The following is a 144,179-nucleotide window of genomic DNA, read 5'->3' as shown; positions in this document are numbered from 1 at the left end:
ACCATGGTTATTTATATATGTCTTTTTGATCGCGTGTTATTCCACTTTTTGTTCGGCGGTATGGTAATAAAGCGTTGTTTTTTGCCTCGTTTTTTTTTTTTTTTTCTTACGGTGTTTACTGAAGGGGTTAACTAGTGGGGCAGTTTTATAGGTGGGGTCGTTACGGACGCGGCGATACTAAACATGTGTACTTTTATTGTTTTTTTTTATTATTTAGATAAAGAAATGTATTTATGGGAATAATATTTTTTTTTTTTTTTCATTATTTTGGAATATTTTTTTTAATTTTTTTTTACACATTTGGAAATTTTTTTTTTTACTTTTTTACTTTGCCCCAGGGGGGGACAATACAGATCGGTGATCTGTCAGTTTGCATAGCACTCTGACAGATCACCGATCTGCGAGAGGTGCAGGCTGCTTCACAGTGCCTGCTCTGAGCAGGCGTCTGTGAAGCCACCTCCCTCCCTGCAGGACCCGGATCCGCGGCCATCTTGGATCCGGGTCTGGAGCAGGCAGGGAGGGAGGTAAGACCCTCGCAGCAACGCGATCACATCGCGTTGCTGCGGGGGGCTCAGGGAAGCCCGCAGGGAGCCCCCTCCCTGCGCGATGCTTCCCTGCACCGCCGGCACATCGCGATCATGTTTGATCGCGGTGTGCCGGGGGTTAATGTGCCGGGAGCGGTCCGTGACCGCTCCTGGCACATAGTGCCGGATGTCAGCTGCGATATGCAGCCGACACCCGGCCGCGATCGGCCGCGCTCCCCCCGTGAGCGCGGCCGATCGGCTATGACGTACTATCCCGTCGGCGGTCATGGGGGCCCACCCCACCTCGACGGGATAGTACGTCGGATGTCAGGAAGGGGTTAAAATACAAATGACCATCAATAAAGTGGATATAGAATATACAATCCGTGACTTTATTACATGTACTACTACAGGGGTCATATATGTTATATAGTGATCACCAGTGACTTTATACACAGGAGCTCAGTATATAGTATCAGTGTGCATGTAATACAGGGATCACCAGTGACATTATACACAGGAGCCATGTATATAGTGTCAGTGTATAGGTAATACAATGATTGCCATTGACATTATACACAGGAGCTCTGTATATAGTGTCAATGTACAGGTAATACAGTGATTACCAGTGACATTATACAAAGGAGCTCTGTATATAGTGTCAATGTACAGGTAATACAGTGATCACCAGTGACATTATACACAGGAGCTCCGTATATAGTGTCAGTGTACAGGTAATACTACAGGTACTAGTATGTGACTACACCAGCACTTTGTTATGTCACACAGTCTCGTACCTCAGTTTGAACCTCTCTGTCTTTCTGATCTAGAACCTGTTCTTAGGGATTGTATTCACAGGTATGTTCCCTCCAAGATTCTGCCCAGCAGGCAACCTGAGCAGTGGCGTATCCGGGGGGGCAGCCGGGGCATGTGCCCCGGGTGCAGCCGACAGGGGGGCGCCAGCAGGCCGCCTGATAATGCGGCGGTCCAAGGAGGTTCCTCGTCGAGTCATACCCAGGGGTGAGTCGGCAGGGGAGGGGGAGCGGGGGCTGTCTAATTATACTCACCTGCTCCTGGCGCGGTCCCTGCAGGTCCCCGGCACCCCTGCTTCTCCCTGTACTGAGCGGTCACATGGTACCCGCTCATTACAGTAATGAATATGCGGCTCCACCTCCCATAGGGGTGGAGCCGCATATTCATTACTGTAATGAGCAGTAACGGTGACCGCTCAGTACAGGGAGAAGCAGGGGCGCCGGGGACCTGTAGGGACCGCACCAGGAGCAGGTGAGTATAACGGGGAGGGGAGTGCAGCGCGATATTCACCGTCTTCAGCGTCTTCTGCAGTGACGCTGAGGTCAGAGGGCGCGATGATGTGGTTAGTGCGTGCCCTCTGCCTGAAAGTCAGTGCAGAACATGCTGAAGATGGAGCGGCGGCTGGAAAGAGGAGCAGGTGAATATTGAAAGTGCGGGGGGCCTGAGCGACGGAGAGGTGAGTATGTAATTTTTTTTTATCGCAGTAACAGCAAATGGGGCAAGCGTCTGTATGCGGCATCTTATGGGGCCATAACATTTGTGCAGCACTATATGGGGCAAGTGTCTGTATAGAACATCTTATGGGGCCATAACGTTTGTGCAGCACTATATTGCGTAAGTGTCTGTATGGAGCATCTTGTGGGGCCATAACATTTGTGCAGCATTATATGGGGCAAGTGCCTGTTATGACCCCAATGGCGAGGGTCTCAGAGGAACAAGTAAGTCTGCGAAGTACAAAAACCCAGCTCATAGGGCAGTGGTAACTGGGTTGACCATATATCTACTCCTAACGCCAACACTAGAAGTAGCCGGGGAACATGCCTACGTTGGTCGCTAGATGTCTCGCGCCAGCTGGAGGACTAACTACCCCTAGAAGAGGAAAACAAAGACCTCTCTTGCCTCCAGAGAATAGACCCCAAAAGTTGGATACAAGCCCCCCACAAATAATAACGGTGAGGTAAGAGGAAATGACAAACACAGAGATGAACTAGGTTTAGCAAAGAGAGGCCCACTTACTAATAGCAGAATGTAGTAAGATAACTTATATGGTCAACAAAAACCCTATCAAAAATCCACACTGGAATTTCAAGAACCCCCGAACCGTCTAACGGCCCGGGGGGAGAACTCCAGCCTCCCTAGAGCTTCCAGCAAGGTTAGGATACAGATTATGTACAAGCTGGACAAAAATGCAAACAAAAACAAATAGCAAAAAGCAAGAAAGCAGACTTAGCTTAATCTAGCAGGAACCAGGATCAGTAGACAAGAGCACAACAGATTAGCTCTGATTACAACGTTGCCAGGCATTGAACTGAAGGTCCAGGGAGCTTATATAGCAACACCCCTGACCTAACGACCCAGGTGAGCATACAAGGGATGGCAGACATTCCCAGAGTCAAATCACTAGTAACCACTAGAGGGAGCCAAAAAGGTAAATTCACAACAGTACCCCCCCCCTTAGTGAGGGGTCACCGAACCCTCACCAAGACCACCAGGGCGATCAGGATGAGCGGTGTGAAAGGCACGAACCAAATCGGCCGCATGCACATCAGAGGCGACCACCCAGGAATTATCCTCCTGACCATAGCCCTTCCACTTGACCAGGTACTGAAGCCTCCGCCTGGAGAGACGAGAATCTAAGATCTTCTCCACCACGTACTCCAACTCGCCCTCAACCAACACCGGAGCAGGAGGCTCAGCAGAAGGGACCACAGGCACAACGTACCGCCGCAACAAGGACCTATGAAATACGTTGTGAATGGCAAACGACACCGGAAGATCCAGGCGAAAGGATACAGGATTAAGGATTTCCAATATCTTGTAAGGACCAATGAAGCGAGGCTTAAACTTGGGAGAGGAGACCTTCATAGGAACAAATCGAGAAGACAGCCATACCAAATCCCCAACGCGAAGTCGGGGACCCACACCGCGGCGGCGGTTGGCAAAACGCTGAGCCTTCTCCTGTGACAACTTCAAGTTGTCCACCACATGACTCCAGATCCGCTGCAACCTATCCACCACAGAATCCACCCCAGGACAGTCAGAAGGCTCCACATGTCCCGAGGAAAAACGAGGATGGAAACCAGAGTTGCAGAAAAATGGCGAAACCAAGGTGGCGGAACTAGCCCGATTATTAAGGGCAAATTCAGCCAACGGCAAGAAGGTCACCCAATTATCCTGATCAGAAGAGACAAAACACCTCAAATAAGCCTCCAGAGTCTGATTAGTTCGCTCCGTTTGTCCGTTAGTCTGGGGATGAAAAGCGGACGAAAACGACAAATCAATGCCCATCCTACCACAACCCCAAAAGTTCCCCTGACCTAACCCCTAGAAGAGGAAAACAAAGACCTCTCTTGCCTCCAGAGAATAGACCCCAAAAGTTGGATACAAGCCCCCCACAAATAATAACGGTGAGGTAAGAGGAAATGACAAACACAGAGATGAACTAGGTTTAGCAAAGAGAGGCCCACTTACTAATAGCAGAATGTAGTAAGATAACTTATATGGTCAACAAAAACCCTATCAAAAATCCACACTGGAATTTCAAGAACCCCCGAACCGTCTAACGGCCCGGGGGGAGAACTCCAGCCTCCCTAGAGCTTCCAGCAAGGTTAGGATACAGATTATGTACAAGCTGGACAAAAATGCAAACAAAAACAAATAGCAAAAAGCAAGAAAGCAGACTTAGCTTAATCTAGCAGGAACCAGGATCAGTAGACAAGAGCACAACAGATTAGCTCTGATTACAACGTTGCCAGGCATTGAACTGAAGGTCCAGGGAGCTTATATAGCAACACCCCTGACCTAACGACCCAGGTGAGCATACAAGGGATGGCAGACATTCCCAGAGTCAAATCACTAGTAACCACTAGAGGGAGCCAAAAAGGTAAATTCACAACAAGTGCCTGTATGGAGCATCTTATGGGGCCATAACATTTGTGCAGCACTATATGGGGCAAGTGTCTGTATAGAACATCTTATGGGACCCTAACGTTTGTGCAGCACTATAACGGGGCAAGTGTCTGTATGGAGCATTTTATGGGGCCCTAACGTTTGTGCAGCATTATATGGGGCAAATGTCTGTATGGAGCATCTTATGGGGCCATAACGTTTGTGCAGCACTATATGGGGCAAATGTCTGTATGGAGCATCTTATGGGGCCATAATCAACATTTCTGCAGCACTATATTGGGCAAATGTGTCTATGAAGCATCTTATGGGGCCATTATTAACCTTTATGCAGGATTATATGAGGCTCCTGATTCATTATGGATATTCAAAAACACTTAACCTACTGATGTCTCAATTAATTTTACTTTTATTGGTATCTATCTTAACATTATGGGGATTCAGGAATGTACCTTGGCTTGGTCATACACATTCAATAGCATTAAGGTTCAAATAGGGGAGGTTGGGGGGGGGGGCACCAAACTGATGCTTTGCCCCGGGTGCAGGAAAGGCTACACTCACCGGCCACTTTATTAGGTACACCTGTCCAACTTCTTGTTAACACTTAATTTCTAATCAGCCAATCACATGGCGGCAACTCAGTGCATTTAGGCATGTAGACATGGTCAAGACAATCTCCTGCAGTTCAAACCGAGCATCAGTATGGGGAAGAAAGGTGATTTGAGTGCCTTTGAACGTGGCATGGTTGTTGGTGCCAGAAGGGCTGGTCTGAGTATTTCAGAAACTGCTGATCTACTGGGATTTTCACGCACAACCATCTCTAGGGTTTACAGAGAATGGTCCGAAAAAGAAAAAAAATCCAGTGAGCGGCAGTTCTGTGGGCGGAAATGCCTTGTTGATGCCAGAGGTCAGAGGAGAATGGGCAGACTGGTTCGAGCTGATAGAAAGGCAACAGTGACTCAAATCGCCACCCGTTACAACCAAGGTAGGCCTAAGAGCATCTCTGAACGCACAGTGCGTCGAACTTTGAGGCAGATGGGCTACAGCAGCAGAAGACCACACCGGGTACCACTCCTTTCAGCTAAGAACAGGAAACTGAGGCTACAATTTGTACAAGCTCATCGAAATTGGACAGTAGAAGATTGGAAAAACGTTGCTTGGTCTGATGAGTCTCGATTTCTGCTGCGACATTCGGATGGTAGGGTCAGAATTTGGCGTAAACAACATGAAAGCATGGATCCATCCTGCCTTGTATGGAGCATCTTTGGGATGTGCAGCCGACAAATCTGCGGCAACTGTGTGATGCCATCATGTCAATATGGACCAAAATCTCTGAGGAATGCTTCCAGCACCTTGTTGAATCTATGCCACGAAGAATTGAGGCAGTTCTGAAGGCAAAAGGGGGTCCAACCCGTTACTAGCATGGTGTACCTAATAAAGTGGTCGGTGAGTGTAGATACACCTCTGAACCTGAGTGCAGAAAATTAAAGCCACATGGAGGCACACTCCATATTCACTCACGCTGAGCCCCCTTGGTCCTAACTCTCTAGGGTTGAGACAATATTATAGCTCCCAGTATCTCTTTCACTAACACCAATTTAGTCCAATCCACACTTTAGACCAATGGGGCAACCAGAACTTACTGGTTTACATAAGTTTTTTGGTCCAAGAGCTACATTGTCATTTTGAAACAATCCCAAGGCCAGAACTAAAAATTAAAGGAGTATTACCTTTTGTAACATTTATGACATATTGAAAGTACATACCATAAATTTCTAATTCTATCTACACAACTTTCACCTCCTCCAATCATCATTGTAGGTACGTTCACATAGAGTTTTTTTATGAGGATTTAGAAATACATTCTGTTCCTAAATCAACCATTAAGAACGTGTCAAAAACTGTTTGAATTTCAGTGTTTCTTTTTTAATAAATATGCAAAAATTTGTACATTTCTGGGTTTTTTTACTCAAGATGGGGTGCAGTGTACATTATGAGAAAAGAAAGAACTTTTTTGAATTTACCAAATGGCTGCAATGAAATAAAGAGTGAAAAATTTAAAGGGGTCTGAATACTTTCCGTACCCACTGTATTTATGCCCTACATCCTGGTATTTATGCCCCTCATCCTGGCCCCATACTGTAATATCTATCCCCATCCTGATATATGCCCCTTATGCTGCGCCCCATCCTACTATATATGTCCCATTCTGCCACTGCTGTTTAAGGTATATAAAAAATAAACTATTATATTCACCAGGGTCGTACATAGAAGTCATGGGGCCCCATAGCAGAAATATTCTGCACTCCCTATAGTCCTCCCTATAGTATAATGCACCTCCCATAGTCTTTCATATAGTATAATGCACCGCCAAAGTCCTCCATACAGTATCATGCTCTCCCCATAGTCCTTCATATAGTATATTGCACCCCTCATAGTCCTCCATTCCTCCATATAGTATAATGCGCCCCCATAGTCCTCCATATAATATAATGCACCCTCATAGTCCTCCACATAGTATAATGCGCCCCTCTTAGTCCTCCATATAGTTTAATGCCCAACATAGTCCTCCATATAGTATAATGCACCCCATAGTCCCCCATATAATATAATGCTCACTCCATAGTCCTCAATATAATATAATGCAGAGCCCACAGTTATCCATATAGTATAATGCACAGCCTATAGTCCTCCATAAAGTATTATGCACCCCATAGTCCCCCATATAATATAATGCACCTCCACAGTTCTTCAGATTCCTCCATATTTTATAATGCACCTACATTTATAATGCACAACCCATACTCCTCCATATTAGTATAATACACAGCCCATATCCTTCAAATAATATAATGCATGGCCCATAGTCCTTCATATAGTATAATACACCCCCCTCAGCCCTCCATAAAGTATAATGCACCCCATATTATTCCATATAACGCATTGCACACTCCATTGTCCTCCATATAATATAATGCAGAGCCCATAGTCATCCATATAGTATAATGCACAGCCCATAGTCCTCCATAAACTGTAATGCACAACCCATAGTCCTCCATATTAGTATAATACACAGCCCATATCCTTCAAATAATATAATGCATGGCCCATAGTCCTACGTATAGTATAATGCACAGCCCATATACCTCCAAATAGTATAATGTACCGCCATATATAATGCACAGCCCATAGTCATCCATGTATTATAATTCATAGCCCATAGTCCTTCATATTGTATGATGCACAGCCAATAGTCATCAATGTACTATAATACACAGTCCATAGTCATCCATATAGTATAGTGCACAGCCCATAGTTATCAATGTACTATAATGCACAGTCCATAGTCATCCATATAGTATAATGCACAGCCCATAGTCATCCATGTAGTATAATGTACAACCAAAAGTCATTCATTATTATTATTATTTATTATTATAGCGTCATTTATTCCATGGCACTTTACATGTGAAAAGGAGTATACATAATAAAACGAGTACAGTAATCTTAAACTATAGAAGTCACCGACTGGTAGAGGAAGAGAGATGACCCTGCCTACAAGTAGTATGTACAGCTCATAGTCATCCGTGTAGTATAATGTAAAGCCCATAGTCATACATGTAGCATAATACACAACCCATAGTCATCCATGTAGTATAGTGCAGAGCCCATAGTCATACGTATACTGCAGTATAATCCACAGCCTATAGTCATCCATGTAGTATAATGCACAGTCCATAGTCCTCCATATACTATAACGAACAGCCCATAGTCATCCATACAGTATAATGCACAGCCCAGAGTCTTCCATGTAATAGTGTGGCCACCACATACTGACTGATTTAAAAAAAAAAAATACTCACCTTCCATCCACTCCCTTGTCATGTGGCATCCTCTTCTGAAGCCGTCAGGTAACTTCAGTATGCAAGCAACAGGAGCCCATGACGTCACTACCATGTGCCTCCAGACACGTGCACGTCAACGTAAGCTGCTGGTCTCTGATTGGTCAAGGACACACATCCATCTGAAGTATTTGCTGGATATTTGCTCACCCGCCAGGCCCGGTCACATCGGCTAACGCTGTGACCGTGTTAGTTCCGCCCCTGCCCAGTAACTACAATAGAGTGAGCCACATACAAAGAAGCCATCTGTCAAATTCACATACTCCTTTCTCGATTCCAAAGGGGTCATTCTGCTGATGTACAGTAAGAGGCCTCTAGAGATGTATACACAGTGTACCATTAGTACTTGCCAATCCCTGATCCTCCGCTGCCAGCCACTATTCTGTGTGAGACTGCTCACATATAATTAACCCCTTCCCGACCCATGACGCCATGTAGGCGTCATGAAAACCCGTGCCAATCCGACCCATGACGCCTATGTGGCGTCATGGAATGATCGCGTCGCTGCAGAGCGGGTGAAAGGGTTAACTCCGATTTCACCCATTCTGCAGGGACAGGGGGAGTGGTACTTCAGCCCAAGGGGGGTGGCTTCACCCCCCCCCCGTGGCTACGATCGCTCTGATTGGCTGTTGAAAGTGAAACTGCCAATCAGAGCGATTTGTAATATTTCACCTAAAAAACTGGTGAAATATTACAATCCAGCCATGGCCGATGCTGCAATATCATCGGCCATGGCTGGAAAACCTGAAGTGACCCCCCCCCCACCACACCGATCGCCCCCACAGTGCTCCGTTATGGGGTCCGGTCCCCTCCGTCCTGTGCTCCGCTCCCCCGTCCTCCTGCCCGCTCCCCCCTGCTCCTATGTCACCCCCCGTGCTCCGATGCCCCCCCCGTGCCCCGATCTCCCCCCTTATACTTACCGAGGCTCCCGGTGCCCGTCCGCCTCCATCATGGGCGCCGCCATCTTCCAAAATGGCGGGTGCATGCTCAGTGCGCCCGCCGAATCTGCCGGCCGGCAGATTCAATACAAAGTACATTTTGATCGCTGTGGTAGGTTCTATCACAGCGATCAAAATAAAAAAAATAATAAATAAACCCCCCCCTTTATCACCCCCATAGGTAGGGACAATAATAAAATAAAGAAAATATTTTTTTTTCTTTTTCCACTAGGGTTAGGGTTAGAACTAGGGTTAGAACTAGGGGTAGGGTTAGGGTTAGGGGTAGGGTTAGGGTTACGGGTAGGGTTAGGATTAGGGGTAGGGTTAGGGTTATGGCATGTGCACACAGTGCGGATTTGGCTGCGGATCCGCAGCGGATTGGCCGCGGATCCGCAGCGGATTGGCCGCGGATCTGCAGCGGATTGGCCGCGGATCCGCAGCGGATTGGCCGCGGATCCGCAGCGGATTGGCCGCTGCGAATTCGTAGCAGTTTTCCATCAGGTTTACAGTACCATGTACACCTATGGAAAACCAAATCCGCTGTGCCCATGGTGCGGAAAATTCCTTGCAGAAACGCTGCGTTGTATTTTCCGCAGCATGTCAATTCTTTGTGCGGATTCCGCAGCGTTTTACACCTGTTCCTCAATAGGAATCCGCAGGTGAAATCCGCACAAAAAAACACTGGAAATCTGCTGTAAATCCGCAGGTAAAACGCAGTGCCTTTTACCTGCAGATTTTTCAAAAATCGTGCGGAAAAATCTCACACGAATCCGCAACGTGGGCACATAGCCTTAGGGTTAGGGTTGGAATTAGAGTTAGGGTTGGAATTAGGGCTAGGGTTGGAAATAGGGTTAAGATTAGGCTTGTGGTTAGGGTTACGGATAGGGTTAGGGGTGCGTTGGGGTTACAGTTGTGGTTAGGGTTGGGATTAGGGTTAGGGTTGGGATTAGGGTTAGGATTAGGGTTGGAATTAGGGTTACGGGTGTGTTGCGGTTAGGGTTGTGGTTAGGGGTTTGTTGGGGTTAGGGTTGTGATTAGGGTTATGGCTACAGTTGGGATTAGGATTAGGGGTGTGTTGGGGTTAGTGTTGAAGTTAGAATTGAGGGGTTTCCACTGTTTAGGCACATCAGGGGTCTCCAAACGCAACATGGCGCCACCATTGATTCCAGCCAATCTTGCGTTCAAAAAGTCAAATGGTGCTCCCTCCCTTCCAAGCCCCGACGTGCGCCCAAACAGTGGTTTACCCCCACATTTGGGGTACCAGCGTACTCAGGACAAACTGGGCAACAACTGTTGGGGTCCAATTTCTCCTGTTACCCTTGCAAAAATAAAAAATTACTTGCTAAAACATAATTTTTGAGGAAAGAACAATTATTTTTTATTTTCACGGCTCTGCGTTATAAACTTCTGTGAAGCACTTGGGGGTTGAAAGTGGTCACCACACATCTAGATAAGTTCCTTCGGGGGTCTAGTTTCCAAAATGGGGTCACTTGTGGGGTGTTTCTACTGTTTAGGCACATCAGGGGCTCTGCAAATGCAACGTGACGCCCGCAGACCATTCCATCAAAGTCTGCATTTCAAATGTCACTACTTCCCTTCCGAGCCCTGACGTGTGCCCAAACAGTGGTTTACCCCCACATATGGGGTACCAGCACACTCACAACAAACTGGGCAACAAATATTGGGGCCCAATTTCTCCTGTTACCCTTGTGAAAATAAAAAATTGCTTGCTAAAACATCTTTTTTGAGGAAAGAAAAATGATTTTTTATTTTCACTGCTCTGCGTTGTAAACTTCTGTGAAGCACTTGGGGGTTGAACGTGCTCACCACACATCTAGATAAGTTCCTTGAGGGGTCTAGTTTCCAAAATGGGGTCACTTGTGGGGGGTTTCTACTGTTTAGGCATATCAGGGGCTCTGCAAACGTAACATGATGCCCGCAGACCATTCCATCAAAGTCTGCATTCCAAAACGTCACTACTTCCCTTCCGAGCCCCGGCATGTGCCCAAACAGTGGTTTACCCCCATATATGGGGTATCAGCGTACTCAGGAGAAACTGGACAACAACTTTTGGGGTCCAATTTCTCCTGTTACCCTTGGGAAAATAAAAAATTGTGGGCTAAAAAATCATTTTTGAGAAAAGAAAAATTATTTTTTATTTTCATGGCTCTGCGTTATAAAGTTCTGTGAAGCACTTGGGGGTTCAAAGTGCTCACCACACATCTAGGTTAGTTCCTTGGGAGGTTTAGTTTCCAAAATGGGGTTACTTGTGCGGGAGCTCCAATGTTTAGGCACACAGGGGCTCTCCAAACGCGACATGGTGTCCGCTAACGATTGGAGCTAATTTTCCATTCAAAAAGTCAAATGGCACGCCTCCCCTTCCGAGCCTTGCCGTGCACCCAAACAGTGGTTTACCCCCACATATAAGGTATCGGCGTACTCAGGAGAAATTGCCCAACAAATTTTAGGATCCATTTTATCCTGTTGCCCATGTGAAAATGAAAGAATTGAGGCTAAAAGAAATTTTGTGTGAAAAAAAAGTACTTTTTCATTTTTGCGGATCAATTTGTGAAGCACCTGGGGGTTTAAAGTGCTCACTATGCCTCTAGATAAGTTCCTTGGGGGGTCTAGTTTCCAAAATGGGGTCACTTGTGGAGGAGCTCCAATGTTTAGGCACACAGGGGCATTCCAAAAGCGACATGGTGTCCGCTAACGATGGAGATAATTTTTCATTCAAAAAGTCAAATGGCGCTCTGTTGTGAAATTGGATTTTGGGCTCCCCCGGTGGCCACTGGTGGAATTGAACTGGTGTGCATCATCCCCTCTGTTCACCTGTTTCCATCAGGATGTGGGAGTCGCTATTTAACCTTGCTCCTCTGTCACTTCCATGCCGGTCAACATTGTAATCAGAAGCCTTTCTGTGCATGTTCCTGCTGCTAGACAACTCCCAGCTAAGTTGGACTTTAGTCCTCGTCTGTTTTTGCATTTTGTTCCAGTTCACAGCTGTAGTTTCGTTTCTGTGTCTGGAAAGCTCTTGTGATCTGAAATTGCCACTCTGATGTTATGAGTTAATACTAGAGTCTTAAAGTAATTTCAGGATGGTATTTTGATAGGGTTTTCAGCTGACCATGAAAGTGCCCTTTCTGTCTTCCTGCTATCTAGTAAGCGGACCTCAATTTTGCTAAACCTATTTTCATACTACGTTTGTCATTTCATCTAAAATCACCGCCAATATATGTGGGGGCCTCTGTCTGCCTATCGGGGAAATTTCTCTAGAGGTGAGCCAGGACTATATTTTCCTCTGCCAGGATTAGTTAGTCCTCCGGCCGGCGCTGGGCGTCTAGGGATAAAAAACGTAGGCAACGCTACCCGGCTACTGTTAGTTGTGCGGCAGGTTTAGTTCATGGTCAGTTTAGTTTCCATCCTTCCAAGAGCTAGTACTTATGTTTGCTGGGCTATGTTCTCTTGCCATTGAGAACCATAACAGTTTGACCGGCCCAAAAGGGTTAAATTAATTGACAGAGAAAGGAGAGAAAAGAGAAGTCTGCTGAAGATTTTTTTTTTTTTTTTCCCTTCCCTTCAGTTCTGAGTGTGCTTGTAATTGAATCTCTTGCAAGTCTGCCTATATTGCAGCCTTTCTCTCTCTCTCTCTCTCCTTCTAATCCTGGAATGGCTCTGTGTTCACCTGTTTAAAATGGATATTCAGAGTTTAGCTGCAGGTTTGAATAATCTCACCACGAAAGTTCAAAATTTACAAGATTTTGTTGTTCATGTTCCTATATCTGAACCTAGAATTCCTTTGCCTGAATTTTTCTCGGGGAATAGATCTTGCTTTCAAAATTTCAAAAATAATTGCAAGTTGTTTTTGTCCCTGAAATCTCGCTCTGCTGGAGATCCTGCTCAGCAGGTCAGGATTGTGATTTCCTTGCTCCGGGGCGACCCTCAGGATTGGGCTTTTGCATTGGCTCCAGGGGATCCTGTGTTGCTCAATGTGGATGCGTTTTTTCTGGCCTTGGGGTTGCTTTATGAGGAACCTCAGTTAGAGCTTCAGGCGGAAAAGGCCTTGATGTCCCTATCTCAGGGGCAAGACGAAGCTGAAATATACTGCCAGAAATTCCGTAAATGGGCTGTGCTTACTCAGTGGAATGAGTGCGCCCTGGCGGCGAATTTCAGAGAGGGTCTCTCTGATGCCATTAAGGATGTTATGGTGGGGTTCCCTGTGCCTGCGGGTCTGAATGAGTCCATGACAATGGCTATCCAGATCGATAGGCGTCTGCAGGAGCGCAAACCTGTGCACCATTTGGCGGTGTCTACTGAGAAGACGCCAGAGAATATGCAATGTGATAGAATTCTGTCCAGAAGTGAACGGCAGAATTTAAGACGAAAAAATGGGTTGTGCTTCTATTGCGGTGATTCAACTCATGTTATATCAGCATGCTCTAAGCGTACTAAGAAGCTTGATAAGTCTGTTTCAATTGGCACTTTACAGTCTAAGTTTATTCTATCTGTGACCCTGATTTGTTCTTTATCATCTATTACCGCGGATGCCTATGTCGACTCTGGCGCCGCTTTGAGTCTTATGGATTGGTCCTTTGCCAAACGCTGTGGGTATGATTTGGAGCCTCTTGAAACTCCTATACCCCTGAAGGGGATTGACTCCACCCCATTGGCTAGTAATAAACCACAATACTGGACACAAGTAACTATGCGGATTAATCCGGATCATCAGGAGATTATTCGCTTTCTTGTGCTGTATAACCTACATGATGTGTTGGTGCTTGGATTGCCATGGCTGCAATCTCATAACTCAGTCCTTGACTGGAAAGCTATGTCTGTGTTAAGCTGGGGATGTAAGGGCACGCATGGGGACGTACCTGTGGTTTCCATTTCATCATCTATTCCCTCTGAGATTCCTGAATTCTTGACTGAATATCGTGACGTTTTTGAAGAACCTAAGCTTGGTTCATTACCTCCGCACCGGGAGTGCGATTGTGCCATAGATTTGATTCCGGGTAGTAAATACCCTAAGGGTCGTTTATTTAATCTGTCTGTGCCTGAACATGCTGCTATGCGAGAATATATAAAGGAGTCCTTGGAAAAGGGACATATTCGTCCTTCGTCATCTCCCTTAGGAGCCGGTTTTTTCTTTGTGGCTAAGAAAGATGGCTCTTTAAGACCGTGTATTGATTATCGGCTTTTGAATAAAATCACGGTTAAATATCAATATCCGTTGCCACTGCTGACTGATTTGTTTGCTCGCATAAAGGGGGCCAAGTGGTTCTCTAAGATAGATCTCCGTGGGGCGTATAATTTGGTGCGAATTAAGCAGGGGGATGAGTGGAAGACCGCATTTAATACGCCCGAGGGCCACTTTGAGTATTTGGTGATGCCTTTTGGTCTTTCAAATGCCCCTTCAGTCTTTCAGTCCTTTATGCATGACATTTTCCGTGATTATTTGGATAAATTTATGATTGTGTATCTGGATGATATTTTGATTTTTTCGGATGACTGGGACTCTCATGTCCAGCAGGTCAGGAGGGTTTTTCAGGTTTTGCGGTCTAATTCCTTGTGTGTGAAGGGTTCTAAGTGCGTTTTTGGGGTACAAAAGATTTCCTTTTTGGGATATATTTTTTCCCCCTCTTCCATCGAGATGGATCCTGTCAAGGTTCAGGCTATTTGTGATTGGACGCAACCCTCTTCTCTTAAGAGTCTTCAGAAATTTTTGGGCTTTGCTAACTTTTATCGTCGATTTATTGCTGGTTTTTCTGATGTTGTTAAACCATTGACTGATTTGACTAAGAAGGGTGCTGATGTTGCTGATTGGTCCCCTGCTGCTGTGGAGGCCTTTCGGGAGCTTAAGCGCCGCTTTTCTTCCGCCCCTGTGTTGCGTCAGCCTGATGTTGCTCTTCCTTTTCAGGTTGAGGTCGACGCTTCTGAAATCGGAGCTGGGGCAGTTTTGTCGCAGAGAAGTTCCGATTGTTCCGTGATGAGACCTTGTGCCTTTTTCTCGCGTAAATTTTCGCCCGCCGAGCGGAATTATGATGTTGGGAATCGGGAGCTTTTGGCCATGAAGTGGGCTTTTGAGGAGTGGCGTCATTGGCTTGAGGGGGCTAGACATCAGGTGGTGGTATTGACTGACCACAAAAATCTAATTTATCTTGAGTCCGCCAGACGCCTGAATCCTAGACAGGCGCGCTGGTCGTTGTTTTTCTCTCGGTTTAATTTTGTGGTGTCCTACCTGCCGGGTTCTAAGAATGTTAAGGCGGATGCCCTTTCTAGGAGTTTTGAGCCTGACTCCCCTGGTAACTCTGAACCTACAGGTATCCTTAAGGATGGAGTGATATTGTCTGCCGTTTCTCCAGACCTGCGGCGGGCCTTGCAGGAGTTTCAGGCGGATAGACCTGATCGTTGCCCACCTGGTAGACTGTTTGTTCCTGATGATTGGACCAGTAAAGTCATTTCTGAGGTTCATTCTTCTGTGTTGACAGGTCATCCTGGATTCTTTGGTACCAGGGATTTGGTGGCAAGGTCCTTCTGGTGGCCTTCCCTGTCTCGAGATGTGCGAGGCTTTGTGCAGTCTTGTGACGTTTGTGCTCGGGCCAAGCCTTGTTGTTCTCGGGCTAGTGGATTGTTGTTGCCCTTGCCTATCCCGAAGAGGCCCTGGACGCACATCTCTATGGATTTTATTTCGGATCTTCCTGTTTCTCAGAAGATGTCTGTCATCTGGGTGGTGTGTGACCGTTTCTCTAAGATGGTCCATTTGGTTCCCCTGCCTAAGTTGCCTTCTTCTTCCGAGTTGGTTCCTCTGTTTTTTCAAAATGTGGTCCGTTTGCATGGTATTCCGGAGAATATCGTTTCTGACAGAGGAACCCAATTCGTGTCTAGATTTTGGCGAGCATTCTGTGCTAGGATGGGCATAGATTTGTCTTTCTCGTCTGCTTTCCATCCTCAGACTAATGGCTAGACCGAGCGGACGAATCAGACCTTGGAGACATATTTGAGGTGTTTTGTGTCTGCAGATCAGGATGATTGGGTTGCTTTTTTGCCTTTAGCGGAGTTTGCCCTCAATAATCGGGCCAGCTCTGCCACCTTGGTGTCTCCTTTTTTCTGTAATTCGGGGTTTCATCCTCGATTTTCTTCTGGTCAGGTGGAATCTTCGGATTGTCCTGGAGTGGATGCTGTGGTGGAGAGGTTGCATCAGATTTGGGGGCAGGTAGTGGACAATTTGAAGTTGTCCCAGGAGAAGACTCAGCTTTTTGCCAACCGCCGGCGTCGGGTTGGTCCTCGGCTTTGTGTTGGGGACTTGGTGTGGTTGTCTTCTCGTTTTGTCCCTATGAGGGTTTCTTCTCCTAAGTTTAAGCCTCGGTTCATCGGCCCGTACAAGATATTGGAGATTCTTAACCCTGTGTCCTTCCGTTTGGACCTCCCTGCATCTTTTTCTATTCATAATGTTTTTCATCGGTCATTGTTGCGCAGGTATGAGGTACCGGTTGTGCCTTCCGTTGAGCCTCCTGCTCCGGTGTTGGTTGAGGGCGAGTTGGAGTACGTTGTGGAAAAAATCTTGGACTCCCGTGTTTCCAAACGGAAACTCCAGTATCTGGTCAAATGGAAGGGATACGGTCAGGAGGATAATTCTTGGGTGACTGCCTCTGATGTTCATGCCTCCGATCTGGTCCGTGCCTTTCATAGGGCTCATCCTGATCGCCCTGGTGGTTCTGGTGAGGGTTCGGTGCCCCCTCCTTGAGGGGGGGGTACTGTTGTGAAATTGGATTTTGGGCTCCCCCGGTGGCCACTGGTGGAATTGAACTGGTGTGCATCATCCCCTCTGTTCACCTGTTTCCATCAGGATGTGGGAGTCGCTATTTAACCTTGCTCCTCTGTCACTTCCATGCCGGTCAACATTGTAATCAGAAGCCTTTCTGTGCATGTTCCTGCTGCTAGACAACTCCCAGCTAAGTTGGACTTTAGTCCTCGTCTGTTTTTGCATTTTGTTCCAGTTCACAGCTGTAGTTTCGTTTCTGTGTCTGGAAAGCTCTTGTGATCTGAAATTGCCACTCTGATGTTATGAGTTAATACTAGAGTCTTAAAGTAATTTCAGGATGGTATTTTGATAGGGTTTTCAGCTGACCATGAAAGTGCCCTTTCTGTCTTCCTGCTATCTAGTAAGCGGACCTCAATTTTGCTAAACCTATTTTCATACTACGTTTGTCATTTCATCTAAAATCACCGCCAATATATGTGGGGGCCTCTGTCTGCCTATCGGGGAAATTTCTCTAGAGGTGAGCCAGGACTATATTTTCCTCTGCCAGGATTAGTTAGTCCTCCGGCCGGCGCTGGGCGTCTAGGGATAAAAAACGTAGGCAACGCTACCCGGCTACTGTTAGTTGTGCGGCAGGTTTAGTTCATGGTCAGTTTAGTTTCCATCCTTCCAAGAGCTAGTACTTATGTTTGCTGGGCTATGTTCTCTTGCCATTGAGAACCATAACAGCGCTCCTTCCCTTCCGAGCCTTACCATGTGCCCAAACAGTGGTTTACCCCCACATGTGAGGTATCAGTGTACTCAGGAGAAATTGCCCAACAAAATTTGGGATCCATTTTATCCTGTTGCCCATGTGAAAATGAAAAAATTGAGGCTAAAATAATTTTTTGGGGAAAAAAAAGTACTTTTTCATTTTTACGGATCAATTTGTGAAGCACCTGGGGGTTTAAAGTGCTCACTATGCTTCTAGATAAGTTCCTTGGGGGGTCTAGTTTCCAAAATGGGGTCACTTGTGGGGGAGCTCCAATGTTTAGGCACACGGGGGCTCTCCAAACGCGACATGGTGTCCGCTAAAGATTGGAGCCAATTTTTCATTCAAAAAGTCAAATGGCGCTCCTTCCCTTCCGAGCCCTGCCGTGTGCCCAAACAGTGGTTTACCCCCACATATGAGGTATCAGCGTACTCAGGACAAATTGGACAACAACGTCCGTGGTCCAGTTTCTCCTTTTACCCTTGGGAAAATAAAAAAATTGTTGCTAAAAGATCATTTTTGTGACTAAAAAGTTAAATGTTCATTTTTTACTTCCATGTTGCTTCTGCTGCTGTGAAACACCTGAAGGGTTAATAAACTTCTTGAATGTGGTTTTGAGCACCTTGAGGGGTGCAGTTTTTAGAATGGTGTCACTTTTGGGTATTTTCAGCCATATAGAACCCTCAAAATGACTTCAAATGTGAGGTGGTCCCTAAAAAAAATGGTTTTGTAAATTTTGTTGTAAAAATGAGAAATCACTGGTCAAATTTTAACCCTTATAACTTCCTAGCAAAAAAAAAATTTGTTTCCAAAATTGTGCTGATGTAAAGTAGACATGTGGGAAACGTTATTTATTAACTATTTTGTGTCACATAACTCTCTGGTTTAACAGAATAAAAATTCAAAATGTGAAAATTGCGAAATTTTCTAAATTTTCGCCAAATTTCCGTTTTTTTCACAAATAAACTCAGAAATTATGGACCTAAATTTACCACTAACATGAAGCCCAATATGTCACGAAAAAACAATCTCAGAATCGCTAGGATCCGTTGAAGCGTTCCTGAGTTATTACCTCATAAAGGGACACTGGTCAGAATTGCAAAAAACGGCAAGGTCATTAAGGCCAAAATAGGCTGGGTCATGAAGGGGTTAATGTCAGACAGGCATTTTGTGTCTGCATGGTTAGGGGCTCAAAGAATGGCATAGAAAGGCAAACATGGCTCCCAGACCGTGGGTTGGGCACCCCTGCTGTAGAGCTAACCACCAACAGCTAGTACACTTCCGCTTCAGTGGCAGTCCACACAGTATACATGGCGGCTTATAGCTGCCAAAGGCTGGAATCACAATGAGCCCACAGACCATTTTGTTAGGTGACACAGTCCATCTTCCTTAAAGGGATTCTGTCATCAGGTTTTTGCTACCTTATCTAAGATCAACTTGATGTAGGAAAATAACCATGATTGCAGCAATGTCACTTAGTTTTTAGATTTAGCATGAAACAGAGCTGAGAAAGCTAACCCGCCCACTCCAGTCTCTGCATATACACATTTTATTGACAGTGAGCCGCTTATCAGAGGAAGGGGCGTAATCAGGCCAGGGCACTATGGTCTCAGCAGTGATAATCTCATGGTGATAAAACCTTCATTGTATAAAAACAACAGCACACAGCCTAACAAGTGACAGATCCCTGAAATCTGTGGCTCAGCCTCTATCTCATGGTGTTTGAAGATTATATTGCAAAGACCTGCTGACAGATTCCCTTTAAAGATTACTATTTCATCTTTTGTTACATAGCCACATCTGCACAGCTTTCAAACCTCCATTAACATGGGAATCCAAACCTACATGGGCCTCGTTTTACCAACAGTCCCCTCTCGGCCAACGTGTAACTGCAGTGTGGCCCCTGATTGTGTGAAGGATCTGTCCTATCTCTTTCAGCACTGATTTCATATCATAACTTTCTTCACTGGTATTGCCAGTTTACTTATCGACTTGTTCTCCAATCTGATTACAACTTCAAATAATTGCAAACGTTTAGCAACTGGCTTGTACTTGCAAATGTACAGATAATGTAACAATTCTTGCGAGAAAAGAATTTGGGCTTCGCCTAGAAGTTGTATCAGGGACAGTTTTTTTTTCCTCAAGCTGTCTTTTCCAATAAGAATTCTTTGTGATATGAAAAGCACTATGTTTCCAGCATAAAGAAACGTATAAAATTTACACGGTTGACAAGAAGTTTCCCTGAAGGCAGCAAGAACACAGAGCAGATTGAAACAGACAGTTAATTTGTAGCCGAACAAAAAAAATAATGATGCCATAAAGCTGCTTCAGGATTTGATTCTGTGTTAACAGTGAGCTTTATTCTGATACTGTACACATATACAATGTGGAAAATGCAGAGAGAAAAATGGCTAAGCCACGCCAGTGATTTCCCATAGTGCTGGAGCGCCACCTGCTGGAGAAAGGTGGCATTGAATTCTTATTATTAAACCTATAATTTCAAGATTCATGTGTTGGATTTTATGCAGAATAATTTATATTTGAACTTGTAAGTATATAAATATTTAATGAAATAAATTATAGATCTAACTGTAGTTCTCCTTTATTCATTTTGCAACGATGTTACAGTTCGTAACTGTTTATCTATATGACTATTCCACATCAGTAGCCGTAATGGCACCAAATACACTTAATTAGCTATAACTACACTGTGGGAAAAAACTGATATTTCAACATCATATAAACAGACGATAGATAGATAGATAGATAGATAGATAGATAGATAGATAGATAGATAGGTAGATAGATACAAAAGTAGTGGAACAGCACTGTAAGAGCAGAGAGGTGGGTCCAGGGCCTCTTAAATAATTATCCAGATGTAAAATACCCAAAGGCGAATGGAGAATAGAATATCATATGTAATGTGAAAAAGTGCGTATTAATGTTCTCACCTGTAAAGGGTTTGCCGCAACAGAGAGGAGCCAGAAGACCGCAGAGTCTGAGTTCTCGTACTCCTACACTGAATGGAAGAACTTCTCCCTCATATTAAATGGTACAGGTTTCTTTCAGCAGTGCAGGGGTCAAAATGTTCAGCCTGGAGTCTCTGTAGCTTCCTGCTTGGAGGATCTCAGCTGTTCTGTATCAGCCACTCCCCTCTCCTATATATTCTCACCTCTGTCTATCTGGATTGCCAGTGTTAAATCTTGTACTGCCTGGTGAAGGAGTGGAGGATTCCATGTTTTGGAGAGTTCTGTGACTGATGCTAGGCGTTTCGGCTGTGTGCAATCCAACCACCTCTCATATTTGGTTTTCCTACCTTTTCTATGTGGTGTTCCCCTCCGTTGTCTGTGAGTGCATATTTGTATAATTGCTATATTCATATATTCTAGTTTGTGTATATACATACACTATTCTCCGCACTTTCCTGGGAGTGGGAGGGGACAGATAAGGGCTGATTCAGGAATACAACAAGGTACGTGGTCCAAGTATCTTCACCATCAAAAGTAACCCGAGGATCAGGAATAGCTGGGCCATCCCTAGCATCAGGAACAGGGTAGGAGCCCCTGGCCTCGGGTTGTCAAACAACAGAATCGTGACACCACCCTTAAGAGATATACAGACTCACATAGATGGGTTAAATCCTTTATTGGAAATGGATATTGTCACATATTTAAAACATTAGCAAAAAGCATGGACAAAATGTGTTAATTAAAAAATTAATTAGGCACTTTAGAATGCATGGATAAGCCAGCTTTTCCCAAGGAAATGTATTACAGTGATCTGTGAAAGGCAAAAAATGGTATGAAAATCTGTAAATTTCCTAATGATTCTGAAAGGAAAGAGGGAAATTATGAAAGGAAAATTATTCTGAAAGGAAATTATACTTATAATATCTTAAGATGTTTATAAAAAATATAATACTCTTATTATACCACTTAGAAATAAAGGAAGAATCTAGGTATATGGGCAAACAGCATTCCTATATAACTGTATTAACCTTGAATTCCACATTGAGACCATTAGGTTTGAGGGTATTCAGTTTGCATATCCATTCAAGTTCCCTACGTTTTGATAGATAGATAGATAGATAGATAGATAGATAGATAGATAGATAGATAGATAGATAGATAGATAGATAGATACACACGTGGTCAAAATTGTTGGTACCCTTTGTTTAATGACAGAAAAACCCACAATGGTTACAGAAATAACCTGAATCTGACAAAAGTAATAATATTATTATTATTATTATTATTTATTGTTATAGCGCCATTTATTCCATGACGCTTTACATGTGAGGAGGGGTATACATAATAAAAACAAGTACAATAATCTTAAACAATACAAGTCATAACTGGTACAGGAGGAGAGAGGACCCTGCCCGCGAGGGCTCACAGTCTACAAGGGATGGGTGAGAATACAGTAGGTAAGGATAGAGCTGGTCGTGCAGCGGTTTGGTCGATCGGTGATTACTGCAGGTTGTAGGCTTGTCGGAAGAGGTGGGTCTTCAGGTTCTTTTTGAAGGTTTCAATGGTAGGCGAGAGTCTGATATGTTGTGGTAGAGAGTTCCAGAGTAGGGGTGATACGCGAGAGAAATCTTGTATGCGATTGTGGGAAGAGGAGATAAGAGGGGAGTAGAGAAGGAGATCTTGTGAGGATCGGATAGTTGCGTGCAGGTAAGTAAAGGGAGACGAGGTCACAGATGTATGGAGGAGACAGGTTGTGGATGGCTTTGTACGTCATGGTTAGGGTTTTGTACTGGAGTCTCTGGGCAATGGGGAGCCAGTGAAGGGATTGACAGAGGGGAGAGGCCGGGGAATAGCAGGGGGACAGGTGGATTAGTCGGGCAGCAGAGTTTAGAATAGATTGGAGGGGTGCGAGAGTGTTTGAGGGGAGGCCACAGAGCAGGAGGTTGCAGTAGTCAAGGCGAGAGATGATGAGGGCATGGACTAGGGTTTTTGCAGATTCTTGGTTGAGGAATGAACGGATTCGTGAAATATTTTTGAGTTGAAGTCGGCAGGAAGTGGAAAGGGCTTGGATATGTGGTTTGAAGGAGAGATCAGCGTCAAGGATAACCCCGAGGCAGCGAGCTTGTGGGACTGGGGAGAGTGGGCAGCCGTTTACTGTAATGGATAGGTTCGTTGGGGGGGTCGCGTGAGATGGGGGAAAGATGATGAATTCTGTTTTGTCCATGTTAAGTTTCAGAAATCTAGCGGAGAAGAAGGATGAAATAGTGGACAGACATTGAGGGATTCTGGTTAGTAGGGAGGTGATATCTGGTCCAGAGATGTAGATCTGTGTGTCATCAGCATAGAGGTGATACTGAAAGCCATGAGATTCTATGAGCTGTCCCAGGCCAAAGGTGTAAATGGAGAAGAGCAGGGGCCCTAGGACTGAACCCTGTGGGACACCGACAGATAGAGGGCGAGGTGAGGAGGTGGTGTGTGAGTGGGAGATAATAAATAAAAGATCTATGAAAATGAACAAATGAAAGTCAAACATTGCTTTTCAACCATACTTCCACAGAATTTAAAAAAAATAAAACTCATGAAATAGGCCTGGACAGAAATGATAGTACCCCTGAAAATAATGTGATGAAAGGGACATGTTAAATCAAGGTGTGTCCACTAACTAGCATCACAGGTGTCTACAATTTTGGAATCAGTGAGAGGCCTGTATATAGGGCTACAGATACTCACTGTGCCGTTTGGTGACATGGCGTGTATCACACTCAACATGGACCAGAGGAAGCGAAGGAAAGAGTTGTCTCAGGAGATTAGAAAGAAAATTGTAGACAAACATGTTAAAGGAAAAAGTTCTAAGACCATCTCCAAGCAGCTTGATGTTCCTGTGACTACAGTTGCACATATTATTCAGAAATGTAAGATCCATGGGACTGTAGCCAACCTCCCTAGACATGGCCACAGGAGGAAAATTAATGACAAATCAAAGAGACGGATAATACGAATGGTAACAAAAGAGCCCAGAAAAACTACTAAATAGATTAAAGGTGAACTTCAAGCTCAAGGAACATCAGTGACAGATCGCACCATCCATCGCTGTATGATCCAAAGTGGACTTCATAGGAGACGACCAAGGAGGACACCATTGTTGAAAAAATCATAAAAACGCCAGACTGGAATTTGCCAAACTACATGTTGACAAGCCACAACGCTTCTGGAAGGATGTCCTATGGACAAATGAGACAAAAATGGAACTTTTTGGCAAGGCACATCAGCTCTATGTTCACAGATGGAAAAATTAAGCATATCAAAAAAATAACACAGTCCCTAGTGTGAAACATGGAGGAGGATCTGTTATGTTCTGGGGCTGCTTTGCTACATCTGGCACAGGGTGCCTAGAATCTGTGCAGGGTACAATGAAATCTCAAGACTATCAAGGGATCCTAGAGAGAAATGAGCTGCCCAGTGTTAGAAAGCTTGGTCTCAGTCGCAGGTCATGGGTCTTCAAACAGGACAATGACCCAAATCACACAGCTATGCCTGTTTATCCACCATGTGAATTTGGAGTACTGCCCCCATTTTGTGGAGATAGATGATAGAAGAAGAAAGAAAGAAAGCTAAACAGCACCAATCCAGTAATATATGATTGAAAACCTCCAGATTCATTGACTGATAGATCTCATAATGTAAAGAGCAAACACGGTCTGTTGGAGATGAAATGTTGCATACTATGGGAATGGAAGGAAATGAAGTTTTCTGGCCCGACAACTTCTAACAGTAGATGGATATAGCTGGGTCACACTGGTCGCTGGCAGTTCTGAGCTCATGGCACTGCTGGACATCTGATTATTGAAGTGAAGTAAGCATGATGTGCCTTTAGTCTGCTGCAGTAATGTTCCTGCATCCATGGTCCCTCAATGCTGAGAACTCCAGGCAGATACTTGTATTAAGTATTAACTCTTCTATTTTATAAAGAATTCTTACTTATGCTAACTTTGCAATATTTTATCCTCAACCACCTAAAAAATGGTTTCACTGTATTGTACATGGTACAAAAGACTAGCACTGAGTTGGATTGGTACAGTGCTAACAGCAGAAAAGGGGAAATGTTTGATAGCAGGGTATCAATGCCATGACAACCCTGCAGTATCAATGAGATTTGCATTAATTCAATTTAGATAAGATATTCTTACCTTTATTTAACATTTCTTTTATATCTTTATAGCCTATTTGTGCATAATGTAGGGGCAGAGACCCTAATTCCAGTGATGTGTCACTTACTGGGCTGCATGTTATAGTTTCAATAAAAACACTGGTTTCTAAGCAGGAGATTATAAATGGAGGACTAGTAAACCTGCTGCCAGGTAGTCCTCCTGCTCTGTATAACCCACCACCACCAGTATTTTCAGGTTTCTGCCTATGCAGTGTACACAGAAAGCTGCCAATCAGTGGTGTGCGTGGAGTTATACAGAGCTCAGCATTCAGAGAGCTGCTAGATCTACAGCAGCGATAACAGTGATTTTACCAAAACTACAGCAAGCATCCCAGTAAATGATATATCACTGAAATCGGGGTTTCTGTACCTACATTATGCTTTTCTCGGTTTACAACATAGCAAAAACCTAGTGACAGATTCCTTTTAATAAACAAGATTCCAGAAAAATATTTTTCAAAATTGCCAAGCTATGGCTTTCAGTGGAACTGTATATGAACTTCTCAGACCAAGCAGTGTTCTAGTGCTGATGGGAAACTGAGACAACAAAAGGAAATATCACAGCAATAATATAAATTAGATGAAAAAGTCAATTTTATGGATTATTATCATCATCAGTGGCATCAGCAGCCCCACTTTCGTCCTCAAGCATGCTCTCATCACAGGTGAGGTGAGGGACCTTTTCATGTCTTCATCCCTGAGCAGATCATTTGCCCCACATGTCACCGCACTGAGATAACTCATATATTCATTTAATTATAAAAGGTGATCATCATCCATTGAGTGACAAGAGAATTAAAATAAATGGATATTCTACTTGTGATACAAAATCTGCTCTTTATCCTCTGATTTGTACGTGCACATTTTCATAAGTAGGACAAGCGGCCCAACTTGTTACAATACGGTTTAATGATATGTTACTAATATTACTGCTTCGAGATATATAGGATTCCATGTATAAATTCAAGAATTTTAATCAACTGCAGATCCAAAACATATAATACCATCTATTGTTAACATCCAGATACTTCCTAAACTAGAGTGAAAAATATAACCAGAAAAGTGGCATTTACATGGGCATTTCTTCAATACCATATCCAATTCAAAGTGGTATTTTACAGTCATGGTGGTTCTGCTCTCCTTATTGACCCTTCTCACCCCTCCTGTTCTTGGTATTGTCCTCTATTTCTTTATCCATACGTTAGCACTCCTCCATTAGCGGACCTACGGAAGCCAGCTGAGGTCAAAAGGCTCCTAATAGTATTTCTCCAGCATTCATTTTCTCTTCTTTTCCCGACATTTGAACGATATCCTCCAGGTTTTTCTTTCCTGCTGTCGGTGGTTAGGCTGAAATGCAATCAATAAAGCACACATTGTGTGGATTCTTGGAAAGCATTTCTGCCCTTCAGTTTATTAACATACTTACAAAACACACTATTAAAAACAGCATTTCAGTTGTTTGTCTGACTGGTTTCGCCACAACGGGCTTTTTCAAAGGCTCTCCCTTGAAAAGTTGTGGCAAACCATTATTTAGCAATTAGAAATTAGTAAGCTAATACTGAAAAGCAAAAGGGAGAAACAAAAATATAAAAAAGTAAAGAATAAATATGGAGAGAAGGCACTAATGCAACAGTTCTGTGATAGACCACATAATGTGATGGATGTAATATTAAAGAGAATAAACATTTATTACAAAGGGAGTTATATCAAATACAGAATCTTGAAATTCTGAAAAGACTTAAATGAGCATTGCAACAGTAATAAATTATGCAACGCATCTTTCTGAAAAGTATATGGCAGCACAGCTAGTTGCATCTGAGCAAAACAAAAGACTTTTTAAACAATGTCCTTTGGACCAAAGTGGAGATGTTTGGTCATAATACCTTGCACCATGTTTGTAGAAAACCATATCAGCCCAAATAACTCACTGTCAAGAATGGTAGTGGAAAGGTGAAAATTTAGGCTTATTTTGCTACCATGGGACATTGGCACATTTACGTCAATGAGTCAACCATGAACGCCTCGGTGTACCAAACTATACTAGAGCCAAATATGAAGCTAAATCTTAGCTGACCCTGGGTTATGCAACAGGACAATGATCCAAAGCACACCAGCAAGTCTACATCAGAATGGCTGGAAAAAAAGAATAAAGGTGTTTCAATGACCCAATCAAAGTCCAGTCCTCAATTTGATCGAAATGCTGTGGCGAGACCATAGGAGAGTTGTGCAGAAACAAATGCATTAAATCTCAATAAACTTTATGCAACCTTGTAAAGAAAAGTGGGCCACAATTCCTCAAGAATGATGGGAGCTACTGATAAAGTCATGCAGAGAACGACTACTTCACCTTATTGCTGCAAAAGGTGGTTCAACAAATTTTTGATTCATGAGTGTACCTAATTTTTCACATACTCTGTCTCCATTTTGGCCTAGTTTTTGTTACGTAAATAATAACACGATGTAATTTGCCATTTATTGTTGTTCATCTGAGCTCATATTTGCCTAATATTCAGATCTTCTCAGCACCAAGTTTTTCTTTTATATCCCAATACATAAAACTACAGAATTCAAGAGGGTGTATTTTGATTTTCTCATGACTGTATATAGATTTTGACCCAGATAGGCTAAAATATGATCTCTAACAGTGATGATATATTTTCATTTTTATTTGTATTTATTCATTTAGAGACTGTTTCTGCATTAGATATATTTATGGGTTCAAACCATGAAGTATCCAGACGTCCCACAGTGTATTTACTTCTTGTGCTAGATGCAAGGGCTAAAATAAGATCACTTGCAGGGGTCTTGTTTTATCCTCAAGCTATTTTTTCCCACTGGTGTGAGTTGGAAAAGCAAAGTTTTAAAAATATAAAGGAATATATTCTTCTCCTACTTGGGGGCATTCAGTCAGGCATATGGTATGCTATATTGGCTCAAACTCGAGCACACTGAAATTTTTTCCGTGGATTGGCTCTGTCAGACAAAAAATCAAACTTGTGTGAGTCCCCATAGACTGACATTGGTCTGGATACAATCGATATTTTGTCGGATCACACTCGGACCGAAAATACGCTTATCTGCACCGGCCCTTACTCTGTAATGTCTTACCTTATTTGTACAAGTCATTTCTGAATTATAACGTTCTCTGAAAAATATGTTGACACTATAGAAATTTAAAAAAAAATAAAATAAGTTGTTGCGTTTGTGCTTTTGCGTGTTTTATAACTTACTACTGACACTCCTGATGATGATAAACATTTCACATTTAACTTTTTAATTATTTCTCCGATGATTGTTTCTAGTTTTCCACTATTTAAAAATGCTTGAATGTAAGGAGAGGATTATGTATTATTAAGATATAGCTAGAAAATATGAGTGATTCCAGATCCCTTGTGTCTTGGAAATGTACTTAATTGTCTCTGATAGATGTGAATTTATATTCTTTTTGTTCTAAAAAAAATTAATTCTTTCAAAGACAGTGATTACATCAAGTTCTTCATGTATCCAACATTTTTCAAATAAAGAATTCACAAGGTAATACTCGCTTTCCTTACAGACAAAACAATAAAGAGAGTCTTTACTTTAAAAGTAATACACAGTTTTTGTTTAAAGGACCATTGTGTGAATGCTGCCAGAGGCAAGAATACCATGTGGTGTTTATGACAGTTTTAATATCGCCTTTTTTTAGTCTTATCTACAAGTGGATTCAAAAGTAACTAGAATATAAAGGAATTACTTATACTCTTCCTTCTCGATGGATCCACTTCTGGCTTTGGTTCAAAAATTTTGTCTGTAAAATCACCTTGAGGTCCCTGCTCCTTTGTGGCAGATTTTTTTTGGCTTTGGAATATGTTAATATGTTTCAGATTCTTATGTATTATTCAAGAAGAGCACTGTTTTATATACTGTTTTTTTAACATATTGTACATCTTTTTCAAGTTTCACAGAGAAGCTTATGGGCATACGCATGAAAAAATTCCACTCATAAACCATGCTTCGTTTTGAAAAAACACATCAATGCCCCAAAAAACACACTATAGATACTTAAAAGCACCTAAAAAAAACTTTTAGTTTTCCTAATTGCCTTATAGCTGTCTGCAGTGTTTAAAAATGCTACATTTCCTAAATTCCTAAATACAAGCCACAATCAAGGGTATATGGCAAATATTCATAATAAACTTGCATTAAAATATATCAAAGGCTCCATACAAACAGTTGTACGGAGATGGAGATGGATCAGCTGCCGTGTTCCCCCTGAATACATTAATGCTATTGTGGTGTAGAATGTGAATAATGTTTTGCTCCTGATATGTTTCCTTGTTATAACAATTGTAATTCCCCTGTGGGCTCCAGTAATAACTAACGGTCAAGTTTTTCTCAGTAACACAGCAGGCATAGAGGCAGTGTGAGGGTTAACAGCCAGCCCAGATTTGGGAGGGGGAACTGAGGGTTATTGCCAAGTTCAGGAAGCAACAAGTTAGTTGAGGGACAGTAGTGTAAACTATCAGCAGCAGTCTCCAGCATTGGGCTGCTAGGGACAACGTGGGCCGAATACTTGGGGAAGTGGATTGCTGAAAATACCCTTCCATGTGATTCCGTTTACCGGCCTGGTGGAATCTCGAGTTGGATGTCGGGTGCCTTGGGAGCACTCAGTCTGGGAAGTTACAGGGAAAAATGGACTCAGACTACATGGGGGACAAGATATTGCAATCCGAATATACTGCTGCAAGAAAAGAAGAATTCTTAGAGCTAGGGAAGATAGCAAGAGGGTACTCTACTCATACTGAGAACCAGGGCTGAAGTTGTGTCCTTAGTTAAGGCAAATCCACATTGGAAGCAAAGTGGCCACATGGCCAATAGACGATAGTTTGCTCCTATATGTAGGTAATACTAGTAGATCATATAATAACAGTTCAGGTATCAAAAGCATAATCCATTACGTGTGGCCATAAAGAAAAGGTTGACAAAACCGCAGATGGCAGTGAAACGCGCGTCGAGGTGCTATTTACCAGTCCACACATCCTTTTCATTATGGTCACAGGTAATGGATTATGCTTTTGATACCTGAACTATTATTATATGATCTATTAGTATTACCTACATGTAGGAGCAAATCATTATCGTCTATATTGGCCACTTTGCTTCCAATGTGGATCTAGCAGTATTCAGCTATATTGATCCCTACATTCATTGGGGCAGTTATTTTTTCAATATTTATGATTCACATACATCTGTAAAGATGTGGGGGTCATACTTTATTGTTTCTGTATCTATGTTTCACAATATAAAAATTATGTTTTTATGGATTACTTGTAATCTATTACAATATGAGTAATTGATCCATTTTAATATATTTTTAAAAAATTTTCATTTTAGTATATCTTGATCATATTGTGAATTTCTGAAAGGAATTATTTTTGGTTTCATCATTTCTATAATAATAGTTTAGTTTTCCATATATAAAGCTCCAAATAGCATACAAAGCTATAAATGTAAATGATAAAATTCTGGCTGCCTGCAGCTGTATATACATTCCTCAACATGGAGATTACAACAGTGAAAAGCAAAAGGTAGCCCAGGTGTATACTGCATGCAGTTTTATCTCTCAGTTGAATGTATAACTATAAGAAGCAAGCTCTTAAGCTGCAGGCTGCCAGAATGTCATAACTTACTGTAACTCTCTATCTATTATATACACTCCTCAACATGGAGATTACAACAGTGAAAAGCAAAAGTCATGGAATGACAGGATCGATAGACATGCTAACAATATGAAAATGATGAAAAAGTGGAACCATTTGCAAAATATCTTGATTTATTCAGTATTAAGTGTGAGCGCAATGTGCAGAAATACAAGTACTTACAGCCTTGGTTGATATCAATGAGGTTATTAATTGTCTGAGGAATGTTCTGCTTTCTGAAAGCACTTTGGAAAATCATCAAGATCCACTCCTGGCAGTTCCATTTGTAATTGCCTGTAATTGAAATCCTAAATGTGCTTTACCCCAGAAGACAAGTCTGGAGATGATGCAGGTCGATGTACCACATTTAGGCCATGAAGCTGGTCACAGTAGGACAAACAACATGTGGCCTGGCATTCTCTTGTTGAAAATGATTCCTGGGACACTTTATACTCCATGACCAAACTAATGTAAAATTTAGTGTACAGTGCATGAAAACTATAGGGGTCTGACTACTGTATATTATGACCCTCCACACCATAATCCCAGGAGTAGAAGTGGTTTGATGTTCGTTTGTGAAGATGGAGACTGGAAACTGAAATGAAGAAATAGAGGCTGGAATGAAAGTCAACCCTCTTCAGTGATGTGATGAGTCCTACTTTTGCTTTAGATGCAATGATAGTGAACATTTTGTTTCTATGTTTTCATGCAAATCATTAACATTTCTATCCATCCTGTGATTTCCATAACTCCAAGACTTTTCCTTCTTGGTTTTGAAATTTCAAAGTTGAGATGTGAATAAACAGTTACCATATCTAATTAAAATAATAATAATAATAATAATAATAATAATAGAATGGTAAAAGCTAACAAAAACCTCACTAAGTAACTTGTGTTAGTTATTACCATATAGATGATAAAGTAAATTTTAAGGGGTTTTTGGGACTTAAACATTGATGGCCTGAAACTGTTATTGAGCCTGGAAAAGCTTAGTAACCGCATAGTGAAGATTTGTTCTGGAATAACTGTGGAAACTTAGAAAGCTGGGTGACATGTCATTGATAATTTGTTGGACCTCGACGTCCATCTCAAGGTTGCAGCAATCCACTGCCCTAAGTATTAGGCTTACGCTGTCCCTAGCAGCCTCAGACCTGCTGCGTTACTCTGTGCTGCCCTCACACAGACTAACTGTAATTTCCTGCACTTGCCACTGACTCTCAGTTCCCCCTCCCAAACTTGGCTGGCCACTACAGTTAACCCTGTCCCAGCCAACTTCATCCCCAGTGGGTATCATACCTTTGCCACATACGTAAGCATAAAATACATTTAACCCTTGCGTGTCGGGGGACAATCTATGAGCTCCCACCACTGTTACAACTGTGACAGCTTGGATACACTTCAGTGAAGCTGCTGGGCTATAGTTCAGTGATGGTACATTCTGAAGCTGCAACTGAGAAATAGTGGAAATTGGACTTCCATGTGTAACACTCCAGGTTCCTGGTTGTTACAGTGACATTGCTTTCCTCATGGGGAAGAATCTCCCTTATCTTATCTCTCTTATGTAATCACAAGCATACAACATGTTCATACTTCAGGCCAGAAGAGGGAGCTCTGATCCAGCTTGTGGTTGGCTCCCCTATATATATATATATATATATATATATATATATATATATATATATATTGGTCTGGAGGGAAAGTGATTTGAGTTAGTCTGTCAGAGAGACAGAGGAGAGAGGATGAGAGGGGCCATGCAGCCACGAGAGGTGCTGCAGCTCCTGGAAAGAGCAAGGGAAGAGAAAGCAGAACAGATTGTTGTGAGTGTGTAGGGGAAGTGAGGCACAGGAGAGTGAAGAACTGGGGGGTTAGCTGTGACTGAGCTACCTCCCTCCCCACTGAGTGCAGACACCAGTAGCCAGAAGACCGGGGTTGTGAGGGACTCAACGTCTCACAGCAGAAACCAGCAAGACAGCTGGATTACAAGTCACCTGTCCGCCCTTACACCTGAAGACACAGTGGCACAGAGAGCCCGGGTCATGATAGAGATCCTGTAAAAAAGCTCGAGCCACCTGTCATATTGGTTAGTGTCCTACCAACCTGTAGGACAGAGAGAACACGTGAGGACCTTGTGAGAGGCTCAAGGCAGCAAGGGACTACACCATAGCGCTAAATGGAAGGCTTCTAACCCCACCTGGTAAGGGGGACTCCCAACTCACTTCCAAGCTGGCCGGACCATTGACCTCTGTGATTCAGTATCCTGGACTGTGGCTGTCTGAATTCTTCAGTAAACCAGGTAAAGAGACTGCAAACCCATGTCCTCCGTTTCTTGCTACATCAATCACCATCTCTATCTATACACCGGGAGCCCTGGGGACCCAGCTTCACCTGAAGGAAGCCATACCATCTCTGCTGCCACAACATCACCCCATAGGACCCCTTTAAGCAGTGTCAGTCACCCTGACCGAATACCACAGGTGGCGTCACGAACACAAACTTTGTTCAAACCCATTTAAAGGTCATTCCCTTTTACTTGGGCACCCAGGGCCATGGACCGGGTCATCGCCTCCGTGACACATCCCCTTTAAGTACTGGACCCGGTACCGAGTACCCCATGGCCCTGGCAGGCATTCCACATGCACTCCTGTAGACAAAACCTGTGCACTTCCTAGCAGATTCTCTGACCTGCCCCTCTCTGTGGTATTACTGATATGCTGACTGTCATCACACACTTGGATACCATGTGCCACGTGTTACTATGGTACCATAACACGCTTTGTCTTCTCAGTATATGACATGCACTTTAGAGAGGTGATTACATGTGGGGATTTGGGAGGGCAGGTTTTATCATTATTAGGCTATGTTCACATAAAATTTAGAGACTATGTTAGATGAATATGTCCCAAAGCTTCAGCATATAAACCAAATGTATCCATAGCATTTCATTTATCCATTGGAGTTGGGCTGGTATATGTTAGTGCACCATTTTAATGTGGCAATGCTATTTTATATGAAGGTATTTAGTAAAATAATGTGTACATTGCGTTATACATCCTAGAATTTTTCTTATTTATTTTTTTCTTTTGTCCGTTGTCCCTCTCTGTCTAGGAACATCAAAAGATCTAAAAAGATGTCATACCATCACTCAAATCCTACATTTACTATTATAATGGAGGTTGAAATTAGACAATAGTTTTGTATTGTCATTCAGGAGTCCTACTTGACTACTATCTGCATAGAAAAGTATACCATAATTGTTTGCACTTTTAATTACCATATATACTCGAGTATAAGCCGATATATGCTCGGCTTATACTCAAGTAATTGTCCCAGGGGGTCGACAGGGGAGGGGGAGTGGCAGGAGTGGCGGCTGTCACATCACACTAACCCCCTCCCGGTGCGTTCTCTGCATGTCCCTGCTTCTCAGATGGTCCTTGGTGCAGCAGCTTCTTCCTGTGTTCAGCAGTCACGTGGTACCGCTCATTAAAGTAATGAATATGGATGCGCCTCCACTTCCATAGGTGTGACGCACATATTCATTACTTTAATGAGCGGTACCATGTGACCGCTGAACACGGGAACAAGCTGCTGGCGCTCGCCGGAGACCATTGGAGAAGTCGGGACCGCGCCAGGAGGGTGAGTATGATGGGGAAGGGTGAGCCATGCGATATTCACCGTTGCACATCGGCGCCCCGCTCCGACCTCTGCTCCTGGCGACTTGGTGTGGCTCTCCGTCCGTAACATCAGGCTGCTAGTTGAGTCCACTAAGTTTGCACCTCGCTACTTGGGTCCCTTCAAGGTCCTCAAACAGGTTAACCCTGTGGTCTACCGTCTGGCCCTTCCTCCATGCCTAGGTATCACGACACCTTTCATTTGTCCCTCTTGAAGCCCGTATACATGTCCCGGTTTTCTGAGTCATCTGCCGGGACATCGGGTTCACCTACGGACGATTACGAGATGAACGCTATTTTGGGGTGCAAGGTGGCATGTGGCAAAAAATTCTATTTGGTGAACTGGAAGGGTTATGGCCCAGAGGACAGGTCCTGGGAGCCTGCTGAGCACATTTGAGCTCCACAGCTCATTGCTGCTTTCAAGGGTAGCGAGGCCCAAGGAAGGGGTAATGTTATGGATCGAGTTCCCACCTCTGCACAGGGGGAATCTCGAACCATCTCCGCTGTGGTCTCCCATTCTTCTCCAGCCACAGTGGAGCCTGCTCAGCGGAGACATTGGTTCCAGCGTCTGGCTCAGCCTGATACTGTGTGGATGGTTACTGCTGCCTTTACAGGCTCAGCCATTGTAGCCAGTACTGGTCAGCGGCGAGCAGACATCTCTGGGACTAAGTCCTGCTTTTCCCTTTCTGAGCATACCCGGGGTAAGACCTCTCATTGGAGGTCAGGGGGTCACATATTCAGGTACTGTGGCAGCTCCCATTGGTCCTCTAGGAAGGTCCTGAAGTTGCTCAGGTACTGTAGCAGCTCCCATTGGTCCTCTATGAAGGTCCTGAAGTTGTTGCAGCTATAAAAGTTTTGCATGGCCGCACGGCCATGCGCTAGTATCAGCTTATGATATGAGCTTTAGCTACTCAGTGGTCTTGTCTGCTTGTGGTCAGGGTCCGGCTGAAATAAGCTACTAAAATACCGTCACCTCCGGTGAGGAGTTTGTATGGTGAATTCAGGGCTGACGTAAAGCCATTAGAATTCCAGCTCCACCGGAGAGGAAGTGTTTGTGTGCTTGCTACTCCCTGACCATTGATTGCTTTTGCTCTGTTAGGCAGCTGTGTTCCCCTGTGATGCTAACAGGGCACAGCGTTTTCCCTTCTGTTCGACTCTGTGAAGTAACAGAGTTTGCTTCTACTGCCATATTGTGCCACCATTTGCTAGCAGCAGGTTGGTCTCTTGCACGGTGGACCCCGGGCTGCAATGCACCAATAATAATATCTAAATATACTCGGTGCTTTCCGCCAGCCCTAACACCATCAACCTTTATAGAGCAGCATATGGGGCATATTATGCTATGGACCATCTTATGGGGCCATCAACCTTTATGGAGCAGCATATAGGGCATATTATTCTATGGAGCATCTTACGGGGCCATCAACCTTTATGGAGCAGCATATAGGGCATATTATTCTATGGAGCATCTTATAGGGCCATCAACATTTATGGAGCATTATATGGGGCACATTATTCTATGGAGCATCTTATAGGGCCATCATTAACGTTTGTGCAGCATTATATGGGGCATATTTTAATATGGAGCATCTTATGGGGCCATTATTATCCTTTGTGCAGCATTTAATGGGGCACATTTTTGTATGGAGCATCTTATGGGGCCCATCATGAACTTTATGGAGCATCGTATGGGGCCCATCATGAACTGTATGGAGCATTATATGGGGCTCCTGATTCAACATGGATATACAAAAACATTTAACCTACTGATGTCTCAATCAATTTTACTTTATTGGTATCTTTATATATGAAATTTACCAGTAGCTGCTGCATTTCCCACCCTAAGCTTATACTCGAGTCATTAAGTTTTCCCAGTTTTTGTGGCCAAATTAGGGGTCTTGGCTTAAACTCGGGTCGGCTTATACTGGAGTATATACAGTACTTATGTAATATATAAAGCTGAATGTGTGTGTGTATGTATGTGTGTGTGTCCGGAATTGGCATCTGCACCGTCGCAGCTACAGCCACAAAATTTTGCACAGTCACACATCTGGACCCCGAGAGCGTCATAGGCTATGTTGTGAGGTGAAATTTTAACCCCGCGCTTTCCAATTCACCAAACAATTTTGCCCCTATCTATGTAATGGGGAAAAAGTGAAAGGAAAACTGTTGGAGGCAAATTGATAGCTGCCAGCTGTGAACAAGGGGGACTTAAAGAATGAGAGCGATGGCGGCAAAGAGTGCAGTTATATGAAAAAGTTTGGGCACCCCTATTAATCTTAAGCTTAATGTTTTATAAAAATTGTTTTTTTTATATATTTTATATATTTTATATATTTTTATATATTTTCATATATCTAATAACTGTTGGACACAGTAATGTTTCTGCCTTGAAATGAGGTTTATTGTACTAACAGAAAATGTGCAATCTGCATTCAAACAAAATTTGACAGGTGCATAAGTATGGGCACCCTTATCATTTTCTTGTTTTAATACTCATACCTACTTTTTACTGACTTACTAAAGCACTTTTTTTTGTTTTGTAACCTCATTGAGCTTTGAACTTCATAGCCAGGTGTATGCAATCATGAGAAAATCTACTTAAAGTGGCCACTTGCAAGTTGTTCTCCTGTTTGAATCTCCTCTGAAGAGTGGCATCATGGGCTCCTCAAAACTGTCAAATGATCTAAAAATAAAGATTATTCAACATAGTTGTTCAGGGGAAGGATACAAAAAGCTGTCTCAGAGATTTAACCTGTCAATTTCCACTGTGAGGAACATAGTAAGGAAATGGAAGAACACAGGTACAGTTCTTGTTAAGGCCAGAAGTGGCAGGCCAAGAAAAACATCAGAAAGGCAGAAAAGAAGAATGGTGAGATCAGTCAAGGACAATCCTCAGACCACCTCCAGAGAGCTGCAGCATCAACTTGCTGCAGATGGTGTCACTGTGCATCGGTCAACTATACAACACACTTTGCACAAGGAGAAGCTGTATGGGAGAGTGATGCGAAAGAAGCCGTTTCTGCAAGCACGCCATAAACAGAGTCGGCTGAGGTATGCAAAAGCACATTTGGAGAAGCCAATTTCTTTTTGGAAGAAGGTCCTGTGGACTGATGAAACCAAGATTGAGTTGTTTGGTCATACAAAAAGGCGTTATGCATGGTGGCAAAAAAACACAGCATTCCAAGAAAAACACTTGCTACCCACAGTAAAATTTGGTGGAGGTTCCATCATGCTTTGGGGCTGTGTGGCCATGCCGGCACCGGGAATCTTGTTAATGTTGAGGGTCGCGTGGATTTTCTCAGTATCAGCAGATTCTTGACAATAATGTTCATGAATCAATGACAAAGTTGAATTACGCAGGGGGTGGATCTTTCAGCAAGACAATGATCCAAAACACCGAAACAAATCTACTCAGGCATTCATGCAGAGGAACAATTACACTGTTCTGGAATGGCCATCCCAGTCCCCAGACCTGAATATCATTGAACATCTGTGGGATCATTTGAAGAGGGCTGTCCATGCTCGGCGACCATCAAACTTAACTGAACTGGAATTGTTTTGTAAAGAGGAATGGTCAAAAATACCTTCATCCAGGATCCAGGAACTCATTAAAAGCTACAGGATGCGACTAGAGGCTGTTATTTTTGCAAAAGGAGGATCTACTAAATATTAATGTCACTTTTCTGGTGAGGTGCCCATACTTATGCACCTGTCAAATTTTGTTTGAATGCAGATTGCACATTTTCTGTTAGTACAATAAACCTCATTTCAAGGCAGAAACATTACTGTGTCCAATAGTTATTAGATATATGAAAATGAAATAGCTTTTGCAAAAAAACAATTTTTATAAAACATTAAGCTTAAGATTAATAGGGGTGCCCAAACTTTTTCATATAACTGTATATACCATACAGTTGCTAAGGTGGGGCCCCGACATGGGATACTCACCACACACGGGGATATGAACACACACAAAATGCGCCACACACTACCACGTGCTAGAAAACACATATACCACCCTCAGCACACATTTCACCAAACATACACCAACCTTCCCACATAAAAGTCGAAACACAAAAGTCACCACTCAAAACTCGCCATGCGCAAAATTCGCCAAATGAAAAACTCACCACATGCAAAGCTAGGCTCACGCAAAACTAGCCACACCACACGTGCAAAACTCACCTCATGGAAAACTCGCCAGATGCAAAACTTGCACACGCGGAAAAATTGCCACATGCACAAAAGTTGCAACACATGCAAAAGTTGCCTCACACAAAACTTGCACATATGCAAAACGCACCACACATAAAACTCACCACTTGCAAAACTCGCCATGCGCAAAACTGGCTGCACACAACTTGCTACACTAACCAGTCACATGCAACTCGACACACAAAAAGCTGCTACACGCATGTCGCCACACAAAACTCATCTTACAAAAGTCGCTATTTGCATGTCGCCACATGCAACTCAACACACACAACTTGACACATGAAACTCGCCCTAAAACACACACAAGTCTGGTATTACCCTTCAATAAAAATCTGATAAATAAGCAGACAAACTACAAGAGCAACAAATGTACCATATAGGAAATACGGCAGCTGTCAGTCACATGACCTGTCTATTATGTGTATGTGTGAGCTAATATATACTGCCAGGGGGTGGGCTTCCTGTTGGCTGGGGATTTGTCAGGCTGCCAAATTAGCTTACATATACTGAGGTAAAAATACTGACCAAATAACGTGTGAATGAGGTCTAATACAGGAGGAGATGACATACAGGTACATACTATATACAGGGGAGATGACACATAGGTATATACTATATACAGGAGCAGATGACACACAGCTATATACTATATACAGGAGGAGATGACTTACAGGTATATACTATATACAGGAGGAGATGACATACAGGTATATACTACAGTATATACAGGAGGAGATGACACACGTATATACTATATACAGGAGGAGATGACATACAGCTATATACTATATAAAAGAGGAGATGACACATAGGTATATAGAGGAGGAGATGACATACAGCAGGTATATACTATATACAGGGGAGATGACATACAGGTATATACTATATACAGGAGATGACATACAAGTATATACTATATATAGGAGGAGATGACATACAGGTATATACTATATACAGAAGAGGTGACATACAGGTATATACTATATACAGGAGGAGATGACACATAGGTATATACAATACACAGGAGGAGATGACATACAGCAGGTATATACTATTTACAGGGGAGATGACATACAGGTATATACTATATAAAGGAGATGACATACAGGTGTATACTATATACAAGGGAGATAACAAACATGTATATAGTGAGGGGAAAATGAGAGGTGTGAGGTGAAAATGAGAGGTGTGAGGTGAAAATGAAAAGGTGTGAGTGCAAAATGAGAGGAGTGAGGGAAAATAGTGGAGTGATTGGAAAATGATAGAAGTGAGGTTGAAATGACAAGTGTTAGGGGGGAATGAGAGGAGTGAGGGGGGAATGAGAGGAGTGAGGGGGAAATAAGAGGAGTGAGGGGGAAAATGAGAGGTGTGAGGGAGAAAATGAGAGATGTGAGGGGGAAAATGAAAGATGTGAGGGGGAAAATGAGAGGTGTGATGGGAAAATAAGAGAAGTGAGGTGCTATAACTAACCACAGATATTTACTATGCCCAGGCAATGCCGGGCCCTTCAGCTAGTTGCAGATAAAATTGAAAACAACCGAAAAAATTTAAAAAATAAATAATTTTATATTAATATTGAGTTTAAAAATTAAAAAAAAAGTTTCTTATTGAGATTTCTTTTTAATATTTGTTCATTGAGAGTATGAACCCCAGGACCTATTTCAGTCAGCTAAATGAAGAGACGGCAGCATACCTTCAGCTTCTCTGAAAAGCCTATGAAACTGGAAATTAATTAGTAGGAGAAAAAAATCTAATAAATTAATCACATTATGAGTTAAGGAGGTTTTTTATACTAATTTGTCAATAGTTCCAGTATTTTTTTTACTACCAGAAAAGCAAAGTCTGCAGATCTATTCATGTCATTAAAAACAGGATCCCTAAGGAAATCTGATGGATCCTATCTTTGCGAATGTATCTGACATACGGTAATCATCATGGCTCACTTAAAGATAAAAGCTATAATGCCTTTGTAAGGAGAGCTTGTAATTGCATGTGATATCACTTTGCAATACCTTATATTTTTGCAGTTTGGACCAAAGTCTGCGTCTTTGTTGATGTTGATGATTATGGTTTACAGCCAATGAAAACCCAAAAGTCATTATCTTAATAAATTAGAATAATTAGCACCTGCAAAAGCTTCCTAAGCATTTAAAAAAGGTCCCTTAGTCTGTTTCAGTAGGCTCCACAATCATGGGGAAGACTGCTGATGTGATAGATGTCCACAAGGCAGTGATTGACACACTCCACAAGGAGTGTAAGCCACAAAAGATCGTTGCTAAAGAAGCTGCCTGTTCAGAGTGCTGTATCCAAGCATATTAATGGAAAGTTGAGTGGAAGGAAAAAGTGTGGTAGAAAAAGGTGCACAAGCAACCAAGCAACAGGGATAACCGCAGCCTTCAAAGGATTGTTAAGAAAAGGTCATTCAAAAATTTGGGGGAGATTCACTAGGAGTGGACTGTTGCTGGAGTCATTGCTTCAAGAGCCACCACACACAGATGTTTCCAGGACATGGGCTGCAAGTGTCGCATTCCTTGTGTCAAGCCACTCATGACCAATAGACAACACCAGAAGCATCTTACCTGGGCCAAGGAGAAAAAGTACTTGACTCTGGCTCATTGGTACAAGATGTTGCTTTCTGATGAAAGTAAATTTTGCATTTCATTTGGAAATCAAGGTCCCAGAGTCTGGAGGAAGAGTAGAGAGGCCATAATCCAAGCTGCTTGAGGGCTAGTGTAAAGTTTTCACAATCAGTGATGGTTTGGGGAGCCATGTCATCTGCTGGTGTTTTATCAAGACCAAAGTCAGCACTGCCTTCTACCAGGAAATTTTAGAGCATTTCATGCTTCCCTCTGCCGAAAACCTTTTTGGATATGGATATTTCAACCTCCAGCAGGACTTGACATCTGTCCACACTGCTAAAAGTACCAATACCTGGTTTGAAAACAACAGTATCACTGTGCTTGATTGTACTGCAAGCTCACATGACCTTAACCCCATAGAGAAACCAAGAGACACCAGACCCAACAATGCAGACAAGATGAAGGCTGCTATCAAAGCAACCTGGGCTTCCATAACATCTCAGCAGTGTCACAGGCTGATTGCCTCCATGCTACATAGCATTGATGCAGTATTTGATGCAAAAAGAGCCCCGACCAAGTATTGAGTGCATTTACTGAACATACATTTCAGTAGGCCAACATTTCGGATTTTAAAATCATTTTTTGAGACTGGTGTTATAAAGAATTCTAATTTACTGAGATAATGACTTTTGGGTTTTCATTGACTGTAAGCAATAATCATCAACATTAACAGAAATAAACACTTGAAATAGATCACTATGTTGGTAATGACTCTATATAATATGAGTTTCATTTTTTTGTATTGAAGAACTGAAATAAATTAACTTTTTGATGATATTTTAAATATGTGAGAAGCACCTGTATATATCAGGATGGGTGACATAAATACCAAGATTGGGTACATATATACCAGGATGGGCCCATTGATGGGGGACATATCTACCTGGATGAGGGACAAATATACCATTTATACCAATATGGTGGACATATATACCAGGAAGGTGCCTGGGATTGGGTACATATACACCAGGAAGGGGCCCAGGATTGCAGATATATATACCAGGAAGGGGACAAGTATGGGGGACATATATACCAGGAAGGAGTCAAGGATAGTGAACATATATACCAGGATGGTTGAAATAGATACCAAGAAAGGGGACATTTATACCAGTAAGGAGCTCAGGATTAGGGACATATATACCAAGATGGGGGACAACAAAGAGGACGCTGCACGTCGAGGGAGTGGTGGAAGTTGGGAAGGAATTATATTTATATGCAGAACAAGGAACATATATACAATGAAGGTGCCTACAATTGCATACATATATAGCAAAGAGGGGCCCAGGATGGGGGACATATATGCCAGGATGGGGAACATACGGTATATACCAGAATGGGGGACATATATACCAGGCTTGAGGTCATATATTGCAGGAAGGGCCCCAGGATTAGGGACATATGAACCATGAAGAGTTCAGAAATCAATATTTTGTGGAATAACCATGATTTTTAATCACAGCTTTCATGCGTCTTGGCATGCTTTCCACCAGTCTTTCACACTGCTTCTGGCACAAAAATGTAAGCAGTCCTTCTTTGTTTGATGGCTTATGACTATCCAACATCCTCTTGATTATATTGCAGAGGTTTTCAATTGGGTTCAGGTCTGGAGATTGGGCTGCCCATGACAGGGTTTTGATGTGGTGGTCTCTTTATTTTTGCCAGAGCTGTATATACCTGGAAGGGCCCAGGATGGGAGACGTTAGTACAGGATGCAGGACATTACTACATAAAGAAGGGGTAGGGGGGTTATCATGTATGTCTTTATGGTATTTAGAACACAAAAAGGCCCATACATCTGACCAACATGCCGGGGAAGACCCAGGTCCAAACTTTGTACAGGGGCCGATCAGAGTCTAGTTACTACTCTGGTTTGGTCATATTAAATAATTTTATCAATGAATATAATGGAGTGGGGAGATTGGATGATGTGGGATAATTATGTTGGGGCACAATTACTATTTGTGGTCCGATCGCATACAAAGTCTCGCGCAGCACTATGTGTTGCCAGTTAAACTGTCTTTTGAATTGATGCCAATCACTTGCAGAAAAGTGGCTGGTTTTTTTTACATGCAGGCACAGACCATCAGCGTTTAAGAAATCTCATGCTCATGCTGCAAAATGTAACCGCAGATTACATTGACAGAAGCAGTAGGTTTGAGATGTAGGTGCGTGCTTAACCCTTTGTAGCTTTATGCAGCACCCCTGCTATGTGAGAAGTATACATTGGGAATGCTACAGTGAAGTCTTTTTGGTCCAGATACACTAATAACCTGCAATGTGCAAAACAGAAACTGTGCTGAAATGGAAATCTAAAGTCTAATCCAACCCAAGTGTGTAAATGTTACGATGCAGGCGTTTATTTCCAGCCATTACCTACAACAGATATGCTAAACCTTCCAGTGCATCTGGACTGTAACAACCTGTATTTAGGAATTTCAGTTCTGCCGCCTGCCAAGTGTTTAGTTGAAAATTATTTTAAATGGAAGTAAAATTGTGTTTTCTATAATCTGCCAAATATTACTGTATAATGGGCAATACAATGTAAGAAGCGTTATCTGTGTATATGTGCTACGTGTGCAGTAAATAATGAGGGGCTTTTGGAATTACCTTTGTCTACTACACTTCTCACCTAGCAATATGCAGCATGTGATAATGTAGTTCAGCATTTACTGGCTTGATGTATATTCTCAATCCCACAAACCTCTCTCAGTGGGTTACTTGCTTAGATGGCTGCATTAAGAGAGCAGGTGTTTGCTCACGTGGATGTCAAAGCGTTCTCCTTAACGACTGTCTACAGTTCTGCGAGAAATCCTGCCTTGTATATTTTTGCATCTTTCTCGTTGCCTCAGCTTATTCCCTCTGGTCCTCTTTCCCATCTCAGCTGCCACTGATACACTATTACTTTACATTACAGTGACAGGCGAGCAGCTCTAGAATACAGAGTAGCAGCTGGGGGTAGGCTACGGAAGAAACTTCCCAGCTGAAGCCATTATTACCCTTCATAAGTAGAATTTCTACAGAATTGCTAATATGTTATCTGTTAATAATACACAGTAATTATAACTAAGCTTATGTCAGGTATGAATTAACCAACTAAAAGGGATCCATTTTTTCTTGGTTGCCTCCCTGTATTGACCAAAGTATCAGCAATGGGACTTGTTTGGGTGGTGCTCACCTTGGCTGGTCTCCATTGTCAGCAGAGTATCTGAGGATCCTCACCTATTTTATCAATCTAATAATGCTATAATTACAGGGATGGATATATCACAACCAGGATTATAATATCAAAAGGTATAATAGGTGGACATTCCCACATGCCATATGTACTGCAGCTTTTCAGCAATGGTATAATGGCAGAAAGTCCATTGCAGAATAAGTGTAGATTGTCCACATATTTCACCCTCTTCATTACAAATGGTGGAAACCTCAGTGATAGCCGTACCGTAAACTTCCATTCCCCAGTCAATTTAGGCTGATGACTTTTTCCCACAATGCGGATGACATTCCTTAAAATCTCATTCACAAAGGCTACAAAAATAAGTAGAGTCTTTTCCGCACTGAAATATATAGTGAAAAATCAGATCTGTATTAACCCCAGGGGAATATACCCTTAAAGAAACACTTGACTCACACTGGTTTCGTGACTTAATTTTTTATAGAAGCCATGACTGATGATGAATTTTGTTTGATCTAACTTGTAAATGAACCTCCTGTTTAAAGTTTACAAAATTATAAATGGACACATTAAGCTTCTTCCTTTTTCACTAGCTAAGAAACCACAATATCCCACACAAATCCCATTTTAGGCCCCTTCACATGTGCGTGTCTCTGGTATTTGTAGCATTCGTTTTTTACACGAACCAGAGACACATATCCACACATACCTATTAAATCCTATGGTGATCTTCACATGTCCGTGTTTTCACATGGACCGTGTGTCTATGTAAACCACACTGAGACATGTCCATTTTTTTCGGATGACAAGGGTTAATTTAAATACATGCTATCCATGTTACATCCCTGTGCTGTCTGTGTTATATGTACCAGAATAAAATGCATTCAAGAAATTACTGTTTTTTATGTGTACAAGGTGTGCAAAATTAATAGATACAGTGGCATGTAAAAGATTGGGCACCCCTGGTCAAAATTACTGTTATTATGAGCAGTTAAGCAAGTTGAAGATGAAATGATCTTTAAAAGGCCTAATGTTATAGATGACGCATTTCCTTTGTATTTTAGGCCAAATATATATATATATATATATATATATATATATATATATATATATACAGTATATGTGCAGCACCCCAGAGTCCTGGTCATTGCAGTATTGTCGCTCTTCCACCAGGGGGAGTGATGGTACGTCTGATGGTACTAAAAGAGTTCACCTGACCAGGTATCACAGTCACACACTACACTTCACACTCCGGCCACCAGGGGGAGCGAAAGGTCCTATCTAGTAGGCCACTCCTCACACTCTGGTAACACTGGGGGTTGGATAGGAAGTTGGAGAGAAAGCTGTTTGGGTGAGACCCAGGAAGGACCTGTCAGGCAGACAGGGAGAGAAGGAGGAACATCTGAGCTGTAGACAGAGGGCCCTGTCAGGGGTGGGATCCTGGCAGAGACTTAGCAAGAGATAGAACGTTACGGAGCTGCGCCTGCACCTCATTGCGGCAGCATCCTAAGAAAGGACAAGAAGCGGAGTATATTGTGGAGAAGTGAGAAACGAGATCACAGCACAAGGAGATAATACCAGGAGGAGTCCTGCCTTAAGATCGGCAACATCCTTCTGAGGCGTGTAGCCGGTGGCCGGAACACCGAGGGAGTAATAGGCTCTACCCATTACTTCAAACAACGACAGGACAGTTAATTCCAAGTTGGCTGCCCAACCTTTAACCTAATGAAGACAACGGAGGCAAATTGTGGGAGAGGGGCGTCTCTAGGGTCCCTATAAAATAGCTCCAGGCCTACCCCGTCATACGGGTCATCCTATCCATATCATCTGGGGGACACAGAGAGAGAAGATAAGAAACATACACGACAGTTGTGAGGACTATTCCGTGGTGCTCAGCAGGGAAGTACTACAACACACAGGCGCTAGTAGAAAAGCTACTGATTTCCACCTGCAAAGGGAACTCTGGATGTGCCTTTGGACCGGCCGGATTCAGCCAGCCCTGTTAGCAGTGCTCTGGATTGTGGACGCTGAGTCTACAGTAAAAGGTAAAGAGACTGCAACCCTGTGTCCTCGTTATTTACTGCGACCTACACCATCATCATCCACCTTACTGGGAAGCCCTGGGGACATACTTCACCTGTGGGAAGGTATAACATCTAGCTGCCATTCCATCACCCCAGCAGACACCTAGCAGCGTCGGTCACCCTGACCGAATACCACAGGTGGCGTCACGAACACTTGACAAACTATTCCTCTAATTTGGCACCCCTTAGCAGGGCCACGGACCGGGTCGGGCCACCGTGACATCCCCAGAACCGAGACAGAGGGACCCGGTACCGAGTACCCCCAAAAATTACGAGGTTACTTATCAGTTTTATAAAAATCAGCTTCTCTACATGTCTGACGGCCATTCCATTCAAGTGTCAGTTGAAATCCAACCAGAGTGCACCTCATTCTACTTAATGTGCTGATTAGGTGATCATGCAGCGCCCCAGAGTCCTGGTCGTTGCAGTACTGTGGCTCCGCCACTATGGAGAGCTATGGTACGTCTGATTGCACTAAAGGAGTTTCTCTGATCAGGTAACACCTCACTACACTTCACACTCCGGCCACCAGGGGGGATGGTCCTATCTAGTAGGCCACTCCTCACACTCTGGTAAAACTGGGGGTTGGACAGGAAGACGGAGAGAAGTAGCTGGGAAGAGCTAGTGAGAGGACCTGTCAGGGATGGGATCCTGGCAGACTCCTCGGAGCAGAACTAACCAGTGCACAACGGGAATACAGTAAAGAGGAATTGGGACCAGAAGGAGTCGTGCTGTTAGACCGAGGCAATATCCTTCTGAGGCGCAAACAGTCGGTGGCCGGAACGCCGAGCAAGTAAGAGACTTTAAGTACACTGCAAACCACGGCAGGGCAGCCAATTACAGGTTGGCTGTCTCACTTAACACCTAAGCAGACAACGGAGGCAGCTGTGGGAGAGGGGCAACTCTAGGGTCCCGGAAGAACTCCAGGCCTACCCCGTCATACGGGTGCGTCCTACCATATCATCTGGAGGACGGAGAGAACAAACATCAGAGATAGACAGAACCAGTTGTGAGGACTATCCCGGGAGCTCAGCAGGGAAGAACTACAACACCCAGCGCTAGAAGGTAGATACTGATTCCCACCTGTAAAGAGAACTCCTGATGTGTCTTTGGACCGGCCGGTCTTTGACAGCCCTGGTAACAGCGCTCTGGACTGAGGACTCTAAAACCTTCAGTAAAGAGGTAAAGAGACTGCAACCTGGTGTCCTCGTTATTTACCGCGGCCTGCACCCCACAACTGCACCATTATCATCACTCATTGCACTGGACGTTCCCCACTGACCGGCAGGGCCACGGACCGGGTCTAGTCACCGTGACAACCCCCCAGAACAGAGACTCTGCGGCCCGGTACCGGGTACCCCTCGGCCCAGCGGCGGTGTGGGGGCGCTCCAACTTGGCGTCACGAACAGGATCTACTTAAGCCTGAAGAATCAGGTCATGTGTGCCTTGGAACTGTGATTTATTGTGCTTGGACTGTGTATTGCCATTTACCGCCAAATTCGTCATTGCCGCGCACGGAGGGAGGAGCCTTAGCTTAACCAGCCAAAAGAAGCGCGGAACGGAAAGCGCAGTAAGGCGCCAATCCCGGAAGAGGAACTCCGACCTCCAGCAGGTTAGTGGGAGGAAGGGACAGCCATGTCCGAGTCGGGAGGAGAGGAGGTGGCGGCCGCAGCCGCGGACGCAGGGGCAGCTCCGGTCCCCGCAGCGAGTGAAGCCGCGGCCCTAATACCACCACCGGTTGCCGCAGAATCCGCTGTTCCCCTCAGCCATTCGGACACTGCCGCTAACACAAAAGCCATAATGCCCTTCTCCATGCCGTACCTGCCCGGAGCGGCCTGGCTCCCACGATACTCTGGGGAGTCGCATACATTCACTGACTTTAAAGAAGGGCTCTGCAGCCTGCTCGAGCTCTATCCCCTGACAGAGCCTCAGAAGGTTCATATGATAACCGGCCAACTCTTTGGGGTGGCTCTGAGAGAATTGAAGTCCTGGCCCGCCGAGGATAAGGGAACTGCACAACAGATTTTTGCAAAGCTTAAAGTCACCTTCGATACTCGCACTGCTACAGAAATTAAACTGACTTTCTATGGATGCAAACAAAGGCCGCAGGATAGCTTACGGGACTATGCCCTTAATCTCCAAGAGGCGATGCGGGCCATTAAGCAGAGTGACCCCGGCAGCATGAAAGATGAGGATAAACTTCTGAAGGAGCGGTTCATTGAGGGGCTCCTGTGCAGTCACCAGCGGGGCCAATTGCACTTCCTGGCCATGCAAAATCCAGACTTAACTATTGCGCAATTCAAAGATAAGGCTATCCAGGCATTGCAGGAGCGACAGCCCAGCCGTGCAATGCCACCCAGGCGCCCCGCTCTCACATACCACCAGGAGGTGGCATCGGATACCCCAGTTGCCGCGGAGGCCGACGCCCAGAGCTTCGAGGACGACTCCCCTGCAGGACTTCGCCTCCAGATGCAAGAGCTAACCAAGAGCGTTGCTGCCCTAGCCCGGACGGTGCAGTCCCTACAGGAGGCCCCCAAAGAAAAGATCCAGCTAGCCTCCGGACCAGAAGATGTCCCCTGGACGCGACAGAAGAGGACCCCACCGACCAGAGGCCGGGACAGCAATCGCTTCCATCAGGACGGACGACCCGTCTGCCGCCGATGTCACCAGGTGGGCCACCTTGCAAGGTACTGTCCTTTAAACGAGCAACCCCTGGGGCAAAGGGCCAACCCCCAGGAGTAGGACGGTCAGGACCGCAGCATTGGAGAACCAAGTATATTGGAGGACGACCAGTTCTCCCTGTAGTGATTGATGGAATCCCCTTGAACGCTTTGCTGGACACCGGTTCTCAGGTGACGACTATACCTTACGTGCTTTATAAATGGTATTGGGAGGACGCTGATATTACTCGTGGCCCTGACGATGATTTCACCATAATAGCCAGTAATGGTCAGCCGTTGCCACAAGTGGGGTATAAGGAGGTCATCATCAAGGTGGGGCGGGTGGAATTGAAAGCCCAAGGGATTGTGATTGTTGATATTGATCGTCGAGAATGTAATCCCATGATGACTCTTGGTACTAATGTTATAGAAAATTGTCTTGCAGAAGTTATTGTTTTGTTGCAACAGGTGGCAGAAACCGCTGGCCACAGTGAGCAACGTGCCCTGCAGAAGGAAATCAGAGCTCTGATGCGGAGACAGCGGGTAGAGCTGACTGGTGGTGAGATTGGTCGTGTCACTGTGAGTGATTCAAACCCCATCGCGATACCCCCCAGGAGTGAGATGTTAATATGGTGTCGGGCAGCCATAGGCCTCAGGGGTAAGGACTACCAGGCCTTGGTAGAACCCGTATATTCAGACAATAGGCCTACTGGAGGAAGAGGTTCACCTCACCAAGTATACCACGCTCGCCAAACTGTTCACTGTCAATAATAGTGTGATTCAGACACCTGAACCCTTGGTCCCGTCAAACGTGGCGGAGAACAAAGGTTCTGCAGAGCACTTGAAAGACTGGTGTCGGGAATTGCATGTGGGCACTGACTCTACCCCATCCCATCAAAAACAGGAAGCCTACAGGGTGGTACACGAGTACGAGCAGGTATTCAGCAAACACCCCTTAGATTTTGGGCAGGTGAAAGGGATCCAACATCACATCCCCACGGGAGATCACCGACCCATAAAAGAGAGATATCGCCCTGTACCCCCAGCTCATTACCAGTGTGCCAAGGACATGTTGCGGGAAATGAAGGAGGCTGGGGTGGTGAGAGACAGCTGTAGCCCCTGGGCAGCTCCGTTAGTCCTTGTTAAAAAGAAAGATGGTACAATGAGGATGTGTGTTGATTACAGGCAGTTGAATCGCATTACACATAAGGACGCATACCCACTGCCCAGGATAGAGGAGTCTCTGGCGGCCTTAAAATCTGCTAACTACTTCTCTACCTTAGATCTCACCAGTGGGTACTGGCAGGTTCCTGTAGCGGAGGCGGACAAAGAGAAGACGGCCTTCACGACACCAATGGGTCTCTGCGAGTTCAACTACATGCCCTTCGGATTGTGCAATGCTCCCGGGACGTTCCAGAGGATGATGGAGTGCTGCCTAGGACACATGAACTTTGAAACTGTGCTGCTGTATTTGGATGATGTCATTGTCTTCTCTAAGACCTACGAAGACCATCTGAAGCACCTGGCCGAGGTGTTTGAAGCCCTGTCCAACTTCGGCTTAAAGGTGAAACCGTCCAAGTGTCATCTGCTGAAACCTAAAGTGCAGTACCTGGGCCATGTGGTGAGCGCTGAAGGAGTGGCCCCAGACCCCGACAAGGTCACAGTGATCAAGGACTGGCCAAAGCCCAGTGACCTCCACGAAGTCTGGCAGTTCCTCGGGCTGGTAGGCTATTACCGGAGGTTCATTAAGGACTTCACCAAGAAGGCCGCACCCTTGCAAAACCTGTTGGTGGGCCAACCAAAGAAGACCAAGGGGAGGAACACCCCATTTGATTGGAACGAGGAGCTGGAGGGATCCTTCACCTGTTTGAAGTCGGCACTGACGGGAGAAGAGGTACTGGCTTACCCCGAATACGACCAACCGTTTGTGCTCTACACAGATGCCAGCAATGTGGGATTAGGAGCCGTGCTGTCTCAGGTCCAGAAAGGCAAAGAAAGGGTGATCGCTTACGCCAGCAGGAAACTCCATCCCACGGAAAGGAACCCTGACAACTACAGTTCCTTTAAGCTGGAATTCCTTGCCATTGTCTGGGCAGTGACAGAGAGGTTCAAACACTACCTGGCCTCCGCGAAATTCACCGTCTTCACGGACAACAATCCGCTAACGCATCTGGATACTGCCAAACTCGGGGCCTTGGAACAGCGATGGATGGCCCGGCTGTCCAACTACGATTTCACCATCAAGTACCGGGCAGGACACGAGAATACCAATGCCGATGCCTTGTCCCGAATGCCCAATTTGCCAGAAGCGGGAGAAGACCCGGAGGCACTTGAAGAGGTGGAGCTGCCTGCATTCCATCGCCCCAAAGCCACTCAGAACTCCCATCATGTGAAGAACAGGCACAAGAACCAACCGGATGCCACGCTGAATCCCCTGCCCCATCACGGGTGGGCGGAAACCCAGGATGGCGACCCCGCGGTCCGTCGGGTGAAAGAGCTCTTGACGCAGGCAGGGTTGCACCCTGGCCCAGATGACCCACAAGAAACCCAACAGCTGTGGAAGGGGAGAAGCAAACTGTTTATCCATGATGGCAAGTTGTGCAGGAGGAGCATCGACCCACGTACTCATGAATTGGTGTGGCAGATAGTGGTGCCAAGGCGAGATGCGCCCATGGTTCTGGGAGCCTACCATGATGGAGCCGGACACTTCGGATGGAGGAAGCTAGAAAGGCTACTCCGAGGGAGGTTCTATTGGATTGGCATGAAGAGAACCATTGAGAAGTGGTGTCGGGAGTGTGGTCCATGTAGTCTGCGCAGGAAGGATCGTGACAGTCAACGGGCTCCCCTGCGGCCTATCATCACCAAACGGCCGCTCGAACTGGTCGCGCTGGATCATGTGAAGCTGACACCTAGCCGGTCGGGCTATATCTACGCCCTTACCATCGTGGACCACTACTCCAGGTTTTTGGTGGTTGTACCTGTCAAGGATCTAACGGCCAGGACTGCCGCCAGGGCCTTCCAGCAGCACTTTTGTAGGCCCCATGGCTACCCAGAGAAGGTACTGACTGATCAGGGACCTGCATTCGAAGCGGAAGTGTTCCAAGAATTCTGTCAACTGTACGGGTGTAAGAAGATCAGAACCACACCGTACCATCCTCAAACCAACGGGATGTGTGAGAAGATGAACCAAGTGGTAATCGATTTATTGAAGACCTTGCCTGTGGAGGAACGGAACCTGTGGCCAATAAAGTTGCCTGACTTGGTGGATATGTACAATCACATCCCAGTAAGTTCCACCAACTGTACTCCAGCGTACCTGATGCGAGGAAGATCTAGTCGATTACCCGTTGATCTGGACATGGGGGTCCTAGTACCCGAAGATACCTCGCCGGATGCCGATTGGGATGCAGAAAGGCAGCGAAGGTACCGCGAGGTACGGGAGTGTGTAGAAAGAAGTCTCGCCCAGGCTAGGCAGAAACAAGAAAGGGACTACAACCAACACGCTCCTGCGATTCCCCTGTCCCCTGGTGAACAAGTACTTAAACGAAAGAGGAGATTACACAAGCTCGATGACCAATGGGAAGCGGAACCGTATACCATCCTGCCATCCGACTTCGATAACACAAAGGTCTGTCTCATCAGCAAGGACAGAGGGGAGACTTCGACAGCGGTATCCAGGGATCACCTTAAGGTCTGCCCCGATAAGTTGAGAGAGAGGGACATGGCCCCAGAAATCTCCCCACCAGTGGAAAAGGAGAAGATGATCCACATCGTCCTTGGTGACTTTCCCCAGTCCTGGACTCAGATAAATCAAGCCATCGTGGTACCTGTTCTAATGTTTCAACAGCCGGACCCACCAGAAACAATGGTGGTACCAGATCATCCGGTCCCGCAACCTCAACAAGCCTTACCTGAAGATGCCATGCCGACCGTTGAACCGTCAAATCCTCCCTCTGCTATCGGTGAACCTGCTGTACCCACTGTTGATAGCAGCAGCTCTGAGAGCCCCAACCTGCCAGTGCTACCCAGACTCACTAGAAGTGTAGCTAGAAGGCAGTGCACTACACCAGCAGTAGCAAGCATAGCGGGCCCTGTTAGGCCAATAGCAACCCCTGCGCTGCGAAGGTCCACACGCAGCACTCAAAATCAAACTCCCCTCCGCTACAAAACTTGGAGGTATTAATAAGGGCTGCTATTCAGTTGAAATTGTTTGTGTGCATATCTTTTGTTACAGGTTTTAAAATGGACAATAGAGTAATGGACGGTGAATTGCTCAAAAACCTTCAAACAGGGGGACCCCTTTGTTTACCCGGGGTCCCCCGCTGTTTCAACCACTGAACTGAGAGTCATAAACTGTGCATGACCTAATTTTCGCAACGTTCAAGAGTTCTCACCTCCCATAAAGGGAAGCGCTGTTATGTTTAATTGTTTATGCTATTTCAAAATTTTGTGTGTTCCCTGCTAACATGTATTGTTGTTCTTGTTTTCCCAGTCCCGGAGTACTGGATTTAACCGGGGGGGAGTGCAGCGCCCCAGAGTCCTGGTCGTTGCAGTACTGTGGCTCCGCCACTATGGGGAGCTGTGGTACATCTGATTGCACTAAAGGAGTTTCTCTGATCAGGTAACACCTCACTACACTTCACACTCCGGCCACCAGGGGGGGTGGTCCTATCTAGTAGGCCACTCCTCACACTCTGGTAAAACTGGGGGTTGGACAGGAAGACGGAGAGAAGTAGCTGGGAAGAGCTAGTGAGAGGACCTGTCAGGGATGGGATCCTGGCAGACTCCTCAGAGCAGAACTAACCAGTGCACAACGGGAATACAGTAAAGAGGAATTGGGACCAGAAGGAGTCGTGCTGTTAGACCGAGGCAACATCCTTCTGAGGCGCAAACAGTCGGTGGCCGGAACGCCGAGCAAGTAAGAGACTTTAAGTACACTGCAAACCACGGCAGGGCAGCCAATTACAGGTTGGCTGTCTCACTTAACACCTAAGCAGACAACGGAGGCAGCTGTGGGAGAGGGGCGACTCTAGGGTCCCGGAAGAACTCCAGGCCTACCCCGTCATACGGGTGCGTCCTACCATATCATCTGGAGGACGGAGAGAACAAACATCAGAGATAGACAGAACCAGTTGTGAGGACTATCCCGGGAGCTCAGCAGGGAAGAACTACAACACCCAGCGCTAGAAGGTAGATACTGATTCCCACCTGTAAAGAGAACTCCTGATGTGTCTTTGGACCGGCCGGTCTCTGACAGCCCTGGTAACAGTGCTCTGGACTGAGGACTCTAAAACCTTCAGTAAAGAGGTAAAGAGACTGCAACCTGGTGTCCTCGTTATTTACCGCGGCCTGCACCCCACAACTGCACCATTATCATCACTCATTGCACCGGACGTTCCCCACTGACCGGCAGGGCCACGGACCGGGTCTAGTCACCGTGACAACCCCCCAGAACAGAGACTCTGCGGCCCGGTACCGGGTACCCCTCGGCCCAGCGGCGGTGTGGGGGCGCTCCAATCACATGAACTAAATCTTATTTAACGAGGAAAAGTATAAAAAACACTGCTGTGGTGTTCACAATCCTCTTGCAGTAGGACAGGCTGGATGGCAAAACAAGTGCTAGTAATATCCCAAAAGTTATAGGAATGAAAAAATAACTTTTAACCATGCCAAAGGAGTTGAAAAGAAAAGTCTTGAGTGAGGAAAAGAAGGACTCAATTCTGGCTTTACTAGCAGAGGGACACAGTGAGCATCATGTTGCCTCCATCCTTAAATTTTCTAAGATGGCAGTCCATTACGACAAGGTCAAGCAGCAGACATTGGGGACAACAAAGCTATAGACCGGCAGAGGGCGAAAACGAATCTCCACTGACCGAGATGACCATCATCTTATTCAAATGTCGCTCAGCAACCGTAGGATGACATCAAGTGACCTACAAAAGGAATGGCAAATGGCAGCTGGGGTGAAGTGCATGGTAAGAACAGTTCGTAGCAGGCTCCTAGAGGCAGGACTCAAGTCATGTAAAGCTAGAAAAAACCCTTTCATCAATGAGAAGCAAAGGAGAGCCAGGCTGAAGTTTGCCAAAGACCATAAGGACTGGACCATAAAGGACTGGAGTAAGGTAATCTTCTCTGAGGAGTCTAATTTTCAGCTTTGCCCAACACCTGATGGTCTAATGGTTAGACGGAGACCTGGAGAGGCATACAAGCCACAGTGTCTTGCACCCACTGCAGGGCCGGTGTTTGGCACAGGCAGACCAGGCAGACGCCTGGGGCCCCCACCTAGAAAGGGGGCCCCCTGCCTCTGCAGCCCCTGTATGAAGTGCCCAGAGGGTGTACAGCAGTGAAGCAGCAGTCCCAGAGCGTCTCTCCCAAACCCCCCTTGAAACCCCCTCAGTGCAGTGATTTACTCATGTGGTCCCGAAGCTCTGTGCTGTTTGCTGTAGGATCAGGTTTCACAGTCACATACAGCAGGGATCAGCATAGGCTCTGACCAGTCACTAAATCACTGCTGGTAATCTGACAGGGCGACCTCCTGTCACTACTGTCTGGATGACACAAGACAGGGATATTGTCTGCTGAATCAGGGTATTTATTATATAGAAATAAATGAATTCCAACATGAAATAATATGGGTAAACTATACACATATAGTACAGGTGTGCATAGGAATCAGCGTTTTGGGTGCATTTTTTTTTTGTAGCCAAAGCCTGCTCTCTTGGCAGTAAAAACACTGCTTTCAAAACACCCATTTGTTTAGGGTATGTGCAGAGGATCCGGAAATGGCAGCCCTTTGGATGCAGTGGACATGTGCTGCGTCCAAAGTGCTGCCATGTTTTGAACACAGGTGACTCCGCATGTGTTCATTGAACCGTGTGGAATCCCTGCGTCCTATACATTGCACGGGTGAGATTTCTCTTGTGGAGACTCGCGTCTGCGCCATATAAATTGACATGCTGCAGCCTGGACAGACGCGCCCCATGTCCGTCACTGTGGGTGAGGTGCAGGTGTCGGTGCACGCATAGTAGAGATGGAATTTCTTGAAATCCCATCCACTATACTGTAACATCTGGCTGCTGCGGGTTGGACACTGCACAAGTACACAGCAGCCGACCCGCAGCGTTTTCTGATTGTGGGCACACACCCTTAGGGTACTGTCACACAGTGCAATTTTGATCGCTACGACGGTACGATTCGTGACGTTCTAGCGATATCGTTACGATATCGCAGTGTCTGACACGGAGCAGCGATCAGGGACCCTGCTGAGAATCGTACGTCGTAGCAGATCGTTTGGAACTTTCTTTCGTCGCTTGATCTCCCGCTGACATCACTGGATCGTTGTGTGTGACACCGATCCAGCGATGTGTTCGCTTGTAACCAGGGTAAACATCGGGTTACTAAGCGCAGGGCCGCGCTTAGTAACCCGATGTTTACCCTGGTTACCAGCGTAAACGTAAAAAAAACAAACAGTACATACTCACATTCCGGTGTCTGTCCTCCGGCGTCTCAGCTTCTCTGCACTGTGAGCGCCTGCCGGCCGGAAAGCGAGCACAGCGGTGACGTCACCGCTCTGCTTTCCGGCTATGGCGCTTACACAGTGGAGAGAAGCAGAACGCCGGGGGACAGACACCGGAATGTAAGTATGTACTGTTTGTTTTTTTTACGTTTACGCTGGTAACCAGGGTAAACATCGGGTTACTAAGCGCGGCCCTGCGCTTAGTAACCCGATGTTTACCCTGGTTACCCGGGGACTTCGGCATCGCTCCAGCGCCGTGATTGCAACGTGTGACCGCAGTCTACGACGCTGGAGCGATAATCATACGACGCTGCGACGTCACGGATCGTGCCGTCGTAGCGATCAAAATTGCACTGTGTGACAGTACCTTTAGAGCTTTTGTTGTTTGTTTTTTACAGTATGCATTTTGTCTACAGCACATGTTTAATAAAGTTAGCGTTAGTCACAAAAAACGCAGCGAAAAACAACATTGCAACATTTGCAGCATTTTTTAAACTTTTTCATTGCTTTCTACGGGTGAAAAAAATTGCTCAAAGAAACTACTGAAAAAAAAATGCTGCATGTGAACATAGTCTTACTCTGAAACGCTATGTCTATCTGTGGTGTTACATAGGACTGCATGTGATATATACTAAATTATCTGTACTCAGAGAATTATCACTGCTATCTCTGGTGTTACATAGGACTGCAGGTGACATCTACTACATTATCTGTACTCAGATATCACTGTGTTATCTGTGGTGTTACATAGGACTGCAGGTGACATCTACTACATTATCTATTCTCAGAGAGTTACCACTGTTTTATCTGAAGAGTTAAAAAAAAATTAAGAGGGGGTTGGGGGCAATTCTTTGTCTTGGGCCCCCAATCTTTTCTGACCCTAGCAACGCCCCTGCGTACAGCTAATAGTGGCAGACCTGTTGGCCTATATAAGGCCCCTAAATATGGGGGCCACAGTGCAATGTTATCATTTGGGGCCCCCACTTTAAATTTTTGCCTAGGGCCCCACTTTGTCTAAAACCGGCCCTGACCCACTGTGAAATTTGGTGGAGGATCAGTGATGATCTGGGGATGCTTCAGCAAGGCTGGAATTGTGCAGGTTAATCTTTGCAAAGGACGTATGAATCAAGCCGCATACAAGGTTATCCTGGAAAAAACAGTTCATTCCTTCTGCTCAGGCAATGTTCCTCAACTCTGAAAACTTTTTTTTTCAAAAGGACAATGCACCATGCCACACAGCTAGGTCAATCAAGGTGTGAATGAAGGACCACCACATCAAAGCCCTGTCATGGCCAGCCAAATCTCCAGACCTGAACCCCATTGAAAACCTCTGGAATGTAATCAAGAGGAATACAGATAGTCACAAGTCATCAAACAAAGAAGAACTGCTTAAATTTTTGTACCAGGAGTGGCATAAGGTCACCCAAAAGCAGTGAGAAAAACTGGTGGAAAGCACGCCAAGATGCAAGAAAGCTGTGATTAAAGATCATGGTTATTCCACAAAATATTGATTTCTAAACTCTTCCTGAGTTAAAACATTAGTATTGTTGTTTCTAAATTAATATGAACTTTGTTTTTTTGCATTATTTGAGGTTTGTAAGCAATGCATTTTTTTGTTCTTTTGACCATTTCTCATTTTCAGAAAATAAATACAGAAGTTATTGCTTGGAACTTCGGAAACATGTTGTCAGTAGTTTATAGAATAAAAGAACAATTTAAATTTAACTCAAAAATATATCTATAAAGAGAAAAATCAGACAAACTGAAAATTTTGCAGTGGTCTCTTAATTTTTGCCAGAGTTGTATATATATTTTTCATTTTAAAAAATTACAAAAACAAAAATGGGCCGATGCAAAAGTTTGGGCACCTTGCATGATTATTACCTATTAGCACCCCCTTTTGCAAGTATCACAGTTTGTAAACGCTTATTGTAGCTAGCCAAGAGTCTTTTGATTCTTGTTTGAGGGATTTTCATCCATTCTTCCAGTTCTGTGAGATTCCTGGGTCATCTTGCATGCACTGCTAGTTTGAGGTCTAGCTTCAGATTTTCAATGATGTTCAGATCAGAGGACTGTGAGGACCATTGAAAAACCTTCAGTTTGCGCCTTTTGAGGTAATTGTTTGTCGATTTTGATGTGTGTTTAGGATCATTATCCATGTGTAGAAGCCATCCTCTATTCAACTTCAGCTTTTTTACAGTTAGTGTTATGTTCGCAGGGCTGACATCAGGGTATTAGTGCCTCTACTAGTGCATAGAGGCCAGTGAGCAGAAGCAAAGAGGACACACTAGCAGCCGGGGCCCCCCTCTTCTTTCCTTTAGCTCACCAGACCCAAGGGGCAACAGTTCAGGGCTGCCACACGCAAGGTGCATAATAACACTACACAGTTAAATGCTAAATCACCTGCAGTGATTCACTGAGCTGAAATCTTGATCTGTGCATGTGCATAGAATGCAGACTCACACTGAGCACCACCACCCACACAGTGATGGTGGCGGCAGTGCTATCCGTATTTTCACTGTATTGATTGGTTATATGCGTTGTCTTTTTTGCTGTTTGTTTTGTTTGTTTTCTCTTCTGTTATTGGCGCTATAATTTTGCAGTTCGGCATTTTTTTTCCCGTTTTTCAGTACACGATATGTTAAAACCAATAGTGTTGTTCAAAAGTACAAAAAACACAAGCTCTTGCACGGCCATATTGACAGAAAAATAAAGTTATGGCTCTGGGAAAAAGGGGAGCAAAAAATAGAAATTCAAGAACTGAAATACCCCTAATCACAGTTTAAAGTTTTGGAAGAATTTACTTTAATGTTTGTGTCACCCCTTATATCATAAAATAATAAATAAACAGAAACTGCTTTTCTAATAGACTAACAAGTCCAGACAAGATCCATTTTCAGCTGTCACCTCATTGTCATAACTAGGAGGATTACAATGAGAGATAACAGAATCCACCATTCTCAGTAGATAGCGTCACAGCTCAACTCTTTCCTCTTCCTGCATTTCACTAAACATGAAAACATGCATAGAAAATCCACCCAAGGAAATAGAATCCCCTATAATGTCCTATGATATATAAACATACATATGTCCAATGTCCACATCTCCAAACAGAAAAGAAAGCAGCTTCCATAAATGTCCAGAAAACAGAATACAATTATCTGCAAACCTGAAATACAAATTATAAAAAATAATCACAATATGGTATCAATTAGTTTAAAAAATGTATGTGACACATTCCCTTAAAGAAAAATAAATAAAAATATACCTAAAAAAGAGTATTTGATATTTTAAGAAATGTTTAATAGGTTAGAGTAGAGTAGAGTAGGGCCCTGCCAAAAGAGTCTACCTTGTAGTGGTGGCAGGCTTAAAAAATCTTTTGGTCAAAACAAAAGCTGCTGGCTATGTATGTGATATGGTGTTTGATGGGACCTGTTATTGTGTGATTGGTGAGGATGGGGTGCAGAAGTGGAGTTTTTCCAAGAGTGGGCAGTGGGACTGTGGAAGGTTTGAGGGGAGGAGGCAGATCTTGGGTGGAGTTAGAACTGGGGTGGAGCCTGGGCAAAGTGTCAATGGGACCCTAAAATTTGGCCAGTGTGGTGCCCAGAAATTCCTAATCACAGCCCCATATGTTTGCATCAAGAATTTGTTGAAATTTAATTGAATCCACTCTTCCCTCTTCCCGTGAAATGTTTCCTGTGTCATTGGCTTCAAAACAACCCAAAGCATGACTGATCCACCCCTATACTTAATGGTTGGTGAGATGTTCTCTTCCTGAGATTCTGTGCTCTTTTTCCTCCACACAAACCATTGATCATTGTGGCCAAAGAGTTCTATTTTTACCTCACCACCGACTTGTTTCCAAAGTGCATCAGGCTTGTTAGACGTTTTTCTGCATACTACTGATGCTGAATTTTATGGTGAGTCACCAGGCACTGGAGGGCAGGTGCCTAGGGTGGCAGGTTGTGGGGCAGTGCCATCGTGAAAGAAAGAAAACAAATGTTTTAATTAAAAAAAAAAAACTACTCCTTTGCTGGATCAAAAAGCAAAACCGGGCTTTTTTTAGAGGGGAGGGGGAATTCAATATGTGAGAGAGTAGCAGGGCAATGGAGCTAGTGCTCCCTGCCTAAAAGGAAAAAAATGCATCCAAATGGCACAGGACAATCATGTGACAGAGTTTTGCTAGCTGGAAGCTGCAGAAAGTTAAAGGGAATCTGTCGCCCCCCTGGATGAATATAAACTATGGGCATACAGGTTATAGAATGGTTGAACCAGTCTTACCTGTATGCCTCATAGCTGTGGTGTTGATGTTGAAAAACAGTTTTAATGTTTTATGTTAATTATTTCTTCCAGGCTCCGGGGCATGTGATGCCTGGAAGAAATCCCTGCCTCCTTTCTTCATTATAATGGCACCCCTTCCCATTCACGTTACACTGACCTGTGATGTGCAGTTGCAGCTTTATGTGAACCTTATCCACCCTTCTGTGGACTGAGTATTCATCTATCTTCTGAGCAGGCTCCGGTGAGTCTCTAGACCAGGGGTCCCCAACCCGTAGCTCGCGAGCCACATGTGGCTCGCCTGCCCGACATGTGGCTCGCCGACGATCACAGAAAAAAGTCCCTAGGGACTGTACAGCGGTGTGGGAGCGCTATTTGTAAGGCCCCGCCTCTTCCCCTGACGCCTCTCAGGAGAAGCTCCATTTGACATTAACCCAACCGTCACCCACAAGGCCTACGGCTTCCAGCCAATCACCTCTCCCCACTCTTCTTCTTGCTTACAGGAAGCCCGTGACTTCTGTGTTGCTATTGGTGGTTGCACGGAGATGAGCGATTGGATGTTCCTCAACTACAGTGGGCGGGAACGCGAGTGGCAGGGATGCGTTGTCCCAATTACCTGTCCCGCACCGGTTATGTTGTTTCGCTTGGTGTTCCTGACGTGAAGTGACGTGGGCCTCTTCTGTGAGGCTTCCCGCTCTACTTCTTCACGGTTGGTCTTTTGGTGGGGCTGTTCCTGAACGCAGTGTAATATCTGCATAGAGGAGCCATGTCTCACCGGCTGTCTAAGGAGGAGTTGGATGAGCAGTTTGAACAGTTCTTAAAGGAGGTAACTCACAAGGATCTGCACTGGCCGCTGCCTCACACCTCTCACAACGTGACGGCATATGTCAGCTACAACAGAGCTACCAATAGTGTGTGTGGTGCCGGCTTCTGTTCTTCCACAGTTACCTGCGATTATACATTATATATATATATATACATACATGTTATTACACGGCCACAGGTCTCCTTATTGCTCAGTGGTGCCATATCCTTAGGATAGGATATTAGTGGGGGCTCCACATCAGGGACCAGCTCTGAATACAGTGTAGAGGCCATTCTTCGGCTCTGCAGCTCCGCTCCTAATGAAATGGATGGGGCTGATCTGCAGCACCCTGGTACACGGAGCTGTGCTGGATCTGTACGCTGTGGACCACTTACACATCTTACATAGTTATTAAGGTTGAAGGAAGACTTTAAGTCCATCTAGTTCAACCCATAGCCTAACCTAACGTGCCCTAACATGTACACATGTCCATACTGCTCTGTACTGGATGCCTAGGGATCATGGGGCCAGTGATATAGGGAGCATCTTATGGGGCCAGGAATATAGGGAGCATCCTATGGGGCCAGTAATATAGGGAGCATCCTATGGGGCCAGTAATAGAGGGAGCATCTTATGGGGCCTGTAATATAGGGAGCATCTTATGGGGCCAATTTAATATGGAACATCTTATGGGGCCAATTTAATATGGAGCATCTTATGGGGCCAATTTTATAGGGAGCATCTTATAGGGCAAATTTAATAGGGAGCATCTTATGGGGCCAATTTAATAGGGAGCATCTTTTGGGGCCAATTGTATAGGGAGCATCTTATGGGGCCAATTTAATAGGAAGCATCTTATGGGGCCAATTCTATAGGGAGCATCTTATGGGGCCAATTCTATAGGGAGCATCTTATGGGGCCAATTTAATATGGAGCATCTTATAGGGCCAATTCCATTTGGAGCAGTATATGGGGCCAATTACATATGGAGCAGTATATGAGGCCAATTCCATATGAAGCAGTATATGGGGCCAATTCCATATGGAGCAGTATATGGGGCCAATTCCATATGGAGCAGTATATGGGGCCAATTCCATATGGAGCAGTATATGGGGCCAATTCCATATGGAGCAGTATATGGGGCCAATTCCATATGGAGCAGTATATGGGGCCAATTCCATATGGAGCAGTATGGGGCCAATTCCATATGGAGCAGTATATGGGGCCAATTCCATATGGAGCAGTATATGGGGCCAATTCCATATGGAGCAGTATATGGGGCCAATTCCATATGGAGCAGTATATGGGGCCAATTCCATATGGAGCAGTATATGGGGCCAATTCCATATGGAGCAGTATATGGGGCCAATTACATATGGAGCAGTATGGGGCCAATTACATATGGAGCAGTATATGGGGCCAATTACATATGGAGCAGTATATGGGGCCAATTCCATATGGAGCAGTATATGGGGCCAATTACATATGGAGCAGTATGTGGGGTGTCATGTTCCCAATGGCAGGGAATTAACAAAAGAACACGGGCAAAAACAGGACGAGCTCTAGGGTGATGGAACCTGAGCTGACCGCGATCCTGAACCTCAACACACAACTAGCAGCAGCCGGGGAACGTTCCTGGGGGGGCTCTAGACGTCTCGCGCCAGCCGGAGATCTAGCTTCCCCTATCAGAAGAATCACAGACCTCTCTTGCCTCCAGATAAATATTCCCACAGAAATAGCAGCCCCCCACATGTAATGACGGTGAAATGAGAGGAAGGCACAAACGTAGTTATGAAAACAGATTCAGCAAAATGAGGCCCGCTAAAGCTAGATAGCAGAGGATACAAAAGGTGAACTGCGCGGTCAGCTTAAAACCCTTCAAAATACCATCCTGAAATTACTTGAACTCATGTGCCAACTCATTGTACATGAGTGGTAATTTCAGCCCACTAGAGCAACCAGCAGCAGAGATTTACATATCTGCAAGCTGGACTAAAAACATGAAAGCAAACATGAAACAGGGAAATCCAGACTTAGCTTGTCCTGTAGGCTTTAGGAGCAGGTAGCAAAGGTAACAGAGACACACTGATACATTGATAGCGGGCGAGGGAATGACAGAGAAGCCAGGTTAAATAGGAACTCCCACTTCCTGATGGAACAGGTGGATGCCAGAGACCGTAGGGAACGCAAGTCACCCAGTACCATCTGCAGCCACCAGAGGGAGCCCAAAAACAGAATTCACAACAGTACCCCCCCCTTGAGGAGGGGTCACCGAACCCTCACGTGAACCACCAGGGCGATCAGGATGAGTCCTATGGAAGGCACGGACTAAATCAGTGGCATGAACATCAGAGGCGACTACCCAAGAATTATCCTCCTGACCATAACCCTTCCACTTAACCAAATATTGGAGTCTCCGTCTGGAAACACGAGAATCCAAGATCTTCTCAACAACATACTCCAATTCACCCTCCACCAGCACCGGAGCAGGAGGCTCCACCGAAGGAACAACCGGTACCTCATACCTCCGCAATAACGACCGATGGAAGACGTTATGGATAGCAAACGATGCTGGGAGGTCCAAACGAAAAGATACAGGGTTAAGAATCTCCAAGATCTTATAAGGACCGATAAACCGAGGCTTAAACTTAGGAGAGGAGACCTTCATAGGATCAAAACGAGAAGACAACCATACCAAGTCCCCAACACGAAGTCGAGGACCCGCACGACGACGGCGATTAGCAAACTGCTGAGTCTTCACCTGGGACAACTTCAAATTGTCCACCACATGACTCCAAATCTGGTGCAGCCTATCCACCACCATGTCCACTCCAGGACAATCAGAAGTCTCAACCTGACCAGAGGAAAAACGAGGATGAAACCCCGAATTACAAAAGAAAGGAGAAACCAAGGTAGCAGAGCTAGCCCGATTATTGAGGGCAAATTCAGCCAGGGGCAAAAAGGCAACCCAGTCGTCCTGATCAGCAGACACAAAACACCTTAAATAAGTTTCCAAGGTCTGATTAGTTCGTTCCGTCTGGCCATTCGTCTGAGGATGGAATGCAGACGAAAAAGACAATTCAATGCCCATCCTAGCACAGAACGCCCGCCAAAATCTAGACACAAACTGGGATCCCCTGTCAGAAACGATGTTTTCCGGAATCCCATGCAAACGAACCACGTTCTGAAAAAACAGAGGGACCAACTCAGAGGAGGAAGGCAACTTAGGCAAGGGTACCAGATGAACCATTTTAGAAAAACGGTCACACACAACCCAGATGACGGACATTTTCTGAGAGACAGGGAGATCTGAAATAAAGTCCATGGAAATGTGCGTCCAAGGCCTCTTCGGGATAGGCAAAGATAACAACAGTCCACTGGCCCGAGAACAGCAAGGCTTAGCCCGAGCACAAACCTCACAAGACTGCACAAAAGAACGCACATCCCTTGACAAAGAAGGCCACCAAAAGGACCTGGCCACCAAGTCTCTAGTACCAAATATTCCAGGGTGGCCCGCCAACGCAGAAGAATGGACCTCAGAGATGACTGTACTGGTCCAATCATCCGGAACAAACAGTCTTTCAGGCGGACAACGATCAGGTCTATCCGCCTGAAACTCCTGCAAAGCATGACGCAAGTCTGGGGAGACAGCAGATAATATCACCCCATCCTTAAGGATACCAGTGGGCTCAGAATCTCCAGGCGCAAAACTCCTAGAAAGAGCATCCGCCTTAACATTCTTTGAACCTGGCAGGTATGAGACCACAAAATTGAAACGGGAGAAAAACAATGCCCAACGAGCCTGTCTAGGATTCAGACGCCTGGCAGACTCAAGGTAAATCAGATTCTTGTGATCAGTCAAGACCACCACACGATGTTTAGCACCCTCCAGCCAATGAGGCCACTCCTCAAATGCCCACTTCATGGCCAAAAGCTCCCGATTACCAACATCATAATTCCGCTCGGCGGGCGAAAATTTTCTAGAAAAGTACGCACATGGCCTCATCACCGAGCCATCGGAACTTCTCTGCGACAAAACCGCCCCCGCACCAATCTCGGAAGCATCAACCTCAACCTGAAAAGGAAGTGAAACATCTGGCTGGCGCAACACAGGAGCAGAAGAAAACCGGCGCTTAAGTTCCCGAAAGGCCTCCGCAGTCGCAGGAGACCAATCAGCAACATCAGCACCCTTCTTAGTCAAATCAGTCAAAGGTTTAACCACACTAGAAAAATTAGTTATGAAGCGACGGTAGAAATTAGCAAAGCCCAAGAATTTCTGAAGACTCTTAAGAGAAGTAGGTTGCGTCCAGTCACAAATAGCCTGAACCTTGACAGGATCCATCTCAATAGTAGAAGGGGAAAAGATGTACCCCAAAAAAGAAATCTTCTGGACCCCAAAAAGACATTTTGAGCCCTTTACAAACAAAGAATTGGCCCGCAAAATCTGAAATACCTTCCTGACCTGTTGGACATGGGACTCCCAATCATCAGAAAAAATCAAAACATCATCCAAATACACAATCATAAATTTATCCAGATATTCACGGAAAATATTGTGCATAAAGGACTGGAAGACTGAAGGAGCATTAGAAAGTCCAAAAGGCATTACCAAATACTCAAAATGGCCCTCAGGCGTATTAAATGCGGTTTTCCACTCATCCCCTTGCTTTATTCGCACAAGATTATACGCACCCCGAAGATCTATCTTAGTAAACCATTTAGCCCCCTTAATGCGAGCAAACAAATCAGTCAATAATGGCAAAGGGTACTGATATTTGACTGTAATTTTATTCAAAAGACGATAATCTATACAAGGCCTCAGGGAACCATCTTTTTTGGCCACAAAAAAAAAACCTGCTCCTAAAGGGGATGAAGATGGACGGATATGTCCCTTTTCCAAGGACTCCTTAATATAATCCTGCATAGCAGTATGCTCTGGCACAGACAGATTAAACAAACGACCTTTAGGAAATTTACTGCCAGGAATTAAATCTATAGCGCAATCGCAATCCCTATGAGGAGGGAGCGAATTGAGCTTAGGCTCCTCAAAAACATCTCGATAGTCAGACAAAAACGCAGGGACCTCAGAGGGAGTAGACGAAGCGATGGAAATCGGAGGTGCATCATCATGAACCCCCTGACATCCCCAGCTTAACACAGACATTGTTTTCCAGTCAAGGACTGGATTATGAGCTTGTAACCATGGCAGACCAAGCACTAGGACATCATGTAGATTATACAGTACAAGGAAGCGAATCACCTCCTGATGAACGGGAGTCATACGCATAGTCACATGTGTCCAATATTGTGGTTTATTCCTAGCCAATGGTGTAGAGTCAATTCCCTTCAAGGGGATAGGGACCTCCAGAGGCTCCAGACAAAAACCACAGCGCTTGGCAAATGACCAATCCATAAGACTCAGGGCAGCGCCCGAATCTACATAGGCATCTACGGAAATGGATGACAATGAACAAATCAGAGTCACAGACAAAATGAACCTAGACTGCAAAGTGCCAATGGCAAAAGACTTATCAACCTTTTTTGTGCGTTTAGAGCATGCTGATATAACATGAGCTGAATCACCACAATAAAAACACAACCCATTTTTCCGTCTATAGTTTTGCCGTTCGCTTCTGGACAGAATTCTATCACATTGCATAGTCTCAGGTGCCTGTTCAGTAGACACTGCCAACTGGTGTACAGGTTTGCGTTCCCGTAAACGCCGATCAATCTGAATAGCCATTGTCATAGACTCATTCAGACCTGTAGGCGCAGGAAACCCCACCATAACATCTTTTACTGCCTCAGAAAGGCCCTCTCTGAAATTGGCAGCCAAGGCGCACTCATTCCACTGAGTAAGTACTGACCATTTCCGAAATTTCTGACAATATATTTCTGCTTCATCTTGCCCCTGAGAGAGAGCTAATAAAGCTTTTTCAGCCTGAATCTCTAAGTTAGGTTCCTCATAGAGCGAACCCAATGCCAGAAAAAACGCATCCACACTGAGCAACGCAGGATCTCCTGGTGCCAATGCAAATGCCCAATTCTGAGGGTCGCCCCGCAGGAAAGATATAACAATCTTAACCTGCTGAGCAGGGTCTCCAGAGGAGCGAGATTTCAAAGAAAGAAACAATTTGCAATTGTTCCTGAAATTCAGGAAACTAGATCTATCCCCAGAAAAAAACTCTGGGGTAGGAATTCTAGGTTCAGACACAGGAGCATGTACAACAAAATCTTGTATATTTTGCACCTTAGCAGCAAGATTATTCAGGCTGGAAGCCAAACTCTGGACGTCCATGTTAAACAGCTGAGGTCAGAGCCATTCAAGGATTAAGAGGAGGAAAGAAGCAGCAGGCTGCAATTATGGCTAGGCAGCACACTCTGAGTAAGAGAGAGGAAAAAAAAAAAAGGTTCCTCAGACTTCTTTTCCTCCTACTTCAGCCAATACAATTAACACTTTGTGGGCCGGCTATACTGTCATGTTCCCAATGGCAGGGAATTAACAAAAGAACACGGGCAAAAACAGGACGAGCTCTAGGGTGATGGAACCTGAGCTGACCGCGATCCTGAACCTCAACACACAACTAGCAGCAGCCGGGGAACGTTCCTGGGGGGGCTCTAGACGTCTCGCGCCAGCCGGAGATCTAGCTTCCCCTATCAGAAGAATCACAGACCTCTCTTGCCTCCAGAGAAATATTCCCACAGAAATAGCAGCCCCCCACATGTAATGATGGTGAAATGAGAGGAAGGCACAAACGTAGTTATGAAAACAGATTCAGCAAAATGAGGCCCGCTAAAGCTAGATAGCAGAGGATACAAAAGGTGAACTGCGCGGTCAGCTTAAAACCCTTCAAAATACCATCCTGAAATTACTTGAACTCATGTGCCAACTCATGGTACATGAGTGGTAATTTCAGCCCACTAGAGCAACCAGCAGCAGAGATTTACATATCTGCAAGCTGGACTAAAAACATGAAAGCAAACATGAAACAGGGAAATCCAGACTTAGCTTGTCCTGTAGGCTTTAGGAGCAGGTAGCAAAGGTAACAGAGACACACTGATACATTGATAGCGGGCGAGGGAATGACAGAGAAGCCAGGTTAAATAGGAACTCCCACTTCCTGATGGAACAGGTGGATGCCAGAGACCGTAGGGAACGCAAGTCACCCAGTACCATCTGCAGCCACCAGAGGGAGCCCAAAAACAGAATTCACAACAGTGGGGCCAATAATATATGAAGCATCTTATGGGACTGTTAAAGGGTATTGACTTTTAAGATTGCTACTTCCAATAGGTGGCACTAGAGTTCAAGTTGCATAACAATAATGTAAAATGCATAAGGATAGAGTGAAAGCGAAAATCTGCATGTTATTATTTGTGCCTTCTCTAGGTTTTTCTATGACTATCTGCATTGTGGCTCTCGACCAACTTTCATAGCGGAATGTGGCTCTCAAGGTAAGAAAGGTTGTGGACCCCTGCTCTAGACTATAGCGCCACAACTGCACGTCACAGGTCAGTGTGATGCTGATGGGAGGGGGGTACCACTATCATGAAGTCAGGAGGCAGTGATTTCTTCCAGGCCCCACACGCCTCAGAGCCTGGAAGAAATAATTAACATATAACATTAAAACTGTTCTTCTCAACATCAGTACCGCAGCTATGAGGCATACAGGTAAGACTGGTTTATTGGTATATTGTGATTGGTCAGTTTGGGTTTCTAAAACTACGAGTACCAGCATTCCATTCCCCTACTTTCTGTGGCATGGGGTCATGTGACTAACACTAGGCGTATGGTGATTGGTCAGTTTGGTTCTCTAGAACTACGAGTACCAGCATTCCATTCCCCCACTTCCTTTAACATGCAGTCATGTGAATAAAATTAGGTACATCGTGATTGGCCAGTCAAGGTTTTTAAGGAGTATGTTGAGGTAATGATGCCACTACCCCCTGACGAGGGCACGTCGCCGAAACGTGCGTAGGGGAAGTGGCACCATCACATCATGAGGTAAGATATGTTTATTACATTCATTACATCAATGTAGGATACTATGGTCTTCACATCTATGCTCCAGCATTCTATCCAATGTGTATTGCAGGCACTTTAGCTGTAATTTTGAGGGCTATGGGAATATAGTCAACACACTATATGATTTTTTTTAGTCTCTGGATGCAAGTTTTATTTATGTTGGTATTTATTTGTGTATTTTCAATCTTTGACGACGTTGTTTACTAGCATTACATCTTGCTCTTGCCTGCCATCTGGTGGTGCCACTTACTTTCTTTGGCTCCTCACCTTGCACTATATTGGCACTTTTTTAACATTGTTTGTCTTTAAATTATTTCTAACACAATATTGTAATTGTATTGTTCAACTTTGTTAAAGATTATTCTGATGAAGGTCTTGTGAATAGACCAAAAACATTTAAAATCTTTGAACTGGATGCACAAAAAAAGAAATGTTCAACTTTTTCTGCAAAACCATGAGTGCCAAGTTTTTTGTGATTACTAATTGACGGGCTGGAAACCTTACTTGTGCACCACCAACGAGGACCTTGAGTGCTGTGTGCACCTTCTTCATTAGTCTATTCAGTAGGACTATCAGCTGTGTGTCCACCAGACTTCTGCTCAACACAACTGATGGTCCCAACCCCATTTATAAGGCAAGAAATCCCACTTACTAAACCTGACAGGGCACACCTGTGAGGTGAAAACCATTCCCCTGACTACCTCTTGAAGCTCTTCAAGAGAATGCCAAGAGTGTGCAAAGCAGTCATCAAAGCAAAAGGTGGCTACTTTGAGGAACCTAGAATATAAGACATATTTTCAGTTGTTTCACACTTTTTTGTTAAGTATATAATTCCACATGTGTTAATTCATAGTTTTGATGCCTTCAGTGTGAATGTACAATTTTCATAGTCAGAAAATACAGAAAAAGCTTTAAATGAGAAGGTGTGTCCAAACTTTTGTTCTGTACTGTATATATATACTGCCCAAAAAAATAAAGGGAACACTTAAACAACAGAATATAACTCCAAGTAAATCAAACTTCTGTGAAATCAAACTGTCCACTTAGGAGGCAACACTGTTTGACAATCAATTTTACATGGGAGGGCAACAACCCAGCAGCAGGACCGCTACCAAAGCCTTTGTGCAAGGAGGAACAGGAGGAGCACTGCCAAAGCCTTGCAAAATAACCTCCAGCTGGCCACAAATGTGTATGTGTCTGTACAAACGGTTAGAAACCAACTCCATGAAGATGACCCGGCCGGCCGCGCCCAATCAGCGACAGGCGCATTCCAGCCGCGAATTGGCGCAGGATTTAAACAACGCTTCACTGATTGGTTGCGCCCGGCAATCAGCAATATTTGTACGGAATTTAACCCCCACTCACAGTGAGACGTAGTTCACTCACGTTTACTGAACAAGTTCTGTCAGTCACAGTGCCACATAGTTCACTCACGTTTACTGAACAAGTTCTGTCAGTCACAGTGCCACGCAGTTCAGTCACGTTTACTGAACAAGTTCTGTCAGTCACAGTGCCATGTAGTTCAGTCACGTTTACTGAACAAGTTCTGTCAGTCACAGTGTGATATAGTTCTCTCACATTTACTGAACAAGTTCTGTCAGTCACAGTGCCACATAGTTCAGCCACGTTTACTCAACACGTTTCGTCAGTCACAGTGTGACATAGTTCACTCACGTTTACTGAACATGTTCAGTCAGTCACAGTGCGACATAGTTCAGTCACGTTCACGGAACACATTCTGTCAGTTACAGCGCGCTGAACAGATACTTCTTTACTGTACACTATCACGATTTACGCTTCCTGTCTTCCAATGGGTCATAAGCGAAAATACACCAATGAGGATGACAGAAAAGCAGCAGCAGCAAGGCAACGACTATGTCGAGAGTAAGAGACACTTCAACAAACTGCCGCCAGACAAGCCCAGGAAGCGGAATCTCACAGACAACGTCGCCAACAGGAGACACCACAACAAACTGCCACACGACAATCATAATGTATATATTTTAGTGTAGCATAACAATCCTTTTGCAGGATCAAGAAGTGCCATAAAAAACAATTTGTGTACAATGTAACAATTTCTTTATTTAAATATACAACAAAGTAACATATATAATAAATATAATAAAATTTGTGCCTCAAACCAAACACCGGAGGCTGGTGGGCAAAGTGGATTATAGTTTAAACTTCTATAGCAAAAATTGTAATTATGGGGACAAGCACATTAAGAATCTGACACCTAATGTATTGCAATCTTATAGGAAGGGAACACACAAACCAGGAAGTGGACCATAAGTTTGAGATAGGTGCTGAGGTTATAAATTAACTCAGATCCACCAGACACCCCTTTCCGCCTCAGAACAAAAATATAAAGAGCAAAAAGTCAGATCATCCTCATATTACCTTATATGCAGTCCCACTCCAAAAACCACTGCCACGTGATTAACCAAGCCTCCGGACCCCTACGCACGTTTCGCTGTTGCTTCTTCCTGGGGGTGTGTCTATGGGCAGGCGTCATGTCATTTTATATGATCACACATCCAATCAAACTGATTGGGAGGAGTTTTGTCACACAAGGAACCAATGCATGAATACGGAACAGGGCTATAGGTGGAATTTGAAGTGTTAAAGCCGGTATGAAATCAACACAATTACTTGATGACCGGGAAAAATCATCATATGTGCACATAAACAAATGATTATATCTATGTATATGTCTAGAAGAATCCGGAAAATCAGAGCGTGCAATGGCCTTATCTTATAAATGCATGAATACCGCTGCCACGTGGGGTAACAAATCAAGTGAGATTCAGAACTGGGTTTCACAATAAATGGTTTCAACTAAAACGGATTATGAAGAAGCATTGGTCAATTTTATTTGCCGACCCCATTTTGAAACAAATTTTACCGCCAACTCCGTCCATAGTAGCAAAGAGATCTAGAAATCTTCAGGACATTTTGATGCACAGCCATTATGAGCCCAATAAGACAACCAATACTTTACGTCAAGAAATGGCTGGTTTTTACCCCTGTGGGAGATGCAAGGCGTGTGCCAATTTTATTAAAACCAAGTCCTTTTTGAATTTTGACGGGTCTAAGAGATTCGAAATTAGAAAATTCATCACATGCACGTCTAAGGGAGTTATTTACCATGCCAGTTGTCCCTGTGGCAAGGTATACATTGGCCTTACCACAAGGGAATTGAAGGTCAGGATACGAGAACATCATTTGGACATTGAGAAGGCGAAGGAAATTGATGACGTCTCAAGTCTGAAGACTATCCCAAGACATTACAAAGAGTTTCACAATTGTGATCCCTATCTGTTAAAGGTAAAAGGGATTGATATGGTCTCATTGGGGCCTAGGGGAGGGGATTTGGGCAGAACTCTTGCCCAGGTGGAGAGTCGGTGGATTTACCGCCTGGGCACCCTGGCGCCGAATGGCCTTAATGAAAATCTCGGTTTTAGTGCGTTTCTGTAGTCATTAATGTATTCACTTTCTCTCTCTGTTTTTTAACTATGTCTGTGGTAGGCTAGCTACCTTGTGTCTTGTCTTGTTTTTACTCCTTTTTATTCCTTTTAGTTATGTCTGTTTTGTCATCTTCAGGAATGCATGACGGAATCGGATGTGATGGACCGTTGCTTTGGTTGGCTATTTGAATGGATTATTTGAACTGGACATCACTGAGTTGAAGCTGTTTAAAGACGGCAATATTGAAATCATTCCGGAAGAGATGAATCCTTTGGAAATTGAACAAAGAAAAATGCTTTACTAAAGATAAAGACTACCATATTGACTTTACATCCATTGTTCATACTTACCGCTCATACTTTTATTGTATCACCTTCTTCATCTTATTACATCAGTGCTATTGCTGTTTTTCGGTCACGGGCTTTTTATCATACTAATACACTATTATTTTGCCTTTATATATTGTTTTTTGTCTTACACTGGTTTGTTGCCATGTCTCGCGGGGCGGTGTTCTGACTGTCGTCCCCTATCCTGCAGGGGGGGATGGCTGTCGTTTCTCGCCTTTCAGCTTGACATGGACATCAGCTCACATTGAATCATGAGTGCACCCAACTTTTGGGCACCCAATATCCACATATCTTTCATGGTATATGGCTAATTCTCATTTGTTTCTCAGCACTTTTGCATTGTATTTATAGTATGTGTTTCTTTCACACGAGCATAAGTTTACATTGAAACTTGAGTGCCTCTAATTTTTGGGCACCGAATATCTATATTTCCTTCATGTTATACGGTTTTGTTATTTGATCTTTAGCACGTTGCACTTTATTCACAGTATGTGTCATTTTTAATCCCGTATGTGGGCCTCATGTGTGACATGCCTGTATGTATAATCACAGTGCAATTTCCCTATCACAAATTCCTTAGGGCGTTCATGGTTTTTATCAGTGTTTTTGATAGGGTATTATGGCAGTGGTCCCGGCTTTTGGGTATTCCCATAGGTTGTTGTGACGGCAGTCTACTCTGCATTATTCACAGGAAGGTGCATGTTTTCCTGTTATTTACAAGGTTGTGTTTTCATTACCACGCCCATCTGACTCTGTTTTGCTGGGTTGCAATATGATTATAACCCCCTTTGGGAAAGAAATATACCCATGTGGGGCTTTTAAGATATCCCCTGGTTTTTAGTTTTCCCATTGAAGTCCATCTAAGACATTTTTTCTTTTGCACAAGATAGTTGCGGATGGTGTTATCTGATTGACGGTGTCAGGGTGTATATATATATGTATAAAAAAAATCCTACCGCATTGTGGGCAATTTTTTGCTCACTCTATATACTTGCGCTATGGCGCTATTGCACTATGATTTTAAGTATGCAGCGATTAATGGAGTAGCGTGCATCAAACTGTTTTGATATCGCCGGTCTGCTGCATACTTACTATGTTGCCACGCTTTGACTGACATTCAGTCCCGGATGGTGCGGTTGTGATAGGCTATTCGGCCGGCCGCCTCTTATTCCTACTTTGATGCAATTGGCTGCATTATGTGGGTGTGTGCCTAGGCTCCGCCCACTTTGTTGTGATTGGCTATGGCGCGGCCCTGCTTTGTTACCCCACGTGGCAGCGGTATTCATGCATTTATAAGATAAGGCCATTGCACACTCTGATTTTCCGGATTCTTCTAGACATATACATAGATATAATCATTTGTTTATGTGCACATATGATGATTTTTCCCGGTCATCAAGTAATTGTGTTGATTTCATACCGGCTTTAACACTTCAAATTCCACCTATAGCCCTGTTCCGTATTCATGCATTGGTTCCTTGTGTGACAAAACTCCTCCCAATCAGTTTGATTGGATGTGTGATCATATAAAATGACATGACGCCTGCCCATAGACACACCCCCAGGAAGAAGCAACAGCGAAACGTGCGTAGGGGTCCGGAGGCTTGGTTAATCACGTGGCAGTGGTTTTTGGAGTGGGACTGCATATCAGGTAATATGAGGATGATCTGACTTTTTGCTCTTTATATTTTTGTTCTGAGACGGAAAGGGGTGTCTGGTGGATCTGAGTTAATTTATAACCTCAGCACCTATCTCAAACTTATGGTCCACTTCCTGGTTTGTGTGTTCCCTTCCTATAAGATTGCAATACATTAGGTGTCAGATTCTCAATGTGCATGTCCCCATAATTACAATTTTTGCTATAGAAGTTTAAACTATAATCCACTTTGCCCACCAGCCTCCGGTGTTTGGTTTGAGGCACAAATTTTATTATATTTATTATATATGTTACTTTGTTGTATATTTAAATAAAGAAATTGTTACATTGTACACAAATTGTTTTTTATGGCACTTCTTGATCCTGCAAAAGGATTGTTATGCTACACTAATTGGATGGAGTGCGGCTCATTCCCCTTTGGGGTTTAGAGTCGGGGTAGTATGATTACTGTATATATTTTACCCTGAAAATCCTGTGTATTCATTGCATTATTCTTAAATCTTCATAAATAAACTACATACATATTGTAGAATACCAGATACGTTAGAATCGGGCCACCATCTAGTATCATTATAATCAGTCAACACACAATTTTTTAGATTCAATTCTCGCATATTTCAGCATTGCGTTATTCTACAATCAATTCCTGAGTTCATGAGTTATTTTGTAAATTCTATCTTATCTAGATACTTCACACTTTCATTCTCACATTTAATCATCATATTTTATTCCCTCAACATCACATTTAATCATCACATTTCACATTACATAAACCTTAACAGTATGGTAACAATCTTGGGATTGTCCCTCTTTCAATGATGTTCCTCTTTATTTTATTTCAATCATGTTAGGCCCCCTTTTTTTTGCACTAGTTTACTTAAGCCAGCAATATTATACATGCTCAGTCCCATGATTTTCGCTGTACACTGCTTGGTCCTATAGTGTGCATGCACGGCTTCCCTATCTAAGAGACTTCTGGTGAAGCTCACAACTTGTCCCGCTTGCATTCCAAGCGTGTGGGTCAACGAACGTGTTCAAGAAGTTCACATCAGCTGAGAGGGGCGCCTGTGCAATGCGCCGTTTACATAATTGAATGCAAGCCTACCTCCTTTACATGCTGATAGGTAGGACTGGGATATAAATAGATAGCCGCCCCTCACTTAGAGACGCCCCCAGAAGAAGCTGGCAACCAAACATGCGCTGGGGTGAGGGGATGCTGTGGCAGTCATCTCGCTGTGGAAACCACCGACACACTCCACAAGGTAATTTGGCACACTGGCACTTTTTTGGATAAAAGAAAAACACGGTGTACTTTTTTACTCGTTACTCTACCTTTGGTGACTCTAGTCCTTAGTAACAGGGGAATAAGCCATTATTTGTCACTTGTACCCTATACATGCATTGTGTCAGCAAGTTGGCACCTTAGTTGCACATAAGTATTTTATTAATACTAAAAACTGACATATAGTAACATAGTTATTAAGGTTGAAGGAAGACTTTAAGTCTATCTAGTTCAACTCATAGCCTAACCTAACGTGCCCTAACATGTTGATCCAGAGGAAGGCAAAAAAAAAACCATGTGGCAAAGAGTAAGCTCCACATTGGGGCAAAAAATTCCTTCCCGACTCCACACATGGCAATCAGACTAGTTCCCTGGATCAACGCCCTATCAAGGAATCTAGTATATATAACCTGTAAGATTATACTTTTCAAGAAAGGCATCCAGTCCCCTCTTAAATTTAATTAATGAATCACTCATTACAACATCATACGGCAGAGAGTTCCATAGTCTCACTGCTCTTACAGTAAAGAATCAGCGTCTGTTTTTATGCTTAAACCTTCTTTCCTCCAGACGTAGAGGATGCCCCCTTGTCAGTGTCGCAGGTCTATGATTATAAAGATCATCAGAAAGGTCTTTGTACTGTCCCCTCATATATTTATACATTAAAATAAGATCACCCCTTAGCCTTCGTTTTTCCAAACTAAATAGCCCCAAGTGTAATACCTATCTTGGTATTGCAGACCCCCCAGTCCTCTAATAACCTTGGTCGCTCTTCTCTGCACCTGCTCTAGTTCAGCTATGTCTTTCTTATACACCGGAGACCAGAACTGTGCACCGTATTCTGTGTGGTCGAACTAGTGACTTGTATAGAGGTAAAATTATGTTCTCCTCATGAGCATCTATGCCTCTTTTAATGCATCCCATTATTTTATTTGCCTTTGTAGCAGCTGCCTGACACTGGCCACTAAATGTGAGTTTGTCATCCACCCATACACCCAGGTCTTTTTCATTGACGGTTTTGCCCAGAGTTTTAGAATTAAGCACATAGTTATACATCTTATTACTTCTACCCAAGTGCATGACCTTACATTTATCCCCATTAAAGCTCATTTGCCATTTATCAGCCCAAGCTTCTAGTTTACATAAATCATCCTGTAATATAAAATTGTCCTCCTCTGTGTTGATTACCCTGCAGAGTTTAGTGTCATCTGCAAATATTGAAATTCTACTCTGTATGCCCCCTACAAGATCATTAATAAATATGTTAAAAAGAAGAGGGCCCAATACTGACCCCTGTGGTACCCCACTGCTCACCGCGACCCAGTCCGAGTGTGCTCCATTAATAACCACCCTTTGTTTCCTATCCCTGAGCCAGCTCTTAACCCACTTACACATATTTTCCCCTATCCCCATTATTCTCATTTTATGTAACAACCTTTTGTGTGGCACCGTATCAAAAGCTTTTGAAAAGTCAATATGCACTACGTCCACTGGGTTCCCTTGGTCCAGTCCGGAACTTACCTCTTCATAGAAATTGATCAAATTAGTCTGACAAGAACGGTCTCTAGTAAACCCATGCTGATACTGGGTCATGAGGTTATTCCTCTTCAGATACTCCAGCATAGCATCCCTTAGAATGCCCTCCAGGATTTTACCCACAGTAGAGGTTAAGCTTACTGACCTATAATTTCCGAGTTCAGTTTTTGTCCCCTTTTTGAATATTGGCACCACATTTGCTATACGCCAGTCCCGTGGTACAGACCCTGTTATTATGGAGTCTTTAAAGATTAAAAATAATGGTCTATCAATGACTGTACTTAATTCCTGCAGTACTCGGGGGTGTATCCCATCCGGGCCCGGAGATTTGTCAATTTTAGTGATTTTTAGACGCCGCCGTACTTCCTGCTGGGTTAAGCAGGTGACATTTAATGGGGAATTTTTGTTATCACTGATCACATTGTCTGCCATGGGATTTTCTTGTGTAAATACTGATGAAAAAAAGTCATTTAGCATATCGGCTTTATCCTCATCCTTATCCACCATTTCACCCAGACTATTTTTAAGGGGGCCAACACTATCATTTTTTAGTTTCTTACTATTTACGTAGTTTAAGAATATTTTGGGATTATTTTTACTCTCTCTGGCAATGAGTCTCTCTGTCTCAATCTTTGCTGCCTTGATTTGCTTTTTACAGGATTTATTTAATTTTCTACATTTATTTAATGCCTCCTCACTACCTACTTCCTTTAATTCTCTAAATGCTTTCTTTTTGTCACTTATTGCGCCCCTTACAGCTCTATTCAGCCATATTGGTTTCCTCCTATTTCTAGTATGTTTATTCCCATACGGTATATACTGTGCACAGGTCCTATCCAGGATGCTAATAAATGTCTCCCATTTTCTTTGTGTATTTTTATGTCTCAGGATATCGTCCCAGTTAATTGCTCCAAGATCATCTTTCATCCATTGGAAATTTGCCTTCCTGAAGTTTAGTGTCCTTGTAACCCCTCTACTACACATCTTATTAAAGGATACATGAAAACTTATTATTTTGTGATCACTATTCCCCAAGTGACCCCCAACCCTTATATTTGATATGCGGTCTGGCCTGTTGGTTAATATTAGGTCTAGCAGTGCCCCCCTTCTTGTTGGGTCCTGAACCAGTTGTGAAAGGTAGTTGTCTCTCATAGTTGTCAAAAAACGATTACCTTTGCTGGAACTGGAGGTTTCTGTTCCCCAATCTATTTCAGGTTAGTGGAAATTCTTACATTTTTTCTCCCCCACCTTTTAACTTCTATCGTTACTTACCTTGGGGATTAATGCATTCAAAAGCATACATATAACATTTTTGCCTTGTACGGTATATATCTGATTTATGTGGGGGGGGGATTCACTTATTTATTAATAATATAATCATAAATGGAAATGGAGAGTTATATCGTCAATTAAGCCTCTCTCCTCATACAGAAAGTATTATATTATGATCTTCCTGCTGGAATTGAGTATTTTTTCCAGAGCGTCCCCTAAATAGCATTTTCTGCTTAATTTTAAGTATATGGTTATTTTATTTAATTTTGATTAATAAAATTGATTTTATAATGGACCTCTTCTTGGAAATGGACCCTTTAATTTTGTTCTTGTTAATTTCAATTCACATTGTGTGTCTCGTGGCTAAGCAGTACTGTAACAGCCACATATTTCTACATTCAGAATAAATTGTGGGACAAATTTTGCTGCCATTTTTACCCATTTCCCAATGTGAAAATTTAAAATATGGGGCTAAAACTAAATTTTGTTGGTAAAAATGTAATTATTTTTTCATCACTGCCCAATGGTATAAAAATTCTGTAACCCCCCTGTGGTGTCAATATGATCACTGTATCCCTTGATGAATTCATTTAGAGGTATAGTTTGCAAAATTGTGCCTCTTATGGGGGCATGTGACATGGCACCCTCAAACCAATTTAGCAAAATCTGAACTCCAATTTGGCACTTCGTCCCTTCTGAGCTTTCCACTGTGCCTCAAAAGTAATTTTTGACCACATATGGGGTATCGGTGTACTCAGCAGTAATTGCGCAACAAATTTTGGGGTCCATTTTCTCTTGTTATCCTTTGTGAAAATGAAACAATTGGGGGCTAAAGCAACATTTTTGTGGGAAAAATATATATTTTTTTCATTTTCACAGATCAACGTTCAAGGTGCTCATCACACCTGCAGACCTTTCCTTCATGGTCAACATCCTAGAGTTATTACCACATAAAGAACTGGTCTGAATTGTAAAATTTGGCCTGGTCTTGAAGGCAGAAAACAGGCTTGGGGGGTAAAGGAGTTAAAAAACAGAAGTTTAAATTGTTTGTGTCCATATGAACCTGAGCGACCATGATACCATAGACATACATTATATCAACCATACAGATTTTTATAGTTTTTAACTTTGTTTTAACACATTATACCTTAAAGGAAAAATGTTATATTATACAGTCCCCAAAGGTCTAATTGAGGCATGTAAAAGTAAAATATGCTGTGCAAATGTATAAGTTGTTCTTTCTATACCAGACTAATACTCTAGCTATACTGTAGCAAAGGACTAGGTTTTATACAATAAGGGGCATCTGTTAGCAAGGAGGGCAAAATGCTAATTATCCACCTAGTTACAATGTGTAGAAGTACCAAGCATCTGCTCCTGGGAAACGCTTTAGAGACGACCCAGTTAATGTGATACGTGGGCACTCCTTCTGCCAGTGTTGCGACAGAGTCTTTCAGCACTAGGAATCCTCTTGGCAGCATCTCCCGTTACACTCATTAATCAGTGCGTCTATATTCAGCATTACTGTGCCCATCTATAGAAGAAAAACTACTGCAGCGGCTGTGATTCATGAGATAATGGAGTAAACCACCACTGTGATCAATATATTAATGAACTACTCAGCGTCAAACAGTAATAATCAATGGGTGATGCATTAATTCCAGGACTGACGACACTTCCAATATCTCATGTGACTATGGTATTACTATGGTAGTAAGGACAGAGATACATTTATTATGCCTACAGAGTCTGTTCTTCTTTGGCACATTTCATTTCACATAGCCTTTCATTTCCTTTGCTTTCATCCTCGTCCGCTTAGTACTAAGATCTAAGAAACAACAGATGTTCTTGCATTAGTTTGCAGCTTTCTCTATACAGTTTATATTCATATTCTCTAAGAAGAGTGCATCTGCCGTGATCAGTAGCTCATTTTAATTAACAATTTAGCATTACAATATTGCTGACTACATAACGTTTATAGGCGCATCCACGTCAATTGTCTGCTTTTTCTCAGTGCATCAAAATAAAGTTCGTCATGCAACAATTATGTTTTAAGTTTCGACTATTTTTTGAAGTTTTTTTTAAACTTACAGTAAACCTTGTAGGAAAACTCTGATTTTTGTCTGCAATTAACTGTAATGTGTGGAAACCTTCCCCTAGACCAGGACATTTATATAGGGTGGGCCACCTTGTTGGTCCTGTAATATATTTTCTGTTTTATTACATGTAAGTTATTTCTTGTTAATTCTACAATAAAATTATGAGCGAGCAACACTTATCTACAATCACACCTTATATACACACCATGCAATGTGTTAATATGATTGGCAGTTGCTAACCACATTCGTTGTGGGCACATGAGTCACCACTTTATTCTATGGAGGCACTGAACGACAACACCCATGGCTTTGATTTCCTTGTTATTGAGCAACTCTGTTACTATTTTGTTCCTAATCCTAATTCAGAAGATAAATCAAAGAATTACTTTTTTTTTTTGCCTTCCTCTGGATCAACATGTTAGGGCATGTTAGGTTAGGCTATGGGTTGAACTAGATGGATTTAAAGTCTTCCTTCAACCTTAATAACTATGTAACTATGTAACTTTGCATATTCAGTTCCCTAATAGGATACCCCAGATATGGTATGGTTGTCCCTTTTGTACTATGGGTTCGTCTGACCCTCAATCCCTTTCCTTAGGGACTCCAACAGAGTGTCCAAATTCCTTATTTTTATATATATGAGTCTGACTGACCCCGGTCCCCTTGCTCCTGGGACCTGGACACATGACCAGTTCACTTTAAGACACCCCAGGGCCGTTGGCCAGTTTTTTTTCTATTCAGTGTGTCCAAACAAACATACTGGCCCAGTGGCCAACTCACCACAGCTCCGACAGTCCAGGAGTGTTCACAATGCATGTGGTTCTGACCCGCCTCACTCCTCGGGTCTTCCTGTTCTGGTTTCCCCCTCCCTCCTTTTCACAGAGCACTGCCCTTTAAAAACATGTGTGCTGCTCTTAAACCCTTAGGGATAAAATTCAAGTTAAAGAAAAATTTTACATACTTCACAAAGCTCAGTCCATAGAGCAGCCACACACAGTCTGTTTTTAGTTCAAAGGGTGGTTAACCCCATTGGGGTTTCAGTCCCGTAATCCAGCAGGCAATGCGCAAATGTGCGCAAAAGAGACTTGGAGGGGAAAAACACACAAACTTTTTCCAACTGTGGCCGCACTGACCACACTATATCTTTACTACTGCTTTGGCCCACTCTGGCCTACACAGGTTGCTCCCGGTCATTCAGGGCTCCTGGCCTCAGGGACGTGGTACAGTCCCATATATAATTTCCAAAAGGTGCAACTAGCACAATTTTTTTTTTTTTTTAAAGGGCAGTCCTCAGTCACATTGTTTGCGGCTGGCATACTGAGCCACTCCGTGCCCCTGGACATAAAAGAATGTATTCCCAGAGGAGGATCCACTGGAGGACGACTCCCCATTTTCCATCCGGATTCGCCCCTCCATCGGTGGCTGAGCCTCACTGCCACTTTGCGGCTCAGGTGCCTTTTCCGATTTTCCATTTTCCAGCACCACTGACAGAGGGAAAACATAATCCCACTTTTCAATGACCGTCAGTTGTGTCAGAGCCTGCCCCCATTCGCATTCCTGTCACTCGTCCTCCTGTCGCTCGTGCAGCTCAGGGTCATCCTCCGGCAGTAAGAGGGTGATCGCCACTGCATAACATTCCCGGGGTCCTTTTTCCTTAATAAAAGTTACCTGATCATCTTCCTGCAATGGCCGCTGATACTTAGTGGAACCCGCGTCCACATAAACCTTATCACCCGTGTTCAATTCCCAGATGAAGCCGTAGATGGGTTAGTATATCTCAGTAGGCCTCTTATTTTTCAGCTGGCCATGTTTCCACCTTCAACTCCGCCCAAATCTCTCTCTTTTTTTCTCTTCCACTACCCCTGCTATCCATGCTGCTTGTTCGGGAGATGGGAAGTGAGCCTCCCCTTCTTGATACCGGTGTGGGGAGCTTGGGGGTGGACAGACTGCAAATTAAGGCCTCGGCTCCGGGGTCTAGGACTGAGGTTCACTCACCAGGGGAGTTCTGGCACTTCATGCCCATTGTTTCGAGACCACCGATGCGATTGCTACTTGACCGCGAGACTCAGCTGCTGTAGCCGCCGCATCATCTGGTTTGGATCCTTCCAGCTGTGCGACCATGTTTTTCACCTCCAGATCACGTGACCCCACTTATGCGATGGTTTCCAGCTTCCTTTCCATTCTGTCAGCTTCCAACTTGAGGCCGCTCCCATGGTCCAGCAGCCGCTGGAACTGTTCTCCGATGAGCAGAGGAAAACTGCCAAGCCAATGCTCTTCATTTGTGGTGAGTGGCTCCCGTAGTCCTCCAGAATGAGCTTTCTCTTCTGCAAGCCATCACTTCAACTTCACGCGGCTGATGCCACCACAGTACCTGATGCTGGAGTGCTCCGCCACTACCGATGCCGCGTCTTGCAATGGCGATATGCTGCTCAACACAAGGTTTTCTTCTTCAGGACTCCAACCATCTGTGGTGGAGCCGCTTCCGCATTATTCCGTCCAATCAGCATCAGACTCCTCCCGTTCCTAAGGAATCTGCTGCAGGGGTCGGGTTTCTTTTTCCTTTGCTGCATCCACCGTGGGTGGGCACTACTCACAGGGGGATGTGACCTAGGCTCAGGCCATTGTCTCTGCCAGGCAGATTTTTGCGCCATTTTACTTGTAGAATGCCCATGATGGGTGGAGCTATTGCCAGCCTCTGCGCCATCATCTGCCATTTTAAAGTTTTTAACAGCTGCATTCTTTGCTGTTTTGGGGGTTCCTCCGCTTTCTGGATGCAAGGAATTAAATCCTGCCAACTATGCAAATTTTGTGAGGTGGCCAGGGTGGTAGTCATGGTGAGAGGCTGCTGTTCTGGCACACCCTGGCACCCCACAAAGAAATTATAAAGTCCCAACTGTTGTATGATGTGTGTCATGCAGTTCACTCACTTTCAGGTTAGAGCTCTCCTCAGGTTGCAGAGTCCCAGTTTCAGATGTCATCACACACCAATTGAGAGTCCCAGTTCATTTTTAACAAAACAACTTTACTGATCATGTCCAGTTCAGTCACAGGCATTGCACAGTAATCCTCACTGATCATAGATTCTTTCCTCTGTGCTGTCCCTTGCTCTCCTGCAATTCTTTATTCCCATACTGTATCCCCTGGTACCACAGCGTCCTGACTAGCCAAACTAGTTTGTGCCTGAGGTTCCTCACCCTCTTTTCCCTCCTTGGGCGAAATCAAGGCTGGTGCTTCCAAACCTTTTAAGACCGTAGGCTTCGGAATTTTTGGGATCTCCCGCTGAATCTAGTTGCTATTCCTTCCTCTCTGCACTTTTCTCTTCATGTCTATATAACTTCTGGCCCCAAGGCCCTGGGCCACTGGACTCCTCTTGAGCGTGTTACCTCAGCAACCTCACTTCACCTCGTGAAACCAGGAAGTATCTCAACTGTCACTACTCTGGCCCCTCCCAACTTGGAAATCCCCTGTACTAAACCATATATTACCCATTACTATTACTAAACCTTACAATAACACTGTATCTCACTGTCCCTAGTCCATACAGATACATAACTTACACAGTACATAAACATCATAACATTATTTAGCATATTACTACACAATAAAACAATACCACATAACACTCCATTTTGCAGATGAAACGTACCCGCTTTATTAGGAAGAATGTGAATGGATGCAGGGCATAACTAACCCCCCCAGCACACCCCTTACATATATATACAGTATGAGTCCTCATATAGCTTTCATATATACAGTATGAACCCTCACATAACATTACTATATACAGTATGAGCCCCCACATAGCTTTCCTATATGCAGTATGAGCAAACACATAGCCCTCTTATATACAGTATGAGTCCACACACAGCCCCCCTAAAACAGTATGAGCCCCATTCAGCCCCTATATGCAGTACGAACCCAAACACAGCACATCAGAACCCTCACATATTCTCTATATACATTATGAGCCCTCACATAGAACTCCTGTATACAGTATGAGACACCACATAGTCCTCCTACAGAGTATGAGCCCCCAAATAGCTCCCCTTTATGCAGTATGAAACACACACACCCGCTAATACAGTATCAGTCCTCACATAGCCCTCTATATAAAGTATGAACTTTCACATAGCCCTCGTATACACAGAATGAGCCCTCACATAGCCCTCCTATAAACAGACACACATTCCACAAACATACACTCATATAAAAAACCCACATACTTACCATGCTCCTGTTCCCCTAGCACTCTGCTCTGGTCTTTGCTGTGTGCACTGATGCTCCACACAGCAGACACCATGTAGTGTCGTCATTGCACCTGTTGTTTCAATTGCACATGCTGAATGATAGAAAAAGGAGCTGGTTGCTCCCTGCTCCCCACTATATTCACTACTACCTGCATTTTGAGGATGCACATAAAGGTGAAATCGGTATGCCGGTAGGGGTATTGTGGTCACATGGTGCTACCTATGGGCCAATCTTTTCAGCCCTTTAGCTATTGTTGTCCATGAGCTGGACAAAAACAGCCAGAGGACCTGATGTGACCCATGTGCCGCACTTTGCCCAGCTCTGGTCCAATGCATATGGTGGTCTTAAGTCACAAGTACACAATGTACCCACATGTGACAAATTGAGACCGATGGCATCAATTTAAATTTGAGTAAAGAAAATCAATTATACTGTATATTAAATGAAAAAGTTCTGTTCTTGGAAAACCTCTGATATACAAATATAGGTCTCTGAAGGGTGATTAACTGATTTATGTAGGGTCATGATTTTTATTTTTGCATTGTATAAATAATATATATATTATATACATTTGAAATAATATTTACTAATATATTATTTAAACCGCAATTGCCTTAGCTTTATAATATACATTACGTTGAAATTCAGTTTCTCAGCCTGCCATGGTTTTGTTTCTTTTGGTAGTTATTTTATAGGAGTGTCTCGTCATAGTTGTCAAATGTAACATGGTTACATAGTCTTGGTCACTTAGTGTTGTAAAACACACTATGTAACGTTGATAGATTACTTACAGGGGTTGTCTAGGACCGTGATATTATTAACCAACCTTAGGATGGATTCCATATCAGATTTGTAGGGTTCCAACACCCAGCACCCCTACAGTCAGCCGATATCTGGTGTCACGAATGTGCTGCATCCTGCTGATACTTCTGGGGTGCCTGGGATCAGAAGGTCGCACCAATTGGCAGATCAATGGTCCTCTTTGCAGTTCGCTCAGTGTTTAATGAGTGGATCAGATTGATTATAACTTAGTGGAGAAGGGGTTAAGAGTTCTTTTTTGATCCTGCTGGGATTCCATATGGCTCTAACCTCAGCTTCTGCATTTTGCTGCTTCTCCCTTCCATTATTTAACTCCTTTAATCCCAAGCCTGTTTTCACCTTCAGGCCATATTTTACAGTTCTGACCAGTGTCACTTTTTGTGGTAATAACTCTGGAACGCTTCAACGGATCCCACTGATTTTATGAATGTTTATTTGTGACATATTGTACTTCAAGATAGTGGTAACATTTCTTTGCTACGATTTGCATTTATTTGTTGGAAAAAATTGAAAATTTGGCAAAAATGTAGCAATTTTCAAAATTTTAATTTTTATACTCTTAAATTAGAGCATTATGTCACACCAGATAGTTAATGAATAACATTTTCCACATGTCTACTTTATATCAGCAACATTTTTGAAACATAAGCGATTTCTCATTTTTCCAAACAAATTTACAAAACCATTTTTTAGGGACCATATCACATTTGATGTGACTTTGAGGGGCCTATATAACAGAAAATGCCTAAAAGTGACACCATTCTAAAAACTGCACCCCTCAAAGTGTTCAAAATCACATTCAAGAAGTTAATCCATCAGATGCTTCACAGTACGGTAATTAATGGAATGAGAAAAGAAAAAATGAACATTTAACTTTTTTTCACAAATGTTATTTAATATCCCAATTTTTTATTTTCGCAACGTTAGCAGGAAAAAAATTGACCCCCAAATTTGTTGTGCAATTTCTCTTGAGCATGTCGATAGCACAAATATGGGGGAAACCACTGTTTGGGCACACAACAGAGATTGAAAGGGAACGAGCGCCCTTTGACTTTTGAATGTAAAATTTGCTGGAATAATTAGCGGACGCCATGTCACATTTGGAGAGCCCCTGAAGAGCCTAAACAGTGCAAACTGCTCACAAGTGACACCATGATGGAAACAAGACCCCTCAGGAAACTTATCTAGATGTTTAGATATGAACACCTTGAAGCCCCAGATGCTTCACAGTATTTTATCACGTTGAGCCATGAAAATAAAAGAAAAAATTCCAATAAAAATCTCCTTTTAGCCTCAAATTTAGCATTTTCACAAGGTTAACAGGGGAATTTGCACCATACAATTTGTTGTGCAATTTCTCCTGAGTACGCAGATACCCCATATGTGGGGGGAAACTATTGTTTGGGTGCACAGCACGGCTCAGAGGAAAGAGTTCCATTTGACTTTTTTGAATGCAAAATTAGCTGGGATAATTAGCAGGCACTATTTTGCATTTGGAGAGCCACTGAGGTGCCTTAACAGTGGAAACCCTCCCAAAAGGAACCCTATTTTGGAAACTAGTCCTCTCTCAAGGAATGTATTTAGATGTGTGGTGAGCACCTTTAACCCCAAGGGGCTTCACAGAAGTTTATAAGGTAGAGCCATAACAACAAAAAAAATCAAATTTTTCCCACAAAAATGTTATTTTAGCCCCTGTTTATTATTTTCACAAGGTTAACAGGAAAAAATGGAACATAAATTTGAGGTGCAATTTCTAACAAGTACTTAGATACCCTATATGTGGGGGAAACTACTGTTTGGGTGCACAGCAGGCCTCAGAAAGGAAAGAGTGATATTTTGGAACGCAGACCTTGATGAAATGGCCTGCAAGTGTCATGTAGCATTTGGAAAGCCCCTGATGTGCCTAAACAGAGGAAACCCCCCAAAAGTGACCCCATTTTTAAAAATAGACCCCTCAAGGAATGTATCTAGATGGGTGGTGAGCACCTTGAACACCCAGGTGCTTCACAAAAGTTTATAACTTAGAGTTGTGAAAATATAATAATCACATTTTTCCCACAAAAATGTTATTTTAGCTTCAATTTTTTTTCATGAGGGTAACAGGACAAAATGGACCCGAAAAATTGCTCAATACACTACCATGTACCATATGTGGTCGAAAAGTACTTGTGAGTTACAGTGCAAAGGTCAGAAGGGAAGAAGCACCATATTGGAGTGATTTGCTGGAATGATTTGAAGTTGCCATGTCACATTGGCAGAGCTCCTGAGGGGCCTGAACAGCAGAACCCCCCCTAAGTGACCCCATTTTACAAACTAAACATTTCTCAATTAATTAATCTAGAGGTGCAGTGACCGTTTTGACACCACAGGTGGGTCACAGAATTTTATACCATTGCACAGTGAAGAAAAAATAACTACATTTTTACCACCAGAATTTAATTTTAGCCCCGGATTTCACATTTTCAAAAGGGGAAATGGGCAAAAATGGCACCAAAATTTGTCCCACAATTTGTGCTGAATGTAGACTTGCCCAATATGTCTCTGTACTATACTGCTACGGTGAGACTCGGGAGGGATGGAATGCTATTTGCCTCCTGGAATGCCGATTTTCCTAGAATAGTTTGCAGACTCCATATACAGTGCCCCTAAGTGCTAGAAAAGCAAAATCCCCCCTAAAGTGACCTCATTTTGGAAATTATACCACTTTGGTAAACTATCTACAGGTGTAGTGATTATTTAGGCTACTTGGGTACTTTCTAGAAACAAGCAAAAGTGGATGTTGCTGTGTGAAAATTGCACAATGCCATTGTAGTGCCCATACTTTGTAGTCCCCTGTATGTTGTAGTCCCCAGTATGTTGTAGTGACCAAGTAATGCTTCTGGAGACATGCACCAATTAACATGTGGACGCTAAATGTGATTTAGGCACACTGGGGCTCAGAAGGGACGGGCACATTTGGATTTGGAAGTGCAGAATTTGCTGATTTTGTTTGAGGGGGGCGAGGAGCCATTGTGCTTTTCCACATCCTTTGTACTAACTGTAACGTAGAAGCCCTCTATATTTCCAATAATAGATGACAGTGCTGATTGTCAGCTGTGAGAATCACACCTGTGCGTGCAAAATCGCCGGGACGTATCCATATATCCAAGGTCATTAAGTAGTTACTAACCTGGATGTATTGAGACGTCCATGGTCATAAAGGGGTTAAAGTCAGTCCAAGTTCTCTCCTATGCCAGTTATAGATTATCTATGCTGACCTTCTTGGAGAAGTTGTCCCTACCTGGGGAACTTGTTCCAGTTTAAGCTGTGGAGTTCCATTTGTTGTCTGATTTCTCCCTGTTTGTCTCCCACCCTGTGTTTTATTACTGTAATAGTGAGACTAGTATCTTGCTGCCCTACTCATTAGTCAGGGTTTGCTCATGGCTAGCCAGGGCTTAGGCATGGGATGACGCACGAAGGGAGAAAGACCCATCTAGGGACAATAGGGAGCGCAGGGTGTAGTCTAAGTTGAGTGTTTAGGAGTCTCCCTTCTCCTCTTTTCATATAGTTAGGACACCCTTTACCTTTTTTCCCTCTTTTGCACTGCACGCCGGGTATTTCCTTGCTTAGCCGTGACACACTGCCATAAGAAAACAGTGTACCGAGCGGGACTGCTACAGCTTAGTTCACTATGTAGTGGCCATTCCAAAGTACTCTAGCTCAGCTCCCATGGATGTATGATCTGAGCTCCAGTAGAACGGCCACTACACAGTGTGTGGAGCTGTGTTCCGGTTTTCTATGCTGGTTACTTCTGGTGGCTGCACCATTGGGTATCAGATCCTATAAGATGGTGGTCTGCTGCAAAGATTCATCTCATGGTAAGATATTTGTAGCAATATTTTAATCTGACATGAAGGTCTTGTATTTATTAAAAGAACAGCTCTACTTAAAAATACGAAGAAGAAAAATCCATAAAGTCCGATATAGAACATATATTTGTAAGTAAAGAGAATGCAACGTGATGACAGCCACTTTTATCCCATTCTGTTTTCTTGTGACTATCCCTGCGCCTTCCTTAAATCTACTAGAGGTGTAATTGCACAGACACACTTCAACAGAATACCGAGAGAGTATTTCACTTCTCATCAACTATTGTAAAACTCTGAGACAAAGGCATTAGATTGAAAGTAAGCCCATGGGTTAGCTGTGTAATAAGAAAGTGAAGTGTAACAAGATGACCCAAACGGAGCCTAAAACAAATCAGTGCGACTGTGATTAGATCAAGGAAAGCAGTGTAATTCCTTTTCTATCATCACATTTTCTTCAACTTTCTCTCCCTGAAAGGTCAACGCCAGCTGAATTTATTTATTTCACATAGAGTGCTACTTACACAGCCTGGCAGAATGTTCTACACGATATCCGGATATTTGTGGTTTCTCAAAGTAAAAGCCACTAAATTTAACATAACATAAGTGTCATTGTGTTAAATAAGCCAAAGGCATTTCTACACTCAGATCTAATACTGGACGCATGCTTTTAACCCTGACCGCGTATGACCCCATACATACACTCGACTAAATACCCTAAATTACTATGTGACGATCAAAGTGAAACTGTCGCCGACAAAAATCTGAAATAAAGGCACAAGGTGGATAGCAAGGGCATTTCTAATATTGCTAAGAATATTTCTAAATAAGTTTAGTTATTACAAAATGATGAATTAAATATTGCCTTCTAGGACTCCAATAATACGGTTAGAAAGAAATAGTAGAATCAAAAGGTCCAAGTATTAATGTCACGCAATCCATGTGGAACTGTCATTTTTATATACAGCAGATTCCCACTTGATAACAACATTTAAGTAATTTTATAAAATTGTATATGTACTGTATATTGATGTTAGATCTCAGTCTTTTTAATACACATTTAGGCTATGTGCACACATACAGGATTTTTCACGTTTTTTCGCTATAAAAACGCGATAAAAACGCATAACAAAACGCATACATATGCATCCTATCATTTAGAATGCATTCTGCAATTTTTGTGCACATGATGCGTTTTTTTCCGCAAAAAAAACACATCGCGGTAAAAAAAAGTAGCATGTTCATTAATTTTGCGGATTTTTTGCGCTTTTCCCGCTATTTCATGCATTGGGAAAATACGCGAAAAACGCACAAAAAACGTGAACAAAACGAGTAAAACACACATAAAAATTGCTAAAAAACGCATGCGGATTTCTGGCAGAAATGTCCGTTTTTTGTCAGGAAATTTCTGCAAGAAATCCTGAACGTGAGCACATAACCTTAAAGTGGTTATCCAGGTGTTTGCTTATTCTTTGCTATGGGCCTTAAATCTTGCCGGTAGTTTCTAACTGCCTGCCAGGTCTAGCCAGCGATGATCTCTGCCTGCTCAGAGCCATCATAGACCACGCCTGCTGGCGATTCTGTGACTTACAGTGACGGGTGACAGGGCAGCTTCTACTTTTCCACTCAGCTCTTTTGACAAGGCATTTCTACCAATGTAATGCTGATTTACAGCTGGCTCCACAGCGAGGGCCCAGCTGTCAATCAGCATAATGTCAGGTCCGACATCCTGTCAACAGAGCAGAGCAGACGTGAAAGAGCTGCTCTGTTGATCTGAGGTCAAAGGGAGCAGCAGTCGCCAGCAGGAGCGGTCTATGACCAGGCAGAACAGGCAGGTAGTTTTCAACACCTAATATATTAAAAATTACTCGCGCTGGAAAATGGATAAAATACAATATCCCCTATGAGGACCAGAAAAAACAATCAAAAGCTAATAAAAACGTATCCAATATCTATTAAATCTATTGCAAAAAAGTACAAGATATGCACTATGGCTGGAAAGAGGAAGATGCACGCGAGACAAATACCTTAAATGGATGTAATACTGGTAACAGGTCTCTAATTCTCTAGACGATCTTGTCTGGTCAGGGCCACGGTAAATGGTCAGTGATGCCTCCTGAGGAGTGGGCTGTGGACAATGCTCCGGCCGGTAGCAAAGTGTCCTGTGCCCGCTTCCTCCGTGCAGTAAGGTACGCTGCTAGTTACAGCCGCTAGGTTCTCTGCTGCGCAGGACCTATCGTGACGTCACGGTCACGTGTGGAAACACGTGACTGGCTTATGGAGGGCTACAGAGGGAGAGAAGGACCAATTCCTACGCGTTTCGGTATCAAACGTATACCTTCTTCAGGGATGGTCCATAGTAAGTAAAGTGTCCCTATATAGCATGCAGCGATCACCTGACTGTGTTACACGTTGAAGGCAAATAGCTCAATTTCGCTATTAAGGCCTTTTGGAGCTAGAGTATCAAATTCAAAAATCATCTTAGTTTCTTCTCTAGACATTTGTTGAATAAAATTACCTCTTCTCCAGCTTTCATGCACTATTTTGAGGCCAGTAATAATAATACCGTTAGTGGAGCCCCCATGGTAAGTTAGGAAATGCTTTGAAAGTGGATGTCCCTGAAATTTTTTATTTATATTCCTCATATGCTCGTTAATCCTGATCTGGAGAGAACGTTTAGTCCTCCCAATATATATCTTATTGCAGGGGCACTTAATAGAATAGATAACCCCTTTCGTGTTACATGATATAAAATCTTTAATTTGCCAATCTATAGTCCCATTAGAAAATATGGACTGTTTTTTTGTTCTCAATAATTTACAGGATTTGCATTTTGAGCAAGGATAAAAACCAGGTTGTTTAGTTATAAAGGAGTATTTTTTTGGGACATTAAGACGTGGGACAGTGGGGGCTATAGTGTTCCCCAAATTTCTAGCCTTCCTGTAAATAAACCGAGGGCGTTCAGGGAGCTTCTCACCAATGATTTTATCCTCTTTTAAAATATCCCAGTGCCTATTTACTATTTTTCTTAACAGATGAGTGTTGGCACTGAAGCGTGTAATAATAGGGACCTCATCAAATGATGGATCCCCATTAGTTTTGTTTTTATTTTGAAGAAGATTAGATCTAGGTAGAGCATCTACCAATTGCTTTGTTGTTGCCAGAGTAGTCCGAGAATAGCCTTTTTGGGCAAATTTATTCATTAGAGATTCAGCCTCCCTATTGAAATGATGGACTTGGTCCCAAGTCCATCATTTCAATAGGGAGGCTGAATCTCTAATGAATAAATTTGCCCAAAAAGGCTATTCTCGGACTACTCTGGCAACAACAAAGCAATTGGTAGATGCTCTACCTAGATCTAATCTTCTTCAAAATAAAAACAAAACTAATGGGGATCCATCATTTGATGAGGTCCCTATTATTACACGCTTCAGTGCCAACACTCATCTGTTAAGAAAAATAGTAAATAGGCACTGGGATATTTTAAAAGAGGATAAAATCATTGGTGAGAAGCTCCCTGAACGCCCTCGGTTTATTTACAGGAAGGCTAGAAATTTGGGGAACACTATAGCCCCCACTGTCCCACGTCTTAATGTCCCAAAAAAATACTCCTTTATAACTAAACAACCTGGTTTTTATCCTTGCTCAAAATGCAAATCCTGTAAATTATTGAGAACAAAAAAACAGTCCATATTTTCTAATGGGACTATAGATTGGCAAATTAAAGATTTTATATCATGTAACACGAAAGGGGTTATCTATTCTATTAAGTGCCCCTGCAATAAGATATATATTGGGAGGACTAAACGTTCTCTCCAGATCAGGATTAACGAGCATATGAGGAATATAAATAAAAAATTTCAGGGACATCCACTTTCAAAGCATTTCCTAACTTACCATGGGGGCTCCACTAACGGTATTATTATTACTGGCCTCAAAATAGTGCATGAAAGCTGGAGAAGAGGTAATTTTATTCAACAAATGTCTAGAGAAGAAACTAAGATGATTTTTGAATTTGATACTCTAGCTCCAAAAGGCCTTAATAGCGAAATTGAGCTATTTGCCTTCAACGTGTAACACAGTCAGGTGATCGCTGCATGCTATATAGGGACACTTTACTTACTATGGACCATCCCTGAAGAAGGTATACGTTTGATACCGAAACGCGTAGGAATTGGTCCTTCTCTCCCTCTGTAGCCCTCCATAAGCCAGTCACGTGTTTCCACACGTGACCGTGACGTCACGATAGGTCCTGCGCAGCAGAGAACCTAGCGGCTGTAACTAGCAGCGTACCTTACTGCACGGAGGAAGCGGGCACAGGACACTTTGCTACCGGCCGGAGCATTGTCCACAGCCCACTCCTCAGGAGGCATCACTGACCATTTACCGTGGCCCTGACCAGACAAGATCGTCTAGAGAATTAGAGACCTGTTACCAGTATTACATCCATTTAAGGTATTTGTCTCGCGTGCATCTTCCTCTTTCCAGCCATAGTGCATATCTTGTACTTTTTTGCAATAGATTTAATAGATATTGGATACGTTTTTATTAGCTTTTGATTGTTTTTTCTGGTCCTCATAGGGGATATTGTATTTTATCCATTTTCCAGCGCGAGTAATTTTTAATATATTAGTTGCATACCCTATTGGTACAGACGTGGTACTGTACCCATACTCGCAGCAGGACACATCCGATTTGAAGCGCTACTGGTATATGTATATTAGTTTTCAACACCTGCCTGTAAGATTTAAGCCCCATTGGAGGGGTGTTAATTTTGTTCCAGTGGGCGGTTGCAACACCCGCTAGGGCTGTGGGGTACTCGGAACTGGGTCAGACGGTTCTTAAAGGGGTGGTCAAGGCAGCAGTGACCCGGTCCGTGGCCCTAAGTGCACAATTAAAGGGGATGAGAGAATGTTTGTAGGGGATTGTTTGTGACACTACTTGTGGTATTTGGCTATAGATGGCCGACGCTGCTTAAAGGCACCGCTGGGGTCGATGGTGGAGCAGCTGGGATGGTTCTGCTCCCCACAGGTGGAGCGGGCCCCAGGGCTACCGGGACAGTCTATGAGGGGTTGTGGACATTGCAGTGCAGGAATGATTGTAGGACACAGGAACTGTAGTTTCTTTACCTTTAATTGAAGGTGCAGTCCGGAGCAAAGGTACAGGTAGTATTGGAGATTCGGGCAGCCTGGAAGCAGTTCAGAATCCCCCTTGCCAGGTGGGGTTGGAAGCCTCCCTACTGTGCTGTTCTTTAGGTTCTTGATGCCTTAAGCTCTCATCAAGTCCCTCTCTCAGTCTGTCCTTTTAGTGGAACACTACCCGCATGGCAGGCAGCTTGAGCCTTTTCCTGATGTCACTCCCTTGTGGTGACTCCGGGCTCTCTAGTTTGCTGCTGTGCCTTCGGACGTCAGGTGTGGCCAGGAGACCTGCAATCTCCTGTTCTCTGGATTCAGTTGCTGGGCATTTAGTTCCCACACAACCACGGACTCTGGTATCTGGTCTGTTGCACTCAGTCCTGGGGGGAGCTCAGTCGCAGCTCCTATCCCCAGCTTCTCCTCACTTGCTTCCTCTTTCTTCGCTGTCTCTGACTGACTAACTAACCCCGCCTCCAGACCAGAACTTTCAGGGAAGCTCCCCTGATACTGGGTTTAGAGCACCCCCTTCTGCTCTGGAGTCAGGAAAGTGTTGCATGCTAGTGTTTCCTGTTAAGGGGATCCCTTCTTGCTTCCAAGCATGGCATCAACCCCTGTGAGGGAGGTATTGCCACTGTGGCATCTGGACTCCTGGGGTTCCACACGGTAAGGGCAGTGACTGATAGTGGAGCTCCCACTAGGGCCATGGTGGTACTTGGGCCGGGTCCGACAGTTCTTAAGGGGGTGGCACAGCAGCAGTGACCCGGTCCGTGGCCCTGGGCTTCCAATAAAAGTCAATTAAAGGAAGGGAAAATAAAGTTTATAGATAATTTGTTCATGACTCTACCCGTGGTGCTCAGTAATAGAGAAATGGCCGACGCTGCGGTTCAGGTCCTCTGGGGCAGATGATAAAACAGCAGAGATGTTTCAGCTCTCCACGGGTATAGCTAGGCCCTAGGGCAGTAAAAGTGTTAAAGTCAATGGTGATCTGTTGTAGTGCAGGGCAGGTGACGCAGTAATAATTCAGAGGACACAGCAGAGTGCAGTTTCCAAACTTTACTCACAGTTCTTATGTGCAGTCCCCAGCCAGGGTGCTGTGTCCTCCGTGTCTGTGGTCTAGCCAGCTCTCAGGTAATTTTGGGTCCACTTTGCCAGAACACCCTTCTTATGTCCATCCCTGGCCATCTCACTGCGCTGGCTCCCTCCTCTCCTGCCCTGCGCCTTCACACACAGTCTCCCAAGCCAGCAGCCTCTGATCCTGTCAGGCAACATCCTCCTGGTCCCCTTGATCCTATGTGGTTGCCTTTTCATTGAATATGTGTGGTTGTGGCTGTGGCACATACAGATACCACAGCCTCCGGTTTGCTAGCTGAGCCTTGTAGTTCTCCAATAGTCTGGGGCCAGTCCCCTACTGCGACCTGGTCCCTCCACACAACTACAGTCAGCGTGGATACGGGCCCCACGGGTGGATTCCTCACTACCCATGCCCCTAGGACCCCTTCTCTCTCTACTTTCTGTCAGGAGCTTCTCTCTATCCTCATTGTTCTCTCTCTCTGTCCTCTGGTGCTGGGACGAGCTCCTCACTGCTCAAGTCCCCAGCTCCAACTGACTAACTCCCTAAACAACCATTCCCTCTTGTTTCCATGACAACTCCACTCTCTCCACCCACATCCTCTACCTAGTTCCCTCCAGGCCTATAGAGGTCTAGTGTTGGATGCTAGTGTGTGGGTACTGGGTAGTGTCTCCTCCTTACGTGACAGTGGAGTACCACGCCTCTGGCTGAGGTGCAGTACCTCTGTGGCAACTAGACCCTCAGGGGCACCCCAATAGCTTTCTATAAGGGTGTATTCAGAGATAGCTGTCAGTCACTGATAGGACTGCCCATTGGAGCAAAAATCCCAAATAGAGCAGAGGACTAAATGATGAAAATACAGGTTTCACTGAATATTTTCTTACAAAAATGTGTATCATCCTTCTCAGATCACCCCACTCTATAACATGGTGCTGCAGATTTGGCTGCATTTTCATGGTGACAGGTTCCCTTTAAGTGCCTGCTTTCAACACTTATTTACAGTGGTAACATGATCCCCTATCATCTGTTTTGGCACTACCCTGTTTTCTATGACAATTATTGCCCTATGTACTCATCCAATCTCTGTCCAGTGTAAAAATATAGCGATCACCCTAAATAGCTTTATCGCTTTTGCTTCTTTTCCTCTCCTCTGATTAGGGTCCTGATGGACTGTTGGCTGATACATAACATTGCATGCAGCTACATAGAAACCCATCAATCGCTGTGAGGAGCGCTCCACTCACGATCATTGTGGACTCCCAAACTATGATGTTACAACAAGACATATGCATATTTTGTTATATATTTGCTTTTTTAAATAAGAATGTTTTCAATAGGTTTTTGAAGGATGCATCATGGGCCTATAGGTGATGTGAAGAATCCTTGATGGTATGAAATAGGGTATTTATGAACGAACGCGTTTCGGTACTGGCCTGACACTTTTTCCAAGGTAAAAAGACCAAATGTGCAAGACACCTTGCCATTGAGCTTTAAAAAGGAAAAAAGGTCAGACATTTACAGCCCGCAGGCCAGAGGTTCCCCACCCCTAGACTATAAAGAGGCTATTTGCATATTAAAATTCTCAAAAGAGCATTGAAAGGAATGTGAGTCTCTCTTTGACAATTTAGCTCTTCACATGTTGTAACTTTACCTCTTAGCCTCCCAGTTATAATGCTGATGTCTTCATATATGAAAGAGGGACCTATGGACCCAATAAGGCACCTAGGTATGTGTTGTGTTGCCTCTGTACTTTCTATAGCTAAACTCCTGTGTAGACTTTTTGTTGTTACTGTATTACAACCTTTCATACACACTAGAGGTCAATTAATCAATACCCTATTTCATGAATTGATTTGCATTTTGCTTTCCATGTACCCTTCTGACATTTGAGGTGTTCTTTTGGTGATTTAAACATTTTTACTGGTGGAGAAGCCACATATGAGGAGCCTATGGAGTCACTCACCTTAAACTCCCCTAATATAGCTCGATGTAAATTGTGTGTTGGAAATATTACTTAAAACCATATAATTGTTTTCACAAGAAATGCAGCAGCTTACGGATATTCATACCTTAGAGGCATCCAAGGCAACTTCTATGGAGCCCATAAAGAAACGGAGCCCAAAATAGGTTGCCTCATCCTTCTTCTCCACGGATGGTGAATACTTGCAGAAGGGTCCTTCTCCATATGGATATTCACATAGCAAAACAATAATTGATGTTACCGGTGAATCACAAGGCCCTTTGATTTTGTAGAAATGAGTAAGAGGATCAATAGGGCTGCAACAAGGATGGATTAGTAAAATGAACCAGCGGTAGAAGGGGGTCCTATTTTGCTTTTGACATGGCACAAACTTTCCTCAATAAGCTAAGAAAAAATACAAATTAAGAATAAACCCAGCAATAGTGCATGTAAATAAAATAGGGGACTTAATTAACGCTATTTTGATGAAAAAAACATAAAAGCTATCTCACCGCAAAAACTTCTACCCAGGCAGAACGATCCTATCCTCTCTCTAATATTAAAAACCTTACCTTGTGTCAGCGGACCTCAATATGAATACAGGCAGAGCAGGGCATCTCAATGACCACAGCTTTTACCCGTATTAGGGGTTAGGCAGAACGACTTATTAGAAATTAGCAAGTAAATATCTAAGGGTGTATTTGGGTCACTTTATGGTTTGTAATAGTAAATAGAGCTTTGTGGAAAAAATACTAAAATTCTGGGATTGCCCTTTAATGTTTCACTTAATTCATATTTTTATGGAATGACTTTTCTATGTAAGTCAAATTAGATATATTCCAGCATTTTAGAGCTGCTTTTGATATACAGTGCGCTTGGGCAATCTTGCTTCAAACTGGCACTAATTGGACATTTTCCTTAAGGTATCACATCCACAAGTGTTATTTTTAGTGGTGAAATAAATTGATCTCAGAGGTCTGCAGGCAAAATGACTACTGCAGTTAGGGTGATAGCGAGATCAACATAACACTTGTCAAATTGTGTTTGACACTCACTGAAACAAAATAGTCACTTCTATAATGAGTCAAGAAGCAGATCCACATTCTCTTTTATTACTGCTTTCTCTTCTTCTAGTGGAAGCCTATTAGACTTTCTTTATTCCCTTGTGGTCGGTCCAGAAAAAAAAAATCAAATAATGCTGAACATGTCCCTTTTTTTTCTACTGAATTATTCTTTCACCGCTGCTAAGCCTATTAAACTAAACAGCCCATTAAATTGAATTCATTGAAAATAAATATGGTGAAACTACATTAATCTGTACCTAGAACAATGGCTGAGAAAACATTACCTAATTTAACAGGAGTCGGGAATCCAAAAAGAAAACCTTCAGCTATAGCTTCATAGACCAGCGGCTACTGTGAGGCGAGTAGAAGATGAAAGTGCATAAATGTTGTAATTACGATTCACGTGGAGAAAAACCTTATGATATCAAAGGCTGAAAAACATGTCCCGAAGCAGGATTTATACATGCAGGATTATACTATACTTACTACAGGCACAGTAAATGAATGGATAATTAATAATTCTCTTCCCGTGGTTGCTTATTTAGTAATGAAGCAATCAATTCACACTAAGACTAAACGGAAGAATTACTGATTTACAGAACGAAATATAAAGTTTCTATTTTTCACGCTGCACTTTCTCCGGACTCTTTCTACAATACAGAACATGAGCTTAGTCACTTCCATTTCATTTATTTAAAATCTTCCCCAGAGTGGTGGCATTTCTTAAAATGCTGTTTCGGCTAAGAAGTCTTTCAGCATGCAACTTGAAAAATGACTCTTGGTTTAGATTCTAAGGTCAACTCTGATGGGTTATGCTAGAATTGCCTCAGAATGTTATGTTTCTTCACAGGACACATATTTTGCAAGACAAAGCTGTAAAATAGATTTACCAGCAATAAATTGTTCTCTAATCCTATCGAACTGTGACAAGGTTACACCAAACATGATTACGAATCTCGGAAATTTCCTCACTAATAACATCGAAAAAGTACCTTACTAGTCAATAAGTTCCCAACATCACAAATTCTTAATATTATTTGATCTTACCAAATGCTAATTGACCAAAACCATCAAATAATGTCTATAAAGCGCTGTGAAATTAATGTTGTTATATAAGTGAGTGAAATAAATGAATAAACTAGAGTATCAAAACTGGACAAAAGTATGAACAAAAAGTTTGACAGAAATAAATAATTACATTAGACTCTTGTTGATTTACTTTATTAACATAATGAGTGAAAGAATTGGGTAACTTAGTAAATTACAAACTATACTGAATTCATTTAGTAGCATTGAGAAAAAGCAAAAAAGGTGAGGTCTGTGGCGGCATCAAACTGACGGGGTGGATTGTAGGGGCACCAGACTGTAAAAGGGGTCTACCTGGGGGCACCATACTGTGTAATGGGGTTTCTGTAGGGCATCTTACAGTGGGAATTGTATTGGCATTATTCTATGTGTGGGGGACTCTAGGGGCATCTTATTGCATAGAGAGCACAGTGGAGACCATGAATGGGGTACCATACAATAGGAGGGGTCTGCTGGGGGCATCAAGCTGTGTGATGGGATGGGACTTCTGTCGGACATCAAACAATACAGTGGGAATTGTATTGACATTATCCTAATGTGTGGGGGACTCTAGGGAAATCTGTATAGAGCGCATAGTGGAGACCATGAACAGGGTACCATACTGTAGGAGGGGTCTGCTGGGGTCATCAAACTGTGTGATGGGGCTTCTGTCTGGCATCATACAGTATAGAGGGAATTGTATTGGCAGTATTCTATATGTGGGGGACTCTAGGGGCATCTTATTGTATAGAGAGCACAGTGGAGACCATGAAAGGGGTACCATACTTTGTGAGAACACTAATGGGTTTCACTAGGAGAACTATTTTTGTGTGGACACTTTTAAAGGACTGGACAGGTGAGGGTACAGGGTTAGCATAAAATATAAATTGCAGTATGAGTCCCTCCTCCATATTTTACAGAGTTGGGAGGTAAGCGTAAATAGGCTTTATATGTGGGGATGCTCCAAGAACTTTCAAAATGCATATGTCAAACCAATATGTGAACAAAGTCTTATATGATTGCTTTCGCTAAGACTTTTCTAAACAATATATGTTATACAGTATGTCAAACAGGTGGAGGTTTTGCATCTTGGACTTCATCAGTGCCAGTCAAATGAGGCAACTCTGCCAGTACCACTCCTCTTCTCTCTGCCATTGGCTATTGAGCAGCTCACAGAGAGTCCTCACACATGTCTTTCACTGATGTTTCAATCATTGCAGGTGATCCTGATATAGATATAACTTCAGTACTTTGCTCTTAGCATCAGAACCTTTAGGACATAAACAGCTAACCATGTGTCGTAGAATGGCTTTGCAGGTCACAGGTTGAGCCCCTCTGCCTTAAGATGTATTAGCATGTCAGTATTGGTCATACTAGTGCTGTATGTGTTTTCCAGACATAGCCCCGATGCTCTAAATAAAAGAAACATTAGGTTTTTTGGACCAGACTTGTTCATTCGAGAAATGGACATCACATCAACCTGCAGGTAGTCATCATTATACCACTGGGTTTTGAACATATCTTGTACGTTCTGTTAGCAGGCCACGACAAATACCCACAAACAACAGCTTTTCATTATCATAATGGAAGAAAAACACACATAATAAAAGATAACATCCAGTGGAAATGAAAAAGAAGGGCTCCATCTGGTGAATCCTCTGTACTTGACACTAATGATAACACATCATTTCACGACATGCTGCACCGTCTCTAAAACCCATATATTCACCTCCGTTTAACATGCCTGTCACTAGTAATTTTGTTTGTCATATATCTTTTCCATCTTTCTAAGCAGAAAATACACTGCTGGAAAAATGCGGAAGGTCGACTCTCGGATGGAATTACTGGCTGTAACAATCAGCTCCTCGATGCCCATGAACTGTGACAGGATGACACTCTCTTGTGATGTAATCCTATAGGAGATCCGGACTATGTGCCTTCGAGAATGATAATCCTTTCTCCTTTGTTATCAACCAAAATCTGGGGCTGCAGAAGAGCAATTTACCTGCCAGCTTCCTCTCCACACCATCATATATTCTATCAGATGCATTATGCATTACTTATTGCCTTTGCCTTCTGTTTTGAACACTTGAAAGTGCTGACTGTCATTTTATGTCATCTAACGGCAACATAAAGAAGTAAACATATTATACAGGACTAGCAATATCACTAAACCACACAATGCATAAAAAATGAGATGCTAAATAAACATTGGGTATGTGATAATAGAGATATACAGCAAATCAGGTCACTTATAAATGAATACTGCGTGATCTCCGCCAGAAAACGGCTGATTGCCGATGGAATGACGGGAAAGCCACAGGGAATTAGATCTAATGATATGTAAGGAAAACACTTTAAGCAGATTTCTCTGTCACTATGTCACTATTAATGGGGCTCTGTTGCTTTCGGTGTTTTAAGGACACAGTAGGTACCAATTCCAAGGGAAAAAATAGGAACTGAACTTTTAATAAACTTTTTTTTGAAAATCGATATTACAAGAAAATATTAAACATTTTGTAATATATTTTAACAAAGAATTCTGCGTCTTTATTATAAGATATGGGGAGGATGGAAAGCCTATCATGTTGGGTTGATTTTGTTATTACTAGGTTCTATATCTGAGTAAATGTCTTACTTTTAAATAGAGGATATGTTGGAATATTACACTATATAACAACCTACAGCAATTTACACAGGAGTAATATGGGTCTATGGGAAATCGACGTGAGCTCATCACAAAATGATAGAGTAGAACAATCTGCTTCCACATTTCTATGTACATGTTCATTGTCTTTGCATTGTTAAAGGGCACCTGTCACCCCCAAAATGGAAGATGAGCTAAGCCCACCGGCATCAGGGGCTTATCTACAGCGTTCTGTAATGCTGTAGATAAGCCCCCGATGTATTCTGAAAGATGAGAAAAAGAGGTTAGATTATACTCACCCAGGGGCGTTCCCCGCTGCAGTCCGGTCCGATGGGCGTCGCGGTCCGGGCCTCCCATCTTCATAGGATGATGTCCTCTTCTTGTCTTCACGCTGCGGCTGTTGAGGGCAGAGCAAAGTACTGCAGTGCGCCTCTCTGGGCCTCTCTGACCTTTCCCACCTGTGCCTGCGCCAGAGCCACGGCAAGAATACAAGAAGAGGACGTCATCCTATGAAGATGGGAGGCCCCGGACCGGACCGCGACGTCCATCAGACCGGACCGCCCCTGGGTGAGTATAATCTAACCTCTTTTTCTCATCTTTCAGGATACATCGGGGGCTTATCTACAGCATTATAGAATGCTGTAGATAAGCCCCTGATGCCGGTGGGCTTAGCTCAACTTCCATTTTGGGGGTGACAGATTCCCTTTAATGTAATAACTAATATATGTGTAATTAACGTCAGAAAATATTGCAGCCTCTGTAATTTTTGCACCAATAATTATTAAACTGTATCAGCAGGGTCTCAAATGAACAAAGAGTGGGAGGAGGGGAGTTGTATGGGAATTTGTGCTAATGTTTGCTTATGTTGTATTCAGAAAAATTCTATAAAAATCTTATCTGATTAAAAAATAATAATTCAGCTTCTATATACACTTATGAGTCACTTCTTCCCCTACTCTTTTCCTCTTCAACTCACCATCCACTCTGAAAAAAAGCTCCACATTGCACATGACAACATAGACTGCCAGCAAAGTGAGGCATCAGGTTTAAGCTCCTATTACAACCTATGGAAAGGTTGTGGTGGGGAAGGATGAGGAGCAGAGGAAGGAAAAAAACAGGCAGAGGGAGACACAGAGAGATGGTGCTGAATTTTCTAAGGCAAGGTTCACATAAATACAGGGCTCTCCACTAAGCACAACTTCGGGGTTTCTATCTATTGGAATCATGAAAAAAACAGTATTCCATTGATAACCCCAACAGAACCCTGAAAAAGTAATTGTGTCCTTTGTCTGGCCTCTGTCCTGGTAGTATTCATTTTTTCCAAATATGTTAAAAAATAAAAAATTTAGTCTGCAATGTTTCTAAGAATATTTGAAAAAGATCAATACTCCCAGGATGAAAGAAAGACAGTATCCACAGTGTCTACATAGACTTCATTAGGGCCGGACTAGCAATCTGGCAATTCTGGCAAATGCCAGAAGGGCCTGTCTGGTCCTCAAGACACCCGTGCAGCGCCCCAGAGTCCTGGTCGTTGCAGTACTGTGGCTCCGCCACTATGGGGAGCTATGGTGCGTCCGATGGCACTGAAGGAGTTCATCTGATCAGGTATCACAGACACCAATACATTTCACAGCCGGGCCTCCGGGGGGAGCTAAGGGTGCTATTCATTAGGCCACTCCCCACCATAGTGGGTAAACTGGGGGTCAGGCAGGAAGTTAGATGAGAAAGCTGACTGGATTGAACGAAGCAACACCTGGTGGCAGAGGGTGTTGTGGAGGAAGAGACAGTAGGGTCTCTGTCAGGGGTGGGATCCTGACAGAGGCTTGGCATTGAAAAAGAACGTAACGGGTCCGCGCCAGCTCCGGGAAGCGGCGGGACCCAAGAAAGGACTAGAAGCGAGATAGATTGTGCTGAGTGAGAAACGAGATCAAGCAATAGGAGAATACCAGTAGGGGTCATGCTGTAAGACCGGAGCAACACCCTACTGAGGTGCATTACCGGTGGCCGGAACGCCGAGGGAGTATTTCATTAGAGAGCTTCAAGCAATACTCTAAACAGCGGCAGGACAGTCAGTCTCAGGCGGGCTGTCTCACCTAAATCACCTATGAAGTCTTGGGAGGCAATTGCGGGAGAGGGGCGTCTCTAGGGTCCCGGAAGAACTCCAGGCCTACCCGACAAACGGGTGCCGTTCTAACTGTAACATCAGGAAGGGACGGAAGATTAGCAGAAGATCAGTTAATCGAGTTGTGAGGGAACACGAGAAACAGACACAACGGTTGTGGGGTACTTTCCGTAAGCATAGCAGGGAAGGACTACAACACATAGCGCTAAGAAGGAGGGCACCGATTTCCACCTGTGAAGTGAACTCTGTAGGTGCCATTGGACCGGCCGGACTTGCGCAGCCTGGTGAACCATATTCTGGACTGAGGACTCAGAGATCTCCAGTAAAGAGGTAAAGAGACTGCAACCTGGTGTCCTCGTTATTTACCGCGACCTGCACCCCCACAACTGCACCACCAACATCCACACCTATCATTCACTGTGCGCCCCACGGCAGGGTCACAGACCGGGGCCTAGCCGCCGTGACAACCCCAGAAGCAGAGACTCAGAGGCCCGGTACCGGGTACCCCTCGGCCCTGCGGCAGTGGGGGCGCTACAACTTGGCGTCACGAACAGGATCCACTTAAGCCTGAAGAATCAGGTCATGTGTGCCTTGGAACTGTGATTTACTGTGCTTGGACTGTACTTTATTGCAAAGACTGTGTGTTACCATTTACCGCCAAAAGTTCCCGCCAAAAGTCGCCGCCATTACAGCGCTAAGGAGAGCGCAGGAGAAGAAGAAGGGCGTGGAAGTGGGCGTGAACAAGCTGAAGAGCACGAAAGACAATGGCCGCCCAGTCTAAATATCTCGGCCCCTTGAGGACGTGTCCGTCAGCAGCCGAGATCCGCCTCCTGATCCTCAATGGTGGGCAGAGACAGAGAAAACGAAACCGCCCACGAAGGAGAGAGCGGGAAAAGGACCAGGAAGAAGGAGTGAGAGACATGGAGGACGCCATGGCGAGCCGCCCGGAGCCGGAGCGTGGGGTCGGAGCAGAGGACTCCCCCAGCCACCCGGAGGGGCACCGCAGCCAGGCCTCCACCGCTGATGCTGAATTCCTGCAGGCCGGAGTGGACGAGCTCAGCGACCGACCCCGGCGGACGCAGCTGAGCACTGAGGCCGGGTGGAAGAAGGTCATCATCAGGAGCCTCACCAGACGTCTGTCGGCAGCCTCATCTGGTCTGGAGCAGGAAAGAAGTCCCAGCGCTCCGAAGCTGGAAAGCAAGGCCCTGCCGGAAAGCGAGATGCTGCAAACGGAGATGACAACGCCGCAGCACAAGGCCCCGCAACCAGCGTTCCAGACCCCAGCGGAGGCAGAGCAGACCGGCACCGGAGGGACCGCATCTGAAGCAGGTATGAAGGACGACCCTGCCCTGACGACCGACACCACTCCAGCGACTGCTAGTGCCACAGCTGCTGACCTCTTTCCAGTGACTGATCTTGCAGCAGCCGCTACCTCTGCTGCAGCAAATGCCCATACTCAAGCTGCGCAGACCTCCATCACTGCGCATGATTTAACAGTACATGCAAGACGGATTAACGGCGTTTGTCCAGCACTGGGTGTAACCCTGGACCTCACTTTGCCCAGGCCGGGAAGGGTTAAGTGCCGGGTTCAGCCCTGGAAGCCGTCCAACTAAACCTCGGAAACCTGAAACTGTACATAGTTAACTGTTTGTTTCCCTGCTTTTTGCTGCTTTAAACCCGACTAGGGTTAACTCGTAAAGGGATCCCTTTGTTTACCCGGGATCCCTTCCTCTGCTTTTGCTTTTGTTTCCTGTTTCCTCATTGTTGAAAAGAACTGCTGAATCATGAACAGTGCATGATCCGAACTTCTTGTAAATAGTTTGCACCTTATTAAAGGCGCTCCCTACTGGTTTTACTTTAAAAAAGACTCTTTGCGAAGATACCGCACTGGAACCTTTGCTGAGTAAGGACTGGTAGCTTGAGAAGACGCGCTACCTCACAGAGACTTAGTCCCCTCTTAAAGGGGATGTTCATTTGTCGCGTTTCGATAGTAATATTGCTTAAGACAAGGAGCAATAATGTTGATGAGAGAAAAGTGATGATAATGTTTGTACGAGAAAGTTATATGTGTTTAATTAGTTAAATGTGAAGAAATACTGATGATGTGCTCTGAGAATTAAAAGGTGAAAGATAGAAGAAGGATGCAGTGGGCCCGTAGAGATAGATGTGGTGTCCAGCATGCAAGAAAGGAAGAAAGATAATGAGAAGGCTTAATGTTCGATAGAAAATGTTTAGATAATGTTGATAGATAGTTGGGATAGAAGGTAAACCCTGAGTCCTCATAGGAGTCATGTAGAGATGACTTAGTGCTCTTAAACTGAAAGTAATGTTATGTTCTATACTGTGTATAGTAGTTGAAAAGGCAGTAGGCCCTGGCTGAACGGGGCGGTCCTGTAACAGAAAGGAGAGGCAGTAGGTCTGGTGCCGATAGGACAGGCGGTCCTGCAGATTTAAAGAAGGCGAATGGGAAAGTTAAAATACCTTATAATGTGATTATAGGAAGGTCTTTAGTGGATTTAGAGTGTGAATCCTTAAAGGCAATGTTAAATTATTGTTCAACAATTTTGTACTTAGTAGAATACCCGGTTGGGTAACAGGAGTTATTTATAGCCTGTAATTTATAATGTTAACCATGTTTGTAACGTTCAAGTATCCTCCCATAAAGGGAAGCTCTGTTCAAGTATACTTATTATTATTTGCACTCAACAAAAATTGTATGTCTTTTTGCTAACCTGTATTGTTGTTTTCTTCCCAGTCCCAGAGTACTGTGTTTAACCAGGGGGGAGTGCAGCGCCCCAGAGTCCTGGTCATTGCAGTACTGTGGCTCCGCCACTATGGGGAGCTATGGTGCGTCCGATGGCACTGAAGGAGTTCATCTGATCAGGGATCACAGACACCAATACATTTCACAGCCGGGCCTCCGGGGGGAGCTAAGGGTGCTATTCATTAGGCCACTCCCCACCATAGTGGGTAAACTGGGGGTCAGGCAGGAAGTTAGATGAGAAAGCTGACTGGATTGAACGAAGCAACACCTGGTGGCAGAGGGTGTTGTGGAGGAAGAGACAGTAGGGTCTCTGTCAGGGGTGGGATCCTGACAGAGGCTTGGCATTGAAAAAGAACGTAACGGGTCTGCGCCAGCTCCGGGAAGCGGCGGGACCCAAGAAAGGACTAGAAGCGAGATAGATTGTGCTGAGTGAGAAACGAGATCAAGCAATAGGAGAATACCAGTAGGGGTCATGCTGTAAGACCGGAGCAACACCCTACTGAGGCGCATTACCGGTGGCCGGAACGCCGAGGGAGTATTTCATTAGAGAGCTTCAAGCAATACTCTAAACAGCGGCAGGACAGTCAGTCTCAGGCGGGCTGTCTCACCTAAATCACCTATGAAGTCTTGGGAGGCAATTGCGGGAGAGGGGCGTCTCTAGGGTCCCGGAAGAACTCCAGGCCTACCCGACAAACGGGTGCCGTTCTAACTGTAACATCAGGAAGGGACGGAAGATTAGCAGAAGATCAGTTAATCGAGTTGTGAGGGAACACGAGAAACAGACACAACGGTTGTGGGGTACTTTCCGTAAGCATAGCAGGGAAGGACTACAACACATAGCGCTAAGAAGGAGGGCACCGATTTCCACCTGTGAAGTGAACTCTGTAGGTGCCATTGGACCGGCCGGACTTGCGCAGCCTGGTGAACCATATTCTGGACTGAGGACTCAGAGATCTCCAGTAAAGAGGTAAAGAGACTGCAACCTGGTGTCCTCGTTATTTACCGCGACCTGCACCCCCACAACTGCACCACCAACATCCACACCTATCATTCACTGTGCGCCCCACGGCAGGGTCACGGACCGGGGCCTAGCCGCCGTGACAACCCCAGAAGCAGAGACTCAGAGGCCCGGTACCGGGTACCCCTCGGCCCTGCGGCAGTGGGGGCGCTACACCCATACTGTTAAAAGTTGTGATGGAGCACAAAGTCACTGGCTCCCTCACTTACTCCAGCAGGCCTCTGGCATCCCATCCATCTGTGGCCTGCTGGAGGACAGCACCAAGCAGGGGACATTAGCGATGCGATGACTTCACTGCATTGCACCACCTGCATCCACTGCGAAAATTGATAGAAGAGGAGACAGGCACTGCAGAGAATGAGGAGTCTGGATTTTTATTTTTGTGGGGCTGTGGGGTACCATTAGGCTATATAGGGCACTGTGAGCTGGGCCATCATAGTATATAAGTGCAGCGCCCCAGAGTCCTGGTTGCTGCAGTAATGTCGTTCTTCCACCAGGGGGAGTGATATTACGTCTGGAGGCAATAAAGGAGATCTTCTGTCCAGGTATCACAGCCACACACCACACACTTCACACTCCAGTCCACCAGGGGGAGCAAAGGTTCTATCTATTAGGCCACTCCTCACAGAAGGGTAAAACTGGTGGGTTGGTTAGGAAGTTAGAGAGAGAAGCTGACTGAGCTTTGCACAGACAGTCAGATCCCGACGGAGTTTGGCAGAAGCTGGCTGGAGTGTGTTCCAGTCAGATCCATATTACGGTCTGTGGAAGACGAGGGTCCACGGAGCTGTGCCTGCCCCACGTGCGGCAGCATCCAAAGAGAGAGACATTGAAAGGAAGCGTGTTGTAGTGAGTGAGAAACGAAGGCATAGCAACAAGTGGATACCAGAGAGGATAGTGACCGAATAGAAGCTGCATCCTTCTGGTGTGCGTTCTGGTAGCCAGAATACAGAGGGAAAAAAGTGCTCTACGCCATTGCTTCAGAGACAGGACAGTCAATTCCAAGTTGGCTGCCCGATCTTAATACCTAAGAAGACACGGTGGCAAATTGTGGGGGTCGGGGCGTCTCTAGGGTCCCTATAAACAAGCCTCAGGCCATCAGTCATACGGGTTTTGTTCTATCCGACCACGGGGAACAGAGAGAGAAGAGTAATAATTATTAGAGCTTAAGCAAGTGAGGACCTACTGTGTTACTGTGCGCATAAGAAGGCTATTGCATTCCACCTGAACAAGGAGACTCTGGATTTGCCTTCAGACCAGCCTGACTCTGCCTACCCTGTGATCCGGTGCCCAGGACTGTGGACACTGAAGCCTTCAGTAAAAGGTAAAGAGACTGCAACCTTGTGTCCTCGTTATTCACCGCTCCTTACATCATCCACCATCTACACTCTGGGAAGCCCTGGGGATACTCTTCACCTGTGGGAAAGTATACCATCTAGCTGCCATAACATCACCCCAGCGGACCCCTAAGCAGCGTCAGTCACCCTGACCGAATACCACAGGTGGCGTCACGAACATCATTCCTATAAACTCTTGTCCTGTCATTACTGGATGCCCCTCAAAGGGCCACGGGCCGGGTCTAGCCACCGTGACATCCACCGAACCGAAGGACCCGGTACCGAGTACCCCATTGCCCTTGCGTGGGGGCGATCCATAAGCTCTGTGGGGTGGACCACTTTACTGTATAGTGTACTGTTGGGGGGACCATCATACTACATAGGGGGCTGTTGGGGGGAACATCACACTAAACGGGGGACTGTCAGGTAGACCGTCATACTATATATGGAGCTATGAAAGGAACCATCATACTATATGCGGGGCTGTTGGGATACCATCATACTATATAGGGGCTGTGACGTGTACCATTATAATATTTAGGAAACTGTGGGGTGAGCCATCATACTATATACGGTTGTTAGGAGGACCATCATAATATATAGGGGACTGTTGGAGGGACCATCATACTATACGAGTGGCTGTGTGGTAGACCATCATACCATATAGGGGGCTGTGATGTGGTCCATCATACTATATAGGGGCCTGCTCAGGAGCATTATTACAATAGAGAGGCACTGAGTGTTTTTATTATAAGGCGGTACAATGGTGGGATCGTTATCATTTTTAGGGGAAGCAAGGAGTGATTATTATTATTATTATTATTATTAATAATATAAGAAAATCACAGGGTATATTTTTTATTATTATAAAGAGGTACAGGGTCATTATTATAAGAAGTCACGGGACATTATTAAAAGAGGCACAGGGGAATTCTTATAAGGTTTCACAAGTTGTGGTTTGTGTAGAGGTGGTAGAATTAGTGGCGGGTCCTGGGAAATCAGTAAAGTGAAGACATCTGTGTGTTACATTTTGCAGGTATGAGTTATGGATGGAAGAAGGTGTTTGGACCGAATGCAAAGAAAAAGGGAAAATGAATGACAAAAATCAGCGAGAACGTCACTGGTGAGAACCTGCACAATGTACACATATATGGTCTGCAGAGCACTGGTGAAAAACCATTGTGCTGTGAGTTTGTTTTCCTAAGACTCTTGTAAGTTCTCAGGTTCCACTGCTTGTATCTCAGCCTGCTGTTCCCGCCAGTGCTCACCTCAACGGCAGCCAGTCCAGTTGCACTTGCCAGTGCTCACCTCAGTTCCCTCATTCCTAGAGGCTAGCTGCCATCTGCCCAATATCAGTCCTGTAGTAGCATCTGGACCACCTCCCTTGTCTCTCCTCGGATCTCAGTGTCGTTAGCTGCTGCACATCTGAGGTCAGATTGGGTGAGGCTCCTAGTCACACGCCTCCAGGTCTTCATTGGGCTTCAGCACAGTGGTTCCACCACCCAGCCCGTTACAGTGTGATTTGCATACATCTGGTCACGTGCTAGCTAGACATGAACAGCCTCATTCAATACAAGTGAAATTCAAAACCAAGTACAATTAGTCGGAATGTGTGAAAATCACATACTTACAGTCACATGATGGCTGCTCCCAATGCTGGCACTGGAAAATCCTCACAGTGTATGCCATGAAGATTCAGAATAGACTTTAACCTCAACCCCTTTAGTGATCAGTATGCTGGTAATATTTGGTTATGGTTTGTTTGTTGATATTTGTAATATTGAAATATTATTATTTTGATATTATGATTATTTAATCTTATATAGCAATGTTATTGGTCTTGCTTTCCTCCATTCATTATAATATTAGTAATAAATCTCCATCTGGTGCTTGGGGTCATTGAAAGCACGGGCCTATGTGATTTCATTTTCCAGGGCTGAATTTCAGTCTCAGTCCGTCCATGGACTTCATTAAAGTGACCTTTTCTGTTGGGGCTCTGATGGGACTCCCATCTAAATCTTTTTTTCTGACAAAAACCTTGATATAGTGCTTAGTGTAGAGCTCTGTATTAGTGTGAACATAGCCCAACAAGTCTTTTACCTCCCCAGAGATGTATTCACATTTACACTGCTCAGTACTACTCTATCATTTTCTTCATGCTTCCTCTCTGTCTATCTGTGTGCTAACTAAGCAATTAATAGCATAAATACATCTCTCTGTGTGATGTGTATAGGAGATATCAAAACAGTCTCCACCCACCAGCTCAGTCAATTACAAATTAAGAGAGAGAGCCTGCAGAATGGAAAACAGGTAAAACAAAGTGCAGGATACAAGTCATGTAATGACCAGTGCTATTTCTCACATGACCACAAAGAGCAGCTTATTTTGAAAAGTTACCCTAAAATACAAATATCATTGCTAAGAAGACACCATGGCTCTGACTGATAATTAAGTAATGTGGTTGTCATTCTTATGGTGGTTTGATGGCTGTCATTGCGAACAAGGTACTGTGGATGTAATTGTTAGAAAAGTCTCTTGGCTGTTACCTTTAGAGTCAAGTGTGCATGTGTTTCAATTTACGGTAATTGACAAATTTTCATTTTCTCCATTATTTAGAAATGAATGTAAACATTGTCAATTTAAAAAAAAAAAAAAAAAAATCGAAATTTAGCCATGGGCATGTCACTTCATGTATCATAGCAAAACAAAAACCTACGGTCTAGGAAATCTGTTATATAATGAATACCACCAGTGTCTGACAGGCTATTTTTGATTGGGTTTGAGCAAATATTAAAAAAAAGTAACGTCTTGAACTTTTTATATTAGGAGAAATGCAGTCTGGTCAAATTTTAACACTTTTAAGTTACTCTTTAAAAGAGTTGAGCAAATTTGTTCGGGTCCCCGCTTATTTGGCAAGCTATAGCGCTTACCAAATAAGCTACAAAGGGAACCTGGATACCTGGAGCACGCCGGATGATCAGCTGATCGGCGCCTCATCTGCATGTGTTGCAGCTGTGTCACAGTCACAACACATGCATGGAGAGCCCAACAAACAGACTCTCCATGCATGTGTTGTGACAATGACACAGCCGTGACACAGCAGCTGCGGCGCCGATCAGCTCATTAGCCGCCGTGCTCCATGTATCCGGGTTCCCTCTGCAGCTTATTCGGTAAGCGCTATAACTTGCCAAATAAGCAGAATACCGATTAAATTCGCTCAACTCTACTCTTTAAGTAGAGATGATGGCTTGAAATTCAGATTCACTGCCTAAGCCACATTTTCCCCAATACCTCGATTTGCGGTGAATACATTTGCACATATTTCAATACTGATAAGTGGAGATAGAAAGAGAGGTAGCCTATAAGGATAATGCATATCGTTTCAATATGATCTGTCTTACCAGAAAAATCTGGAGATGGAATGTAAGCCAGTCATACATACTACGAGCATTGCATCCGACTGTTGTCAAACATGAACCGCTTGTGAAGACGGTCGCATAGACCAGGGCACATACCACTGAATACCCGCTCTCTCTTTCCATCGGTAGAACACCACTCAGAGGGTAAAACAGTGTGGCAATAATTTAGTTAACTACCAACAAACAATTGCATATAGAACAGTCCCAGCAAATACCCAAGACAATGCAAATTACAGAGTCTCATCCTTCCGCTGACTTGCCGTGATTAGAGCTGCTTCCAGGGCTGACTACCCCTACCAGTGGCACTCCGTTTTTGGTGGGCTACCATAGAGAGGAGGTAAAGACCAGCTTCGGAAGCTATCCAACGGCAGTGAGGTATGTGGCCAGGTAACCTGATTGTCCCAACCTGGATTCCTCAAGATGTCTCTGAAGGTTCACTGATGGTCAATGAAGCAGATCTGTGTTCTTCCATATGGGGCTATGGCCCCTAAGCTAACATCCTGTAGAGTCTCATGGAAAAGAGGAAAAAGTCTCCTTATATAGCTCACAATCATCCTTTTAGCCAGCATCAAGAGGTCAAGAGAAAGATGTGACATTGTTTCTTTATTTATAATTTATGCTTCAATGTTTGCAAGCTAACAAACTGGATGGCCCAGTACAATATTTAACCAACATATCAGTAAACATCATTATTCAGTGACCCTGCATCCCATTTGCAATGATAGCAGTACAATAAACTCTAGGAGCTGATATACGAAGCAAATAACCATTCGTCCAATTGCAAATATCAATTCAACCTACAAGAATAGTCATTAATTCAAACAACAGTTTATGATTCGGTTCATGCTCTTTTTTATCTTTTTACACAAAGCATGTTCTTGTCTCTTTCTTGGACCAGCACTCCTCCCATTTGGCACAGGTGGTTTTAATTAGCAGGAGACTGCAAAGTAAGGGGTCTAGCCCATTTTGGCTCTCACTGAAGAGCTGGAGGAAGGTGAGTTTAAATGCTCCTTTCATTTTGGTGCTGGTGCTGTGTGGCGGCCATTGTTGCTGTGGCTTTGTGCTGGTGGGGCGGCGCGGTCTGGAGTCATGGGGGCTCAGTCTCGCAGCATGGGTGCTGTAGGGCAACAGGCCGTCCGCCCTGCTGGTGCATGGCCGCTGCGGCGGTGGTCGCCGCACGGCTCTGCTCCATTAGGGCGGTAGGACCCACTACGAGGTTTGCCGTGAAGTGGCAGTGGGCTTTATACAGTCTGATCAGAATGTTAAACTGAAAACCTCATGTTCAGTATATAAATTTTTGCCTAGCGTCTTTAGATCAACGTATGATTTTGGGATGTGCGGTTCATGCTCTTTTCTTTCTTTTTGCACAAAGCAGTTTATGATTCTGGGCCTACTGAATTTATGTCTGGCATAATTAAGAAGAAATGCTGTGTTGTCACACCGCTGATCTCTGATGACCCTGCAGTGTGGCTGTGTGCTAAACACTACTGTACAAGGTATAGTAATCAACTAGGATGTGATGTCATAGCTGCTAGGCATTTTAGGGAACACTTTTTTTTCCGTTAATCAAATCTCAAAGTGTTTGAATTTGCATGGAACCATATATTTCAGGAAATTCATCTTGAACTTGCTCCTCTACAGACGCCTCAAATTTAGCTGAATATAGCCTGACATTAATTACACCCTGCTTTTCAAGCTTGCTCAGCCAATCAGTCCTGTCCTCTGATCCTACTCCCCCAGTTTGCCACAGTATAAAGTACAATATGTCACGGAAAACAGTCTCAGAATAACTGAGATCCGTTGAAGAGTTCTGGAGTTATTACCTCATAAAATGATACTGGTCAGTTTTTAAAAATGAGGCCCAGTCATTAACCCCTTAAGCCCCGAGGGTGGTTTGCACGTTAATGACCGGGGCAATTTTTACAATTCTGACCACTGTCCCTTTATGAGGTTATAACTCTGGAACGCTTTGACGGATCTTGGCGATTCTGACATTGTTTTCTCGTGACATATTGTACTTCATGTTAGTGGTAAAATTTATTCTATATAACTTGCGTTTATTTGTGAAAAAAACGGAAATTTGGTGAAAATTTTGAAAATTTCGCAATTTTCCAACTTTGAATTTTTATGCCCTTAAATCACAGACATATGTCACGCAAAATACTTAATAAGTAACATTTCCCACATGTCTACTTTACATCAGCACAATTTTGGAACCAAAATTTTTTTTGTTAGGGAGTTATAAGGGTTAAAATTTGACCAGAAATTTCTCATTTTTACAACACCATTTTTTTTTAGGGACCACATCTCATTTGAAGTCATTTTGAGGGGTCTATATGACAGAAAATACCCAAGTGTGACACCATTCTAAAAACTGCACCCCTCAAGGTGCTCAAAACCACATTCAAGAAGTTTATTAACCCTTCAGGTGTTTCACATGAATTTTTGGAATGTTTAAATAAAAATGAGCATTTAACTTTTTTTCACACAAAATTTATTTCAGCTCCAATTTGTTTTATTTTACCAAGGGTAACAGGAGAAAATGGACCCCAAAAGTTATTGTACAATTTGTCCTGAGTACGCTGATACCCCATATGTGGGTGTAAACCATTGTTTGGGCGCATGGCAGAGCTTGGAAGGGAAGGAGCGCCATTTGACTTTTTAATGCAAAATTGACTGGAATTGAGATGGGACGCCATGTTGCGTTTGGAGAGCCCCTGATGTGCCTAAACACTGAAACCCCCTACAAGTGACACCATTTTGGAAAGTAGACCCCCTAAGGAACTTATCTAGATGTGTGTTGAGCACTTTGACCCACCAAGTGCTTCACAGAAGTTTATAATGCAGAGCCGTAAAAATAAAAAATCATATTTTTTCACAAAAATGATCTTTTCGCCCCCAATTTTTTATTTTCCCAAGGGTAAGAGAAGAAATTGGACCCTAAAAAATGTTGTGCAATTTGTCCTGAGTACGCTGATACTCCATATGTGGGTGTAAACCATTGTTTGGGCGCATGGCAGAGCTTGGAAGGGAAGGAGCGCCATTTGACTTTTCAATGCAAAATTGACTGGAATTGAGATGGGACGCCATGTTGCGTTTGGAGAGCCCCTGATGTGCCTAAACATTGAAACCCCCCACAAGTGACACCATTTTGGAAAGTAGACCCCCTAAGGAACTTATCTAGATGTGTTTTGAGAGCTTTGAACCCCCAAGTGTTTCACTACAGATTATAACGCAGAGCCGTGAAAATATATATTTTTTTTTCTCAAAAATGATTTTTTAGCCCCCAGCTTTGTATTTTTACAAGGGTAACAGAATAAATTGGACCCCAAAATTTGTTTTCCAATTTGTCCTGAGTTCGCTGATACCCCATATGTGGGGGGGAACCACTGTTTGGGCGCATGACAGAGCTCGGAAGGGAAGGAGCGCCATTTGGAATGCAGCCTTAAATGGATTGGTCTGCAGGCGTCACATTGCATTTGCAGAGCCCCTGATGTACCCAAACAGTACAAACCCCCCACAAGTGACCCCATATTGGAAACTAGACCTCCCAAGGAACTTATCTAGATGTGTTGTGAGAACTTTGAACCCCCAAGTGTTTCACTACAGTTTATAACGCAGATCCGTGAAAATAAAACATCTTTTTTTTCCCACAAAAATGATTTTTAGCCCCAAGGATAACAAGAGAACTTGGACCCCAGAAGTTGTTGTTCAATTTGTCCCGAGTACGCTGATAACCCATATGTTGGGGTAAACCCCTTTTTGGGCGCACGGGAGAGCTCGGAAGGGAAGGAGCACTGTTTTACTTTTTCAATGCAGAATTGGCTGGAATTGAGATTGGACGCCATGTCGCGTTTGGAGAGCCCCTGATGTGCCTGGACAGTGGAAACTCCCCAATTCTACCTGAAACCCTAACCCAAACACACCCCTAACCCTAATCCCAACGGTAACCCTAACCACACCCCTAGCCCTGACACACCCATAATTCTAATCCCAACCCTAATCCAAACCGTAAATGTAATCCAAACCCTAACCCTAACTTTAGCCCCAACCCTAACTTTAGCCCCAACCCTAACCCTAACTTTACCCCCAACCCTAGCCCTAACCCTAACCCTAACCCTACCCCTAACCCTAATCCTAACCCTAAACGTGACTGAAATACGTGGCACTGAAATACGTGGCACTGAAATACGTGGCACTGAAATACGTGGCACTTAAATACGTGGCACTTAAATACGTCATACGTGGCACTGAAATACGTGATACGTGGCACTTAAATACGTGGCACTGAAACACGTGGCACTGAAATACGTGATACGTGGCACTGAAATACGTGGCACTGAAATACGTGGCACTGAAATACGTGGCACTGAAATACGTGCAACTGAAATACGTGCAACTGAAATACGTGGTACTTAAATACGTGGCACTTAAATATGTGGCACTGAAATACGTGATACGTGGCACTGAAATACGTGATACGTGGCACTTAAATACGTGGCACTGAAACACGTGGCACTGAAATACGTGATACGTGGCACTGAAATACGTGGCACTGAAATACGTGGCACTGAAATACATGGCACTTAAATACGTGGCACTTAAATACATGGCACTTAAATACGTGGCACTATGACTGTCAGAAAATGTTCATTAAACGGTTAGGGGTGACGTTAGGGGTAGAGTTAGGGTTAGGGTTTGGATCCCTTTATCACCTTGATGGTGGTGGGTGGCTTTTCAGTGTGTTTTCTGTTTTTTTTTTTCGATAAAAACGCATGCGTTTTTAACGCAAACGCATGTGCTTAAAAACGCAAGAAAATACTGCAGGTTGTATTTCTGAAAATGAACGCATGCAGAAAAAAAACGCATGCGTTTGAAAACGTGACCAAACGCGTACAAAAAACGCATGCGTTTTCAATGTTAAATATAGGGAAAAAACGCATGCTTTTTTTGTGCAAAAAACGCTGCAGACAAAAACGCAAGTGTGAAACCAGCGACGCTTTTTATAGCAAAAAAGTTTTTGCGTCTCCACATTTTGAGACTTATAATTTTTCCACATTTTGCTCCACAGAGTCATGTGAGGTCTTGTTTTTTGTGGGACGAGCTGACGTTTATATTGGTAACATTTTCGGACACGTGACCGTTTTTGATCACTTTTTATTCCGATTTTTGTGAGGCAGAATGACCAAAAACCTGCTATTCATGAATTTCTTTTGGGAGAGGCGTTTATACCATTCCACGTTTGGTAAAATTGATAAAGCAGTTTTATTCTTTGGGTCAGTACGATTACAGTGATATCTCATTTATATCATTTTTTTATGTTTTGGCGCTTTTATACGATAAAAACTATTTTATAGAAAAAATAATTATTTTGGTATCGCTTTATTCTCAGGACTATAACTTTTTTATTTTTTTGCTGATGATGCTGTATGGCAGCTTGTTTTTTGCAGGACAAGATGACGTTTTCAGCGGTACCATGGTTATTTATATCAGTCTTTTTGATCGCGTGTTATTCCACTTTTTGTTCGGCGGTATGGTAATAAAGCGTTGTTTTTTGCCTCGTTTTTTTTTTTTTTTTCTAACGGTGTTTACTGAAGGGGTTAACTAGTGGGGCCGTTTTATAGGTTGGGTCGTTACGGACGCGGCGATACTAAATATGTGTACTTTTATTGTTTTGTTTTTTTTATTTAGATAAAGAAATGTATTTATGGGAATAATATTTTTTTTTTTACACATGTGGAAAAAATTTTTTTTTACTTTTTTACTTTGTCCCAGGGGGGGACATCACAGATCGATGATCTGATAGTGTGCACAGCACTCTGTCAGATCACCGATCTCACTTACATCGGTGCAGGCTTACCAGCGTCTGCTCTGAGCAGGCACTCGGTAAGCCACCTCCCTCCCTGTAGGACCCGGATGCCGCGGCCATCTTGGATCCGGGACCTGCAGGGAGGAAGGAGGTAGGAGACCCTCGGAGCAACGCGATCACATCGCGTTGCTCCGGGGGTCTCAGGGAAGCCCGCAGGGAGCCCCCTCCCTGCGCGATACTTCCCTATACCGCCGGTACACTGAGATCATGTTTGATCGCGGTGTGCCGGGGGTTAATGTGCCGGGGGCGGTCCGTGACCGCTCCTGGCACATAGTGCCGGATGTCAGCTGCGATAGGCAGCTGACACCCGGCCGCGATCGGCCGCGCTCCCCCCGTGAGCGCGGCCGATCGCGTATGACGTACTATCCCGTCACCGGGAATTAAGTCCCAGGTCACCTTGACGGGATAGTACGTCATACGGAATGAAGGGGTTAACCTACAAAGTGGCTCGGTAAGGGGTTAATACCAATTTATTGAAGCCGATCCATTAAGACTGGCATTGTGTAAGCCAGTCTTAGTGACTGGCTAACTGGAGTATGAAGCTCCTAATTCATTAGGAGCTGCAGCCCACTTAGGCTGGTTTCACATTTGCGTTTTTTTCCTATATTTAACATTAAAAACGCATGCTTTTTTTTGTATGCGTTTTGCCGCGTTTGACGACGCATGCGTCGTTTCTATTCTTGCGTTTTGTTGCAGAAATGCAACATGTAGTAATTTCTAGAGGCGTTTTTTTGCCGCAAAAAAACGTATTGCTGTCTATGTAAACGCATGTGTTTTTAGCACATGCGTTTTGTTGCGTTTTTTAACGCATGCGTTTCAATTAAGATAACAATGTCTAGACACTGATAAGCCACCCCCCACCATCAAGGTGATAAAAGGGAGGGTGTGGACAGTTGCAGGTCACTTGTCACCAGACTCTGAAGCTGAAGACACCCTGACAGGCCACATCTTGGAGGAAAAGACTCTGAACAATGTGAGTATATTGTAGCCAATGCCTTTATTTTTTATTTTCTGTCTCTACATGTCCTAATTTCTGCCATTTTTTTCTTTCTACATGCATCAGAATGTCATCTTCGGATTCTTCGTCTGGTGAGGAGTTTCAGCCACGACAGTCGGAAGTGGAGCATGTCAGTGAGGTGAGTATTTGCCTCGTCAGATTGGTAAGTATTCACTGTCACATCAACACATGTGACAATGTGATTTTTCCTTTTTTTTTAGAGCTCTTCTACTGCGGCAGAGACAGGGTCAGAGCAGCGGAGTCAAGGTCCGGTGGAAAGGCGGCAGCGGGTACGTATACAAGGCTGACTGTCCTCAGTGTAATATTCTTGAAACTTCCTTTCTTTCCACTCGTATTTCTAAACTTTTTCCTTCTGGAATCCTTTTGCATCTTGACTTTCCTATTCATGCCATTTCTCAGCATCTTTTTTTCTTTCGTTTCCTTATGTGTAATTGAGCAAACTTTAATGACTTTCTTTATCTTTCAGGTTTCACAATGGGACCATAACCTGATAGACAATGACCTACTTATCACCCTGGTCCAGGAGCGAGTCCCGTTGTGGGACAGCCGGGATCCACTGCACTCGAACAACACCACGATCCGGCGGTTGTGGATTGAGGTGGCCCAAGCGATGTGGGATGGCTGGGACAACACCACGACACGGGTCCGAAATGCATTTGGTAAGTATTGCACTGCAGTGTGAAGCAGCAGAGACCTTGGCCGTGCTCACTCAACTCTGTGTGATGAAAGAAACTCTATGGAGTTTCTCTCATCACACACAGTTGGATGAGCACGGCAAAAAGTCCATTTTCTGACCATAAGGGTTTTTTTAACAGTGGACAAAGTAAAAACACGTTGGCGTTCGATGAAGGACCGCTTCAACAAGGACCTGCGTGAAGAGAGTCGTGTTCCCAGTGGTTCAGGAGCAAGGATCAGACGATACAAATACCATCGAGTATTGGCATTTCTAAGACCGGTCCTTGCCCAGAGAACGTAAGTATTTATCACGTGCATTAGGTTGTGTTGTATTGCCATAATCTGTATTTTTAAATTCCACAGGATTTTGCATCTGGTTAATTTTTGGTATTAATTTTCTTTTTCCTTTTTTCACAGCACATACAGCACGACTGTCGGCCCAGGTTCTGGAGCGGTCCTTCATCCGACAGCCACGGATCCGTCCCAGCCATCTAGCAGCGCAGCAGCAGGTGGGCCTTCCACACTAACTGGAGATCAGGGAGCTGGTCCATCAGGTCTTCCCCTTTCGCAGTCCTCTTCCACTGCCCCCTTTTTTTGGGGCACATCCTGGCAGCGGCAGAGGGCTTCGGACAGGTCACTCATGCCCGAGTTTTTGCACTTGAGCTCGGTTTTACACGAAGCAATCAAGGCTTTAGGTGACCAAATGGATGTTTCACATAACCTCTTGAATGCCCGTATCCAGGAGGTCGCCAAAAGCCTTGATCAAGTGAAAGCCGACCTCCAGAGGCCAGCTCATCATTTTTTTAACCAAATTGAGCAGGGCATGTTGGAAAACCTTACTCCTGATCTCCAGCTGAGTCGGTATTTCCAGCAGACAGTGGCGGCATATCCAACTGTGCCTTCACTGTCACGATTATCCTCAATGCCGACCTCTGCTGCATACCACTGCACGGCCACCTTTATTCCTTCCACAGGCGGACTCCACTACAGCGCCAGCACCATGACGAGTGCAATTGGACATCCCACCGCCACCACCGTGACAACCGCTGCTCCTGCTTGGACCTCCTCCACTGACACCACGATGCAGCAGGACCCTGGCATGGCTTTCCGGACTGCCCCCACCACGATGCAGCAGGACCCTGGCATGGCTTTACGGACCGCCTCCACCACGATGCAGCAGGACCCTGCCATAGCTTTCCGGACCACCCCCACCACGATGCAGCAGGACCCTGGCATGCCTTTACGTACCGCCCCCACCACGATGCAGCAGGACCCTGGCATGCCTTTACGTACCGCCCCCACCACGATGCAGCAGGACTCTGGCATGCCTTTACGTACCGCCCCCACCACGATGCAGCAGGACCCTGGCATGGCCATCCGCTCGCCAATCGCTATGGACTGTGACACAGTGCAGCCGGACCCTGACAGGTCACCCGCCATCGCGCCACGGCATATGAGCCCACCAAGACGTCCCACAACCAGGCAAACCGAAAAAAAAAACCAGAAAAAAAAAACAGAGGACTCTTAGCATTCCTCCCCCTTCACCTACCAATGTGTCTGTAATGTCAGTTTTGTCTCACCCTTCCAGTGTGTCTCAAGCCTCTCATGTGTCAAGCCCCATCCCCGAACTTCTAGACCCTTCTAGTTTCATTGCCCCTTCTCCTGCCATCTCTGCGTCGTCCACGGTTAGCCAGGCCTCAGTTGTTCACACCCCCCATTTACATCACTCTACCCCAAGCCGGCGCAGTAAAAAATAATTTTTTTCAGTTGTTAAATAAATAAAAAAAGTTTGATTTCCAACAATTGTTTGTTTTATTGTGTCTATGGCCGCCGGCAACACACACCGTGCGTCAAGAAATGTCGCCAGTAGGGTTGAGCTAAACAGATCGGCAAATTTCAAAAGTCGGCAAATTTTGGCAAAGTCGGTTTTCGTGAAACCCGACCCGATACTGTAAACCATGTCATAGCCCGTTTTTTTTTTGCATATTCCACACTACTAATGTTAGTAGTGTGTATGTGCAAAATTTGGGCGCTGTAGGTATTCAATTTAAGGGTTAAATTGTGGAAAAAATTGGCGTGGGCTCCCGCGCAATTTTCTCCGCCATAGTAAAGCCAGTGACTGAGGGCAGATATTAATAGCCAGGAGAGGGTCCATGGTTATTGGCCCCCCCTGGCTAAAAACATCTGCCCCCAGCAACCCCAGAAAAGGCACATCTGTAAGATGTGCCAATTCTGGCACTTGGCCACTCTCTTCCCATTCCCGTGTAGCGGTGGGATATGGGGTAATGAAGGGTTAATGTCACCTTGCTATTGTAAGGTGACATTAAGCCAGATTAATAATGGAGAGGCGTCAATTATGACACCTATCCATTATTAATCCAATTGTATGAAAGGGTTAAAAAAAACACACACATTATTAAAAAGTATTTTAATGAAATAAACACACAGGTTGTTTTAATATTTTATTGCTCTCTCAATCCACCTGAAGACCCTCGCTCTGTAACAAAGGAAAAATAATAAACCAACAATATACATATCTTCCGATGATCTGTCACGTCCCACGATGTAAATCCATCTGAAGGGGTTAAAATATTGTACAGGCAGGAGCTCTGCTAATGCAGCTGTGCTCGTGCCTGTCAAACCCCGGTGAATGAAGGTAATGTAGGTCAATGACCTGTAGTTACCTTCATTCGCGGTGATGCTCCCCGTGCTGGATGTCCCTCGAACGTGGGAAAATATTCAGAAAAGTTACCAGGCTCGAGGTCATATGAGGACATCCAGCAGAGGGCGCATCACCGCAAATGAAGGTAACTACAGGTCATTGGTCACTGGCTTTACTACTCTGGTGGAGAAAATTGCGCGGGAGCCCACGCCAATTTTTTCCGCAATTTAACCCTTAAATTTAATAGCTACAGCGCCCAAATTTTGCACATACACACTACTAACATTAGTATTGTGGAATATGCAAAAAAAAGGGGGATATGACATGGTTTACTGTATGTAAACCATGTCTCATATCATGTCGGGTTATGATATTAACATAATAACTAGCACCTCTGCCTTTATCACCCACTCCTGGTTTTGGATTACAAAAACTGATATTAAATACAGATCAAATACTGCCAGTTTTAGGACAACCTTGGTTTGGAGAGGAAAAAGATAGGAGAGATGGTCAACACAAACAAAACTAAAGTTTATTAATGAGAAATATTATTATCATTGTAGAAAATTACTGGTACAGATATAATTACAACAGGACATTTACACAACATTGTCCTGCCATGACACACGTCCAATATCAGAATAAAAAAAGGCAGCAAATTGGTCCCACATGTGACCAACGGCTGCAGGTGACCGCAGCGGGTGATGCTGGAAATCGGGCAGTGGGTGTGCAAACTGGTTCATCCAGTTCAATGTTGGGTCGCTCCTTAGTCATTATGTAATTGTGGAGAACCACACAGGCTTTGACCACCTCGTCGACTGTTTCCACTTTTAGATTTATGGCTGATGCAAGAATGCGCCATTTAGCGACCAGAATGCCAAAGGTACACTCTACTGTTCTTCGGGCCCTGGTCAGTCTGTAGTTAAAGATCCTTCTAGTGTGGTTCAAGTCCCGTCTGGAATAGGGCTTCAGTAGGTTTTCACACATCTGGAAGGCCTCATCCCCAACCATAACGAATGGCAGAGGTGGACCTTGAGTGTTGGGGAGAGGTTGTAGCGGGAAAAAATTTAAATTTTGGCCATACACACGCCGGCCCATATCTGAGTTCTTGAAAGTCTGGGAATCGTTGCCACGGCCAAAAGCTCCAATGTCCATGGCGATGAAGCGACATTCTGCATCAGCTATTGCCATGAGCACAACAGAAAAATATTTTTTATAGTTGAAGTACTCCGATCCTGTTCTGGCAGGTTTGATAATGCAGATGTGCTTTCCATCCACCGCTCCTAAACAGTTGGGGAAATCACACACACTCCAGAATTTTTCAGCTATTTCAAGCCACATGTCCGCGGTGGGTAGGGGTATAAACTCATCCCGGAGTACATTCCACAAAGCCCGGCAGGTGTCCGCAACTATTCCGGAAAGGGTGGATATTCCAAGCCGGTATTGGAAGTGGAGGGATGATAAACTCTCTCCGGCTGCCAGAAATCTGTAAGAAAAACAGAAACAAAAAACATTACAATCTATTCTATTTATGGTGTGTTTATGCTAAAGAAAGATAGGTAAATAGCCAAAACATACATGTGTGAAAACAAAAAATTTGGACTGTCATTGGGTTTAGATTTGTAACGTACCTTAATGTAACCAGCAGACGTTCCTCCGGTGGAATCGCTCTACGGAGCTGGGTGTCCTGTCTCCGTATGGTTCCTTGGACACGAGCAAGCAAATCCCGGAACGAGTCTTGCGACATCCTTGTATATTCATGGAATTTCTCCGGGTTGGCATTAAGCTCGGCATAGAGCGTGTGATAGGCTCCACGGATCTCACGTACTTCGATAATGGGGTGCCTCCAAAAACGCCTACGTTGTCTCCTTCTCCATCTTTGGCGATTTCTGTCTTGCTCCCAAGCAAAAGCACAGGCAAGAAACAGCTTGAAGCTGAAATCCAGGTTGAAATAAAAGCTCTCCATGCGAAGATCCATCATGACACAGGATACAGTAGCACACTGTTAAAATTTCAGTAGCCCTAGGGTCTATATATAGAGATCCCAACATATACGCCCTCTTTAGTCCCATTGGCGGTGTCTGGTTATCTTGATTTTTCTCTTGTGAAATTTCTCTTCATGGGAAAAAAAACGCAAACACAGGAAAAAAAGCATGTAAACGCGGCAAAACGCGGCGTTTTTTTTACCGCATGCGAAAACGCATGCGTCTAAAAAACGCAGCGTTTGCACACATTTACATGCGTTTTTTTCACCACCTGCGTTTGCGTTTTAAACGCTGCGTTTTTAAACGCAAATGTGAAACTAGCCTTAATTAAATTAGTGCATCGCTTAACTGGCGCGCACCACAGAAATGTACTCCAGTCATGGATTGGAATAAATTTCTTGAGTAAGTTGCGCCACTGAAGGAATATAAAAATAGGGAAAAAGGAAAAAAGGGGGGAAAATAAGTCAGCTCACCAATCCCTCAGCAGTGCAATAATGTCCACGCATGGAGCCACCTTGGTCAAGGGCGTAGTCCAGAGCCAGCAATGAAAGAGGAAAAATAATCTCCAGCCATGGCAAACATGCCATGACTAAGACCTGATGGTCAAAACACGTCACCGTTAACCACCTGGGACCCCCATCTCTTTTTTGCAAATGTTTGCATTTTAAAATGTTTCCAATAAATTGACTTTTTAGAAGATCCATGCTGGAGATTATTTTTCCTTTTTCACTGAAGGAATATGGTATAAATACCTCAATTAGCCCCATTGCTTCTTGTAAGATCTCAGAAATCAACAAGCTCATGTCCTGTTGTATAAATCGATAACCACCAAGTTTGTTGCCTCTTGACCAGTAAAGCTTTTGTTGAAATGTCTCCAGTGTGTGCATTCATTCCTTCCACAATTCATCAATGGGGTACCACTCTACCACCATCACCAAGGACTATTTTAACCTCTATTCTTAAAGGGGTACAACACCACTCAAAAAACCCTTAGGTCTTACATGCAGTCTACCAGAATTTTAGAAATTTAGTTTTGTCGATGCAGAAGATATGAAACTATGTACCGGAATTCAAAGCATCAACTGCAACAAAGAGAAATTAAGAAAAGAGTAAGCACAGAATGTTTGACCTAAAGAGAGAAAGAAACAGAGAATGGGTCCACTTAAACATTTAAATATATGCCATATGTACCCAGAGTTACCATAGTGTGGACAGAAGTGCTCCGCTCTCATTATAAAATGTGAAAGTTTACTGTGCAACTGTTTAATCAAGCGCTCTCATTATTCTGTCTGAAAAGCAGTAAAATATTTCACATGAAATGCTTAAATGAGCGACAGCAAGACATAAATAATGGTCTGCCATTATGCACTGAGACATGCTTGATTACAATCTGGACACCAGAAGGATTCCCTTTAATCCTCTTCTTTTTCATTATTTAATGCAGTTTCCTTTTAATTAGCTCTACTTGTATATGATGCTTGTTTATCAGTTCCAACTTTTCCTAATCTTTACTCTATTTAGAATTGCAATAAGTGGATAAGAATATAATGTTTTCTTATGTCTTTAAATTAGCCTAAAATAAACTCTTTCATTCATACATTTCTGGTGGCCTTAGTTACAAATATACTGTCGTTTGCCATAGAACATTGTATTAACCCTAGTTTGAGAATGGTGCTGGAGACACAGTCATATTCATAATTAGAAGACAATTCTGGACCAAAAATACCTATAAACTAATAATTCTCTACCAAATTATGCCTAGACAGAAACAAGTAATACAAGCAATATCCAACAAATAATTCAAAACAATAACCAAAATGAATATACAAACACCAGAAGTATAAAATTGTTTCCTTTTATTAAACATCACAAATTATCTACGCAAAACAACTGCCAAAAAATATCTGTAAACACACAACTAAAAACAATGCTGCGCTCATAGCAATCCGGCAATGACAACCACAGAGATCTCCTGCAGACTCCGGGATGTCATGCCAACCCATCGGCGAGCCGGGGTCATGTGACACGGATGCTGATGAACGTGACTAGTGACGTTCGGCGAGCCGCGGTCATGTGACACAGACGCCGATGAACGTGATTAGTGACGTGCTTCTGGCGCAAGCATGTTAAATGCCGCTTTCAGAGATTGACAGCGGCAGTTAACATGTTAACATAAATAATTCAGGAAAAGTATTGCGGCACTCACCATGGGAGCTTGAATGAAAAGTCCTTTATTTCATGACTTTCATCTTAGATGGTAAGGTGCAGAGGTGAGTGCCACATACTTTTTTTTAAATTATTTATATCTACATGTTGATATATGCTGAGCACCTCCAATTTGGACCTTTATGCTGATAAAGGCTCTATAATCTCTCTGAACTCCTCCGTACAAAGGATTACATGTTTCAACACTGGTGCCACTATTCACCTTCCTCTGCGATTTAACATGTTATCATTCGAGGGTGGATCGTGATTCCACCCGCGGCTGTTAGGGGTACATGTCAGCTGTTCAAATCTGCCGACATGTGCCAGAAAAGTTGAGGGCTCATCGTCAGAGCCTGCAGCAAACACAGGGAGTTCACCTTAGACATAAGTCTACACCTAAGGTGGGAAAGGGGGTTAACAAAACCATTTATTTTACCGACCACATTCGATTTGAAGTGACTTTGAGGAACTTATATGACAGAAAATACCCAAAAGTGTCTGATTCTAAAAACTGCACCCCTCAAGGTGCTCAAAACCATATTCAAGAAGTTTATTAACCCTTCAGATGCTTCACATGAATTAATAGAATGTGCAAGAAAAAATTAACATTTAACTTTTTCCTACAAAAATGTTACATTAGCCCCAAATTTTTCACTTTCACCATAAAATTTGTTTTGCAATTTCTCCTGATTATGCCAATATCCCCTATGTGATGGAAAACTACTGTTTAGGTGCATGGCAGGACTCGAAAGGGAAGGAGTACTGTTTGAGTTTTGGAGGGCCCCTGATTGTTATGACCCCAATGGCGAGGGTCTCAGAGGAACATGGAAGTCTGCAGAATACAAAAATCCAGCTCATAGGGCAGTGGTAACTGGGTTGACCATATATCTACTCCTAACGCCAACACTAGAAGTAGCCGGGGATCATTCCTACGTTGATTCTAGATGACACGCGCCAGCCGGAGAATCTAGCTACCCCTAGTAGAGGAAAACAAAGACCTTTCTTGCCTCCAGAGAAGGGGACCCCAAAGCTGGATAGAAGCCCCCCACAAATAATGACGGTGAGGTAAGAGGAAATGACAAACACAGAAATGAACCAGGTTTAGCACAGAGAGGCCCGCTTACTGATAGCAGAATAAAGAAAGGTAACTTATATGGTCAACAAAAACCCTATCAAAATCCACACTGGAAATTCAAGAACCCCCGAACCGTCTAACGGTCCGGGGGGAGAACACTAGCCCCCTAGAGCTTCCAGCAAAGGTCAGGATATAGATTAGGAACAAGCTGGACAAAAATACAAAACCAAAACAAATAGCAAAAAGCAAAAGGCAGACTTAGCTGATATAACTGGAACCAGGATCAGTAGACAAGAGCACAGCAGACTAGCTCTGATAACTACGTTGCCAGGCATAGAACTGAAGGTCCAGGGAGCTTATATAGCAACACCCCTAACTAACGACCCAGGTGCGGATAAAAGGAATGACAGAAAAACCAGAGTTAAAAAACTAGTAACCACTAGAGGGAGCAAAAAGCAAATTCACAACACCTGATGTGCCTAAACAGTGGAAACCCTCATTAATGATGCCATTTTGGAAACTAGACCCCTCAAGGAATTTATCTAGATGTGTGGTGAGTACCTTGAACCCTCAGGAGCTTCACAGCATTTTATAATGTTGAGCCGTGAAACTTAAAAAACACATTTTTACCACAAAAATGTTATTTTTTACCTCAATTTTTTATTTTTACAAGGGTAGCAAGAAAAAATGGATCTCAAAATTTATTGTGCAATTTCTTCTGAGTATGCCGATACCACATATGTGGAGGAAAGCTACTGTTTGGGTGCACGGTAGGGCTCAGAATGGAAGGAAAGCCATTTGACTTTTGGAATACAAAATTCCCCCATCCCTGAGGAAGGAGTCAGAGACTCTGAAACACGTAGGATAGTGTGGTCCTGTGTGCTCCTTCTAGCCGGTCACGTGATCACATCACGTGCCTGTGACGTCACGCAAGGTCCTGTACCTTGCCGGCTTTTTGCTTTCACATTAAGCTGCTTTTGCCAGTGCACGGCAGAGTTTGCATTTTCCAGGGGAACGCTAGTCACCGGCAGGGACAGCATCCTCTGTACTACAATTCATTACTTATTACTGCCCTCTGACATTGGACATTAATGGAACAGTTATACAGATAAGGATCCAGCCGCATGCTTCACAGCAAATAACTGCAGGACCTTTTGAAGATATAACAGGCAAAATCTGAACACAGTCTTGGACACTCAGGTAATTTCAGATTGCCATTCATTTGGATATTAACGTGAAACATATTTTGTTTTTTATTCACATTTTTATTTATTTATGATCTTAAATTGAGGAGTTTAGCGCAAATATTTTAACTTTTCCTTTTGGAATACAAAATTGTCTGGAATCAATAGCGGACGCCATGTCACATTTGGAGAGCCCCTGATGTGCCTAAACAGTGGAAACCCCACACAAATGACCTAATTTTGGAAGTTACTCCCCTTAAGGTATTAACCTAGATGTGTGGTGAGCACATTGAACCCTCAAGGGCTCCATAGAATATTATAATGTTGAACCGTGAAAATTAAAAGCAAATTTTTTTCCACAAAAATGTTATTTTAGCCCAAAATATTTTGTATTCACAAGGATAGCAAGAATAAATGGACCTGAAAATTTGTTGTGTAATTTCTCCTGAGTACACTGATACCACATATGTTTAGGAAAACTACTGTTTGGGCGCATGTCAAGGCTCGGAAGGGAAGGAGCTCCTTGAGTTTTGAAATATAAAATTGTCTGGAATTGATAGTCGACGCCATGTCACGTTTAGAGAGCCCCTGAGGTGCCCAAACAGTGGAAATCCCCATAAATGACCCCATTTTGGAAACTAGACCCCTCAAGGGATTTATCTAGATGTATGATGAGCATCTTGAACACTCAGGGGCTTCACATAATTTTATAATGTTGAGCAGTAAAAATAAAAATTACATTTTTCCCACAAAAATGTTGTTTTATCCCCAATTTGTTTATTTTCACAAGGGTAACAGGAGAAAATGGATGCCAAAATTTGTTGTACAATTTTTCCTGAGTACATTGTTACCCCACATTTGTAAACAGACTGCTTGGATGCATGGGCAGGGCTGGAAAGGGAAAGAGCGCTATTTCGGCTGGAATAGGTTGTGGATACCATGTCACATTTGAAGAGCCCCTGACATGCCAAAACAGCAGAAACCCCCACAAGTTATCCCATTTTGTAAACTACATCTCTCCAGGAATTCATATAGGGGAGTATCAAGTATTTTTAACCCTCAGGCGATTCACAAACTTTGTGTATAACATTGGTCTAAGTAAATGAAATATTACTCTTTTTACACTAACATGTTGCTTTGACCCACAAGTTTGCAATTTTCAAAAGGGGTAATAGGAGAAAACGAACAGTACAATTTGTTACGCAATTTCTCCTGAGTACATCAATACCCCATAAGTGGTCAAAAACTACTTTTGAGGCTCAGTGCAAAGCTCAGAAGGAAAGGAGCGCCATATTACAGTTCATATTTTGCTGCACTAGTTTGAGGGTGCCATGTCACATTGGCAGAGCCCCAGAGGTGCCAGAACAGCAGAACTCCACATGAGACCCAATTTTACAAACTAAACCTCTCAATTAATTAATCTAGGGGTGCAGTGATCATATTGACACCACTGGTATGTCACAGAATTTTACACCATTGCTCAGTGAAGAAAAAATAATTAAATTTTTTCCACAAAAAAATTGTTTTAGCCTCAGATTTAAAATTTTCCTGGTGAACGTGGCAGAGTCGGGAGGAACGGTGCGCTATTTGACTCTTGGAGAACAAGTTATTGTAGAATAGTTTGCAGACTTTATATACAGAGCCCCTAAGAGCCAGAAGAGCAGAATCCCCTCTCAAGTGATCCCATTAAGGAATTTACACCCCTCTGGAAGTGTATCTACCGATGCAGTGATGATCTTGACTCCATAAGTGTTTTCCTGAAATAAACAGTAGTGGAAGCTGCTGAGTGAAAATCATAAACAGCCATTATGGTGACCAGTACATTGCAATGACCACTACATTGTAGTGATCATTACGTTATGACCAGCGCATGCTTCTTGAGACATGCACTCATTAGTTAGGCGGGCTTTCATCGCTATAGAAATGCCAACCATGTGGACCCTAAATGTGAATTAGGCACACTGTGGGGCTCAGAAGGGAGGGGGGCATTTGGATTTAGGAGCACAGAATTCATTGGATTTCTTTTGGGGGGCCAGAAGCTATAGTGCTTTTACAGAGCCTTTGTACTACCAGTAACATGGAAGCCCTCTATATTTCCATTAACGGATGACAGACCACAGTGGGGACTTGCTTTTTTTGTGGATTGAGTTGAAGCTTTCATTGGGAACATTTTACATAATGTTTGTGATCACAGTTATCTGGCGCTCTACGCTGAGCCCATACTTTGGGGTTTCCATCTAAATCTCTTGAGTGACGTCATTTAGATGAAACCCCTGTGGGAGCCACTCACTATAATGAGGCCTCCGTCTGGCCTCTGTTCAACGTTGTCCTTATTTTCAGAGGTGCACAAAACTGTGGCGGACCGCGCTTTTATGCACGCCTAAACAGACAACATCGCCAGATCACAGATTAGATGGCATCCACAGTACCTCCATCTGCCTCAATATAGGGAATCTTCCATCGGGAATTTCTTCTGAATCACGTATTTCAGAGATTTACACTGAAACCCCGCTGTAAGCGCTCAGCGTAACATAGTAACATAGTTATTAAGGTTGAGGGAAGACTTTAAGTCCATCTAGTTCAACACATAGCCTAACCTAACATGCCCTAACATGTTGATCCAGAGGAAGGCAAAAAACCCATGTGGCAAAGAGTAAGCTCCACATTGGAGAAAAAAATTCCTTCCCGACTCCACATACGGCAATCAGACTAGTTCCCTGGATCAACGCCCTAACAAGGAATCTAGTATATATACCCTGTAACATTATACTTTTCAAGAAAGGCATCCAGTCCCCTCTTAAATTTTAGAAGGGAATCACTCATTACTAGTGTTGAGCGATACTTTCCGATATCGGAAAGTATCGGTATCGGAAAGTATCGGCCGATACCGTCACAGTATCGGAATCCAATCCGATACCGATACCCGATCCCAATGCAAGTCAATGGGACTAAAATATCGGAATTAAAATAAACCCTTTCTTTCCTTGTAGGTTAATTCTACATGAAGGAAAACAACTAAGAATAATGTAGGATGTATTGGGGGAGGTGGCGGAGACATTAAAGGCACAGGGGTTTATCCCAATCAAATAGAATAGCAGTATTTTTAATTTTTTTATGACGTTCGGCGTTAGAAAGAATTTGACTATGTTAATTTTTTATTTATTTTGTCAGATATTGATGTTTCACTACTTCCACGCCCTTCACCCTATTTTTTACTTCTCCCACACTTTCTTCTTCATTATCCTCATCATCAGCTTCTGTGACATCAACTTCTTCACCTTATTCATCTTCTTCTTTTCTACGTATATATATATTTTTTTTTTTACATTGTTCATATTCTTTTTATTTAACTATTATCTTTTTTATATTCAACTTCTTCATCATATTCTTATTTGTGACAGGCATTCCCGTAGTTGTTATCTATAAAAGTTTGAAGATTACATCTTCCGTTCTGCCTGTCACAAAACAGTTACATTTGTCCGCGTTCAGTTTGGCCTGCAGCATCAGGCTTTATCCAGGGGCACCACGAGGAGGAACGGACTCACCCCCATACACTGCTTAGTCTTCTTCTGCTTATAATTTAGATAATATCTTTTGCTCTGATATTTAGTCTTATGCTTAATGTTCTTCTGCTCTTTGTTCTGCAGCCTCTTGTTCTTCTGCTTCTCGGTCTTCCAGGTTGTCGTCGTCATCTCCAGGGTCGTCATCTCCAGGGTCGTCGTCATCGGGGTCGTCGTCATCAGGGTCGTCGTCATCGGGGTCGTCTTCAGGGTCATCGTCTCCAGGGTCGTCGTCATCTCGGTGGTTGTCGTCTCTGGTGTCGTCATCATCTTAGGGGTGGTCTTCCGGGTCATCGTCTTTCGGGTCTTGAACTTGGAAATGTAGCAGAAGGTACAAGAAGGCTGAGAAAATGCCGAGAACCAGCTGATGGAACTGGAACTCGGATGGCTACCCGAAGGTCCAAGAGCCAATGGAACTACCGAGGACCAGCTGACGTTACTGGAACCCGGTTACTAAGCAGGAGGTACCCGTGCCTGAAAGCACTACCAAGGACCACCTGACGTTGGTGGAACTCGGATACCCAGAGGGAGGCACCTAAGCCAAAGGCTCTGCCCGGAACCAGCTGACGGTACTGGAACCAGGATGGGGAGCAGAAGGTACAAGAGCAAAAGACACTGCCGAGAACCAGCTGACGGTACTGGAACCCGGATGGGGACCTATTCAAGCTTGTCTTCCTAGGGCCCCAACTGGCGGTGTGTTAGAGCCCAGGGACAGCAGGAGGAGGAGCAGGGGGAGGGGAGTGTAGGCCGAAGCCTGCACAGGCGGCAGCTTTGGGTGTGTTGTGTCTGCGTGGCTTTTGCAGGACACGTTGCCGGCTACACAGCAGGGGAACAGCTGGCGGTGCTGGACCCCACTGACACATTGGCGAGGTGTTTGGCTCTGTGCAGCCAGCACTTCCGGACAGCAACTAGCGTTGTTGGAGCCCGGGCTCTGCAGGTGGAGCAGAGTGTAGGCCGAAGCCTAATTGAACCGATTTCAAAAGTCACCTTTAACCCCCCCTCAGGGGTTACAAAGTAGAAGAGCCACAGCTTATGCAGCAGCAGTGCTGCGCAAGTCAAAGGTTGCTCTTGTAATTTTTCTCCTTGCACACGCTGAATGGAACACGTATAACATTTAGCCCTTTATACAGTCAAACTGTGTAATGGAGGTGAGAGTTCCCTTTGTAATGAGACGCAGCACAGGTGTCAAGAATCCCACCTTGGTGCTGGGTGCAGCCTCCCGAGCGTTGTTATTTGCTGTACAGGAGTCTGCGCTGTCGTGTTATCCCCTGGCCTAGCGCCGTTAGCGCTGCCCATCTTCTGGCATCATGTAATGTCGGCCGGTGCGGTTCGCGATGCCCATGAATCCCAGCCCCGCAGTGTCTTAACATTGTTAAAACACTGCGGGGCTGGGATTCAGGGCCTGGCGCAGCACATATGTTCGCCTCTCACACTCGGGTCCTTACACCCGCTTCAGACTGTGCGGCGTCATCTGATCCCTTATCGCATGCCACGGCCATGAAGCCGCACAGTCCGAAGAAGGCGGAAGGAGAGGAGGGACAGGCGAACTGATGCACTGATCCTGCCCATGAATCACACCCTCGCAGTCCCAATAAATAAGACACCGAGGGGCGTTGTGTGGGTCAGGGCGGCCGCAGAGGCGCAGCCAGCCAAACAATGATGCCAGAAGACGGGCAGCGCTACCAAGGGGGTTGCAGCGTGTCATTACAAAGGAAAGTCACACCACCGGGACGGTTAAATGGTCACACAGAGGACACATTTCAGACGTGTTTTCAGTTCCACATGTGCGAGGAGAATACGTTTCTGAGCCACCTTGCACACATGCAGCATTACCGCTGTACAAGGTGGCTGGATAATGTAAAAACGCCTGGGGGAGGGGGGAGAGGTTCCCTTCAATTTCAGTTCTTGTGTCTGCGTGGCTTTTGCAGAACACGTTGCCGGCTGCACAGCAGGGGAACAGCTGGCGGTGCTGGACCCCACTGACACATTGGCTGGTGTTTTTCTCTGTGCAGCTAGCACATCTGGGCCCCAACTGGCGGTGTGTTAGAGCCCAGGGACAGCAGGAGGAGGAGCAGGAGGAGGAGGAGCAGGGAGAGGGGAGTGTAGGCCGAAGCCTGCACAGGCGGCAGCTTTGGGTGTGTTGTGTCTGCGTGGCTTTTGCAGGACACGTTGCCGGCTACACAGCAGGGGAACAGCTGGCGGTGCTGGACCCCACTGACACATTGGCGAGGTGTTTGGCTCTGTGCAGCCAGCACTTCCGGACAGCAACTAGCGTTGTTGGAGCCCGGGCTCTGCAGGTGGAGCAGAGTGTAGGCCGAAGCCTAATTGAACCGATTTCAAAAGTCACCTTTAACCCCCCCTCAGGGGTTACAAAGTAGAAGAGCCACAGCTTATGCAGCAGCAGTGCTGCGCAAGTCAAAGGTTGCTCTTGTAATTTTTCTCCTTGCACACGCTGAATGGAACACGTATAACATTTAGCCCTTTATACAGTCAAACTGTGTAATGGAGGCGAGAGTTCCCTTTGTAATGAGACGCAGCACAGGTGTCAAGAATCCCACCTTGGTGCTGGGTGCAGCCTCCCGAGCGTTGTTATTTGCTGTACAGGAGTCTGCGCTGTCGTGTTATCCCCTGGCCTAGCGCCGTTAGCGCTGCCCATCTTCTGGCATCATGTAATGTCGGCCGGTGCGGTTCGCGATGCCCATGAATCCCAGCCCCGCAGTGTCTTAACATTGTTAAAACACTGCGGGGCTGGGATTCAGGGCCTGGCGCAGCACATATGTTCGCCTCTCACACTCGGGTCCTTACACCCGCTTCAGACTGTGCGGCGTCATCTGATCCCTTATCGCATGCCACGGCCATGAAGCCGCACAGTCCGAAGAAGGCGGAAGGAGAGGAGGGACAGGCGAACTGATGCACTGATCCTGCCCATGAATCACACCCTCGCAGTCCCAATAAATAAGACACCGAGGGGCGTTGTGTGGGTCAGGGCGGCCGCAGAGGCGCAGGCAGCCAAACAATGATGCCAGAAGACGGGCAGCGCTACCAAGGGGGTTGCAGCGTGTCATTACAAAGGAAAGTCACACCACCGGGACGGTTAAATGGTCACACAGAGGACACATTTCAGACGTGTTTTCAGTTCCACATGTGCGAGGAGAATACGTTTCTGAGCCACCTTGCACACATGCAGCATTACCGCTGTACAAGGTGGCTGGATAACGTAAAAACGCCTGGGGGAGGGGGGACAGGTTCCCTTCAATTTCAGTTCTTGTGTCTGCGTGGCTTTTGCAGGACACGTTGCCGGCTGCACAGCAGGGGAACAGCTGGCGGTGCTGGACCCCACTGACACATTGGCTGGTGTTTTTCTCTGTGCAGCTAGCACATCTGGGCCCCAACTGGCGGTGTGTTAGAGCCCAGGGACAGCAGGAGGAGGAGCAGGAGGAGGAGGAGCAGGGGGAGGGGAGTGTAGGCCGAAGCCTGCACAGGCGGCAGCTTTGGGTGTGTTGTGTCTGCGTGGCTTTTGCAGGACACGTTGCCGGCTACACAGCAGGGGAACAGCTGGCGGTGCTGGACCCCACTGACACATTGGCGAGGTGTTTGGCTCTGTGCAGCCAGCACTTCCGGACAGCAACTAGCGTTGTTGGAGCCCGGGCTCTGCAGGTGGAGCAGAGTGTAGGCCGAAGCCTAATTGAACCGATTTCAAAAGTCACCTTTAACCCCCCCTCAGGGGTTACAAAGTAGAAGAGCCACAGCTTATGCAGCAGCAGTGCTGCGCAAGTCAAAGGTTGCTCTTGTAATTTTTCTCCTTGCACACGCTGAATGGAACACGTATAACATTTAGCCCTTTATACAGTCAAACTGTGTAATGGAGGCGAGAGTTCCCTTTGTAATGAGACGCAGCACAGGTGTCAAGAATCCCACCTTGGTGCTGGGTGCAGCCTCCCGAGCGTTGTTATTTGCTGTACAGGAGTCTGCGCTGTCGTGTTATCCCCTGGCCTAGCGCCGTTAGCGCTGCCCATCTTCTGGCATCATGTAATGTCGGCCGGTGCGGTTCGCGATGCCCATGAATCCCAGCCCCGCAGTGTCTTAACATTGTTAAAACACTGCGGGGCTGGGATTCAGGGCCTGGCGCAGCACATATGTTCGCCTCTCACACTCGGGTCCTTACACCCGCTTCAGACTGTGCGGCGTCATCTGATCCCTTATCGCATGCCACGGCCATGAAGCCGCACAGTCCGAAGAAGGCGGAAGGAGAGGAGGGACAGGCGAACTGATGCACTGATCCTGCCCATGAATCACACCCTCGCAGTCCCAATAAATAAGACACCGAGGGGCGTTGTGTGGGTCAGGGCGGCCGCAGAGGCGCAGCCAGCCAAACAATGATGCCAGAAGACGGGCAGCGCTACCAAGGGGGTTGCAGCGTGTCATTACAAAGGAAAGTCACACCACCGGGACGGTTAAATGGTCACACAGAGGACACATTTCAGACGTGTTTTCAGTTCCACATGTGCGAGGAGAATACGTTTCTGAGCCACCTTGCACACATGCAGCATTACCGCTGTACAAGGTGGCTGGATAACGTAAAAACGCCTGGGGGAGGGGGGACAGGTTCCCTTCAATTTCAGTTCTTGTGTCTGCGTGGCTTTTGCAGGACACGTTGCCGGCTGCACAGCAGGGGAACAGCTGGCGGTGCTGGACCCCACTGACACATTGGCTGGTGTTTTTCTCTGTGCAGCTAGCACATCTGGGCCCCAACTGGCGGTGTGTTAGAGCCCAGGGACAGCAGGAGGAGGAGCAGGAGGAGGAGGAGCAGGGGGAGGGGAGTGTAGGCCGAAGCCTGCACAGGCGGCAGCTTTGGGTGTGTTGTGTCTGCGTGGCTTTTGCAGGACACGTTGCCGGCTACACAGCAGGGGAACAGCTGGCGGTGCTGGACCCCACTGACACATTGGCGAGGTGTTTGGCTCTGTGCAGCCAGCACTTCCGGACAGCAACTAGCGTTGTTGGAGCCCGGGCTCTGCAGGTGGAGCAGAGTGTAGGCCGAAGCCTAATTGAACCGATTTCAAAAGTCACCTTTAACCCCCCCTCAGGGGTTACAAAGTAGAAGAGCCACAGCTTATGCAGCAGCAGTGCTGCGCAAGTCAAAGGTTGCTCTTGTAATTTTTCTCCTTGCACACGCTGAATGGAACACGTATAACATTTAGCCCTTTATACAGTCAAACTGTGTAATGGAGGCGAGAGTTCCCTTTGTAATGAGACGCAGCACAGGTGTCAAGAATCCCACCTTGGTGCTGGGTGCAGCCTCCCGAGCGTTGTTATTTGCTGTACAGGAGTCTGCGCTGTCGTGTTATCCCCTGGCCTAGCGCCGTTAGCGCTGCCCATCTTCTGGCATCATGTAATGTCGGCCGGTGCGGTTCGCGATGCCCATGAATCCCAGCCCCGCAGTGTCTTAACATTGTTAAAACACTGCGGGGCTGGGATTCAGGGCCTGGCGCAGCACATATGTTCGCCTCTCACACTCGGGTCCTTACACCCGCTTCAGACTGTGCGGCGTCATCTGATCCCTTATCGCATGCCACGGCCATGAAGCCGCACAGTCCGAAGAAGGCGGAAGGAGAGGAGGGACAGGCGAACTGATGCACTGATCCTGCCCATGAATCACACCCTCGCAGTCCCAATAAATAAGACACCGAGGGGCGTTGTGTGGGTCAGGGCGGCCGCAGAGGCGCAGCCAGCCAAACAATGATGCCAGAAGACGGGCAGCGCTACCAAGGGGGTTGCAGCGTGTCATTACAAAGGAAAGTCACACCACCGGGACGGTTAAATGGTCACACAGAGGACACATTTCAGACGTGTTTTCAGTTCCACATGTGCGAGGAGAATACGTTTCTGAGCCACCTTGCACACATGCAGCATTACCGCTGTACAAGGTGGCTGGATAACGTAAAAACGCCTGGGGGAGGGGGGACAGGTTCCCTTCAATTTCAGTTCTTGTGTCTGCGTGGCTTTTGCAGGACACGTTGCCGGCTGCACAGCAGGGGAACAGCTGGCGGTGCTGGACCCCACTGACACATTGGCTGGTGTTTTTCTCTGTGCAGCTAGCACATCTGGGCCCCAACTGGCGGTGTGTTAGAGCCCAGGGACAGCAGGAGGAGGAGCAGGAGGAGGAGGAGCAGGGGGAGGGGAGTGTAGGCCGAAGCCTGCACAGGCGGCAGCTTTGGGTGTGTTGTGTCTGCGTGGCTTTTGCAGGACACGTTGCCGGCTACACAGCAGGGGAACAGCTGGCGGTGCTGGACCCCACTGACACATTGGCGAGGTGTTTGGCTCTGTGCAGCCAGCACTTCCGGACAGCAACTAGCGTTGTTGGAGCCCGGGCTCTGCAGGTGGAGCAGAGTGTAGGCCGAAGCCTAATTGAACCGATTTCAAAAGTCACCTTTAACCCCCCCTCAGGGGTTACAAAGTAGAAGAGCCACAGCTTATGCAGCAGCAGTGCTGCGCAAGTCAAAGGTTGCTCTTGTAATTTTTCTCCTTGCACACGCTGAATGGAACACGTATAACATTTAGCCCTTTATACAGTCAAACTGTGTAATGGAGGCGAGAGTTCCCTTTGTAATGAGACGCAGCACAGGTGTCAAGAATCCCACCTTGGTGCTGGGTGCAGCCTCCCGAGCGTTGTTATTTGCTGTACAGGAGTCTGCGCTGTCGTGTTATCCCCTGGCCTAGCGCCGTTAGCGCTGCCCATCTTCTGGCATCATGTAATGTCGGCCGGTGCGGTTCGCGATGCCCATGAATCCCAGCCCCGCAGTGTCTTAACATTGTTAAAACACTGCGGGGCTGGGATTCAGGGCCTGGCGCAGCACATATGTTCGCCTCTCACACTCGGGTCCTTACACCCGCTTCAGACTGTGCGGCGTCATCTGATCCCTTATCGCATGCCACGGCCATGAAGCCGCACAGTCCGAAGAAGGCGGAAGGAGAGGAGGGACAGGCGAACTGATGCACTGATCCTGCCCATGAATCACACCCTCGCAGTCCCAATAAATAAGACACCGAGGGGCGTTGTGTGGGTCAGGGCGGCCGCAGAGGCGCAGCCAGCCAAACAATGATGCCAGAAGACGGGCAGCGTTACCAAGGAGCTTGTTGCGTGTGTCAATACAAAGTCAAATCACACCTGAGGGACGTTTTAATGGTCACAGAGGACACATTTTAGACGTGTTCACTTCAACATGGGCAAGGAGAATAAGTTTCTGAGCCACCTTGAACACATGCAGCATTACTGCTGTTCAAGGTAGCTGTAAAACATAGAAACACCTGGGGGAGGGGGGACAGGTTCCTTTCAATTTCAGTTCTTGTGTCTGCGTGGCGGTCGCAGGACACGTTGCCGGCTACACAGCAGGGGAACAGCTGGCGGTGCTGAACCCCACTGACACATTGGCTGGTGTTTTTCTCTGTGCAGCTAGCACATCTGGGCAAAAACTGGCGGTGTTAGAGCCCAGGGTCAGCAGGAGGAGCAGGGGGAGCGGAGTGTAGGCCGAAGCCTGCACTCGAGCAAGTTGAAAGGAAACCTTTAACACCCCCCCCCCCCCCAGGCGTTTGTAGCTGAAAGAGCCATTGTGTACAGCACTAATGCTGGAAAAGGTAAACTTAGCTCTTTTAATTATGGTCCTTGTACATGCGGAACCTAACATTTATGAAATGTGTCTCCTCACAGCGTTAAACCGTCCGGTAGGTGGAACTTTCCTTTGTCGTGTGACGCAGCACAGCCATCATTTTTACCCCCTTGGCGCCGTGCGCCGCCTCCTCAGCGTTGTTTTAATCTGTCCCGGAGCCTGCGCTGTTAGGTTAGCCCTTGGCCATGCACACATGTTGCGCTGCCCGTCTTCTGACCTCATTTGGTGTCAGGCTGGCTGCGCCTGTGCGGGTGCGCTGGCCGAGATCCCGCCTCGCAGTGTCGTCTAATGTAATCCCACCGCGGGCCTGTGATCCGTGCCCGTGCGCAGTGCATATCCTCTCCTCTCACTCCCCTCCCTACGGCTTCTTCAGACTGTGCGGTGTCACGGCCGTGGCATGCTATTAGGGACCAGCTGACATCGCACAGTCTGAAGAAGCCGTAGGGAGGGGAGTGAGAGGAGAGGATATGCACTGCGCACGGGCACGGATCACAGGCCCGCGGTGGGATTACATTAGACGACACTGCGAGGCGGGATCTCGGCCAGCGCACCCGCACAGGCGCAGCCAGCCTGACACCAAATGAGGTCAGAAGACGGGCAGCGCAACATGTGTGCATGGCCAAGGGCTAACCTAACAGCGCAGGCTCCGGGACAGATTAAAACAACGCTGAGGAGGCGGCGCACGGCGCCAAGGGGGTAAAAATGATGGCTGTGCTGCGTCACACGACAAAGGAAAGTTCCACCTACCGGACGGTTTAACGCTGTGTGGGGACACATTTCATAAGTGTTTGGTTCAGCATGTGCAAGGAGCATCACGAAAAGAGGCACTTTTTCCCTTTGCATCATTACTGCTGCACAAGGTGGCTCCTTCAGTAACAAACGCCTGGGGGGGGGGGGGGGGTCAGGTTCCCTTACATTTAACTTGTTGTGCCTGCGTGGCGGTCGCAGTACACGTTGCCGTATACACAGCAGGGGAACAGCTGGCGGTGCTGAACCCCACTAACACATTGGCGAGGTGTTTGGCTCTGTGCGTACAGCACTTCTGGACGGCAACTAGCGGTGTTGGAGCCCAGGGACAGGTGGAGGAGGAGGAGGTTGGAGGAGGTTGGAGGGATTGCCACACACACAGCAGGGGAACAGCTGACGTTACTGAACCCCAATAACAGAGGAGGGACTGTTGACTGTGCGTACAGCACTTCTGGACGGCAACTGGCGGTGTTGGAGCCCAGGGACAGGTGGAGGAGGTGGAGGAGGAGGAGGTTGGAGGAGGTAGGAGGGATTGCCACACACACAGCAGGGGAACAGCTGACGTTACTGAACCCCAATAACAGAGGAGGGACTGTTGACTGTGCGTACAGCACTTCTGGACGGCAACTGGCGGTGTTGGAGCCCAGGGACAGGTGGAGGAGGAGGAGGTTGGAGGAGGTTGGAGGAGGTAGGAGGGATTGCCACACACACAGCAGGGGAACAGCTGACGTTACTGAACCCCAATAACAGAGGAGGGACTGTTGACTGTGCGTACAGCACTTCTGGACGGCAACTGGCGGTGTTGGAGCCCAGGGACAGGTGGAGGAGGAGGAGGTTGGAGGAGGTTGGAGGAGGTAGGAGGGATTGCCACACACACAGCAGGGGAACAGCTGACGTTACTGAACCCCAATAACAGAGGAGGGACTGTTGACTGTGCGTACAGCACTTCTGGACGGCAACTGGCGGTGTTGGAGCCCAGGGACAGGTGGAGGAGGAGGAGGTTGGAGGAGGTTGGAGGAGGTAGGAGGGATTGCCACACACACAGCAGGGGAACAGCTGACGTTACTGAACCCCAATAACAGAGGAGGGACTGTTGACTGTGCGTACAGCACTTCTGGACGGCAACTGGCGGTGTTGGAGCCCAGGGACAGGTGGAGGAGGAGGAGGTTGGAGGGGGTAGGAGGGATTGCCACACACACAGCAGGGGAACAGCTGACGTTACTGAACCCCAATAACAGAGGAGGGACTGTTGACTGTGCGTACAGCACTTCTGGACGGCAACTGGCGGTGTTGGAGCCCAGGGACAGGTGGAGGAGGAGGAGGTTGGAGGGGGTAGGAGGGATTGCCACACACACAGCAGGGGAACAGCTGACGTTACTGAACCCCAATAACAGAGGAGGGACTGTTGACTGTGCGTACAGCACTTCTGGACGGCAACTGGCGGTGTTGGAGCCCAGGGACAGGTGGAGGAGGAGGAGGTTGGAGGAGGTTGGAGGAGGTAGGAGGGATTGCCACACACACAGCAGGGGAACAGCTGACGTTACTGAACCCCAATAACAGAGAAGGGACTGTTGACTGTGCGTACAGCACTTCTGGACGGCAACTGGCGGTGTTGGAGCCCAGGGA

At 44.6% G+C, this 144,179-nt stretch overlaps 2 long non-coding RNA genes across 2 annotated transcripts; both read right to left on the bottom strand.

The window, feature by feature from the left end:
- Nucleotides 1–25,255: 25,255 nt before the first annotated feature.
- LOC143785018 (uncharacterized) lies at nt 25,256–111,887 on the bottom strand. Its single transcript, XR_013217946.1, has 4 exons — nt 111,759–111,887; nt 59,716–59,799; nt 28,098–28,152; nt 25,256–26,336 (listed from the first exon to the last, which is right to left on the bottom strand). It is a non-coding gene; the product is annotated as an uncharacterized LOC143785018 (long non-coding RNA).
- LOC143785019 (uncharacterized) lies at nt 80,885–84,796 on the bottom strand. Its single transcript, XR_013217947.1, has 2 exons — nt 84,595–84,796; nt 80,885–81,129 (listed from the first exon to the last, which is right to left on the bottom strand). It is a non-coding gene; the product is annotated as an uncharacterized LOC143785019 (long non-coding RNA).
- Nucleotides 111,888–144,179: the final 32,292 nt, after the last annotated feature.

The sequence above is a fragment of the Ranitomeya variabilis genome, chromosome 7 (genome assembly GCF_051348905.1).
Source record: "Ranitomeya variabilis isolate aRanVar5 chromosome 7, aRanVar5.hap1, whole genome shotgun sequence".
NCBI classification, from domain to species: domain Eukaryota; kingdom Metazoa; phylum Chordata; class Amphibia; order Anura; family Dendrobatidae; genus Ranitomeya; species Ranitomeya variabilis.
The sequence above is the reverse complement of the archived record's forward strand: the minus strand, read 5'-3'. Positions and strand labels throughout refer to the sequence as shown.